Source organism: Rana temporaria, chromosome 3 (assembly GCF_905171775.1).
Source record: "Rana temporaria chromosome 3, aRanTem1.1, whole genome shotgun sequence".
In the NCBI taxonomy this organism is placed as follows: Eukaryota; Metazoa; Chordata; class Amphibia; order Anura; family Ranidae; genus Rana; species Rana temporaria.
In genome coordinates this window covers 359,126,994-359,271,172 of record NC_053491.1, presented here as the reverse complement: position 1 = coordinate 359,271,172, position 144,179 = coordinate 359,126,994, and the positions used below count along the sequence as shown (strand labels likewise).

Sequence of the window (144,179 nt, the reverse complement as noted above, 5' to 3'; positions counted from 1 at the left end):
ATGGAAAAAAAGTTTTTAAAACTGAAGTTTTTTCGGAAGCAGTGATTTTAATGATGCTTAAAAAAAAATTAGAAAAATTCCTTTAAATATCGGACCTGCTGGGTGTCTATAGTATGCCTGTGAGGTGGCACGTGTTTAGAACTGTCCCTGCACAAAATGACATTACTATAAGAAAAAAGTCATTTAAAACTGCTTGCGGCTTTAATGTAATGTCTGGTCCCTGCAATATGGATGAAAATCACTGAGAAAAATAGCATGGGTTTCCCCGCCCCCCTCCCCCCAGGTCATTACCAGCCCCTTTGGCCCTATATACTTTGAACAGCAGTATACAGGCGGTGCAAACAAGACCAGGACTGTAGGTTTGTTGTCAAGTAGAATCTGTTTGTTATTTTGAACTGGTACTTTTTTAAAGTGTAGCTCCAGCCAAATTATCTATTTTTAAGCTTTTTGGAAAACATAGAGCAGGGTTATCACCCCTGTAGCATTTGTTTTGCTGTCTGTGCGCATCTGTTCAGAAGATTGCACCTCACCTCTCTGTCCCAATGACAAATGTTTTTTTGAAAATTTGGGTTTTGTAGTGATAGTGAAACAAGGATTGGTGATAAAGCATCAGTGGACAGGAGACACTTCTTACAGAAGAGAATTTCCCTTCCTAGGGGTGGATTTCCTCTCACTTCCTGTTGTCTCCTTCTGTTTGCAAGTAGGAGTCATTTGTAAGTTGGATGTTTGAAAGTAGGGGCCTGCTGGATATACTCTGCAGAAATTTGGTGTTGCCACAACACTGTAAGCCCTCACAGTTAGTCTTGGTGGGCGCTGGAATGCCCTGCTGTGAACTATTACATCAAGAATTGTAATTACTTGCCATTGTTGAACAGTGGTAGAAAAATTGGGACTTTGGTGCTGGCGCTGGTGCCACAACACTGTAAGTCCTCACATTTACTCTTGGTGGGCGCAGGAATGGACCCTTTTGTCAAATATTAGATCAAGAATTGTAATTTCATGCCCCTGTTGAAAATTGGGCCTTAGGCACTGGTTCCACAACACAGCAACCCCTCACAGATACTCTAGTTGGAGCGCACTAATGAGTCCTGCTGCAAAGTATTGCATCAAAAATTGTAATTACACGCCCCTGTTAAACAGCGGCAGAAAAATTGGGCCTTAGGCACTGGTGTTGGTGCCACAACACTGCAACCCCTCACAGATACTCTAGTTGGAGCTAATACTCTGTGGTATTAATATAATAACACCAGAAAATGTATTCACGTAGCTTTAGGTGCACACTGTGCAGAGGACACAGTACACCAAGTGAGAATACTTGCTGATCAGCCACTGCCTGTGGTATTAATATGAGAACATTAGCAAATGTATTCACGTAGCTTTAGGTGCACACTGTGCAGAGGACACAGTACACCAAGTGAGAATACTTGCTGATCAGCCACTGCCTGTGGTATTAATATGAGAACACCAGCAAATATATTGACGTAGCTTTAGATGCACACTGTGCAGAGGACACAGTACACCAAGTGAAAATACTTGCTGATCAGCCACTGCCTGTAGTATTAATATGACAACAACAGCAATTGTATTCACGTAGCTTTAGGTGCACCCTGTGCAGAGGACACAGTACACCAAGTGAGAACACTTGTAGCCAGATTCAGAAAGAGTTAAGCCGGCGTATCAGTAGCTACGCCGTCGTAACTCTGAATCTAAGCCGTCGTATATTTAAGTGTATTCTCAAATTGGGATACACTTAAATCTAGCTAAGATACGACGGCCTGCGCCGTCGTATCTTAGCTTTCTATTTAGGCCGGCCGCTAGGGGCGTGAACGTTGATTTACGCCTAGAATGCGTAAATCAGCGAGATACGCCTATGTACGTCTACGTACGCTTGCCCGTCGCAGTAAAGATACGCCGTTTATGTAAGGCGTTTTCAGGCCTAAAGTTATTCCACCAAAAAGCTGGCCCAGCCAATGTTAAATATGGACGTCGGACCCGCGTCAAATTTTTAATTTTTTACGTCGTTTGCGTAAGTCGTCCGTGAATGGGGCTGGGTGTAATTTACGTTCACGTCAAAACCAATAAGTCTTTGCGGCGTAATTTGGAACATGCGCACTGGGATATGTCCACGGACGGCGTTCAAAACTTTCAAAACGTCAATCACGTCGGGTCACGATTCATTAGCATAAAACACTTAGGATGCAAGTGCTTTGTGAATACAGCACTTGCCTCTGTAACTTACGGCGGCGTAGCGTATATGCGATACGCTACGCCTGCCTAACGTTAGGCTCTCCTACCTTTATCTAGCTATTGGTGATTAGCCACTGCCTGTGGTATTAATATGAGAACAACAGCAATTGTATTCACGTAGCTTTAGGTGCACACTGTGCAGAGGACACAGTACACCAAGTGAAAATACTGCAGCTAGCACAATCACCTGCCTGCCTGTCAGTATATTAGGAAGAGCGGATCTAGTTAAACTCAATACAGTGTATAAATATACCGTATACAACACATGGGATGCATATATATCCTCTACACACTGTTAGGTGGATTCAGAAAGACTTAGGCTGGCGTATCAGTAGATACGCCAGCCTAAGTCTGAATGTGCGCCGGCGCTAATTTAATCGTATTCTGGAAACCAGATACGCTTAAATTAGGCTCAGATACGAGCGGCGTAAGTGTCTTACACCGTCGTATCCTAAAGTGTAATTTTTAGGCTGACCGATAGGTGGCGCTTCCATTGCGGTCGGCGTAGAATATGTAAATCACTAGATAGGCCCGGCCGACGCAGTACAGATACGCAACGTAACGCATTATCAGGCCTAAAGTTATTCCATCAAATAGCTGGAATAGTAATGTTAAGTATGGCTGTCGTTCCCGCGTCGAAATTCGAAAATTTTACGTCGTTTGCGTAAGTCGTCCGTGAATAGGGATTTACGTCATTTACGTCCACGTCAAAACCAATAGGACCGTGCAGCATACTTTGCCGCAATGCACACTGGGATATGTAGGCGGACGGCACATGCGCCGTTCGTCAATCACGTAAGGTCACCCTCCATTACCATAAAACACGCCCCCTCAGCCGAATTTGAATTATGCGCGCTTACGCCCACCCGATTTACGCTACGCCGCCGTAACTTAGCAGGCAAGTACTTTGTGAATCATGTACTTGCCTCGCTAATTTACGGCAGCGTAGTGTAAATGCCATACACTACGCCACCGCAACTATGCACCCGCCTACCTGAATCCACCTATGTAACTCTAACTGACTAGCCAGCCTGCCTGCCTGCTCTATCTAACTCAAAAAAATGACACTCTCTCTCTCTCTCTCTCTCTTAACCACCGCAACACACCACACAAGGCCGACTTCCAGGCGGCCTTATATAGTGTGGGGCATGTACTAAACCCCCCGAGCCATAATTGGCCAAAGCCCCTATTATCGTTCTTTTGGTGCACAGAATCGCAGGCATCATTAAAATATCCCCACTGAAAGTCCAGGACGTTGTATGACGTCCATGGGCAGGAAGTGGTTAATCTTGGTGATAACATCACTGATTCTATGTGCTCCTCTATGCATTGAATGCAGATAATGGATAGCGGATAGCACGGGGGTCCTCTGCGTCTTTGGCTCTGTTTCATCCATGAAATGGAGAACAGGGACGCACCGGACCCCTGCTGTCAGCCGCATCCATGTTTAGTGTGAACCCAGCCGGAAGGATGTTAATCTAGAGGAGTGGTCATTCCTAGGCAGGCTGTATTTGCATTCAGACCACACTACGTAATGCTCACATGCGTTGCTGAGCCTCCATTATCAGTACTGAAATCTAATTAATGAAAGGGGTCAACCAGGGATAATCGGGAAAAGGATTTGATGACGCTGGATGTCTTCCAGACAGGAAATGAGGGGAGTTCTATCTGACTTGCTGTAGCTGCAAATGCACGCTGTGAGAAGCTCACAGTGTGCAGTGAAAAAAGAGTATGCAATTTCAATCCAGCTGAGGAGCTTGTACAACTGTGCGAGACTGCAGGGAAGGCTGGAGTTTAGCTTCATGTAAGAGGAAGTCCAGCCCCCTCTCGTGCAATAACAATATTTAGCTTTATTAACAGTTGACTGGAGTATTATACATTTTGTTATGACTTGCTGCAACGTGTTTATTTTATTTACAGTCTTCAGCTACTGAGGCTGCATTCACACCTAGGCGTATTTACGCCCGACGCTCGTGCCGCTGGAGGGGCGAATTTACATTGATGTCTATGAGATGGTTCACATCTCACGCCGAACGCCGAAACGCCGTACGCCTGCCGCCTGAAAACAAGTCCCGGACCCTTTTTTTCAGGCGGCTTTCGGCGTTCGGCATAGACATCAATGTAAATGTTTTGTAAAAAAAAAAAAAAGTTTACAAATCGTGGCAAAATACGCCGCGTACACCGCATTATAGTGTGAATGCAGCCTGATAGCGCTGTTGACACCATGAGAAGACAGAGCATCAATTAATATTGGTGTGTTTACTGGGACAGGCCTGTGTCGCTGAGAAACCGTCAATTAATTACTAATTATCATGTAATGAGGAAATTGAACAGTGTGATTTCATTAGGAAAACAATAACCTAAGGCCCCTTTCGCATGTGCGGACCGTATGTCCGCATTTTCATCCATCCTTTGCGGATGAAAACGGGACATACATGGGTCCCTATGTGATTGCGGGTGTCAGCGGATGAACATGCGCTGACACCCGTAATCACCGGCCTCCGCAAAGCTCAGATTTTGCGGACGGAAGAAAATCCTATTTTTTCTTCCGTCTGCGGATCGGATGAACACGGACACACAGTACTTGTTCATCAGATCCCCCCATTGGGGCAAGCGGAGAAAAGACAGGGCGGTCCCTGCACAGTGTGCGGGGACCGCCCTGTCAACCGATGGCTCAGCGGGGATTGTACGGAGGATCCCCGCTGAGCTGACGGACCCACGGAGGTGGATCATTACTGATCCGCCCCGTGTGAAAGGGCCCTAAGGAAGCGCACAGAGCGGAGAGAGCACGGCGCGCAAATACCCAATCCTGACGTCTAAGGCCTCGTACAGACCGGCAAACATGTACGATGAAAACGGTCAGCGTACATGTCTGCCCGGAGATTTCTGTATGATGGCTGTACACACCATCATACAGAAATCCGCGCGTAATCGATACGCGGCGATGAGGCCGCGCCGTCGCCGCGACGATGACGCGCCGACGTGCGCGGCGCTGGCAGTTCAATGCTTCCACGCATGCCTCAAAGTCATTTGACGCATGCGAGGGATGGCGGCCGCTCGGACATGTACGGTAGGTCTGTACAGACGACCGAACATGTCCGACGGACAGGATTCCAGCGGGCATGTTTCTAAACATGTTTAGAAATATTTGCCCGCTCGAAAAAGGCCCAGTGGGCAAATGTACGCTGGAATCCTGTCCGCTCGGCTGTACAGACGACCGAACATGTCTGCTGAAACTGGTCCGCGGACCAGTTTCAGCAGACATGTTCGGTCGTCTGTACGGGGCCTAAGAAACATACAGTGCCTTGAAAAAGTATTCATACCCCTTGAAATTTTCCACATTTTGTCATGTTACAACCAAAAATATAAATGTATTTTATTGGGATTTTATGTGATAGAACAACACAAAGTGGCACATTATTTTGAAGTGGAAGGAAAATGATAAATGGTTTTCAATTTTTTTACAAATAAATACTGTATGTGAAATGTGTGGCGTGTATTTGTATTCAACCCCCCTTTACTCAGATTCTGACACCCCTAACTAAAATCTAGTGGAGACAATTGCCTTCAGAAGTCACCTAATTAGTAAATAGAGTCCACCTGTGTGTAATATAATCTCAGTATAAATACAGCTGTTCTGTGAAGCCCTCAGAGGTTTGTTAGAAAACCTTAGTGGACAAACAGCATCATGAAGGCCATGGAACACACCAGACAGGTTGTGGAGAAGTATTAAGCAGGGTTAGGTTATAAAAAAATATCCCAAGCTTTAAACATCTCACGGAGCACTGTTCAATCCATCATCTGAAAATGGAAAGAGTATGGCACAACTGAGAACTTACTAAGACATGGCCGTCCACCTAACTTGAGAGACCGGGCAAGGAGAACATTAATCAGAGAAGCAGCCAAGGTGGGAGAATCTGTCCACAGGACAACTATTAGTAGTGCACTCCACAAATCTGGCCTTTATGGAAGAGTGGCAAGAAGAAAGCCATTGTTTAATCACTTCCTGCCAGCCTGACGACTTTCTACGGCCGCAGTGTGGATCCCAATTGTCAGGAGGCCGTCTATATACGGCCTCCAGCCACTGGAGGGCGCGCGAGCGCCGCTGGCGGCGGCGCGCATGCCCGCCCCATCACTGAGATGCCGATGCGTGTGCCTGGCGGCTGCGATGTCTGCCATGCACCCGCGATCGGCGTTACACAGACAAGGACGTGGATCTGTGGTCTGAACACACAGATCCACGTCCTGTCAGGGAGAGAGGAGACCGATGCTGTGTTCCTTGTACATAGGGACACAGATCAGTCACCTCCCCCAGTCAGTCCCCTCCCCCTACAGTTAGAACACTCACTAGGCTACCTAGTGTTAACCCCTTCCCTGCCAATAACATTTATACAGTATTTAGTGCATATTTATAGCAATTTTTTTTAAAGAATTGGGATATTTATTATAGCAACAAGTAAAAAATATTGATTTTTTTTTCAAAATTGTTGCTCTTTTTTTGTTTATAGTTCAAAAAATAAAAACCGCAGAGGTGATCAAATACCACCAAAAGAAAGCTCTATTGGTGGGGAAAAAACAACGCCACTTTTGTTTGGGAGCCATGTCGCACGACCGCGCAATTGTCAGCTAAAGCGACACAGTCCTGGAAGCTGAAATTTCGCCTGGGCAGGAGGGGGGTATATGTGCCCAGTAAGCAAGTGGTTAAAGAAAGTCATAAGAAGTCCCATTTGCAGTTGGTGAGAAGCCATGTGGGGGACACAGCAAACATGTGGAAGAAGGTGCTCTGGTCAGATGAGACCAAAATTTGACTTTTTGGCCTAAAAGCAAAACACATTGGGGGTTATTTACGAAAGGCAAATCCACTTTGCACTACAAGTGCAAAGTGCACTTGAAATTGCATTGGAAGTTCAGTCGCTGTAAATCTAAGGGATAGATCTGAAATGAGGAGAAGCTCTGCCGATTTCATTATCCAATCAGGTGCAAGCTAAAATGCTGTTTTTTATTTTCCTTGCATATCTATAGCGACTGCACTTCCAAGTGCACTTTCAGTGCTATTTCAAGTGCACTTTGCACTTGTAGTGCAAAGTTGGTTTAGTAAGGTTACCCCAAAGTTACCCCAATTTTTTTGTATAATGTAAAAGATGATGTTACGCCGCGAGAATCGTGAGAGAATTGTGATCTTTATTCTAAGCAAAAAAATTGTGATTCTCATTTTATCCAGAATCGTGGAGCCTACGGCGACTTACAAATAACTCCTAGACCGTGCAGGTCTGGGAGATATTTACAGCACCTACAGGTAAGCCTTAATCTAGGCTTACCTGTAGGCTAAAGTGGTTGTAAAGGGTTTACAACCACTTTAACCCCCCTGGCGGTATTCCCGAGTCTGACTCGGGGTTACATTTTTGTGCTAGGATCGGTAACCCAGAATCAGACTCGGGCTCGCCTCGCTGAATCTACAGGCAGTGTTTACTTACCTTGTCCCTGGATCCAGCGATGCCACCGCGCTGTGTGAGCGAGCGGGTGCGCCCTCAATTCACACAGTGCCTCTGTGTGCCGCTGATCTCCGTTCCCTGCGACGTTACGACGCACGGGAGCGGAGAACGGCGCCAAATTCAAAAAGCTAAACAAACACCTTACATACAGTATACTGTAATCTTATAGATTACAGTACTGTATGTAAAAAATACACCCCCCCTTGTCCCTAGTGGTCTGCCCAGTGCCCTACATGTTCTTTTATATAATAAAAACTGTTCTTTCTGCCTGCAAACTGTAGATTGTCCATAGCAACCAAAAAGTGTCCCTTTATGTCAAAAATGGTTTTAGAGCAGCTAGAAAACAGCGATACTAAATTATTATCACTTGCAGAATTGTGCGATAGCGATTTGTGGGGAAATTTGTCATAAAAAAATAAAAGTAATGACAGCGACAATTCTGCAACTGAGCAAATTTCAGTGATTTTGAGTTGATTACATTATTGAATAATTTTTATTATAATTATATTATTATTTGTTATAATTATTTATTATATTATAATTTATAATTTTGTTTTTAAAAAAAATTCATACCCGGGATGCCTACTAGAATCATGTTTGGTCAGATTTAAGTGAGTTATTCCTAAAAATTACAGGCCTACAGTATAAAACGCCAAATTTCCTTGCAAATAATGGTACCGCTTTCAGCACCTAAAATGAAATAATCATACCGGCAGGGAAACGGGCGTTTTAAACGCCGGTTTTTGTGTTTGAAAGCGTGTTTAGATGAGTTTGCATCTGCGTCTCGTGTGCATGGGGCCTAAGTCTCTTCTCTTGATTGAGTAAACCTAACAGAGCTAAAACAGTTGAACTGTGTCTGTGTGTCTTTTTATTGTGCTATTCCACTAACCCTGTTGCTAGGTGTGCCAGAAGGGGCAAAGGCGGTTCTTGGGGTTGAAGGGCAGAGTAGTGGACTGAACAAACTCAATCGGCTCCTATGGGGGTAGCGCTACATATACTTTAAAGTGGAGTTCCAGCCATATCAAAGTCAGCAGCTACAAAAAGTGTAGCTACTGACTTTTAATAATTGGACACTTACCTGTCCCACGGTCCAGCGATGCGGGCGAACGAAGCCCCGCACCTCTCTGCTGTGCCATCGTTCTGACTCTGGGCGCCCAGCTGTGGCTTCACAGCTTGCACGAGCCGCGCTGCACGCTGTGATTGGCCCAGAGGATTGTATGGAGGGTGTGAACTTCCTTCCGGCGCCACAGAGAACCCGGGAGGAAGTGGGAGCTGGGTGCCCCTAAAAAGAGGGTATGCGCTCCCCCCCCCCCAAAAAATATTACATGCCAAATGTGGCATGTCAGGGGGTCACCACCTCTTAAAGCGGAAGCTCCATTTTTCGGTGGAACTCCACTTTAAGGACGAGCTTTATCATATATGTAATTTTTTATTTAGCTCATAGTTTCACTGTAAGCCCATATCTGAAAACAAACAAGAATGACAATATTATCCCTGGGACAACAGTGTCATTTACTGACTCGTTGGAACAACATTCCATAGGGCAGCTAAGATATTAAAGACATTCCAATGTTTCCAAGTGTGTATATTATAAGCATTATAAACTCAAACAGTCACAACAATACAAGATAGATGAAAGTGCCATTCACAGCCAGAAGCACTATAAAAACCCTGCTGACTCTAGCTTTGGGGTATTCTATTAAACTCAGCAGGCTTTTTTTTTTTTTTACTTTATAGCAAAGTTGCAGTGTTTTCTGAATAGTGTTAGCGGCTCACTGATTGCTCATTTGCCTGGAGCATCTCTTTAATGATCACAACGCATGTCTGTATGGCAGATGCTGTTCCGGCAGCAAGAGCGGGTTCTAGGACTACCCGTGAGCTGAGGACAGGCAGGAGGGCTGTAAACAAGACTATGTACACAGAATTAAAAGCAGAAGATGTCGAGGAGGAGGTGGCTGTTTCCCATGCCATGTGCTCAGTAGATGTTTTTATTCTGTGTAACAGCCTTGTCTCTGTGCTCTTACATAATGCATACTGGGGTCCATTAAGGAACTCTGAATCTGGTATCGTTCTTTTAAGATAAACATTAATGTGATTAAAGAATTGTGACTAATCCTATCAATGTGTGTCCATGTCTTCTATGTAGAGTTTGCAATTATCTAACTGCGAGGGAGCAGTAGGGTTGCCACCTTTATTTCAAGGCAAACCCCAACACACGCGGCGCACAGCAATTTTTTTATACATATATTTTGCTAATAAATAAATTCAACAAAGCAAACCCGCCCTGCAACACAGACAAAACCGGACCATCAGCACACCGTAAAGCCGCCCCACAACAGCGAGGCAAATGTGAGAACTACGGTCTCCCCCTGTTTGTATAGGTTTAAATTTTGCCTGTGAAATCGTATCTCCCATCGAGAGATACCTCCTACGACGTGCGCTTGCGCCATGGTCATGACACTCCAGCTGATCGGCAACTCGGTTTGAGTTTGGCTTCGTCCTGCGCGTGCGCGGGCAATATTTGATGGGGGGCACTTCTTGACAGAACACCGGTTTAGACATGAGGCAGTCGTGTAGATCCAAATGACTGTGCAATGTCTGGCACAGATCAGTCCCCTGCTGCAGCCTATCACTTTGTGACTTGCTACAAAGTTACAATGTTCTGATCACTGGAGAAAAAGAGAAAGAGGAAATGGATTCTTCTGTCTGCAGCAGACTGATGACATCATCTCAGCCCAGGCAAAGTAACTGGATGGGAGCTCAAGGACGGCTTTAAAATGATAAAAGTGGAGCTTTTCTGAAAAATTACAGATAATGGGCCGGATTCAGATACATTGCAGTATCTGCCGGCATGGCGTAACGTATGTCAGATACGGTACGCCGCCGTAACTTAGGGCGCAAGTTCTGTATGCAGAAAGAACTTGCGCCCTTAGTTATGGCGGCGTAACGTATGTGTGGCGGCGTAAGCCCGCCTAATTCAAATGGGGATGATGTGGTCGTGTTTTTTACGTTAATTCACTGTGACCCCACGTATTTGACGTATTTTACGAACGGCGCATGCTCGAAATTACGCCGCAAGTCGTCATTGCTTTAGACGTGAACGTAACTTACGTACAGCCCTATTCGCGAACGACTTACGCAAACGACATAAAATTTTCAAAACTCGGCGCGGGAACGACGTCCATACTTAACATTAGCTACGCCTCATATAGCAGTGGTAACTTTACGCCGGAAAAAGCCTAACGTAAACGATTTAAAAAAAATTCGCCGGCCGGACGTACGTTTCTGAATCGGCGTAAATACCTAATTAGCATATTCCTTGCGTAACTATATGGAAGCGCCACCTAGCGGCCAGCGTAAATATGCAGCCTAAGATACGACGGTGTAAGACACTTACGCAGTCAGAGATACGATGGCGTATCCGGAGATACGCCGTCGTATCTCGTTTCTGAATCCGGGCCACTGTATATTGTGACATGTCAGGAACTTCTTTATAACGACTTTTAAAGTTATTGAAAGGCACAATTTAAATAGTCACGCCTTGTTTGTATGCTCGCCTGACATGATGACTTTTATCTCCCGCCATCTATGTGTTGTGCCAGTGACAATGACAGCTAGCTGGACACAAAGGCTGATTGTCAAAGCAGATGGAGTCACACAGTTATTAAAGGCTCACCAAGGCCTTTGATGAGGCTTGCTGTGCCTCGAAGGGAGCATTTTTCATGGTGATTGCAGTTTTTTTTTTGGATGAAATCAACCAAATTTCATCATTCATCATCCATTCATGATACTTCACATAATTATAGTCCATCAACTATTTTTTAAAGCAAAAGATGGGGAAAAATAGTACAAAGAAACATGAAATTTGAATGTTATACTAATTAAAGTTACATAAACCTACTGTTGCAAAGCAATAAAAGAAGCAGTAGAAAATACTAACAATGCTGTTCTCTGTTACTAAACCCACAACAATAAAATCAGTCTGTATTTGCAGTAAAGCATGCTTGTTATACTCACTGTGGAAGCTGAGGGGTTAATTGTGTAAAAATGCTGTTTGATCCTGTCTTCTCTGATCTTCCCCTTCTTCTACAGTCCCCAATCCTTCTCCTGACATTACAGAGCCTTGGGGCACTCTGAACATGCTTAATTTGCAGCTTTAACCAGTGCTCCGCCGGACACTGATAGAAGTCACAAAACTGCTAAATACTGTTGATGAGAAAAGATATTTAGCAGTTTATATTTACCAAAATATTTGTATTTCCATGTTCTGTGTACTGTGGAAAACAGTGTTGGCCCGTAATGCAGGCCACACGGGGGCCGCCCCCCTATTAATGCGTCTGGCCCCCTAATCTACATGCGGGGCGCCGGACGCATGGATTCCAATCAGTTTTTTTTTGTTAAGCACCTGATTTTAGCCTGAGGCTCTAATAGGCTTCAATAAGGGTGGGCACGGGGCGCAAAGCAGTGCGCCCTGAGCCCGCCCAGTTGTGTGACAATAGTAAATGAATATTTTATATTGTCACACTGATTCTCCATCCGGTCAATCAGGAAACGGGTCTCGCGACCCGTTTCCCGATTGCCAGAAAGGAGAAGAGTTCCAATTGGCTTAGGAGGAGGAGGGAGGAGACCCTGTGATGCCGAGGAGCAGAAGCAATGGGAAGCCGCCACCCATTGCCCACGCCATAGATGGGGTAAGTGCCAAGCTGGGGCAGTGTATTATGTGCAGATGACCTGCCTGGACGGGGAGAGGGGTGGCTGCAGGTGACCTGACCAGGGGGTGGCTGTGGGTTCACTGAATGCCCCCCTCCCCAGAAAGACCATTAGGCCTCATGCACACTAGGCTCCTCCAAACGTTTTCATTCTGACAGGAGAAAAACAGCTTTAAAAATGTGCCCGTTTGGTCTACACCTTAAAGGCTCATTTGACAATGTTGACAATGCAGGTGTGACCTACGTTATACTACATGATTGATGTACGGGTCCTTGAATACTTTAAATACTGTACAAAATACGCTGAGATACTTTTGTATTGTCTGTTGAAAATCTTTAATAAACATTATTGAAACTAAAAATTTGCCCAAGGGGCAGTCCACACCACATGCAATCCAGTGCGTTTTTTTTTCTGCATCAAAAATGCATGAAAAGTAGGTTATATGGATTTCAATGGCGTAGTTCACACCAGTGCTCGCAGTTCCAGTGCGTTCCAGAAAAAAAAGTAGAACATGTTGCATTTTTTCCTGCACTGGACTGTACTGGAACATTGTAAAACACACCAAAAATATACGGTTTAGTAAAAATGAGGGGGGGGGGGGAATGCACCAGACTGCATCAAAAAAGCACTGGAACGCGTACAAAACATGCATACAGAAAAGCATCTGGAACGCACCTGGACTGCATTTCTATGGTGTGAACTGGCCACATTTGTAAAACGTGTTTAGATGCGTTTAGACGTGTTCAGGTGTTTATTCATTTTATTGGCCAGAATATAAATTTATTTTGGTTATTGAAATGAATAAACATTCAAACACTAAACAGGGATGCTTTATAAGTAGTTGAATCAGTGGCAGCTGGTGCTCAAATATTTTGGGGGGGCGCAAAAAAAATAAAAAAAAAACCCATCAATTGCAGCCACAGTGCCCATCAAACGCAGCTACTGTGGCCATCAATTGCCACCACTGTGCCATCAAACGCAGCAACTGTGCCCATTAAATGCAGCCACTGTGCCCATCAAACACAGCCACTGTGCCCATCCAACACAGCCACTGTGCCCATCAAATGCAGCCCCTGTGCCATCAATGGCTGTCACTGTGCCATCAAATGCAGCTACTGTACTCATCAATTGCTGCCAGTGTGCCCATCAATTTCCGCCACTGTGCCCATCAATTGCTGCCAGTGTGCCCCTCAATTGTTGCCAGTGTGCCCATCAATTTCTGACACTGTGCCCATCAATTACTGACACTGTGCCCATCAATTGCTACCAGTGTGCTCTTCAATTGCCACTACTGTGCCCTTAAATTGCCGCTACTGTACTCATCAATTGCTGCCAGTGTGCCCATCAATTTCCGCCACTGTGCCCATCAATTGCTGCCAGTGTGCTCTTCAATTGCCACTACTGTGCCCATAAATTGCCGCTACTGTGCCCATCAAATGCTGCCAGTGTGTATTCCCCGCCTGCCCGGCACTTACCTGTCTCAGTGGAGCAGCGGGTCACGGTGGCTGTGTCCTGTACGCTCCTCGATGTGTTCTCTCTTCCTGTCCTCTACTATGGTTGGATGCCTGATAGGCGTCCAATCACAGCGCCTGTCGTTTCAGCCAATCAGGTGACAGACCCGAGCACCTGATTGGCTGAGAGGCGGTTCAGTGTTATGAAAGCGAATATTTATTCGATTACCTAACGCAACGCTGAGTGAACTGTGAGGTGCTTAGCATGGCGCCAGCTTGTTCACCTTTTTGGACACCTATTAAAGTCTATGGCTCTAATCAGGTGTTTCCAAAAAATACCCCACCGCTGTAATTCAGGTGCTTGGCGCCCGAAAAGGGGCCGGGCACCTGAATAGGGGGTGGCAGCGGCGACTATAGATAGATTCATGCAATGCATTCATGTATTTAAATAGATAAGGTGCTAAATCTAACACAATTGCTCATGTAATCTCTGATCAAGGAAACTGTGGTGGACTTCCAAGGTTATCTTCCAAGGTTATCAATGCCTTGGCGGTGTTAAGTGTTGGCAGTGTTAAGTAGGTGGAGAAGTAACACACTTTTATATTGACAAAGAGGAGTACTAGATATATGAAGAAGATAACTTTCTGGAGAAAAGCCAAGCCATGCTTAAGTAATCTTGACAAATAATTCACCTACCCGTTTCCAAAAATGGACAGTACCACCATATATGAAAAAGGGTGCCACAATCCTGCTGACATCACCAGGATCAGTCCAGGAAACGCGTCATCCCGACTTCGGAATTCTGGATCCGCCAGATGTCTGGACTGATAGATGTCTCAGCCTCTCAGTGACCCGCTGAGAGGCTGAGACGGCCACTCCCCGCCCTCCACAGCTCAGCGCTCCAATGAGCATGGAGGAGCAGAGCAGGAGAGATGCTGACTGACAGGCAGCAGCTCTCCTCTTGGGGAGGTGAGAGAACTGAGCCATCGGCGTTGTCTGGTGGCTCAGTTCTCAGTGAAGAGGCGGCAGGGGACTGATGCTGCATCCACCTAGCTAAGTATAAATCTGTAATAAAAAAAAAAACATACTTTTTTAATAATATCATCCCTTGTTTCTATTCCTGGCATAAATCCTACTTTTTCTTGGCCAATAATTTTGGTTAGGAAAGGTCTAATGGCAGGAACGCATTGTTAGAATATATAACAAAAATGTTCGATCTGCAAATGATCACACAATTTTCGATCCGTTGATGATCATGCTATAATATGTCAATATTGATTTCATGACCAAAAAATACAGAGGGAGCATGATGGAAAAATGTTGTTGTAGTTTATATGAATGAACGATTTTCTAAACATTGGGCAAGATTCAAGAAGCAATTGCGCCCGTGTAACCATAGGTTACATGGCGCAATTGCTTACTTGCTCCGGCGTAGCGAATGCTCCTGATTCAGGAACATCGCTACGCCGACTGCAGCCTAAAATCTGCGTGGCATAAGGCTCTTATGCCATGCAGATTTTAGGCTGCATTCTAGCGAAGACCGCTAGGGGGCGCTCCCATTGTGATCTGTGTATAGTATGCAAATTGCATACTAACACCGATTCACAAACTTGCGCGGGCCCTGCGTACGCAAATTACGTAATTTGCGTACGTCGGGTTTCGCGTAACGTTACACATCCTAATAGCAGGCGCAGCCAATGCTATAGGATGGCCACGTTCCCGCGTCGCGACGTTCAAATTTGACGTCGTTTGCGTAAGTGGATCGTGAATGGCGCTGGACGCCATTCACGTTCACTTTGAAGCAAATGACGTCCTTATGACGTCATTTGCCGCAATGCACGTCGGGAAAGTTTCCCGACGGAGCATGCGCTCTACGCTCGGCGCGGGAGCGCGCCTAATTTAAATGATTCCTGCCCCCGGCTTCTGCTCCGTGAATCGCGGGCAGCGCAGACAATTTGCGCGGGCGCAGGGCAAAAACGCTGCCCTGTGCCTGCGTAAGAAAGGCGCAGATTCTTACTGAATCTGGGCCATTGTTATGAAGGTTGTCTGTTAAAAATCGATGAAGTATTACTGTGCATGAGCGTAAAATGAAGATGACCAAGAACGACCCACACATGACTGAATGTGAAAGAAAATTCCCTATTTTTGTGTTGTCACCAGAACAGGAATAGAGGTGAATCCCTCCAATGGGGACACTAGTTCTGATGATTCTAAAGACAACTAGGCATTTCCTGTCACTTTCTGTTTTGGCTATGAGACAGGAAGTGAAGAGACATCTCACCAATGAGACACAGATGAAAAAGAAAACTGACAGGTATTATAACACTTCCTTCCTGGAAATGTAAAAAAATAATAAAATTTGATAATAAAAAAAAAATAACACTTTCTTACTACAAAATTAAAAAAATTACGTTTTGCCTGCAGGACAAGCTTTCCCGGTTTGAAAAATCCTGGGACCCCTGGATCACCTACCTGACGGGGACAGCCTCGTCAGATCTGAGACTAGCCTCTTAGTGCCATATGAGAGGCTCGCTGCCTCTTTTCCCTTTCTTCTTCCTTCCTCCCTTTCTTCTTTCATTTCTTGCCTCTTTCTCTTCTTCCTACTTATTAAACCTTTTGAAAGTTTGGGGAGCGGCGTGGGACTGCTGTCCGGCTGTCATTGGTCCTACTCCCCGCCTGAGGGCTGTGTATGCAAACACAAAGACGAGCTACCGTGATCAATTCATGGCTGGCATGATCCCTCGTCTTAGATGGGGGCATCCCCCGGCTATGCAGTCCTTCGTGGGGATGTCGTTTACGTTATTAGGGATTACAGTCATAGCCCAAAATTACGCTATACCGGTTTCTTAGTGACCAATGGTGTATGTCACTAATGTTATCCTGTACCAGTAATTTTCTATACTGTATTGTATGGTTTTATATCTGTATGGATTATAACCTTAATAAAAATTATTGGAAAAGAAAATAAAGTTTTGCCTTTAGTTAACTGCAGCAGAGAAAAATCAGGTCTCCTGCCTCAGACAGGACTGGCAGAACCAAAACAGCTCTCTTATACTGTATGTGATTCACATATAAATTAAGTTGTTTGCCTGATGTTCGGTTCCTAGAAATATAACAATGGCTGTACTACAAATATGGCAAATGTTACCGAAATCCAGACAGTTGAAGAATAGAAAACACACATTATAAATGAATGCCAGTGAGTAAGCAAGTGAATGCAGCCAGCAAATCTGCAAAGAATGTTGCAACCCAAATTAAAGCCAACAGGTTGATAAATTCAAAAGTGTACCGATGTATAGATACCGTATTTATCGCGGTATAACGCGCTCCCGCGTATACCGCGCACCCCTAAAGTGGCCCTCAATCCTGTGGAAAAAAAGTTTTTTTTTGTACTTACAGTTTTGGTGTCTTGCGCGGCGTCCATCGGCGGCCTCGTCGGGTCCGGCGTCCTTCTGCGACTTCGGGTGTCCTCTTCGGCGGGTCCGGCGTCCTTCTGCGGCTTCGGGTGTCCTTCTGCGGCTTCGGGTGTCCTTCTGCGGCGGGTCCGGTGTCCTCTTCGGCGGGTCCGGTGTCCTCTTCGGCGGGTCCGGCGTCCTTCTGCGGCGTCTTCGCGTCCTCCCCGCTCCTTTCCCGCGCCGAGTTTGAATACTTCGCCGACATATACAGAGCGCAGTACACTCGTGTATTGTCGGCAATGCTCGGCTACCCGCGCTGATGTCCTGTACTTCCAGGACGTGAGTGCGGAAGGAGCCGAGACTGCCCGACTATACCCGAGTGTACTGCGCTCGGTATATGTCGGCGCAGTATTCAAAACTCGGCGCGGGAAAGCGGGTATCGGCGTATACCGCGCACCCACGATTTTGCCCTGATTTTGAGGGCAAAAAAGTGCGCGGTATACGCCGATAAATACGGTAAGTATCATAAATACATGGTCACATAATGTGGCAGATGTATCCTATGTTGTTCCTAAAGTGTTACTAAACCCAGGACCCTGCATTCACTATATCTGATCTCCCACAGTACACAGAACATGGAAATGCAATTATTTTAGTAAATATAAACTGCTAAATACCATTCTCATCAGCAGTACATAGCAGTCTTGTGACTTCTATCAGTGTCTGCTTAAAGCTGTAGAAGGAGTTTTCATTCTGCACTTACTGTTCTATCAAGATGAAGGACCCTGACCCCCTGATGAACAGTGCTGATTGGTCCTGTGCTAATCACATGCACCCACTTAAGAAGCAAAAAAACTCTCTAGCACTACACACCAAACTGAGCATGTGCAGCCTGTCCCCTGGTTCTTTATTATCAGGAAATATATTGGGGACAGTGGAAGAAGGGTAGGATCTGAGGAGACAGGATCAATGAGCATTTTTACGCAATGCAGAGTATTAACCCAAAAGGTTCCACGTTGAGTATAACAAGCATACTTTACTGCATATACAGACTATCATTACCATTGTGGATTTACCAGTTGAGCTCCATTCACATTCAGATGCAACCTGAATCTCATGACAATGGAAATCACATTTTTTTCAATGGTGCCCTTTCACATCAATGAAACTCAGCATGGCACGATTTTGGAAAAGTTCCTGCACTCCTGTGGTGCAATTGCAGCACAATTCTGGCCCCATAGAATATGCACTCCACTTCAAAGTTTCACCCAAGTTACACTACATCATCGCACTGAAATCTGTTCTCAGCAGTGTGAACCTAGCCTTAAAGACACTGTGCTACCAGTAGGGGGCGTACAGTCTCCGGGTCTTATACATCAGTCACACATGTAGGATTTCAACACAACCTCTAAAATTCGTTGGACTATGGCCAATGCCAATCAGCTGCCAAAACCGGGCCATCTGTGGACCCTGACCACAAGATTTCCCAATGTCATTCACATGGAGGGTACAAAGGTTCAGAGAACATAGAGCCAGCAGCTGATGACACAATGCTGTAGTTCTACCAATGCAGTGCAGCTAATTATATAAAGTGTACCTGTCAACCTTACGCATAAAAGATAACCGTTTTCCGGGAACAACAATATTAAACCACAGTACGGGGCAGGCAGGAGGGCACAGTATGGGGCGGAGGGTCTATGAGTGCACAGTACAGGGTGCAGTAATGTATATTACAGAACTGTTTCGACAATAGGGGGGAGCTGGAGGGAGGAGAGTACAGCACAGCATGCACCTATTACAGCTCTCTTCTCCTTGTCGCCAACTTTACCCATTCACTGTAGGCGTTCACTGCGCTAGGATGTCCTTTCCTCCCTCCTGAACCTAAGTAAACTACCCCAAAGTAGGTAAGAGGAGCACTTAAGTGTGTTTCTACCTCTATTAGGGTGACCACACTACCATTCAGGGACACCCTCCCTTCCCAAAAATCAGCTTGTGCTGTAACGAATCGAAGCACAGTGATTGGACACAAGAAGCGGGAATTATGATTTCTCCAATCACAAGCAGGGGGCTGGACTGTGCTCCTCCTGGCATTCCCGGTCAGGACAAGTACTATCAGTGAGTAAAGTGGTGATGTGACGCCCTTTTTTGGGGGCATCAGACTGGCCCGGGGGTGGCTGTGTCAGTTTCATTCCGGGACACTGTATTGTCCTGGTATGAAGGTGCCCGGGACATATCTGCAAAATGCGGGACTGTCCCGGGCAATCCGGGACATGTGGCCACCCTAACCTCTATGTAACAATCAAATACGAACATCTATGCACACATGTTTAGGCACTGTCTGTGTCCCTCTGCTAATCATATCCCAGGGGAGCTTTCCATCAGGAAAAGTGTCAGGCTCACCCTGACCATCTGAAGAGCAAAGGCATCCACAACACTTGCATGCAGCTCCAGGTGCTCTGCTCTCATGCTTCTCAGTTGAGGGGGAGAGATAACACGCATCCCTGCAACTTCTGATCTGTATTTTATCCTGCTTAGTCCCACCGGTAGGTTCTATGCAGGCAGTTTGGGAAGTGGTGCACTTTAAGCTGCACGCAGTTGTATTTACAGAGGATTACTGACAGCTCCCTCAGGTTCACTGACTTTTCACAGAATGATGGAAACTGCAGGGGCCCCCAATGCACCTAGGGCGGTGCTCATGTGTTAAGATTCCAAATCCCCCCTCCCCATTGGGGCCCTGTCCGCGACAAGCAACTCATTGTCAGCCTCCTGCAAAGTCTCATGCCTAGTACACACGGCCGGGATTCCCGACGGGAAAAGGTCAGTCGGAAATCCCGAGGGGAAAACCGAGAACCTGCTCTCTACTTTTCCCCCGTACAGACGATCGGTTTTCCTGTCGGGAAAACTCAGATGAGAGCTTTTCCTCGGGAATCCCGACTGTGTTTATGCTCCATCTGAGTTTTTCCTCACAGGAAAACTGCCAAAAATGGCCGGTTTCTGCTACACACGGCCGGGTTTTCTGACGGGAAAAAGTCAGTCGGGAATCCCCGGCAGGAAAAAAGAGAGCTGGTTCTCTTTTTTTTTGTCCGGCGGGTTTGGCAGTTTTTCCCATAGGAAAAACTGCGAGGGAGCATACACACGGCCGGGATTCCCAGCCAAAAGCTCTCCTTGCAGTTTTCCTGTCGGAAAACCTGGTCATGTGTACAGGGCATCAGTATAGTTGTCTGCCCACACAGTACCTCCCATACAGACAGCCAGTTACTGGAGAGCAGTAAGATCAATGGAAGACCATAGTTGTAGTTCATTCATTCGCAGAACTGCTGTGAATGACTGACAAGGCTATGTGGGCAGAGCCCCGCATGGCCACGTTCTTTTTAACAGAACCTTCTTGTGACAGAAGGTGCGGGGAGAAGATCCCCTATATTCATGGCGGTATGGGTGTAACATGTGTACCGCTACCCCCTCAGGAGCCGCTGATTTGTTGTTGGGATCGGCATATTAAGTTACCTTGGTGTTTGTCTAGGGGTGCAGTTGGAGAACAAAGTATTGAGCGAATGTCCAGACAGTGAATAAAGATTTCCAATGCTTTATTTCCAGGCCAACATCAACATCAAATGGGAAAGAAAGGTTGATGAAGCAAGAGAGAGAAACTTTGCAGTATCAGGCCTGGATATGAACCAAGCAATCCTGCTCTCAGTAGTATCAATTTCAGTTCATCGCCACTCCAGTCAGAGTGGGGGAAGTGCCCCCGGACAGACTCCTGCCACAAGCCTGGCAGCCGAAGTATCACTTTAGATTGCTGGGAGGAACAGGCCTCTCTCACAGACCTGGCTCTAGGGCCTCTGCCACAGGCCTATTACTTTAAATTAGCTAAATCAGGGGTGCCCAACCTTTTGAAGGCCGAGGGCTACTTAATCGACTTAGTAACAAGTCGTGGGCCACAATGAGCGGAGTGGGCAGATGACAGGTCTGTGTCCAGTCTGCATATGCAAAGCAGACACAGCCCAATCTACTCTATGGGCCCTCCGATCCAACCAGATAGACTTTTTTTAGCAGATCGGATTGGAGGTAGGCAGGTGTAAACGAACAGAAGTCTGTTTACATCTGCCGCTCCATAGAGGCGATTAGAGGGTCCAATTGGGTCGGACTGATCATGTGAAAGGCTGCTTTTCCACTGATGGTCTGCAGTCAATTGCGGCTTAGTGTACCTGTGGTTTTCCCGCCGGTTAGCTGCACTTTGGTATAGACGTCTATTATATGCTGCAGGTGTGGTGCACTCTCTGAAAAGTCGCTTGCTTCCTCTACCGCCAGCTTCATTTACAACACTGATGCTCTTGGATGGCAGGTCGGCAACCTGCAATCTGGGCTTGCCAACCAGCCATCCCAGAGCAGGAGGTTGCGGGCCACATCAGAGGGCTCCGCGGGCCACATGTGGCGCCCGGGCCACTGGTTGGGCACCCCTGAGCTAAATGAACGAATTGAGCGAATCCCCCCAGGAGGTTTTAGCAGAGGTCACCGGATGACAGCAAAGTGTACCTGTCAGCATTCCGGTAACCAGATCCCTGATTGGTTCGTTCAAGCCCTGTCAGACAACCTGCCTCCGGGTTCTCCTCAAGTCGACCCCCCAATCGAACGGCACCCAGCCTGGGATCCTTTCAATAGAACTGGGGTCCCAGTAAGTCACTGGGGCCCCTCTCAGGAACATGGAACTCCGCGTAGAATGCGACCCTGGCCTGGTAGGCCATCGCCGGGGTCCGTTGGATGCGCACACCCTAAAGGTGGGTGCCGTACCTGGAACCGGGAAACCCGCGAAGGACTTAGAAAAATGGCGTCTGCCACAGATATACTCTCCCCCAGCATGCTCCGCGAGGGAAAACTCCTCTAATTGGCTACTGGGGAAAAGTGGCTCTGCCAGAACCCCTCTAGCGCCACCTGTCGCCCAGGGGTGGGAACAGCACCCCTGGAGCGTAGACTGACCTACAGGACAGTTCAGGAATGACAGCAGCCCAAATTAAGAAAATTGTGAATGGGAGCAAAATAACTCTCCCATTCCCCACTAACTTTAGCGTAGTGCCCATACTAAAAAGTAAGGGGGCGCTACACATGTTATCAAAGGTGAACTTATCCTTTAATACTGAACTCCAGGCAAGTTGGTGGATAAAGCTCAAATAGAAACACAGTATTCTTTGTGAACCCTTTTTACATGACAAAGAATTTGTTATTCTATCCAGCTAGTCTTGTGATCCAGGCACCCAGGCAGATAGTGTAGCCAGGTACTGTAATAATTTTGACTTTTCTGCAGACAGCACTACAGTTGAACAATACAGTGGTTGAGCAATAAAGGAGCAGCATATCACTGATTAGATCTCTCTTAGGAACATCTTATGCCGCGTACACACGGTTGGAATCCCCAACAAGAAAAGTTCGATGTGAGCTCTTGGTCGTAAATTCCGACTGTGTCTAGGCCCCATCTGACTTTTTCTGTCGGAATTTCCGACAGCAAAAATTTTGAGAGCTGGTTCCCAAATTTTCCAACGGGAAAAGTTCTTGTCGGAAATTTCGATTGTATGCAATTCCGACGCGCAAAAAAGCATGCATGCTTGGAATCAATTTGACGCATGCTCGGAATCATTGAACTTAATTTTTCTCTGCTTTTTCGGAATTTTGTGTGACCGTGTGACACAAGTCTGAACCAAAATTCTGTCTGAAAAAAATCCACGGTTTTCTTGACAGAATTTCCGATCGCGTGTATGCACCGTGTGGGATGAACAATGTTGATTGACACCTAGTTCGGCCCCTCCATTTACCAGTTTGAGTGTTGCTGTACAGTGGATAACTGGAGGCTAATATAAGACAGATAAAAAGGAAAAATGACACAATCAGCCAGGACTAAAAAACAAAACTGATGTGTATCTCTTCATGAATTTAACTGAAAAAGTAAAAACGTAATTTTATCTAGACATGTGCGATTTGTTTAGTTACGAATTGAAATTCAGAAAAAAATGTTATTCGGGAATTTGGAAGTATCTGAATCTCCAAATTACATTAGTAATGAATCCGAAATAACAAATCAATATTTCGGGTAAAATTCTAATTCAACTAGTTCTTGAATCAAATTTGAATAGTTTTCTAATCTAATTGGAATCGTTTTCAAATTTCTGAAGAAAATTTGTTTATGGACTGCAATGTGTTGTTTCAACCCACAGATATCACTGTTGATGGTGGTTTCTACAGAAGAAAGTTGGTCATCGACTGAGGTCATGTAATGGATACAGCACCATCTAAAGGATAGAATAGAAAATACAACTTTAAAAGCAAAGATTAGATTACCTTGTAAAAAAAATAATAATAAATGCACTTTTTTTTCTATTATTTATATCTATTATTATTATTGTTTGATACCTGCAGAGCATTGCACTCATGATCGGGCCCCTTACACAGCTAAAGGCTTGCCCCCCCAGGGTCCGCCCACTGGCCGTCCCACCAAAGCCACCCACTGGTCATCCCACCAAGTCCTTCAGTGCACCCACTTTTATTTAACACTCTTACAATGTAGCAGTTTCCCCATAAGAACTAATGGAAACTCAGATGATTTGTTCCACAACCACTGCTGGTTGTATGCAGTACTGTATGTGGCCAGAGGTGAGGGGGCGCTGGTGTATGCAGACACTCAGAGATAATTGGGAACTGTTGACTTTCAGGAGTGCTGCCCCACCCAGTGTCTCAGAGTGTCTCCGAGCATCTCCGAGTTCTCCATGAAGCGCACAAAGTGAAGTGGAGTGTTTACAGATTCTGCTTATACAATCCAACTGAAGAAGTTGTAAGGTAGGCAAGGAGCTCAGAGGTGAAGTTTAGTCCAACAGGGTGTCTTAAAACCCAGGATGGGCTGTGATAGTCCACAGTGAGAGGTGCTAAGATGGATGACAACCTACAGGGTGTCGAGTTAAGAGGAGGATAGGGTGTCCTTTCTTACATAGTGACAACCCAACTTATTCATCGGGTGTCAATGCAGCAGCCAGCAGATAAGAGAAAAGATCTGATCTCCAGACACAGAGCAGTGCATCTCCAGCAAACACTGAGGAAGGCACAGTACAGGTGGGCAGGAGGGCACAGTATGGGTGGTTCAGGAGGCACAGTACAGGGTTGGCAACAGAGCTCAGTACCGGGGGGGGGGGGGGGTTCAGGAGGGCACAGTATGGGATAGGCAGGAGAACACAATATGAGGGAATACAGGATATTACAGTACAGGGCAGGCAGGAAGGCACAGTATGGGGGGTTCAAGAGGGCACAGTACAGGGCAGGCTAGAGAGCACAGTACTGGGGGATTCAGGAGGGCACAGTATGGAGGGGCACAGTACAGGGCAGGCAGGAGGGCACAGTATGGGGAGGAGGGTCTATGAGTGCACAGTACAGGGTGCAGTAATGTATATTACAGAACTGTTCCGACAATAGGGGGGAGCTGGGGGGAGGAGAGTACAGCACAGCATGCACCTATTACAGCTCTCTTCTCCTTGTCGCCAACTTTACCCATTCACTGTAGGCGTTCACTGCACTAGGCTGTCCTTCCCTCCCTCCTGGACCTGAGTAAGCTACCCCAAAGTAGGTAAGAGGAGCACTTTAGTGTGTTTCTACCTCTATGTAACAATCAAATACGAACATCTATGCACACATGTTTAGGCACTGTCTGTGTCCCTCTGCTAATCATATCCCAGGGGAGCTTTCCGTGACCTGGAAAGGGCATCCAGGAGTAACTGTCAGGCTCACCCTGACCATCTGAAGAGCAAAGGCATCCACAACTCTTGCATGCAGCTCCAGGTGCTCTGCTCTCATGCTTCTCAGTTGAGGGGGAGAGATAACACGTGTCCCTGCAACTTCTGATCTGTATTTTATCCTGCTTAGTCCCACCGGTAGGTTCTATGCAGGCAGTTTGGGAAGTGGTGCACTTTAAGCTGCATGCAGTTGTATTTACAGAGGATTACTGACTTTTCACAGAATGATGGAAACTGCAGGGGCCCCCAATGCACCTAGGGCGGTGCTCATGTGTTAAGATCCCCCCCCCCATTGGGGCCCGACAAGCATATCGTGGGTGCAACTCATTGTCAGCCTCCTGCAAAGTCTCATGCCTAGTACATACGGCCGGGATTCCCGACGGGAAAAGGTCAGTCGGAAATCCCCAGGGGAAAACCGAGAACCTGCTCTCTACTTTTCCCCCGTACAGACGATCGGTTTTCCTGTCGGGAAAACTCAGATGAGAGTTTTTCCTCGGGAATCCCGACCGTGTTTATGCTCCATCTGAGTTTTTCCCCACAGGAAAACTGCCAAAAAATTTCCGGTTTCTGCTACACACAGCCGGGTTTTCTGATGGGAAAAAGTCAGTCGGTAATCCCGGCGGGAAAAAAGAGAGCTGGTTCTCTTTTTTTTTTTGTCCGGCGGGTTTGGCATTTTTCCCGTCGGAAAAACTGCGAGGGAGCATACACACGGCCGGGATTCCCGGCCAAAAGCTCTCCCACACATGCAGCGTCCCACTCAGGACATGTGGGAACTGCAAAAGTATTACTTCTTTGTCATTGCTATATTGCATGTCATTTTCCATTGCTACACCTGTGGTATCCCTGTTCATAGGCTGGTCAAGTGTGCTTCATACTTCCCACCACAAGATGGGGATAGCACCACTCTGGGATATCTATCCCAGCTCAGGTTATCTGTGGTCAGTTGTTCAGTTCAGGAAGAGTGTGTGCAGAGAAAGCAGAATGTGAAGGTGAGAGAGAAGGTCAGTCCAGAGAAAGGACAAATTGGAACTGCTCAAATCAAAGGGTGAAAGCCATCAACCGGCAGCAAAGACCTTTGAGAATAAAGGTGAAGGATTTCTTAGCCACCGGCAACCTCACTGGATTCAAAAAGGACCAGACACAAGTAAGCATTATACTGAACCACAGCCTGAGTCCAGGCCTACTAAAGCCTATTAGCAGTGGATCAGCAGAACTCCTCTATTTACCCAGAGACTGTATTCTAACTGGATGTTTGTACTGCAACCAAAACCAGTCACAGTAAAAGTTGTAAGTTGTATCCTACCACTGTCTACCTCCTTCAACATTGCTACCAAAACTGGTTGTACCACCATTAACGGTACTGGCGTCACGACAAATACCATCAAGGGACCCAGCCGCCACACGCACTCTAAACACCCCTGTCATCACGGGCACCTCAACCACCATCTTGGCTGGCCTTCCCCTATCACAGAGCGTGCCCCGGAGGATTTCATGCTGTCTTCCTCTTCACTGTGCGACCGGCCCAGGGATGCTTTTTGCTAACCGTGAGTAAACCGATGAACTGTATTATTGCTGTCTCTCATCGGCCCACCGTGCACCTCACGTTTTCCCCTGCGGTTCTGGTTAGTCGCACACAGTACCTCCCATACAGGCAGCCAGTTACTGGAGAGCAGTAAGATCAATGAACTACTAGAGCATTCACCCGCACCCTCGCAGTTCATTGAGAACATCAAGCTGAACAGGATACTACTTTGATCCGACTTTGTGATAGTCTGACTTGTTCTTTGACCAATCAAAACAATCCCAGAGTCAGATTCCTTTTACTGCTGCTGTAGTCAGATGTCAAAAGTCGGATGGTAAGGACAAGGCTCCTACTTTGGTCCGACTTCAATGATATTCAGTGGGCTGAAGTAGGATCAATGTCGGACCAAAGTAGTACAGGTAGTTTTTTTACAGTCAGACCAACTTGTGTTGGACCAGTTAAGAGGTTCTCATAGGGAAACTTTGATGTGACCATACCTCCCAATCATCCCGGACTTCGCGGAAAATCCCGCGTTCCCGCTATCAGTGCTAGAGTCCCGTGTTTCCGCCCCCCGCAATTACCGTGATTCACGATTCGCATGGTCCAACTCGGATCCACGGAATGATGCCCCCCCGCTCAACAACTTTGATCCGCGGAACCCCCCCCCCCCCCCCCCCCGCGCTCAACAACTGTGATCCACGCAATTTCCCACCCCTCCCGCTCAACAACTTTGATCTGCGGAACCCCCCCCCCCGCTCAACAACTCCGATCCATGGAATTCCCCCCCCCCGCTCAACAACTTTGTTGGGAGGTATGCTCATTTGTCCCTCATTCTGAAGTTGAAAAGTTGGGAGGTATGTGCGACATGAGCTCTCAATGTCGGAGTGTTTGTCGGACAAGTGTGAATCCGACCTCAGGGAAACACATTTAACCTTATGATCGCCCCCAATGTTAACCTCTTCCCTGTCAGTGTTATTTATACAATATTCAGTGCATTTTTTTTTTAGCACTGATCACTGTATTGGTGTCATTGGTCCCCAAAAAGTGTCAGATTTGTCCACTACAACGTCGCAATCCTGCTAAGAATACTAGTAAAAAAAAAGAAAAGTCCATCTATCCCATAGTTTGTAAATGCTAAAACTTATGTATTATAGCAGAAAGTAAAAAATATGTGTATTTTCTTTCAAAATTGTCATTTTTTTTTGGTTTATAGCGCAAAAAAATAAAAACCGCAGAGGTGATCAAATACCACCAAAAGAAAGCTCTATTTGTGGGAAAAAAGGACATCAATTTTATTTGGGGACAGCGCCACACACACACCATCTGACGGAAGGAGTACGAGCATGGCGCTCGTGGATGTTTTTATCGTTTGTTCTTACTAAATGTGAGTTATTTTATTTATTCCTTGCTTTGATTAAATGGTTCTTTAACGGGGTTATTGCAACACCATACTCTGGGTACTACTTGCTGAATATTGGAAGTCGAAAGTGGACCGGGACCAAACACATTGGGGGACATACAAGCTCCGCGCTCATGGATTGATGCCTGCACTCATTTAATACAAAGTGAGTGCTTTACCTGTGTTGTTTGCTCCTGCACCAGTAAAGCCCTGTACACACGATCGGATATCTGATGAAATCTAAACCGATGGATTTTTTCGTCGGATATCCGATGAAGCTGACTTTTATTAGTCTTGCCTACACACCATCGGTCAAAAATCCGACCGTGTCCAAACGCGGTGACGTAAAACACTACGACGTGCTGGGAAAAATGAAGTTCAATGTTTCCGAGCATGCGTCGACTTGATTCTGAGCATGCGTGGATTTTTGACCGATGGAGTTCCACACAGACGATAGTTTTTTTCTATCGTTTTTTTAGCCATAGGAAAATTTTAAAACATGTTCTATTTTTTTTCACCGATGGAAAACAAACTGATGGGGCCCACAAACGATCGGTTTGTCCAATGAAAACGGTCTATCGTGTGTACAGGGCTTAAGGCTTATCGGGTTACGCTATGAATGCTCTCTGTTCTTATGTTTTCATACACGGGAGTTGCATGCTACTAAGAACACTGCAGCAGCAGTAAGGAGACTACTATATCGTCACCATTTTTACCAGCATTTATATCTGTGGCTCATCTATGCTGTTTGTCTAAACAGCAGTGAGGTAAGCTGCTTATAGACACAGAGGTGGGTTCACTGAAGATTTTCACTGAAGATTGTCACAGGAAGTTATCTTGGTTTTGTTTGGTGGCGGGATTCGCAGCACATGAGACGTTTTTTCTTTTATGTGACTTTTATTCTAGAGTTTTGTTGGCTCTAGTGGACTCACTGGGGTATATTCAGTAACATTTGCGCAGTTTTTACGTAGGCGCAGGGCACCGTTTTAGCCCTGCGCCCCCGCAAATTTTCTGCGCTACCCTCGATTCACGGAGCAGTAGCTCTGTAAATTGCGTGGGCGCTCCGGCAAAATGCCCGGTGTAAGCGCGCGCAATTTAAATGATCCCGTAGGGGGCGGGAATCATTTAAATTAGGCGCGTTCCCGCGCCGAGCGTAGGGCGCATGCTCCGTCGGGAAACTTTCCCGACGTGCATTGCGGCAAATGACATCGCAAGGACGTCATTTGCTTCAAAGTGAACGTGAATGGCGTCCAGCGCCATTCACGATTCACTTACGCAAACGACGTAAAATTTAAACCTCGCGACGCGGGAACGACGGGTATCCTTAGCATTGGCTGCCCCCGTTTTTTTTAATATGTGCAGCCTTACGTGAAACCCGACGTACGCAAACTGCGTACGCAGGGCTCGCGTAACGTTGTGAATAGGCGTTAGTATGCAATTTGCATACTATACGCTGACCACAACGGGAACGCCACCTAGCGGCCTGCGTAAGAATGCAGCCTAAGATATGAGGGCATAAGAGCCTTATGCCACGCATATTTTAGGCTGCAGTCGGCGTAACGAGCTCTCTGAATCAGGAGAAGTCGTTACGCCTGCGCAATTGCTCTTTGAATCTGGGCCACTGTCTTATTATTTTCCACATTGGATGCTATTGGATCGCCTGCTATTCACTGTTTCAATTTGTTATATTATGATCACGCTTTATTTTATTTCACTTTTATTGGTTATTTATATTGTTATAGGATTATTGTTATTTGCAGATCCTACCAGACCACACTAGAGCCATCATATTTATTATCTGTTTTCTTCACAGTATAGTCACTTTCCACACCAGCCAATTGGCCAGTTTTGTCCCACTTAGTGTTTGGGGGAGGACCCCATTGGTTCAATATTTTTAGTTTCCTTGTGTCACCTTCACAGCGCAGTCACTATAATTTTTCTAATTTTTGACAACGTCTTCCAGGATCAGACTTTCAAGTGTCTGCAGCAGTGTTTTTTAGATTTAGTCCCTTAGATTAGGCCCACATATATCCTTGCAATTGTTAGTTAAAGTAACGCAGTGCCGTATCGCAAAAAATGGCCTGGTCATTAAGGGAGTAAATCCTTCCGGGGCATGTGTGTGATTGACGTTTTGCCCAAAAACGAGCTCCCCCCGTCGCGTAAGCCGCGTCACGATTGGCGAAAGGAGCCGAACGGCGACGCGCATGCGCAGTATAGCGCCGACTCGTCGTTCGGCTCCTTTCGACAACCGTGACGCGGCTTACGCGACGGGGGGGAGCTCGTTTTTGGGCAAAACGTCAATCACACACATGTGAGGAACGCCCACTCCCGCGGGACTCGCAACCCGGATGCACGGGTGAATATGCTGTACTAAGGTATGTACAGCATGAAAAAAATAATAAGAGCCTTAATCGGATTGTAATGTGGGGGGGCAGTGGAATTAGAAAAAGTAGTTTTTAGGGTGAACCACCCCTTTAAAGTAGAAATCCAGCCTACGATTAACATACAAGTGAATATCCCATTAAAAGACAAACTAACAAAACCATTTTTTTGTGCAATGTTCAGCTTCAATCCAGAGATTTCCCAGCAGTACTTTTTTTGCCACAAGATGTCTGCAGCGTCCCACTCAGGACATGTGGGAACTGCAAAAGTATTACTTCTTTGTCATTGCTATATTGCATGTCATTTTGCATTGTATACCTGTGGTATCCCTGTTCATAGGCTGGTCTGGTGTGCTTCTTACTTCCCACCACAAGATGGGGATAGCACCACTCTGGGAAATCTATCCCAGCTCAGGCTTATCTGTGGTCAGTTGTTCAGTACAGGAAGCAGTGTGGAGAGGAAAAGGAGAATGTGAAGGTCAGTCCAGAGAAGGGACACATTTAAACTGCTAAAATCAAAGGATAAAAGCCATTAATCGGCAGCAAAGACCTTTGAGTATAAAGGTGAAGGATTTATTAGCCTCCGGCAACCTCACCCATGTCACTGGATTCAAAAAGGACCAGACACAAGTAAGCATTAATACTGAACCACAGCCTGAGTCCAGGCCTACTAAAGCCTATTAGCAGTGGATCAGCAGAATTCCTCTATTTACCCAGAGACTGTATTCTAACTGGATGTTTGTACTGCAACCAAAACCAGACACAGTAAAAGTTGTGAGTTGTATTCTGCCACTGTCTACCTCATTCTTTAACATTGTTACTACAACTGGTTGTACCACCATTAACGGTACTGGCGTCACGACAAATATCATCAAGGGACCCAGCCGCCACAAGCACTCTAAACACCCCTGTCATCACGGGCACCTCAACCACCATCTTGGCTGGCGTTTCCCTATCGCAGAGCGTGCCCCGGAGGATCCTGTGCTGTCTTCCCTTTCACTGTGCGACCGGCCCAGGGAGGCTTTCTGCTAACCGTGAGTAAACCGATGAACTGTATTATTGCTGTCTCTCATCGGCCCACCGTGCACCTCACGTGTTCCCCTGCGGTTCTGGCACGTCGCATAAGAAAAATTGGCGTCACGAACAGGATAATTACCCCTGTGCCTTATCTAAAAGACTGTCGCATCAGAATAAGCCCCTTTGCTTTATTGAGAGACTATTTACTTATTGCATGCTGTGTGGGGCCACAGAACTGTTTAAACTGTTTAAAAATTGCATGGAAGCGTTATCCCATTTATCAGCATAAAAATCGCAGCATCCAATTTGTGTGTTAACAAAACTGCATGCAGTATTTGAATTGACTATTTCCATTCACTTAAAATGGCTGCCAGAGACCTTCTTGTTCAAAAATTCCTACGCCATCACTGTGGATATAAGTTAGTGACACCCCCTGAAGAGCGGGAAAGTTTGGTGCCACCTATTTATGCAAAATTGTCCGGCCAGCCCGCCTTACCTTTGCTGTGTCAATCCTGGGAGGAAAGTGTGACAAACGCACGCCCCAGAAGTCGCGAGACTTTGCATGCGAACAAAAGGAGAGAAAATAATCGCATTGCTTGCCGTCCGAGCAGTAATCGCAGCCTGTCAGGTGCCTCTACTAACTATAAGGAGCACTGATAGCTGAAACTCTGCCAGAGACCCAAAATCAACATTGCTGCAGCATTGTATTCAGCCGTCATTAAATTCTTAAAGGGCCATACACCCGCAAGACAGCGGTTGCCCATAGCAACAACGCACAAAAAGTGTCTAAAAACGCATTTGACTTACCTAACTAGAACTCACCTGCTGTTACCATGTCTGTGCAAGGAGATGACGTGCAGCCCGACCTCAGAGGACCCCCTGCATCAGCCGCAGTCGGTCCCAATGCAATACCAACTGCTGCAGCACCAAGTTTAATGCCTTTAACCATGCCTTATTATTTTGGGGCCCCCTGGTTCCCACGATATTCTGGGGAAATTCATACTTTAAGGGACTTTAAAGAAAAAATTCTGGCTATGTTCAGATTGTACCCTGTATCCTCAGAGCAACAGATGGAGATTCTTCTTGCGCAATTGGAAGGAGCTGCGCTCAGAGAAGTGAAATCTTGGCCGAGCTCAGAGAGAAAGACCATGGAGCAGATTTTTCAACGTCTCTACACCACCTTTGAACCCAGTACCGTGTCAGAGGTCAAGATGAGGTTCTTCAGCAAGAGAAAGCAATCTGGTGAGTCACTCAGAGACTTTGCATTATCTTTGCAGGAAGCCCTTAGAGCTGTTGTCCAAGTAGACCCCCGTGAGGCAGAAAATCAGGACAAAACCCTGAAAGAACAATTTATTGAAGGCGTCCATACAGACAATCTAAAAAGCCAACTAAGAATGTTAGCCGCCCAACATCCAAGCGCTACCTTCTTAGATTTTAAAGAACTAGCTATCAGCATACTGGGAAAAAGCCCACCAACAGAACCTGTTAGATCTGTTGACGTGCCTGTATCACAGCTGGTTACCCCTGTAAAGTCTTTACCTATAGTCAGTCAGGCAACCCAAGCTCCAGTTCCTGACGCAGTTGCTGCCTTGACGGAGCAAGTCCGTTTTCTGACTAAAAGTCTGGAGAAAGTCCACCAAAAATTGGAACAATGGGAGAAACCATTAATGCTAGAGGATGAGAAACCTGTGTCCAGAAGACTCTTCCCCTCTAATTCTAGAGAGACTTATTCCAGAAATTCTGGCGGACGCCCCCCTGACCACACTAGTACCCCTAAGCGGCCTATCTGCACGTACTGTCACAAACCAGGCCATACAGAAGCAACCTGCTGGCAGTTAAACGGGAAACCCCCAAGGCCAAGGACCACCCCTCGGGAGGTAAACCAATAGGTCCAGAAGATCCCCACTGGATGCCAAGATACGTTGGATCCCGTCCTGAAGTGGCACTTCAAATAAATGGAGTCCCTTTTGTTGCCCTAGTTGACACCGGATCCCAAGTCACCACCATCCAACAAGCAGCCTTTGAAAAATACTGGGATCAAAATCAGCTTACCCAGCCTCCAGAATCCTGGCTGAGTCTCATAGCCAGTTAATGGTTATTGGGAACCTACCATTCAAGTAGGAGGAACTACACTACCTCGACAAGGCCTTATTGTGGTACAAGTCAGAGACAATAACCCTAACCCTCCAATAGTCCTAGGAATGAATGTCCTTAGGAACTGTTATGTTGAGATGCTAGAAGCCTTGCACCAGTTAGTGCCTACTGCCCCTCCTGATTCTAAGAAGGTGATCCAACAAACCATCCGTGTACTAAATGCGCAACAGAGATTCACCAACGAAAAAGGAGAAATTTGCTGTGCCCGCATCCGGGATAAGCAACCTGTGATCCTCAAACCCAACACCGAAACTCTCTTGTGGTGCCGAGCTGTAGTCGGAATCCAAGGTCAAGACTACCAAGCCCTGGTAGAGCCTGTTGTTTTGGAAGACTATCCTCTAGTGAGAGCTGCAAGGAGCCTAGTAACCGTCTCTGAAGGTAAAGTGCCTATACGACTCCTAAACTTGAGTGATAGCAGTGTAACACTATCAAAACACCTTCCTATTGCACAGCTAATCCAAGTCACTTTTCAAGATGTCATCAGTGTGGCTACAGCTACCACAGAGCAAATTCCCAAGAGACAGAACCCCCAGGACCAAAATGTAAACACATCCTGGTGGAAAGAACTTCATGTGGGAGATGCTTCCACACCAGCAAACCAAATGGAGGGAGTACTAAAAATTGTGAAGGAGCTTCACCTTGCCTTCAGTAAGCATTCCACCGACTATGGAGAAGTGGATATCATCAAGCACTCCATTCCTACAGGTTCACACCCACCGATCAAGGAAAGATATCGGCCTATACCCCCAACTATGTACCAATCTGTAAAGCAAATGATCCAAGAGATGAAGGACTCCAATGTCATTAGAGACAGCCATAGTCCATGGGCTGCACCTCTAGTCCTTGTCCGTAAAAAGGATGGTAACATCAGATTCTGTGTGGATTACAGAAAAATTAACCAAATCACCCACAAGGATGCTTACCCTTTACCACGCATAGAGGAATCTTTGACAGCTTTAGGATCTTCAGCCTACTTCTCTACCCTTGATTTAACCAGTGGATACTGGCAAGTACCCATGGCACCTGAAGATCGTGAGAAGACTGCATTTACCACCCCGATGGGCCTATTTGAGTTCAACCGCATGCCTTTTGGACTTTGCAATGCGCCCGGAACCTTTCAAAGATTAATGGAGCATTTTTTAGGACACAAAAATTTTGAAACCGTCCTGTTGTACTTAGATGATGTCATCATCTACTCCAAATCTTATGAAGATCACTTGAAACATTTGGCCGAAGTTTTTCAAATCCTCATTAAACATGGACTCAAAGTCAAACCATCTAAGTGCTATCTACTGAAGACAGAAGTCAAATACTTAGGGCATATTGTAAGCTCTGAAGGTGTTAAACCGGATCCAGAGAAGATAGCCGCAGTCCGAAATTGGCCTACTCCTACTACAGTGAAAGAAGTGAGGAGCTTTCTCAGTTTCGCAGGATACTACAGACGCTTTATTCCTCACTTTGCCCAAATTGCGGGGCCAATATTAGAACTTCTGAGAGGACATCCTAAGAGGTACCAAAAGTCTCCAATACCAGTCGAATGGAACACAGAAAGAGAAATTGCCTTCCAGCTCCTAAAGAAGAAGTTAACAGAACCACCAATCCTAGGCTATCCAGATTACCAGAAGCCATTTCATCTTTACACAGATGCTAGTAAGAAAGGTCTGGGAGCTGTCCTATCGCAGGTACAGGAAGGAAAAGAAAGAGTTATTTCCTACGCTAGTAGATCTCTTAAAGGTACTGAAAGAAACGACCAAAACTATAGTTCCTTCAAATTGGAATTCCTCGCACTCGTGTGGGCTGTTACAGAAAAATTTAAAGATTACCTTGCCGCAACACCATTTGTGGCCTTCACAGATAACAACCCGCTAGCACATCTGAATACCGCCAAGTTGGGAGCATTGGAACAAAGATGGGCCTCACGCCTAGCTAACTACGATTTCACCATAAAATACAGAACAGGAAAAGCAAATGAAAATGCGGATGCATTATCCCGTCTGCCTACCCAAGAAGACCCTACTACACAGGAAGATGTTTGGGAAGAGGTAGAAATGCCAGCTTTTTACAAAAATTTTGCCCAACAAGACCTTATCACCATCAAAGGAAGAGAAGTCCTTAACCTTCAACAACAAGTGGATCCAAGATCCCAAGTGGACAAAGAAAGGTGGATCAAGCTGCAAAATGAAAGCAGAGTGTTGGGAGAACTGCAAGATTTCTTCACCAGCGGAAGAACACCTGAAAGAATTCGCAGAAGAAATGCTGATCCAGAATTGTCAAAACTTTGGAGACACAGAAAACATCTCTTCCTACAGAAGGGCCTACTATTAAGAAGAACTTTAGACCCAATTACCTCGGATTGTCTATACCAAATCTTAATACCACGCCGAGATGCAAGAATCATTCTTGAGATGTATCATGATCAATCAGGACACTTTGGCGTGCAGAAGACAGAAGCCACCATCCGTAGAAGATTCTACTGGATTGGGATGAGAGGAGACATTGAAAAGTGGTGTCGAGAGTGTTCCACCTGTGCTGTTGGAAGAAATGAAAAACATGACCAGAAAGCACCCTTACATCCCATTGTAAGCCGAACACCGCTAGAAATAGTTGCAATTGACCATGTGAAGCTGGAACCAAGTCGCTCAGGTTACACATACGCCATGACCATCATTGATCATTATACCAAATTTGTTGTAGCCGTACCTCTCAAGGACCTGACCGCTAGAACAACTGCAGATGCCTTCTGGAAACATTTCCTACTGCCATATGGATGCCCAGAAAGAATCCTTACAGATCAGGGATCTGCCTTTGAGTCGCAACTCTTCAAAGAACTGTGTACACTTCACAATTGCCAGAAAATCAGGACCACAGCCTACCACCCTCAAGGGAATGGACTTTGCGAGAAAATGAACCAAACTTTAATTGAGATGTTAAGAGCAGTACCTCCTGCTACAAGAAGTGATTGGCCTACTCTATTGCCTCAGTTGATGTACACCTACAATAACACGATTCACTGTTCTACTGGGTATACACCTTACTATCTCATGTTTGGCCGACAAGGTAAACTACCTGCTGACCATACTTTGGGCGTACAAGTGCCTGATGCAATCAACCCTCTACCAAAGACTGATTGGGTGAGTGAGCACCAAAGACGTCTAATTGATGCACAAGAAATTGTTCAACATCGCATGGAACGTGCTCATGAAAAGCAACAAAGAGATTATAACCAATCTGCCAAAGCAGAACCTCTCAAAATTGGTGACCATATATGGTTAAAAAACAACCATCGCACCAGCAAGTTAGATAGCAAATGGGAGAGAGAACCTTACACCATTACAGCTATTCTCAATCCAGAGACTGATACTTACGAGATCACTAAAGAAAACAAATCACGTGTAGTACATCGCAATCGCCTTAAGTTATGTCTCAAGGAAAGTACTCAAGAAGAAACTCTTCAAGAAGAAGCTATCCAAGAGGAAACACCATCCATAGAACCAGAGCCTACAAAATCATCTGATTCAGAGAATCCACTACAGTCTTTTGGAAAAGCATTATTAGACTCTGATCCTTTACAATGGTTCCTTACACCATGGCTCAATATCTTAGTGCCTGCCAAGACCAATACAACCGCACTTCAACCAGAGGAGCTATCTCAAGAAGTGTCTACTACAGCTCAAGAGACACCAAGTTCCCTTGAAACAAGGCCTGTAGAAACTCAGCCGCTAAGAAGATCTGACAGAACTACAAGAGGACGACCACCTGTCCGTTTGGAGGATTACCTGCACCAGCAGTCGAGAAGTCGACTACCGACTCTGTCATCTCATCGTTGAGAGCATCCTTACATCGTCTGAAGTTCCAGAGTGAGAAGAAGACTTACTTGGGATATTATGTTTATTTCCTTTAAAGGACTTTTCAAAAGGACTACTTGCCTACTGTTTTGCAACGTTCAAGCCTGCACCCGGAGATAGACTTTCACGTACCTGAGCCTCCGTGATATTCATCTGTTGACATTTTCCTGTGCCCAGGGAACGGACTCATACCCTGTGAGCCTCCTGAGATGTTATTTTTGCTTTGTTTTTCTTTTTCCATCTCATCGTGGACTATTCTGGTTTTGCCATACATCACCAGTCTTCAAAGGAAAAACTACACCCCTTTTTGTCACCTTTTGTCACATTTCGTTGTTGCCTGAGATATGTTTGCCTAACCCATTTTACTTGCAGATACAAGAAGTACAAGAATGGGGTTATATTGTTATTTCCTATGCATGCATGCTTTTCCATTTCTCTTATATCTTACAGGAAGACACAACATCGAGTCAAAAGTGTGCCGAGGTCGACACACGTTTTACCATGGGGGTATGCAGCGTCCCACTCAGGACATGTGGGAACTGCAAAAGTATTACTTCTTTGTCATTGCTATATTGCATGTCATTTTGCATTGTATACCTGTGGTATCCCTGTTCATAGGCTGGTCTGGTGTGCTTCTTACTTCCCACCACAAGATGGGGATAGCACCACTCTGGGAAATCTATCCCAGCTCAGGCTTATCTGTGGTCAGTTGTTCAGTACAGGAAGCAGTGTGGAGAGGAAAAGGAGAATGTGAAGGTCAGTCCAGAGAAGGGACACATTTAAACTGCTAAAATCAAAGGATAAAAGCCATTAATCGGCAGCAAAGACCTTTGAGTATAAAGGTGAAGGATTTATTAGCCTCCGGCAACCTCACCCATGTCACTGGATTCAAAAAGGACCAGACACAAGTAAGCATTATTACTGAACCACAGCCTGAGTCCAGGCCTACTAAAGCCTATTAGCAGTGGATCAGCAGCATTCCTCTATTTACCCAGAGACTGTATTCTAACTGGATGTTTGTACTGCAACCAAAACCAGACACAGTAAAAGTTGTGAGTTGTATTCTGCCACTGTCTACCTCATTCTTTAACATTGTTACTACAACTGGTTGTACCACCATTAACGGTACTGGCGTCACGACAAATATCATCAAGGGACCCAGCCGCCACAAGCACTCTAAACACCCCTGTCATCACGGGCACCTCAACCACCATCTTGGCTGGCGTTTCCCTATCGCAGAGCGTGCCCCGGAGGATCCTGTGCTGTCTTCCCTTTCACTGTGCGACCGGCCCAGGGAGGCTTTCTGCTAACCGTGAGTAAACCGATGAACTGTATTATTGCTGTCTCTCATCGGCCCACCGTGCACCTCACGTGTTCCCCTGCGGTTCTGGCTCGTCGCATGTCCTCACTCTGATGGCCAGCATCATTCAACCCACTTTCTCTGAGTCCAGGTCACCCAGGAGCCACCCTAGCCTCTTACTGGACAGTGAAAAGAGAAGCACCACAGTGAATAGCTAATTTCTCTGTCACTCTGCTACTTTCTGCTATTAGTGTGCATCATGAGCTGATTGCCTTCTTGTACTGCTTCTTTCTTTCACACTACAGCCCTGCTGTACAGGCATTGCAAAAGGATGATCATGATCAGGTCATATAGGGGTATTTACACTGCTTCCATTTATAAAATAAATTTAGTAATGCAAATGGTCTGTGATTGCCTAAAAAATTGTGCTTGCACCATTTATCGAAGTGCAGCACATGTTAGTGTATATCTGCGCGTTGAACTTGGAATGAATGATACCGCACCAACATGTAACATGTTGTCATGCGTTGTGGTAACACGTATATTACTGCAGCACAGTAGTGAGAATGGGCCCCTAATGATTAAAGAGCTGCATTCATTTGTGTCTTTGATATCTTTCTTGAGTTCTGCTTTAGGGCTAGTTCACACCTAATGCTGTGACTGAAAAAAAGGAAACTGTGTGGTGCGCTGAATCTTTTATTGCACTGACCCCTCAGGCCTCGTACACACGACAGAGGAACTCGACGTGCCAAACACGTCGAGTTCCTCGTCGAGTTCAGGGATGAAGCCGCCGAGGAGCTCGGCGGGCCGCCTTCTCCCATAGAACAACGAGAAAATAGAGAACATGTTCTCTATTTTCTCGACGAGTTCCTCGACGGCTCGATCGGGCCAAAAGTGTACAGACGACAGAGTTTCTCGGCAGAATCCAGCTCTGACCGAGTTTCTCGCTGAATTCTGCCGAGAAACTCTGTCGTGTGTACGAGGCCTGACAGTAACTCATTGCACTGTAAACTGATGGCTGCCTGCGTGCTAAAATGGAGCACTCAGCATGTGGGCAGTGTAAACAAGCCTTAAACAAGCCTTAAACTTCAGCAAAGTGAGGAAATGTAGCACACGTGATATTGGGGCAAAGATACATTGTTTACATATACATGTTCCTGGAGGTCGTCTCGGTCATGTTCCATTTATCACACGTGAGGATTATGCTATTCCCCTCCATTGTGTCTGTTCCTGCCACACAGAATCACACATTGCAGGGTCACTTCTAATTTCCTCATTTGTCACCCAATTCAAACCGAAATCATGCTATTGTCAGTGGCTTGTGGCCTATTCCTCACCCCTCATCCTCCTTGTTGCCCCCCCTGACCCCTGGCTTTTCTTCTATCCAAAGCCTGACCTGCCTGACCTCTGGATGTTCACAGCTGTCTGCAACATTCTTTTAGGGCTTGTTTTTTTTCTCCATCAAAAACGCATGGAAAGTAGGTTATACGGTTTCCAATGGCATAGTTCACACCAGTGCAATCAGTTCCAGGGATTTCCAGTTCCAGAAAAAAAAGTAGAACATGCTATATTTTTCCTGCACTGGACTGTACTGGAACGCAGTAAAACATATCAACAATGCCCCGGAATGCACTGGAAGGCATCAAAAATGCACCAGACCCTAAGACCCCTTTCACACTGAAGTAGGGGTGCAACGGATCAAAAAACTCACGGATCTGATCGATCCTCGGATCAGGAGTCACCGATTGGATCTTTTTTCGGATCAGCAATAAAGAAAAATTTTCAAATGTACAGATAAAAAAGTAATCTCCTTAAAATGACCACACCGTATAAGCTTTGATCTCCATAAATGGTATCAACATTCCCTGCACTTATTGACAAAAACGGTGGCAAATTAAATAAAAGGATATTAAAAAAAAAGTTTGCCTACAAAGATTGAAGGATAGGTGCACTATTGTCTTCCAAAATCATACCATTTGTTGATTTAGTGCAAGCCTGTGGAAGAAAGCCAGGTATGTGCTTTGAATTATGTGCTTGCCTTTACCTAAATGATCATGAGACTGTGCTAAGTGTTGCCAACTTACTTGCCTTTTTAGAATTATAATGTAGTTGAGTCCCATCTTCTCCATCCAGTGTGCTTGCCAGAGCCCAGAGCACAGCGTGACATGGCTCCCCGCCTCAGCGCGCTGACTACAGAAGTCAACACGCTGAGGCAGGGAGGCGTGTCACGCTGTGCTCTGGGCTCTGGCAAGCACACTGGGTGGAGCAAAATGGCCGCCGCTCCGGAGCTAGGCCGAAGCCGGGGACTTTTTCTAGCCTCCGGAGCACTCCGCGGATCTTGGGGTGTGCCGATCCGAACGGGGTGACCCGTTCGGATCACGCATCGGTGACGATCCGTTGCACCCCTACACAGAAGCATATTGAAGGCGCTGTATCGTTAAAAATAGCGCCTGCAATCCGCCCTTAAACAGCTACTCCATTGTCTCCAGTGTGAAAGCCCTCGGGCTTTCACACTGGAGCGTTGCGCTAGCAGGACGGTAAAAAAAAGTCCTGCTAGCCACATCTTTGGAGCAGTGAAGGAGCGGTGTCTTTACCTCTCCTCCACCGCTGCTGCCCATTGAAATCAATGGGACAGTGTGGCTATACCGCCCGCAATGCGCTGCTACAGCAGCGCATTGCGGGCGGTTTTAACCTATTCTCGGCCGCGAGCGGGGGGTAAAATGCCCCACTAGCTGCCGAAATGCGACGCAAATCCGCCCATAGCATCGGCGGGAAATTTAGCAGAGCTTTACCGCCGACGCTATGGGCAGCTCAGTGTGAAAGGGGTCTACAGTAAAAAAAATACAAGAAAAAAAGCATCTGGAATGCATTCGGAAATGCATAAAAAATGCACCTGAACACGTCAACAACATGTTAAAAATGAGCATGCAGAAACGCATGCGCAACAGGTTTGGAGCACATTTTTGTGGTGTGAACCAGCCCTTACCATTCCTGTGCCATCAGAGCAACTACTGGCCTTATTACCAGGTGTTTTCCTCCTGAAAAGGATACTGTCTATAGGCCATGCATTAGCTGCTTAGTGATAGCCAAGATATTAGTCTTGTCGAGCTTTCACACAGGTGCCTCAGCTAAGTCGAATCCGCTTGCTCAGCTGGTGATCGCTCCACTGATCCCCACTGAGCAGGTGGATGACAGGTCCGACAGTCCCACACTTCTCTATGGGGCAATTGGATGGAAACGGACAACCTTTCCGTTTCCATCTGATCCGATCCACCAGACAGATGGGCAATCGGTCCACCACCCATCTGTTTTTGGCAGACAGGATTTGATGGCGGCAGTTGTTAGCGGACATGTGTCTACTGACATTCGCCACACCGTAGCAGAGACTGGAGGGTCCAATCAGGTCCGCCAAAAAAACTGACAGGCGGATCTGATCTGACAGCTCTGTGAAAGGGACCCAAGGGCTCTGGTTTCAGTTTCTCTCAGGGAGCATGCCTGTCTTCAGGTCACAAGTTCTCCTAGCAGTCAGGCAGGTCCTCACATTACATAGTGGTTAGTAGAGCTAAAGATTTGTATAATTAGCCCTGGTTCACACTGCCGCGACCTATCATGCGACTTGAATGTTCAAAGTTTCATGACAAGTTGCAACCCATTGGAATAGCTTTATCCGGTGCGACTCAAGAAAAAGGTTCCTGCGCTACTTTTGGTGTGGCTTCAATACGATCTGCATTGACTTTTGTTACAGAATTCGAATGCAAGCCACGATGAAGTCAAACAGGGATGTCGGATTGACATTGGCCTTGTGTTTTAGATCATTGTCATGTTGGAATGTCCAAGTACGTCCCATGCGCAGCTTCCTGGCTGATGAATGCAAATGTTCCTCCAGTATTTTTGAAAACATACTGCATTCATCTTGCCATCAATTTTGACCAAATTTCCTGTGCCTTTGTAGCTCACACATCCCCAAAACATCAGCGACCCACCTCCGTGTTTCACAGTAGGAATGGTGTACCTTTCATCATAGGCCTTGTTGACTCCTCTCCAAATGTAGCGTTTATGGTTGTGGCCAAAAAGCAACATTTTGGTCTCATCACTCCAAATGACTTATGACCTATGCCAGAAGGTTTGATGCTTGTCTCTGTGCTGTTTGGAGTATTATAAGCGGGATACATTGTGGCATTTGCATAGTAATGGCTTTCTTCTGGCAACTCGACCGTGCAGCCCATACCCATTTGATCATCACCCTGTGCGAAAGACCCAAGGTTACTTATAGGAGGGATCCCACACTAAAAAATAAAATAGCGCCAAGCAAATTAAAATGTATCAAAAAAGGTAATCCCTTATGCCTAATTCCTCTTAAAGGGATGTATAGATATAACAAGCCCTTATGTAAGACCTGTAATTTTGTAAAACATGGAATAAAGAGGTTTACGCACAAAGAAAAGATCTATCTTCTTGACAACTTCTACAACTGCTCACTGATTACGTTGTATATTGTCTCACATGTCCCCCCAAGATGCTGCATGTTGGTCGGACGACCCGTCCACTGAGACAATGCTTCGGTAAACACCGTCGCTTCGTGGAGGTGAGCTGTGATGAAAACAGCGTACCACGTCACTTTTTTTTTTTTTTTTTTTGTAGCATCATAGCCAGTCCACGATAGGCTTGTGGGTTTGGGTTAGAGAAGCCATACCCAGAGGTCTGTCTGAAGCCGAACGTTTCTCCAGATTATATGAACGTGAAACATTATGGATATATACTCTAGACACCCTTGCGCCTAATGGGCTTAACAAGGAATTGTAATTAAGCACTACTATTATATAACCCCTTTAATTATTAATCATTAATTTTTTGATTGTTAATCATCATTATTATTATTATTTTTAGTTTTAATTTTAATGACAATAATAATTTACATATCTACATTTTTATTCTTCCCCTCAGAATACATCGATTTTGTGCGTGTGTGTGTATATACATTTACCACACTTGGACATCCCCCCAACTCTTCTATTAATACATGTCAGTCAGCACTATAGTGATCTATTCTTGCTTTTATATATGTATCTTTATAATAATAATTTTTTACTATAATACATTGATTTATTTCTCTTGAACATCACTTCATGTACAATATTCATTTATTTAATCATTTGTGATCAACGGTTATAATACGATAATATAATGAAAATGTTATCTTCACCACTATCCAAGTTACCCCTCATTATATAATATATGATATATTTTATTATATTATTATTTATATCCATTTGGATCACTCTGATCTGATATATAATCCACCTTCTGTATATCGATCATTACATTCACCCTATGTACCTGTATATGAGCTATACTTTTATGAATCAATTGACCCTTGCCCCATCTACCTAATAGCGGTTTTGAATTCATATCACTAATTTTATAATTAAATTTGTTTTCATTTTTATTTATTTTAATCACTAATTTTATCCAGCATCCATTATGTGTGTGTGTAAACACATATATAATCTTTCAACCATTACTGATAATATATTAACAGTATTTGACTCTGCATAGTTTAATTATACTATTTGCTGTTCAGTATATTTGTCAAGCAATCAGCCAGCTGAAGTTCTCTGGGCAGAGCATTTGAATCTGGCCCTATCCTTTCCCCTAGTACACTTGAGAAAGGAGCGTGCATGCTCTATACGAGTCTTGCGCATGCTCTGAAATGCGCTGTGGTTCCCCGATCTCACTGACGTCATACACCCAGAAGCCCAGAAGCGCTGTTCCACAAGCAGACTATCATCATCTCTTCCATGGCAATAGCCAGCTTCCTCTCTGGCTCCTTGCAGCTCTCGCAGCCTGGACTCATGGTCTCTCAGGACACACTCTAGACCAGTGGTCTCCAAACAACGGCCCGTAGGACGGATTAACCCCTTCACTGCCAGTGTAATTTTCACAGTTATCAGTGCATTTTTATAGCACCGATCGCTGTAAAAATTATGCGGCCCTTTACATGCCTTTTTGCGTCCCTTGGGTCATTTTTCCTCCCCCTTATACAAGACACTATTCCTCCCACTAACATTAAAAATGGGGGCATGATCCCTGCTACTGACATCAACAACAGGCACTATTCCTCCCATTGACACCAACAACGGGGGACTATTCCTCCCACTGATACCAACGATGGGCCGCTATTCCTCCCATTCATACCAATGAAGGGGCATAATTCCTCCCACTCATACCAATGAAGGGGCACGATTCCTCCCACTCATACCAATGCTCATACCAATGTTGGGGTACGATTCTTCCCACTCATACCCATGCTGGGGTACGATTCCTCCCACTCATACCCATGCTGGGGTACGATTCCTCCCACTCATACCAATGCTGAGGTATGATTCCTCCCACTCATACCAATGCTGGGGCATAATTCCTCACACTCATGCCAATGCTGGGGTACGATTCCTCCCACTCATACCAATGATGGTGTACGATTCCTCCCTCTCATACTAATGATGCGGTACGATTCCTTCCAACGATACCAATGACGGCGTACAATTCCTCCCAACGATACCAATGATGGTGTACAATTCCTCCCAATGATACCAATGATGGGGTACAATTCCTCTCAACGATACCAATGATGGGGTACAATTCCTCCCAATATATACGTCCCCTTCAAGGAAGCGGCATTGTGGACGCGGGTGCCCGCCACAAGCTCCGTGAGTCCGACCGCGGGTCCCACAGACTTGATTGCCGCGATTGTCACACGGTGAGGAAGAATGGGTGTAAACAAGCATCTCCCCGCTCTGCCTAGTGACAATGACACTAATCAGCGCTTCCTGTAATGGAAAGCGGTGATCACTGTCTTGTCACACACATCCCATCCCTCCTACAGTAAGAATCACTCCCTAGGGCACACTTAACCCCTACAGCGCCACCTAGTGGTTAACCCCTTCACTGCCAGTGTCATTTTCACAGTAATCAGTGCATTTTTATAGCACCGGTCGCTGTAAAAATTACAATGGTCCCAAAAATGTGTCAACAGTGTCCGATGTGTCCGCCTTAATGTCACAGTCACGATAAAAATCGCTGATTGCCGCCATTACTAGTAAAAAAATAATAATAATAAAAATGCCATAAAACTATCCCCTATTTTGTAGACGCTATAACTTTTTAGCGCAAACCGATCAATAAACCCTCTTCCGATTTTTTTTTTACCAAAAATATGTAGAAGAATACATATAGGCCTAAACTGAGGAAAATAAATGTTTTTTATATATTTTGGGGGGGTATTTATTATAACAAAAAGTAAAGAATATAGAATTTTTTTCAAAATTGTCGCTCTATTTTTTTTTATAGCTCAAAAAATAAAAACTGCAGATGTGATCAAATACCACCAAAATAAAGCTCTATTTTTGTGGAAAAAAAGGACGTCAATTTTGTTTGGGAAGCCACGTTGCATGACTGCGCAATGTCAGTTAAAGCGACGCAGTCTCGAATTGAAAAATGTGGCCCGGTCTTTGAACAGCAAAATGGTCCGGAGCTTAAGTGGTTAAAAAACGCAGAGGTTATCTAATGCCACCAAAATAATCTCTATTTGGGAGAAAAAAATTGTATCAGTTTTATTTTGATACAGCGTCACACTACAGCGCAATTGTCAGGTAAAGTAATGCAGTGCCGTAGCGCAAAAAATGGCCTGGTCGTGAAGGGTGGTAAATCTTCTGGAGGTGAAGTGGTTGAAGAATGGGAGAGCAGGTAGATGTTTTCAGAGCTGTTAAAGATATAACCAACTGATGCTTCTTCTTCACCACAGAAGAGCAGCTAACGTGCATTGCCTTAGATAATTGAGGTGCCATTCAGTTCTTTGCAATGAGGTGCCATGTTAAATTTCCAGTGACCAGTATGAGAGAGTGAGAGCGATAACACTACATTTAACACACCTGCTCCCCATGCACACCTGAGACCTTGTAAAACGAACAAGCCATGTGACATCGGGGAGGGAAAATGGCTAATTGGGCCCAATTTGGACATTTTCACTCAGGGCCATATTCACTTTGATGGCAGCTGTTTAGACATTATTGGCTGTGTGTTGAGTTATTTTGAGGAGACAGCAAATTTACACTGTTATACAAGCTGTACACTCACTATTTGTAGCAAAGTGTAATTTCGTCAGTGTTGTCACATGAAAAGATATAATAAAATATTTACAAAAATGTGAGGGGTGTACTCACTTTTGTGAGGTACTGTATATATTTGAAATCGAGTCTTTATTATTTTTTGGCAATAACATGATGTGGGCAATTTTCTGCTAGTCACAGGCTCTGCCCCCCCCCCCTTCCAGCCTGTGTCTTAGAATAACAGGGAGGTGAAGCCACCAATAATATACATGTATTATCCCACCCCCATCATGTTCAGCTGGTTAGTGGGCATGGAGGAGAAGGGAGGGAGTGAGCTACCATTTACCACTGCGTATACACCCACATGTGTGACTCTAAAGGCACATGGGCTACTCAGATGTTTTAGAGAGTAAATGCTCAGCATAGAAACTCACTGAAAACTGAGCATGTGCAGAGTTGCCACCACAGCTGCAAAATCCCTAGCTGAATTGAGGAAATGGACAGAAGGTGAAGATAGAGAGCAGCAGGATTAACCATTTTATTTTGCAGAATACCGGAAACAAATTGCATAGTAACTGAGTGAGTAAAAACAGCATGTAATACACCATTAATTTATAGCCTTTATGATGTGGTTTAACTGCTTGCCGACCGCCCACCGTAGATTTACGACGGCAGGTCGGCTGCGCAAAATCACGTAATATTATGTGATTTTGCATTTCAGACAATAGGGGCGGGCCCCCTGGTGCCGATGCGCGTGCCCGGCAGGCGTGATCACCGCCAGTCACCCGCGATCGATCGTCAGGGGGAGAAATTACTGATCACATGTTCATACAATGTATGAACAGCGATCTGTCATTTCCCCTAGTCAGTCCCACCCCCCCTTCAGTTAGAACACACCTAGGGAACATAATTAACCCCTTCCTCGCCCCCTAGTGTTAACCCCTTCCCTGCCAGTGACATTTTTACAGTAATCAATGCATTTTTATAGCACTGATCGCTAAAAAAATGCCTATGGTCCCAAAAATTTGTCAAAAGTGTCTGAAGTGTCTGCCATAAGGTCGCAGTACCGATAAAAATTGCAGATCGCCGCAATTACTAGTAAAAAATGAATATTAATAAAAATGCCATAAAACTATCCCCTATTTTGTAGACGCTATAACTTTTGCGCAAACCAATCAATAAACGCTTATTGCGATTTTATTTATGAAAAATATGTAGAAGAATACGTATCAGCCTAAACTGAGGGAAAAAAAATGTTTTATATATTTTTGGGGGATATTTATTACAACAAAAAGTAAAAAATATTCATTTATTTTTCAAAATTTACGCTCTAGTTTTGTTTATAGCGCAAAAAATAAAACCCGAAGAGGTGATCAAATGCCACAAAAGAAAGCTCTATTTGTGTAAAAAAAAGGACGCCAATTTTGTTTGGGAGCCACGTCGCACGACCGCACAATTTTCAGTTAAAGCGACGCAGTGCCGAATCGCAAAAAGTGGCCCGGTCATTGACCAGCAAAATGGTCCGTGGCTGAAGTGGTTAAGTGACACTTTATGTTGTCACCAGGGCAGGAAGAAAAAGGAAATCTCACTGTGAAGAAAAGTTAAAGTGTTACTAAACCCAGAACCTGCATTTATTATATCGGTACACAGAACATAGAAATGCAATTATTTTAGTAAATATAAACTGCTAAATACCCTTTCTCATCAGCAGTATATGCACAAGGAGAGTATTCCTCTAAGTGGGACTTTGGAAGGTAATCCTCCTCTGAGAGTCAAGGCGTAATGGTATAGATTAAAGTTATTTATTTTGATAACAGTAGATAAAACAATCTAAAGTACAAAAAAAGGGAAGGGTACAGGATGCATTGAAAACGATGAGTACAAACATGCAATACTTTGAGGTACAATCATTGCTCTGTTATATAAATCAAACCCAACAGAGAAGACCCGACGCGTTTTGAGTTTAACCGATAGTTCTCTTCTTCAGGGGAATGTGATTGAACCCAAAAAGGAAAATATGTCTATAATTAAAAAAACAATTGTAAGCATATAGTGTTATGGAAAAATTGAAAACATGTGTATTCACATAATTTTTATATTTACACTTACCATAGAGAATTGGGGGATATAATGCTGCTGTCTTGGATCATTCGGTCCGGGACCCAGAAGCCAGGCACATCCAGAGGAGACCCTTGAGCCCAGGAAGATTTTCCACAGAGGGCGTCGGGACCCAACCCGTATGACATGAAGAACATGAAGTTGCCCAGGAAGAGGGAGGGAAGAAGAGGGGGGGGGCACACAGCAGTGTGTGACCCGATGTCCTGCCCTAAAAAAAGACATAAAACATCTGAAGCTCTAAGGGTGCAACTGCATCAGGTACGGTGCAAAATGAAGGAAGGATTTCTGGACAGCCGCACTCCAAAACTTGTTGCTTTTATTGTAAAACAGAAAACACAGGATACATCAGCCCTCAAAATTTCCACTCGCCTACTAGCATTTGGCGAGTGTATTTAAGCTGGGGGCGAGTGATGACAGGGCTGCATGACCAATCTCCCTCCAATCTGTGCCTACACTTAGAGTCCCGATGAGATTGGCGGCCGAAGAGGAAAGGTGCATGCTCGGGAAAAGTAGTCTGGTGAGCCGCGCACAGGCAGAGTAGTACACAGGTGCTCTCCTTACAATTCTCATTAAGCCATGGGACCCAACAGTATGACCTCTCTGAGCCTGCCCCCCTCCCCCGGGCCCTGACCAATGTAGCTGGAGAGCAGAAAGTAATGAGTGAGGTGGAGGATTGCAAAAATTACCACTCCGGTGCAGCGCTCATTGAAAGTTGCCCTGACATGAGAGCGGCAGCCTTCTAGTTTGTGCAGTTTTCTTCTCCTTGTGCTCTATGTAAGTGTCCAACAGTTTAGCCTGAGCACTGTGAACAGACTGGTCTCAATGTGTGCTGTGCGCTGTCAGTGTGTGCTGTGCTATGGTGTCAATGGCTGTGCAGTTGTGTGGATCTCAGCGCTGGATTGTACTCCCTCCCGCTTTGCTGCAGCTCTTCTCCTCTCTGCCAGCCGGAATAAAAGGGGAAGTGGGGACATGCAAGCGTGGAGCCGCACACACAGGCTCCTGATGATGAGATGAATGGGAGAGAGAGAGAGAGGATGGATGGGAGTTGCAGAGGAGACAGCAAGAGAATGGGGAAGAGACCCAGTTCTAGTGCCCTGTCCCTCTGGTCTGCCCCCAGTGCCCTGTCCCTCTGGTCTGCCCCCAGTGCCCTGTCCCTCTGGTCTGCCCCCAGTGCCCTGTCCCATTTTGTTAAAGTTGTTGTTGGTAATATTTAATTTTGTAACTTGATTCTGCATAAAACATTGTCATTCCATGAGATAATCTATGAGGGCGTGTTTACGGGTGCAATTAGGCACAGGGCAGTGTATGAATTAGGTGGGGCAACTGGTGGCGAGTAACTCTTGAAGCCTGGCTAGTAGCTCAGGACTTGAAATTTTGAGCCCTGGGATACATGCCACAGCAAACAGGGTACAAGTTGACGCGTTTCACACCAAACCTTAGTGCTTAATCATAGCTATGCATCAGGTACGGTGATGCAGTTATATGAGACTAATAGTGACAGGCATTGATTCAAAATGCCCCAAAATATGTCTGTATGAGTAGGGCCTACCTTCATTGCCAGATATTTCCAGGTGAGATAAAGGGAACAGCAGCTCAGCATGGTCTGGACGCGTTAAATATGTTGGGGGTGGGACGGGTGAACCAATTGTGTGGATGGTAGGAGGAGTGGCTTGGAGTCCGTGGGCGCCCCCCCGAGTCCCTGGCACGTAAAATCGCCTCCGACTGCACCCTTGCATTTCTTGTTGCATTCTTTGTAAAGTTTGAATGCTGATGATGATCCCTCAGCCTTGTATTTTTTGAAGGCCTTCTCCTTCTCCTTTGCTTTTATATGCATTCTTACTTTGGAGTTAAGCCACCCAGGACTTTTGTTTGCGCTTTTAAATTTATTTCCCAATGGGATGGACTGGCTAATGCCCTATTTAATATGCTCTTAAAGCAAGCCAGTCTCTCCTCCATGTTCTTTGTTCTCATTTTATCCCAATTAATATCTTCACATTTTTCATAGTTTAGGGAAGCTCTTTTGAAATTCATTGTCTTTATATTCCCCTTATGTTTCCTATTTGTGTGATTTATACTGAAGCTAATTGACCTGTGATCGCAGTTTCCTAAATTGCCCCGTATTTCCACATCCGTAATCAGGTCTGTATTGTTGGTAATCAATAGGTCTAGTAAGGCTTTGTTTATATTTGGCGCATCCACCATCTGACCCATGTAATTGTCCTGTGAGCCTTAGACGAATGCGTGGTTCCTTCCGCCATGTCTATGTCTGGATAATTAAAATCCCCCATTATGATAACACTTCACATCCTTGCTGCTAATCCAAATTGTGATAGGAGGTCGGTCCCCCCTCCTCCCCTAGGTTAGGGGGCCTATAGCATACTCCTAGTATTACTTTCCCCTTACATTGTTGCTATGGCAGTATGTTTAAGATCGTTGTCTTGCTGCCACCAACATGGTGGAAATGGTGTGTTCAGGGTGGTGTGCAGTGTTAGTTTTCTGCCACACATAGCATTTTGCTTTTAGGCCAAAAAGTTTAATTTTGGTCTCATAAAGGGGGCTGAATACAAATGCACGCCACACTTTCACATATTTATTTATAAAATATTTTGAAAACCATATATCAGTTTTCTTCCACTTCACAATTATGTGCCACTTTGTGTTGGTCTATCACATAAAATCGCAATGAAATACATTTACGTTTCTGGTTGTAACCTGACGAAATATGGAAATTTTCAAGGGGTATGAATACTTTTTCAAAGGACTGTACCTTTCATTACGACTTTTCTTTCAATGCAAACATGGATTTACTGATTATTGCAAGAGAAAGCATACTTTAAAAAATATATATATATTTGGGTTTGTCACAGGTTCAGCAATTGAATTCAGATAGAAATGTCAGGGCGTCTAGCATTGTGCATTGAGTCTGACGATGGTGGCTCACACATGCAGGGAGCACTCTCTGCGACAGGAATGATCCGATCCATACAGTGGCATAGCAGTATTCATAGCAGCCTACCTATTTAACATTTTTGCTGTTGTGCTACATGATTCCTAGTTGTGTCTTTGCATCCATAGTGTGTTGTAATCGCCTCTCTATAACCTCTTAATTAGATGCGCCATATCTCCCTCCTCCTCCCTCCCTCCCACCCCCTCTGCTTCGTTTAATAGTCAGTACAGGGATCCCAAAGGCTGTGGAAGTGGAAGCAGTGCTGGATCCTGTGTCAATGTGACATTTCTCTGTGTGCATCCCATCCTGTGACTCCTGGAACCGTGTCACTGTACCTGGACTCGTCCTCTGAGGTAAGTGACGGTTAAAGTTCACCGACGAGTTCTGAAAGTTTTACTTTCACAGACGTGAGCTATATTTGTTCGTGGGAATTTTTTTTTGCAAATGCCCTGAAGGAGGACATGCATACCTGAGAAATTTAAATGTTTAAACGTTTGCAGTTTTATTTGGCATTTTTTGGGTGTGTGCTTTTTTGCATGCTTTTTTGTGAGCGACCGTGTTTTTGATGTATTTAAATGTAATTTAAATGTACTATGATTTTTATTTTTTTTGTGGTCATGCACCTACTTGCTCCATCATTTATTAAAATACAAGGCACACTTATTCCGCGTACACACGATCATTTTTCGGCATGAAAAAAACGTTGTTTTAAAAAAATGTAATTTAAAATGATCGTGTGTGGGCTTCACATCATTTTTCGGGTTCTGAAAAACGACCAAAAAAAAAATTCGAACATTTTTTAACAAAGTTTTAAACTATGTTGTTTTTCGGGTTATAAAAAATCGTGTGTGGGCTAAAACAACGTTAAAAACCCGCGCATGCTCAGAAGCAAGTTATGAGACGGGAGCGCTCGTTCTGGTAAAACTATCGTTCATAATAGAGTAAGCACATTCATCACGCTGTAACAGACAGAAAATCGCAGATCGTCTTTTACTAACACGGAATCAGCTAAAGCAGCCCCAAGGGTGGCGTCATCCGAATGGAACTTCCCCTTTATAGTGCCGCCGTACGTGTTATACGTCACCACGCTTTGCTAGAGCATTTTTTTAAAACGATGGTATGTGGGCAACGTCGTTTTATTGATGAAGTTGGAAAAACTTTGTTTTTTCTACATGCTGAAAAACACTGTTTTTTTTAATGCCGAAAAATGATCGTGTGTACGCGGCATTATACGTTGGGTCTCTATGCTGCAGCACGCAGAACTCTTCAAAAACGCAGTGTCCCAAAGTGCATCAGTGTGCAGATATGACTACGTCTGGTTCTAGTGCATCTTTGAGGCTGGGTTCACACATATGCCAACTGGATGTGGGTTTCACTGCATCCAATTTGCATGACATATGAGTGTGATCAGCTCTTAATGGACCCGGTTCACACATGCCTGCGGCAGCCACAGTCCGGATTGAAAAATGGTCCTGTGCGTGTTTGTGTTCGATTTAGGTGCAAATTCAGGTCAACATTTTGACCTGATTCGCACTTGAACTAGTGAACAGACACGCACCGGACCCCAGGCACAAACCCGCGCCTGCACATGTGTGAACCCAGCCTTAAGCTTTGGAAAATCCAGGTAAAATCAGTGCTAGATACTAGTACAACTGCTAAAAGTGTTTTCACTAAGGATCTTTTAATAAACATGTGCTCTAGTCCCTTGAGAATAAATGTTTATTTATATGGGGTGGAGGGGAGTCGGACAACAAGTTTGGGGACAACAGTGAAGCCAATACATTTTATGCCCAACATTGGGGGATGTCTATGAAAGCATATGCACTGATGATCAAAATTTTACCAATAGCCACTAAAGATTTTGTGGTTGCAAATTTATGGTTCTGGTTGCTGTTGTTGAAGGATTATCTGATTGTGTTTGCAAGGATCAGAAAACACAAAAAAAAAAATGCATTAAAATTTGCAGTCACCTTTGGCATGCCACTGTATGCAAGGGGTAAACTCAGTCTAAAAACTTGATTTTCAAGGTAGGAAATAACAAGGGTGACCAAAGGTCTGCATAACAAATCATTAAAATTATTAATTTGACAGCTGTAACCAGTGTACAAAATAATAAGCGTAGCAATTGTCGTGTTATTAATACAGCGAATGCTTCTACCACCTGAATTTCATCAGGAACAGATGTTGAATTGATGCCTGAGCAATGCTCAATCTGGTAAGTGGGCAAGTTGTTCAGCTTGTGTTTTTAAATGCAGCGAGCAATGCGATTGTGTGCCATTCTGTGCACAAAAAAGGACATAAATATGCCCCAAATAGTCAACTGGAGTAGCTGGCAAAGTTAATTGATTCAATTTATTATTCGGAACTGCATGTGCGGCGACGTCTAAGGAAGAATGTTTGCTTTAGACCCCTTTCACACTGGGGCGGTTTGCTAGACACTGGAGCAGTGCACTAGCAGGACCACTCCAAAAGTCCTGCTAGCTGCATCTTTGGAGCGGTGAAGGAGCGGTGTGTTTACAGTTCCTCCACCGCTTCTTCCAATTGAAAGCACTGGGAAACCGCAGCTATACTGCCGGTGATGCGCTTCCGCAGAGGCGCATCGCCGACGGTATTAACCCTTTTTCGGCCACTAGAGCAGGGGGGGGGGGGGGGGGGGCGGTAAACCGCACTGCTAGCGTCCGAATACCGTCGCAATTCCGACGGTAAAGCGCCGATAAAAATAGCGGCGCTTTACCACCTCTGCACCTCCCGCCCCAGTGTAAAAGGGGCCTTAGCGACAAGGGTGAGACAGGGAAGATGATGTGTGCTACCAGTCAGTGGCGGCCCGTTCGCCCCCCTAATCTACATGCGAGTCACTGGATGCATGGATTGCAATTGGGGGGAGTTTGAAGCACATGATTAGAGGCTTCAAAAAAGGGTGGGCTCGGGGTGCAGAGTACTGCGCTCTAAACCCACCCTGTTGTGTGACAATAGCGAATGAATATTTTCTATCACACTGATTTTCCTCCTCTGCGCCAATCAGGAAATGGGCAAGACCCGTCTCCCGATTGGCCAAAAGTAGAAGCCATTCTATTGGCCATGGAGAAGCGCGGGAAGCCTGAGCGACGGAGCCGGGACACGGAGGAAACCATCTCCACCACAGGGTGCATGTTGAAGCAACGGAAGGGGGGGGGGTCCGTGGTCAGGTCCGTCTGCTGCCCCCCCGACCGATGGAGCACCAGCCGCAACTGTGTCCTACTTCTTGCTGTTTATGAATAAAGCTAAGGTCGCTCTTGCGTTTAAAGGGTAACTCCACTTTCATGAGAAAAAAAATTGCAAATAAAAAAAAAAATGATATAGCAATTGTGAATCAAGTCATATTGTAGTGAATGTTATTAAAAATTACCTTTTCTTTTCAATCTGCAGCGCTGTAATCTTCTGTAAAATGCAATGCAATATGGCTACCTGGAACTGTTCCATACACAAAATGTGTACAGAACGTCCCCCAGAAACATAATTTCCAGCTTGTGTGATTGGTTCACTGATTTTCCCAGAAGTCTATACTAAGATACAAGTCAGATTTTTGGCATCCCCTGCAACAAAAATGTTTTATAAATGGTTTTCAATTCTTTTTACAAATTAATATGTGAAAAGTGTGGCGTGCATTTGTATTCAGCCCCCTGAGTCAATGCTTTGTAGAACCACCTTTCTCTGCAATTACAGCTGCAAGTCTTTTTGGGAATGTCTCTATAAAGTGATATTTTTGCTTATTATTTTTTGCAAAATAGCTCAAGCTCTGTCAGATTGGATGGAGAGCATCTGTGTACAGCAATTTTTAAGTCTTGCCACAGATTATTATTGGATTTAGGTCTGGACTTTGACTGGGCAATTCCAACACATGAATATGCTTTTGATCTAAACCATTCCATTGTAGCTCTGGCTGTATGTTAAGGGTCGTTGTCCTGCTGGAAGGTGAACCTCCACCCCAGTCTCAAGTCTTTTGCAGACTCTAACAGGTTTTCTTCTAAGATTGCCCTGTATTTGGCTTCATCAATCTTCCCATCAATTCTGACCAGCTGACCTGTTGAAGAAAAGCATCCCCATAACATGATGCTGCCACCCCCATGTTTTATGGTGGGGACGTTGTGTTCAAGGTGATGTGAAAATGTAGAAAATTTCAAGGGGTGTGAATACTTTTTCAAAAGCACTGTATTTACTAAAATGGGAGAGTGCAAAATCTGGTGCAGCTGTGCATGGTAGCCAATCAGTTTCCATCTTTAGCTTGATCAATTCAATCGTTTGTTACCCAACACTTCATATTCCTGATACATGCCTGCTGTACTATGTACTCGTATGAAAAAGTATTCTGTTTACTTTGTATGCTTCCTTTGTGTGAAATCCCTGGTGTTCCTACCAGTCCCTCAGGTTTCCTATTAAAAACTGACCACACTAAGCAGAAGAGCACAGCATGTTCAGTTCTCTAGCTAGGAGTATGCTTTCCTCCAATGATCAGGCTTGTCCTGACACGTCCCCGCTGCATAGCCATTCACTGGTAAGCTCAGTGTGCTGCTGCTTCTTCTCCCCCAGCTCGTATGCAACTGAAAACAGAGGCAATGCAATCACTTAAAAAAGGTATTTATACTTTTTTTTATATCTATACAAAAATGTTTTGCATTCCATTCCAATTTTAAACTGAATGGGTTGTTTTACAAGGTGATCATTTACAATCACTTTAACTTTTGACAAAGAAACCTGGAAGCTGATTGATATTCAGAGCTACACCAGATTTTGCACGCTCCAGTTTTAGTAAATCAACCCCATACTGTGTTGTAGGGTGCTACATTGTTATAAAAGAACAATGCAAAAAAAAAAAATGTATTCATTGTACTGCATTGGCAGTTTATTCATAAGAGATGTCAGGTAAAAACAATATGTCCTCAGACATTTCTTAATTTGAAAATGGCTGGTTTTGCACTGCTGGCCAATATGACTATCTCATGGCATCTTACCTTGTGTAGTCACACAAGTGTGTTTAGTGTAATGCAGTGGGACAAGGCAAGGTAGCAACACACACAGTCCTGGTGCCAGGGACTGCTGAAGATTCTCTAACCTTCCAGATACTTTTGTACCCAGAGAATGCTCGTTTGGAGCTGGAGCTGTCCCATCGTTACACAGTACAATAGCATAAAACAATCCAAATTGTAGACTGTCATCTAATATCTTAACAGTTGGGGACATGTGAACATTTTTCAAAAAATTATGGACCTCTCTGAGTTCTCTCCTCCTTTTTTGGCATACCAGAGTAGAGCAAGGTACTTCTTCTTGTAAAAAAAAAAAAAATAGTAGAGCAAGGTAAGAACAACTACCGTGATGTGGTAGAAGGGGCAGGGCACATACAAGGTCATACAGTACATTTACAGTACAGTTAACTGTTCTCTGAGGCCTCGTACACACAACAGTTTTCCTCGACAGAATCCATCAAGAAACTTGGTGGCAGAGCTTTTTTGTCAAGGAAAACGGTCGTGTGTTTGTTTTTCATCGAGGAAACTGTCGAGGATCTCGACGAGAAAAAAAGAGAACAAGTTCTCTTTTTCCTCAACTGGAGTCTCAATTTCCTCGTCAGGTTCCTCGTCGGGCTGGTTTTACGAGAAACACGTTCGTGTGTATGCTATAAGAAACCCGCGCATGCTCAGAATAAAGTATGAGACGGGAGCGCACCTTCGGTAAAAGTAGCGTTTGTAATGGAGATAGCACATTTGTCACGCTGTAACAGACTGAAAAGTGCAAATTGTCTCTTACCAAACTTTTACTTAACACGCAGTAACATGAGATTATCAAAAGCAGCCCCAAGGGTTGTGCCAGTGGAATCGAACTTCCCCTGCCATTGTATGTGTTGTACGTCACCACGTTTGAGAATAGGGAGATTTGGTCTTGACAGTGTGTACGCAAAGAAAGCTTGTCAAGTTTCTCCACAAGCCTGACAAGGAACTCGTCGAGGAAAACGATGTTTCATTTACGACGAGTTCCTTGGTCGTGTGTACGAGGCCTAATGCAAGGAAACTGGTAACTGGTATGGCTCAGGCAAATAATATAGCACTCCTGTAGGTTTTTGGGGGTACTGCAGTAATAGGAGAATATACATCTTTTTTTTGTTCACAAGAAAAGGAGAATATACATCTTAGGCCTCGTACACACGACCGAGTTTCTCGGCAAACACCAGCAAGAAACTTGCTGGGAGATATTTTTTTGCCGAGGAAATCGGTTGTGTGTACATTTTCGTTGAGGTAACTGTCGAGAAACTCGACGAGCCAAAAAGAAAGCATGTTCTCTATTTCCTTGACGGGAATGGAGAAAATTGGCTTGTCGAGTTTCTCGACGGCTTCACAAGGAACTCGACGAGCAAAACGATGTGTTTCGCCCGTCGAGTTTCTCGGTCGTGTGTACGAGGCCTTACTGTTCTACTTCATGGGAAGTTTTATGGAGTTTGTTAAAGACCTCCCAGTGCTTTAGAGGAGGTGAAGACTGAAAGAGGAGGTGAGGACTGAAAGAGGAGGTGAAGACTGAGCTCCTTGCACAGATGGAAATGGCTGCAAGGGCTGGGACAGTAATAATAATGGGGGATTTTATCTACCGGAAATTGACTGGGGTAATGGCACTGCTGGGACAGTTAAAGGGCAAAAATTTATAAACCTATTACAAAACAATTTTATGGTCCAGTTTATTAAGGCCCTGATTAGGAATGATGCTCTACTGGACCTGGTAATCTCAAACCATGCAGAGCTTATTACCAATATTCATATAAAAGAACTACTGGCTAGCAGTGACCATAACATGAATTCATGTAATGTTAGCTGTAAGCAACAAACACATATGGAAAAGTTAAAAACACTTATAGTGGTTGTAAACTCTGTACAACCACTTTTACCTACAGGTAAGCCTAGATTAAGGCTCACCTGTAGGTGCTGGAAATATCTCCTAAACCTCCACGGTTTAGGAGATATTTACAATAGAATTCATCTCCTCATACACCTTGAAAAGCAAAAACCTGCTGCTACTCTGGGACTTCAACCTCTGGGCTAACTCAACCCATGACCCCATCTCCAACGCCTGCATCGACCAACTAGAAAAACTAGGTCTGCAGCAACTGATAAATACTCCCACACATGTGTCAGGTCACATTCTTGACCTCATCTTCAAACAAAATATGGACATCAACACTCTGGACAACAGGCCTTTACCATGGACGAACCACCACGCCATCAAATTTATATTACCACCAACACCATCCTCCAAAAACCAAAACTCTCAACAACAATACACTGGGCAAGATCACAGAAGAAACGACACTCCGAACTCCTCAAAACCACACAATCGACCAAAATAGAAGTACCAAATCAAAACCACTCAACAGAACAAAAACTCAACGCCTTAAACAAAGCATTACTACAAACAGCAGACATAGTCGCTCCAAAACGCAGAGCTCTTATCCGGAAAAACAACTTGGGCTGGTTTAACGACACTCTTAAGCCCCATACACACCATCAGATTATCTGCAGATTTTTGTCTTCAGATTTACCAAAACCATATAATAGGAGGTCAAACCTTAAAAGTTTCAATTTGTATGCAATCAGGCAGGCCCTTGTACTACATGGTTTTGGTAAATCTGAAGACAAAAATCTGCAGATAATCTGATGGTGTGTATGGGGCTTTACTCTACTGAAACAAGAACGCAGAAGAGCGGAAGGAGCCTGGAGGAGAAACCCATCAAAAGAAAATCACACAAACTACAAAGCCCTCCAAGAGATCACCACAAAGCGATCTTTAAAGCAAAAAAAGAACACTTCTCAAACACCATCTCAAAAGCCCTAAACCGTCCGCGGTAACTATTCAAACTAGTCGCTCAGACTATGAACCTCACCTGCTTAGAGCCCCCAGGAAGCGAAACTCCAGAATTCTGTAATGAACTATCTGATTTTTTTATTGACAAAATTTAAAAAAAATGTGTTATAATTCAACAGAAAAAAACAACCAACCCCATTCAGACAGAAGAAATCAACACAAATAGTCTGCCATCAACGTATTTTTCCGCTGGTCCCAATTACCATCGACACCACCAAAAACATCATCAGAAGTCTCCAAGACAACACTTCACCTAATGACATCATTTCTACAAAACTCTTGAAAGAATGTACCCGCATCTTGGCACCAACCATAACTCACATCATAAACCAATTGTTCAAAGAAGGCTTTGTTCCGAGCTCCCTCAAGCAAAGCATTATTAAACCCCTCCTAAAGAAACCCAACCTTGACCCAAAAGACTCAAACCATCGCAGATCGGTAACAAGCCTTAACACCATCTCCAAGATCATGGAGAAAGCAGTAGTACAACAGCTACAACCCCATCTGGACGCCCACAAACTCCTAGACCCGCTTCAATCAGGTTTCCGCCCAGGCCACGGGACAGAAACGACACTCCTCAAGATATGGGATGATGCCCTTGAAGCAGCAGATGATGGAGAATCCTGTCTCCTAGTGCTGCTGGACCTCAGTGCAACTTTTAACACGGTAGACCACAACACCCTGCTCACTCGACTCAAAGAAGTATCCGGAGTCTCGAAACTCTGCCCTACCGTGGTTCGCATCCCTCCTAGAAAATTGATCGCATACAGTGAAACTAGAAGGCTTCACGTCAGAATCATGGACCATTACATGTGGAGTCCCTCAAGGATCACCCCTTTTGCCTGTACTCTTCAACATCTACATCCGCCCACTCCTCAAAATCATCAGCAAACAGGACCTGCGCTACCACTCTTATGCTGATGACATGCAACTTTACTTTCGAATCACCAACAAAAAAGACCAATATCATGAACTCGGAAAATGCCTCATTCTGATCGATAATTGGATGACGGAAAGCTCCCTTAAAACTCAATGGATCCAAAACAGAACTTCTTATCCCTCACGCAAATCGGAAATCTAACTCTAGGACCACATGGACACCACCCACCATCCTTGGACAAACCATCAACCCAAGCAACAAAGTCAAAAGCCTTGGAGTCATCTTTGACTCAGACATGACATGACGATGGATGCACAAATAGGAGCAGTAGTCAGCGGTTCTCACCATCTTCTCTGCCTGCTGCGTAGATCCTTCATCCCGGAAGAGGATACATCAGTAGTGGTTGGAACAATCATCAATTCCCAACTCGACTATGTGAACGCCCTCTACTTAGGACTACCCAAATACCAGATTTTGCATCTACAAGTCGTTCAGAACACTGCAGCCAGACTGGTAACAGGTAAAAAATTGTGGGAACCAATCTCCCCGGTCTTGAGGTCCCTCCACTGGCTAGCCATAAAGAATCGGGTCACATTCAAGACCCTCTGCCTCACTCACAAATGCGCACCAGGAAATGCTCCTCAATATCATGTCTATAATGGGGATGGTATTGACATGTCTCAAATGTGATATGGTCCAAAAATATTTAGACAGAATAAAGCTGGATAAAGCACCTGGACCAGATGGCATCCTCCCACGGATCCTAAAAGAATTGAGCTCTGTGATTTCAAAGCCGTTGTTTGTAATTTTAGGGACTTCCAGTCAAAAAATATGACTGGAATGGTACCACTGGATTGGTTTAAGGTCAATGTGGTGCCCATATTTAAAAGGGGATCAAAGTCTTTATCAAGTAACTATAGACCTGTTAGTTTAACTTCTAAAGTCTGGAAGATATTGGAGAGTTTAATAAAAGACCACATAGACGAGTTCTTGCTGGAAAAAAATATTTTAAGCAACAGACAGCATGGGTTCATGAAAAACAGAAGTTGTCAAACAAACCTGATTTCTTTGTATGAGGAGGTAAGTTAAACCTTGGACAAAGGGTTGGCTGTGGACGTGGTATACTTGGATTTTGCAAAAGCATTTGACACAGTTCCCCACACACGGCTAATGTGTAAGGGAAAGTCTACAAGCTTGGAAAGATCAGTTTGTAAATGGATAAAAGACAGAATTCAGAGAGTAGTGGTTAATGATTCTTACTCTGAATGGTCAAAGGTTATCAGTGGTGTACCCCAAGGTTCAGTGTTGGGAGTCGGGACCCTTACATTTAAATATCTTTATAAATGATATAGGGTCTGGGATTAAAAGTACCATTTCAGTCTTTGCAGATGGCACCAAGCTATGCAGTGGAATAACGTCCTTACAAGATGTCTCCAACTTACAAGCTGACCTGTTTAATTGGGCAACAAATTAGGTTTAATGTTGATAAATGTAAAGTTATGCACTTTGGTGCAAAAAATATGCATGTATCATACATACTAGGAAGAGTACAACTGTGGAATAGACTCCCTCCGGAGGTGGTTCTAGCCAGCTCAGTAGATTGCTTTAAAGAAGCCCTGGATTTTTTCTGTAATGTACATAATATAACTGGGTACTGACATTTATAGGTTAAAGTTGATCCTGGGATAACCCGATTGTCTCTCGGGGATCAGGAACAAAACAAATTTCCCCTGCTGTAGCAAATTGGATCATGCTTTGCTGGGGTTTTTCGCCTCTGGATCAACTGTGGTTAAAGGATTGTGTATATGGGATTGTATGATTTTTTTATTTTATTTTTATTGGTTGAACCAGATGATCTTTTTTCAACCTAACTATGTAACTATGAATAAACATGCATGCTCAGCCAATCTGATTGTACATATTTATCAAAAAGTCATTTATAAGAAAGCTCTTTCAGTGATCAGAGTATACCAGCGGGGCTGACTGCCACCTGATGTCTATGGACACTGTCAGGTACTGTTAGAAACTGAAGAGGGGTAACTCTTAGACAGCAGGAGAATGTAGCACCTACCCGCAGACAGTTAAAGGTGCTGCAGAAAAATGTGCCCTCAGAAAGAAATAACCAAATCTATGAACAGAGTGTAGTGCATTTATATCAGTAGTGTGTATCAGCCCAGCCCTGGAATCTGTTCATTGTAGAAGGTTAATAACCCCACTCGTGGAGGTCGCCTTGCTGCGCACCTTGCTCTCTCTGCTCTTACAACATGAGGAAACAGTCATACAGTGCAGTCTACAATATTGGTAATTCTGCAATAAAATACTGAAATAACCTGACCATGTGACAGCCAGTCAAAGAAAAGTTTGCACGCTAGAAATGCTGCAAGCTAAGGGACTCACAACTGGTAGTGTCATTTAAAGTGATTTTGCCCTTTAACAGGTAGCTGTCAGTATAGAATGGTGCTGCCATCCCTGACTGTTCTTAAATGTATATGCTCTAGCAGGGGTCTCCAAACTATGGCCCTCCAGTTGTTCAGGAACAACAATTACCATCATACCTAGTCATGTCTGTGAATGGCAGAGATTTACAATGCCTAATGGGACATGTAGTTCCGCAACAGCTGGAGGGCCATAGTTCGGAGATCCTTGCGGAGAGCACTAAAAAAACCTCTTTAGGTATTATATGTTAAGCATGCTGGGACTTTTTGTACTATTTCAATTAGCTATGGTAGAGAAACTGGAGATGTAGTCCTTTGATTATTACATCTTCAACCATGCAAGCCTGGCTGGGACTTTTCAGTCTGGAGTACACCTTACCTGAATCAGGTACTAAGTGTTGGAGGTTATTCTGAATGCCCCTACTAATAGTTAGCCCTCTGTGGAGGAACACTGAGAGTTGCTGTATATAACTGGGTGTTTTCCTGTTTTTATAATGTTAATCTTGTTTAATTGGGATCTGTCTTCTTAACTTATTGATTGTGGAGCAGACCTCTTTGTAAATATAAAAGCTGTGATTTTTCATTTTTATGAATCCTCTGCCGTTATGGACGAAACATGTTAGCTATTTTGTGCCACGTTTAATGTAGCCTTTTAAAGAATTTAAAACTTGAACCATACCGGGTTGCCAGCTAATTTCTTGGATGGATGCCTTGGGAGCACACACTCCAGCCCTTAGCAATCTATGTAGTAACAGACCAGTTGAGCGTGGGTAACGTTTTTTCAGTATGACAGGACGGGAACCTCTTCCTGAATTGCACACATCTGGAGAAGATTTGGTTGTTTGTAAGCCTTTGGCACACTGTCAGTACAGGAGTGAATCATGTGGGGATTCCATAGATCACAAACAGATGGACAGAATGAAGTAAATTACTGAATATGTGAACTTCCGCCTATTTCTGTTTACACCAAATGTGTGTTTTTTTATGAAAGGTTTCCCCAGGGCAGACAGTAGTTACAATTATAAAAAGAAATTCTTAAATCTCCTAAATGTTTCAAATGTGGCCACAAGTCTACGAATGCCTACCGCTTATTAGGCTTGCCCAAAGTTAAAACAGTTCTGCAAAACCATTGCCCAATATGCTACAGATCATATGGTGAATTGGTGAACCTGCTTTTACAAACAGACACTACAGGGAACTTAATTTTTATCATGGAGTGACTAACATTTTTGGAAAAAAAACCTCTGAATTGGAATTTTAAAGGCAATTTAGTGGCGGTTCACACTATCGTGACTTGTGTCGCCCCAAGTCAACCCAAGTCGCGCGACATGAGAAATTCAATTGAAGTGAATGAGAGCCGTCTCAATGCACATTACTGAAGTCGCTCCGACTTCAGAAAAGGTTTCTGTACTACTTCAAGGCGACTTGTAGGCAACTTGTACCCATTGATTTCAATAGGTTGCCTCCAAAGTCGGACCACTGTCTTAACTGAAGCAACTTTACAGGAAAAGAAAATAGTTTACTCAGGCAAACCCCTCCCTCCCACAAAGCTGATTATTCTGTGATTGGCCACAGCAAAAGTTGCCTGTTCTGGAGGCAACTTTAAGTCGTGTTGTAAGTTGCTCCAAGTCGCCTTGCAAAATCGCGCTGTAAGTGGGGTTGCTCCTGTGTGAACCGGCACTTAGGAAAAAATAAATTTGTATTATTTAAAAGAAAAATATTTATTTCCATATAGATTTAAATTGTAGAAATGGTGGTAAAAATCTGTCGACAATATAAACATGGTATACCAACATTGTATCATCACACTGCATGAATGCAAATACAAATTTGAAATAATCCCCAGCTACTTGCTGTTCCTCCATTGATGAGAATTCCGATGGTATGTAGTAGATGGGGGTATCCAACGCGTTTTGAAATGTACAAATATAAACAAAATCTTCTTCGGGGATCAATACCACTTTTGAAATATAGGATAATGTCACTTTAAATCAATGTTTATAACTTCTAAGTATTGCATATGTATATGAATACATTACACATAAACTTACAATGTAAACACTCTTAGGCCCCGTACACACGACCAGTTTCCTCGGCAGAATTCAGCTTCCGACCGAGTTTCTGGCTGAATTCTGCCGAGGAAACTGGCCGTGTGTACACTTTCGGCCGAGGAAGCCGACGAGGACCTCGGCGAGGAAATAGAGAACATGTTCTCTATTTCCTCGTTGTTCTATGGGAGCTCTCCTCCCGCCGAGGTCCTCGGCGGCTTCAGGGCTGAACTGGCCGAGGAACTCGACGTGTTTGGCACGTCGAGTTCCTCGGCCGTGTGTACGAGGCCTTAGTCAGGGCTTTTTTTCAGGGGGAACTTGGGGGAACTCAGTTCCACCACCTCTGGCTCAGACCCTTTGGTGCCTGCTCACCACAATCACTTGTAAACACAGAAATCTGGTTTCTGTGTATACAAGTGGCAGCCTTGTAACCCCCTGAACTCTGCACTCTGTATGTAATACAATTCTGGTATTTAATGCCCCTTTAAGACCCTTCTACTGTTTGTGAAATCTGAACGGGTCATGGTTGAGTTCCTGCACCTATTTTCTGAGAAAAAAAGCTCTGCTCTTAGTGAAAGCACTCCTTTGACTACAGAGAGAACCATAGATCATCTGTGTTATATGTACTTCGTTACATACAAGGACCGTTGGATAATATCCAACCTTGTGGAACCAAAAAAAAGGGGCAAAGTTCTTACACTATATAAGACAAAAGAAAAAAAGAGGAAAAACAAATGAATCCCTGGGAAGATAATCAATGTCCATTCCATGGGAAACTGGATCAACCTAAATAATATTCCTCTCAAAGAGTCGATCAATAGTTGATCCAGTGAAATCAAACAACCAGAAAGAATACTTACTTGTAAAATCACTGTATGCCTTTTTTGTTTAGACTGTCCAGTTGCAAACAAACTCCCAAGGGGTCTAGTCCGCCGCCTGCTGTGTGATGTTACTTGGCTGCACACAGGGGCGGACTGACAACTCATGGGGCCCCTGGGCAATAGGAGATTATGGGGCCCCCGGGCAAAAGGAGATTATGGGGCCCCCAGGCAATAGGAGATTTTTGGGTCCACACATTATACGCTTATGCACAGCATACATACACACACATATATTCACATTATAGTAAGGCACTGGAGAGGCGGGGCAGCTATAATCTTGGGATTTTTTAAAAAACACAGATTACATACTGTCCCTGGTTTTACTAAGGCTAGCAACCCTGATGGGGCCCCCTAGTGGCATGGGGCCCTACGGCAGTGCCAGAGAGCCCAAATGGTCAGTCCGCCCCTGGCTGCACAGACACGTACACATAGTGGACGGGAGATAAAATGGCGCCAGCCATTATCCTCAGCGTCCCTATGTACTGCATATGCGCAAATGATCAACGTCATGCCTTGCTGCGTCAGAACAGCATCATGTGCTGCCGAGTCATATACGGTCTCCGCAATGACAACTTCCGGAGACAAGGATAGCTGCCATCTTGGCGACAAAATAGGCTGTCGATGCAATGTCTTCAAAGAATGGGATAGAAGAAATTCCCATAGATACCAATACATTCTGGAGAGTGTAAAAGGCCCCTCGCTGAACACCAGGGCCCTTTGTGTGCTGGTGTATATACATGAGAGCACACAAACAGGGGTCTCCATGTAGAACGGTGCTTTCACTTTTACAAAATCATATGTATGACACAAAAAACAATGTATGTTCATATTAAGGGCTTGTTCACACTTGACTAAATTTCTATTGCGCCACAAACTTTCCTAAAGGCGTTTGTATGGCATTAGTATGGGCGTCAGACAGGCGTCAATGAGCTTTAGTATGGGCATTAGACAGGCATTTTACAAGCATTAATGAGGAGTTAAAGATGCTTCCAAACGCCCCATGGGCAGATTTTAAGCGTTTGATGAGCGTTAAAACTGCTCCACAAATGCCTATTCCATTATAGTAAATAAACTACCGGTAATCTTAAACGCTCCGCAACTGCCTGCCAGAGCATTTGCAAAGCTTTACCATAGACTTGAATGGGAAGCGTCAAAAGGCTTCAAATGCCCCCTGACTCGACATGAGGCTTCAATTTTGAAGCGATGTGACACTAACGCTTAGTGTGAACATCACTGTCTATTGTATCTTGTGTATAGGCGTTTGAGGGGCCTTTTTAACGCCTCTCAAACAGAAAGGAAAGTTTCTGTCCAATAATGTAAATCATCAATACAAATTAATAAAATAAGTTAAAGTGGTTGTAAAGTGTTGTGTTTTTTCACCTTAATGCATCCTATGCATTAAGGTGAAAAAACACCTTGCAGTCAACGCCCCCCCTCCCCCTGAGCCCCCGTTTTATTTGCCTGAGCCCCGAATCTCCATTCGTGCTATACCGGGTTGCTTTCCCCCAGCTCTTGTCAGCTCTTCATTGGATGATTGATAACAGCGCAGCCATTGGCTCCTGCTGCTGTCAATCACATCCAATGACGTGGCCGCCGGGGGGGGGGGGGGCGAGCCATACAATTAGCGGCTATGGACGCCGATTGTATGGGAGCAAGGGAGCACGCCCGCAAACGAACACCCTCTGGCGAGAGCTTCCCAGAGGGGGTTAGCTCTTGTGGGGAGGAGCCGCGAGAGCCACCGTGGGACCCCAGAAGAGGACGATCGGGGCCACTCTTTGGGAAAACAAACTGCAGAGTGGAGGTAAGTATGACATGTTTGTTTTAAAAAAATATATATATTGAAACCTTTACAACCCCTTTAAGTGAACTCAACTTGGTGAGTGACTAACATTTACCCTTTGGTGACTGCTCTGTGCCAGAGAGCATGTAGGATGGGGGGAACCTAACAACATGTATGGTGGGACTGCCTAGTTCTTCACCATTTTTGGTAAGATGTTAAAAAGCTAATTAAAGATATCTTCTTAATTTTGCTTAATATTTCTCCAATGCACACAAAACAATATAAAAAAAGTTCCCTTTCACACCACTTCAATGCAGCCAAAGGTTTCCAATGAAGTGGAATAGTCCCACTGTTCCAACCATGATTGAGTGGATTCAAAGGGTGACCAATATCTAAGATAAGAAGCAATGATCCTTTCCTCACACAGACACAGTGTGAGGAAAGGAATGCCGATAATCGGCAAGTCTTTTTACAAGTGACCAGATGTGATTGGACACAGCTGATCACATGGTAAAGAGAGAGCCACTGTGATTGCCCCCTTACCACAAATTGTGATCAGTTGTGTCCAAAGGACACAGTGGTCACAGAGCACACCCGATGTGTACCCCAGGGAGTGCGCACATAAGATTACATCCATGGACATCTTCTCTAAACTGGAAAGAGGCGCTGTAGCCATCTTTCAGCTACAACGTGGGCAGGAACTGGTCAAAAAAGCCATAGGGCCGACATGCACTTTTCTTTTACCGACATGCATTTTTAAGGAATAACCTTATGCAAGGATTGATTACCACTTTCTACATTACATTTGGTGATTTAACTCCATTCAAAACATTTCTGGAAAACCATCGCCTAATATGCTACAGATCATTGGATGACATCTTCTAAGTAGGTAATCTTTGGTACCTTGGCTTTACAAATTGCTAAAATTGTTGTGGGTAGTAAAAAGCTTTTATCAATCATATCCTTGGCAGCAACCAAAAAGCAATTCTTCACAAATTGATTCACACTGAACAACCTATGCTGTCTGAAAGGACTAAACTGTGCAAATGGGCAACCTTATGTAAGGAAACATAGACACAACCATTTTTTGAGGTGTGAGAATTGTTTATAGACATTTTACTAACTTTGACCAAGCAGAAAAGTATTACAAATCTTTGACCCAACTTCATTACAAGTACATTTTCCAATGATCTTCCAGTTCAACTCCCTCTTTACTATTCTTTTAGTGATTTCTTCATCGTCTCTCAGGTTTCGCATCATTCGTGGTTTGCTTTTGGTCTTTATTTATTTTATTTTATCAAAATTCCAATCGTATTGGCCATTTCACTTCCATTAAGGAACAGCCAAATACATTTCCGTATATAAAAAACGTTTTAGAAAATTCCCGCTAAGACCCTCCCCCCCCCCCCCCCCCCCGATCTGTCTCCCTCACCTTAAGCTTCACATTTTTCATCTGTCTGTTTCAGTCATTCCCTGCGCAAATATTTCTGATGTTTTAAAAGCTCTCCATTTATCCCATATTACACTATTGCCCCGTACACACGACCAGTTTCCTCGGCAGAATTCAGCTTCCGACCGAGTTTCTGGCTGAATTCTGCCGAGGAAACTGGCCGTGTGTACACTTTCGGCCGAGGAAGCTGACGAGGAGCTCGACGAGGAAATAGAGAACATGTTCTCTATTTCCTCGTTGTTCTATGGGAGCTCTCGTCCCGCCGAGCTCCTCGGCGGCTTCAGTGCTGAACTGGCCGAGGAACTCGATGTGTTTGGCACGTCGAGTTCCTCGGCCGTGTGTACGAGGCCTATATCTTTCGTCCCTCCCTAGCTCCGCGTGGCCAAGGTATTCCATTTCTGATATATGATCTACTCAATATATCCATTCTTTTATAGATGGTCTCGTCGGGGGTAACCACTTTTTTGGAATTAATCCATTTGCCGCATTGAGCAAGACCGGGACCAAAGTTTTTTCATATTGTTTTTTTGTTTTATTAGTATCATGAAATAGACATGTCAGAGGATTTTGTGGGATCTTTTCCCCAGTTATTTCTTCTATGTACCCCAGTATCTCCTCCCAGTACTCTCGTATTCTCGGGCAATCGGACCAAATATGCATGGTCATTCCTTTTTGTTTGCAATTCCTCCAGCATAACGGAGAGTTATTTGTGTGGATTTTACTCATTCTCTCTGGCGTCAAGTGCCAACGTACCATGCACTTATAATTTGCTTCAATTGTCAGAAGCATAGTTGAATACTGCCCCTATCATGTCTGCTTCTTCCAGTTTTCTACCCATATCTTGTCCCCATTTTTCTATACACTTCAATGTTCCCTGCGTTTCTAGATCTGTTAGTATTTTGTATATTTGCGAAATACCGTGTTTCAGTGGTTTTTCTATACTACAAAGTCTCTCCATCGAGTTTAGTGTTTTGCCATCCCTAATTGGCTGTGGTAAAGTGTTAATAAAGTGCTTTAACTGAAAATATTCCCATTCACTCAACTGTTGATCCCCCTCCGCTATTCTTAAATCTTGTTTTGGTCTTATTTTACCTTGTGTAGTGATATCCCTGAGCTGTATGGCTCCTAATTGTTTTCCCATCTGTGTCCTATTTTCTGGTATAAAAAAATGTGTGCCAGCTAGTGGGATTAGGGGGGAATTGTATTCCCATTTTTCACGCCTGTCCATTGTGTCCCAAATTTTAAATACGTTCTTTGTTATGGTGTGGGTGCCTATATCAAGTGTCCTATATTTAGGAGGTAGCCAAATATTTTTGTGTAGTTGTGTCTTACTTAATGTGTCTTCCATTTGTACCCATTTTTTTTTAGTATATAAATGTACCCATTTGCTAGTATTGCAGCGTGGTAATATCTTTTTATTTCTGGGAGGGCCAGTCCCCCATTTTTATAGTGAGTTATAGTGAGGAGACATCACCATTAGAGCTCAGAGCCTTAATTTACAATTAAAATATGCATATGTAAATTATGCAATAAATACATTATATATATATATATATATATATATATATATATATATATATATAATATATATATATATATATATATATAAAATCAGTGGCAGCTGGTGCTCCATTTTATGGGGGGAGGGGCGGTAACCAAACTCCTCCACCAGGACCGCACTTAACCCCTCCAGGTCTCGGCCTTCCCCCGGCTTCTTCTCCCGGCTAATCCGGGTCTTAAGATCCGCTTCCTGTCCTGATTGGCCGGAAGGAGAAGTCGGAAGACAATAGCGAATATTGATTGGTTAATGTCACAAATGGGTGGATTCGGAGGGCAGAGCCCAGCCTTTTTTGAAGCCAATGGGAGCCCCAGGCTTTAATCATGTGCTTAAAAAAACCCTTATAGAAACCTATAAGTCCGGCGCCCTGCATGGAGATTAGGGGGCGACTCTAGTCAAAGAATAATGGTTGCGAGCGCGGCCGGTGGAGTGGCGCAGGGTGACCTACCTGACACATACCCAGACCTATGTGAGTGTGTGTATGTGTCAGTACACACTGACATAACCTGCATACACTAACACTGACCTGTCCTGACTACACTGACCTGACCTGCATACACTACACTGACCTGACTAAACTGGCCTGACTACACTGACCTGCATTGCATACACTGACCTAACCTGCATACACGACACTGACCTGACCTGCATTGCATACACTGACCTGACCTGCATTGCATACACTGACCTGACCTACATATACAATCACTGACCTAACCTACATACACAATCACTGACCTGACCACACTGACCTGACCACACTGACCTGACCACACTGACCTGACCTATTAATTTTTCTGGGAGAGAAGGTTCATTTAAACTGCAGTGAATACAAGAGATCGATCCCCTATCTCTCTGCGAAGGGATGCAGATTTAAATTGGGAATAAGGGGGTTGTAGTGATAGAGAAAATTATTTTTGGTAGAATTTTTCAATTTGAGTATAATGGGGTAATTCTGAAATTGGGATATTATATAGTTCACAGACGTCTGAAAAAGGGCGAAAATTATTATTCAGGGATAGGGATTTCAAGGTAGTGAGATTGTGTTGTTTCCATATATAGAAAGAGCTGCTATTCCAAAAAGCTGAGGTAAAGCGGGGGTCTCCTATAAAAGATGCATGGGGGGGGGGGTGGTAGAGATCAAGTCAAATTTATCTTTATAACGGTGCCACAGTTGATATGACTGGGCCACCACCAAAAAGGATAGATCTCTCTGGGTTGAATTGACTCGGACCATAAAATGCCTTGAAGATGGATTGTAAGATTGATTGTTCTTCTAAATCAGGGGTGTCCAAACTTTTTTCAAAGAGGGCCAGATTTGATAAAGTGAACATGCGCAAGGGCCGACCATTTTGCCCGAAATTCTTTGAACCATTAAAATTTGGTCTAAGTGTGTTTGCCGGAGCAACTAATACACGGCTCAACAAGAATTCTCCTGCCTTTGTGGCTGTGTGTGGTGAAGAGATGAGCTTAGATGAGAAGTTTTAGTTTGCATACGCAAAATTAGGGCTGCTTTTACAAGGTGTAAAGTTAGTACACCATGTAAAAGCAGACCTTTCTGTCCAGCGACGCGATTTTTTTTTAATTTTGAATTTTTTTTTTCCCGCCGTATCTTTTTTTTTTCCCGACGCAACTTTATTGACCCGTCGCAATCCACAAAGCTCGACCTAACGTAATTTCGCGCTATGCACGTTGGCAAAATGACGTCTCGAGCATGCGCAGTATGGCCGGCGCGGGAACGCGCCTAATTTAAATGGGAATCGCCCCCATTACAATAGGAACGCCTTGCGCCGGCGGAATTTAAGTTACACAGCCCAAAATTTCTAGGTAAGTGCTTTGTGGATCGGGCACTTAGGTAGAAATTTTAAGGCAGTGTAACTTAAATGGAAAAAATTAAGTTAGGCACGATCTTTGTGGATTTGGCCCTTAGACATTAATGGCTTGTGTTTTGAGTTATGAGTTCAGTTGAGTCAATGTGTGTTGAGTTATTTTAAGGGGCCGCAAATTGATCCTGTTATACAAGCTACACTGTACATTGTAGCAAATTGTAATTTCCTCGGTGTTGTCACATGAAAAGATATAATACAATATTTAAAACAATATGAGGGGTGTACTCACTTTTGTGAGATACTGTATATATAAAACTATTTATATATATATATATATATATATATATATATATATATATATATATATATATATATATATATATTTTATATTTCTTACATTCTATAACTCTATAATTCTATGCCAACTATAACATTTTGGAGTGTATCTAAAGTTCCAATACGGTTTGGCTTGTGATACACTTTAACAAATATGCTCTAAAAGTTTTTTTCCCATATTATCTCAGTATGTGTAAGTTGTTCTTTATATGTCCCAGTCACAATGTATAGTGTCCTCTCCCATTATCTAGTATGCAGCAGTAAACGTTCTCTGCCACTGATGAATGATTCAATTCAATCCATATTACTTCTGTCCCCACTGACGTCATGGTGGAGCAGGGAGGCTGATCAAGAATAACGGCCCTCTTGTTTAACCCGCAGGGTGATGGGTAGGAAGGACTGTGTGGAAGCCTGGAATGGAGCCGAGAAGTCAGACGCCCTGTGCACCCATTCGGAGAGCATTGGTTCGAAGGAAAAGATGCAGGAACGAGGGCAATGGAGCAATAAAGTCGAGTTTGTCTTGTCCGTTGCCGGTGAAATTATTGGTCTCGGGAATGTTTGGAGATTTCCTTATCTCTGCTATAAGAACGGAGGTGGTGAGTTAATATGTACACATCATAGGCCATAACATCTCTATCCATCAAGAGATTGAAGAGTTATTATATGGGATTAAAGAAGAACACTGCAGAGCATCAACTGCATTCAAATTAACCACATAACATAACCCAATGTAACTACATAAATCTTTACTTGAAATCAAAAATTATGGTGTTCAAGCTTCTACCAGAGAGAGGCTTGTGTAAAAATGTAAAACTGAGGACATTCATAAAACTATTCTTTATTTATTTTTAGAAAGTCATAGCATGTGAAACAGTAAAACAAATTCCCATGATGAACTAGAAGTTCCCTCAACATCCACATTCTGCTATGTATAGTTTGGGCATATGAGCAGTGAACAGTAGTGATAGGCACTACATTGTTTACAGTATCAGGACCTAGAATGCCAATTTGCTGGTTATTAGGTTATAATGGTTACTATAAAGATATTTACAAGACCTTGTCATTCCAAATGTTTTAAACTGTGCGAGGGCCGCTCAGCCTGGCCGCTGATTGGCTAGAGCGGATGGCGCTGCTGTCAATCACATCCAATGACATGGCGCGCCGAGGGGCGGGGCCGAGTGATACAGTGAGTGGCTATGGCCGCTCGCTGTATCACGGGAGCGCGCCCACAATTACTGACCACCATGCAAGCTCTCTCGCATGACTGTGGTGAGTAATTGCGGGGAGGACCAGAGACAGGCGTCAAGGGGCCCCAGAAGACGTGGATTCGAACTGCACAGTGGAGGTAAGTATAACATGTTTGTTATTTTAAAGAAAAAAAATTCCTTTAGTAACCCTTTAAGCTTAGGCCTCCAGCCGCAACACACTGGCTCAGAGACCATCCTCATTATCCACAGTGACCTACATTTTTATATTAACCCCCTCGGAATGTACCCAATAACCCCATACCACCATTTTAAAATTCAGAATTTTTCTCTGCCTCCAAGAACCCACCACTGCCAGGCTGCCATGACAGTCGCATTGGAAAACCACAAACCATAGGGAGGGCGGGTGGGAAGCTTTTTCTGCCTTGCAACTCCCAACTGTCCCCTCGCTGATCACCCCTCCCCCTTAACTTCCCGGGACCCCTCCCAGCCTCAAGCCACAACCCTCTGCCTTAAAGAGCCCTAACTTCCCTAACATTATAACCTTGCTCACTGTCCTACTGTCCACCCTGTCATGCTGTCCCTATGCTCATATTACTTATTTTCTTTTGCTCAGGGACTCCCTGTACAATGTTACACACACCTTGGGGGGCACTTATTGTAAGCTGGGTAACCTAGCATTGTATATTTGGGTTAATCCAGGAAAATATTAGTCCCCAAACCCAATGCATACTGTACAAATGTACTAAGAACCCCTTCACCCCAATGCCATGTTCATCTTCCCGCTGGGAGACTGAGCCAGTCTCTTCTGCCCCCTGGACAGTTCAGCACTCCAGTGACCACTGTAGAGGCAAAGCAGAGAGCCGGTGACTGACAGTCATGGCTCTCAGGGCAGAGGGGAGAACTGAGAGATCAGCAGTGTTTGATCGCTCAGTTCTCAGTGTCAAGGCGGCATGGGAGAGATGCAGCATCAGATCAATGCTAAATGCATCTAGGTGGGTATAATTTTTTTTAGGGGGGGGGGGAAGCCCATACTTCTCTTTGAAAACTGAGCTTGCAAAGGCAATTGGCAAACACAAAGTTGATTTAAATACTTTGTGGCGGTTGAGGAAAATATTTAAATGATTTTTTTTTGTGTCTGGAGTTCATCTTTAAGTGTATGTAAAGAGAAAAAAGAGGCAAAGCTCAGAGTCACTTTAAAGGCTTAAATACTGTTTATGGGTGCATGCTTGAAAGATGCTTATCACTATGTAAGAAACAACCAAACAGCAGTAATTTAAGGGCACACCTCTAAATTGCAAGCAGCCTTGTTCTTATACATGATAGGAATTTAGATATGCTTGCCTGAGTAGTAATTAATGCGGGAAAGTACTTAAAATTGTAATAGCCTTAAATCTTGGCTTATGTTTCAGACGTTTGTGAATTTTTTTAGTTCACTCATAAACATTGCATGACTCTCACCATTCTTGCATCTTGTTTTTTTGTCTCAGGGAAGGGTTAGTGGGATTGATACCTCCAAAATACAATGGTAGCCAAGTCACATTTGTACTGGTGACAGTGGGAGATTTCCCAGCATTTGTCATCCATTCAGATCATGGCGAGGGTCGAGGGTCATCCGCCCTAGGCACAAAAGTTAGTTATATGATCTATTAATCACCCATCAGTGGGCAGCATGATACATAATTAATTAACCCATTGCTCTATTGGGCCTGGCAGCAATGGAAGCAAATATATAGGGAGTAGATGAAGGGCTTCTTCTGGAAAAGTTGGTTTGACCCTTTCAGTGTCCACGGGGAGTCCGCACTCGCGTCACACTTCGTTAGGTGGAAGAATGGGACTCCGGATCGGCTCTCAGGCTGTTTTGTTACAAAGTTTCCGCTGCTTTCAAGGTTGTTCTTTTGGATACTGGAAGCAAAGCCACATTAACTGCCTCCTGGCTGGAGGAACTTGATGGCACCACTCCAGAAGGCTTTGCTGGCTGTGCCTCTCTGAGAGCGAGTAGGTTAATATGGCACAATAGGGAACAGAGAGAGGTGGGGTGTTGCTCTGCTGTTTGTTCCAGATTATTAAGAAGCGTTGTGAGTGCTAACACTGAAGATGCACAATGTCTATAGGACGACACGCCGGGAGGGGTTCAATTTATAAAGTTCCAGCACCGTGGGTGGGAAATTATGAGGCTATAAAATACAGCAGGGGAATTAAAAAAAAAACACATTTAGGGAACGTGCAAACATGCAAAAACATCCACAATGAAAGATCAGGGTGAATACATTTTAGGACACACAATGCTCTTTTCATCCTACTGCTTGAATTAGAGGAGGATCAGTTTTAAAGGGAAAGCATAATGTACCTTTACTAAAATAGTATTATATGTTTACTTTTTAATAATGCTGTGTGACTTTCATATTTTGCGCTAGCTTTCTCTCTTAACTATACATAAAGTATTTTTTTTTTTGAGTTTCGAATACAGTTGAGAATTATGAGAATCCTATCACCATTTTGTAACCGCAAGGGACATTCAACCTCTCTGGTGACTTTTGTCTACATGACAGGAAGTAAACAAAAGAACCATTCCCCACTCTATGCAAAATGAAAAAAGTTTTGTCCTTAGATACCCATTTAATGACAACTAAAGACTCTTGTATAGCAGTCTAATCAAGTTCAAAATCAAGTTGCTACTGTATGTGAATATTTACTTTTCTTTGAATGGGTCAAATACCTCTTGATGCGTGTCTATGCTCCCCTCCCAGACACTGCAGCTCACAGTGAGAGGGTTTTAGCAAGAGAATCAGTGCTGTCAATCCAGAATTACGCAAACGACGTAAAAAATTCAAATTTCGTCGCGGGAACGACGGTCATACTTAACATTGGCTGCGCCTCATAGAAGCAGGGGTAACTATACGCCGGAAAAAGCCGAACGCAAACGACGTAAAAAAAAAAAAGCGCCGGGCAGTGGTTCGTTTCGGAATCGGCGTATCTCCTCATTTGCATAATCGTTGCGTAAATAAAGGGAAACGCCACCTAGCGGCCAGCCTGGAATTGCAGCCTAAGATCCGACGGTGTAACACAGTTACACCTGTCGGATCTTAGGCATATCTATGAGTAACTGATTCTATGAATCAGTCGCATAGATACGACCGGCACAACTCAGAGTAATGACGGTGTATCAGGAGATACACTGTCGTATCTCTATGTGAATCTGGCCCACTCAGTACAGAGCCACAGAGAAACAGAGGGATTTCTTCAGAATAACAAAAGGTAGGAATCTGCAACAAAGGTTGTTATAATCCTTGCAATGTACATAGATCACCCAGAGGAATGTTTTTTTCTCAACAAAAGTGGAGTTACGCTTTAAAGCTAGCTATACACTGTGCAAATTGTATCTGGTTTCCCAGTCGCTACCTTCCCAAACACAACCAAACCCAACCCTGTGACTTTCACACTGCTTAGGGGATCTCCCCAAGAGGAGGAGTGCTACAAGGCTATAGATGTATTATAGATAATGTAACCTATTACTTTAAAAACCTAAATCACCTCCAGGAGCACAAATTCCAAACAGATACGCTTTGTCTCCTCAAGCCCAGGGGCTTTCTAAATTTACAAAAAAGTTGGCAGCTGCAGACATGTAGTATTGAAACACACAGAGACGTCCTGATGCCATACACGTTTTTATATCTCTTGTTCAGCCTGATAGGTTGGGATTTCCATTTGTCTAATTCACCATGGTTCCTTCTGGTTGCTTGACTAGTGTAGATCAGATGTTACCAGCCTTCTATGTCTGCTCGACCACTGTCCTCAGCTTATCCCTTAATATTAAACTCCCTGGCGGTATGATTCTGTCTGGAATTACGTACCGAAAGCGGTACAATTTTTTTCATGGAAATTTGGTGATATGTATTATAGGCCTGCAATTCTTAGTAATTACTTACTTAAACCTGACCAAAACAAGACTCTAGTAGACATTCCAGATGTGATAAATTTGAAACACAAACACATGAATTATAATTAATCAATAATATAATTTTATTCAATAAAGCAATGAAAAATAAAGAAATTAGTCAAAGAAAGAAATTCAATACACAGGGAACTAGACAAAGTCCGACATTGCAATCTGGGCAATAGTACCTTGATTCTTTTCGGACTTTTTTCCCATTTTCATCCCTCTTGGAGCAGCAAACGACGCACATCCTGGTAGGCGCTAACTTTCGTGCGGTTGGCGGTACAAATTCTACAAAATGACGACCTGTCAGGCGTTCTGGATTCCCAACGTCAACAGAGCGTCGTCCGGGTCTGTTAGCAGATACTGATGGCGTTGGGTGATTGATAAAGATCTGCTCAGCCACCTTCCATATAAAGTCAGAATGAACAAGAGGTATGTTCATGTTTTCTTTATAAAGAATATAAGCGTTCCAAAGACATTGTTCAAGGAGATGCCTGAAAATCTTTTTATAGTACTTCTTTTGTTGTTTTCGCATCGCCGGGTAAAATGTCATTGCCTGATCGGCTCGGTCGACACCTCCCATTGTGTGGTTATAGTCGATCACGACTTGTGGTTTCAGCATATCTTTTCCGTATTTTGTGCTGACCATGGTAGTGGAGGTGCTGTGCACGGTGCTCATGAGACACACGTCCTTTTTGTCTCGCCAGCGTATTGTCATCATTTTACCCTTTTGAAAGGCAACCATCTCTCCTTTTTTTAATTTCTTCTTGCCAAACGTAGATGGCATGTCACGCCGGTTTGGCCTAACGGTACCATACCCATCCGTTTTATTGAGTAGCAAAACCTCATAAAGTTCCGGTGACGTATAAAAATTGTCCGTTGTCACGCAGTATCCCTGGTTCAGTAATGGGTCCAGCAGTAAAAGGACAGACGATGTGGCTATCCCATAGCGGTTGTACCTGGGATCGAATTTGGTACCTTTCCCGGTGTAAATTACCGCATTCCATATATATCCGGTGGAAGATTCACAGAGCATATAAAATGTTATGCCAAAGCGCGCTCTTTTGGACGCAATAAATTGGATCCCTTGTAGGCCATCAGACTTTCGTCCACACAGACATCCCTTTCTGGCACATAGGTCCGCTGAAAGTTGGCGACAATCATCTGGCACACCTCCCAGATTTTTTTAAGCTTTGGCGCAGGATGCGTGGCCTCGTCAAATTCTTCGTTGTTGGCGAAGTGTAAGTTTTTCATAATTAGTGAAAAACGATACTCGGACATCACAGTGCCAAAAAATGGAGTGGCCAGCATCTTATTGGTGGTCCAGTACCATTTCTGGAGCGGTTTGCCCACCACCCCCTGAAGGATGATGAGTCCCATAAAATTCCAGATGTCCTCCTCAGTGACCGGTTCCCATTTTCTGGATCTGGAAAATCTGCCACGCAGCGTAGCAGATTGCTGATCGTGGTAGCGATTGATCTCCGTCACAATTTTTAAAATTACCTCCTCAGATAGAAAAAGTTTCAGGTACGCCAGAGGGTTGTCGGCCTCCACATCAACCTTCATCCCAGAAGATCCAGTAAATCGGAACCTCGGGGGCGCTGCCTGGTCCGCATCGCTGTCTATAGGGCACCAAGTGCGCACATCACTCAGGTCAGGTGCGGGATCATCGGCGGCGTCACTTTCTGGATCAGTCTCAGTGTCAGATCCAGATGATAAATCTCCCCACGATTCACTGTCGCTCTGATCTGCGATCAACTCTGTGTCGCTGCCGCTATCGCTGTCGCTCAGCAGATTTGAATTTCCCTCCCAGTTCCGCTCCCATGCACCATTGCGGTGCAGGGAACGGAACCAGGAAGTCAGATGAGCGATGGACGGAGCGGCGGGTGTCTCGGCGGCGATCACAGCAATGATAGATCATCGCTGGATCGCCTGGAGAAGGTAAGGAACACCGCTGCGCTCTCTGCACATCCACCCCGAGCGTGACTCGGGGATACCGATCGTAACATAAAAAACCAACCCAGAGTAACGCTCGGGTTTACTGCCAAGGGGGTTAATTCCAATTAATGAGACCACACTTGGAATGGAGTACAAATGGCCATAGCAGCCTTCTTTATTAACCAAAACCCTTATTACTTCACATAAACATCTGAAACAACATTACAATTCTCTGCCTGATTGGTCTTTTGACGGTACCCATAATCCATATACTATTCCACTCCGGCACTGCGAGCCCTTTCACCATAATTGGCCTCCAGCCATGAAACATCAGCTCGGAGACAACCGCCACTACCCACAATGCAACCATTACCATATTCCAGTTAACCTTTTTGGAATACACCAGAGGGGTTCATACCACCGATGAGTCCCTCACACTTGCATCTCCAAAGAGAAACCGATCAGCTGCCATGACTTCCCCCGCAACTCTTGCACCTGCAATGCAAGAAAAACAGACAAACAACACAGGGAGGGTGGGAGGGAAACTGCCTGCCTTGTCACCTGTCCCTCCACTAAATGCCTGGGAGACCCCTCCTCCCTCTTAAATAAACTACCTCTACCCTCCTCATTCTGTTACTCCAGACCAATCCCAACTTCTCCCCTTTCCACATACACTTCCTTAACCCTATAGTTGCCAACCCTTATCACGGTGTCATGCGAACCCTTTGCTATCCTTTTCATTTCAATTCACTCACTCTGGGCCTTACTTTTTCACTTGTGCCTTACTTACCTCCTGATTAGCACCTAGGGGCTGTGTATCTAAACTCATCTTCCAACAATGGAGCAAAGCCTTCTCAGAATCACAATGCTGTAAGCATTTCCCAGAAGCCACCTTTCAGAAAGGTTGTGCTCATGCAGAAAATAAAGAAAATGTCTATATTAATATTAAAAAACATAACCATGTTGAAGTTTGTCCATTGCATTCACTCTGAATTATCAGTTTCTGCTCTTTAAATAATTCCTATTTAAAAACTGAGGGCCAGATTCACGTAGAAATGGGCTACGCTGCGGCGGCGTAACGTATGCTATTTGCGTTACACCGCCGCAAGTTTTCAGTGTAAGTGCTTGATTCACAAAGCACTTGCCTGTAAACTTGCGGCGGTGTAACGTAAATCCACCCGGCGCAAGCCTGCCTAATTCAAATGGGGCGGGGACCATTTAAATTAGGCGCGTTCCCGCGCCGAACGTACTGCGCATGCTCCGTCCCTAAAATTTCCCGACCATTGTGCTAAATGACGTCGCAAGGACGTCATTGGTTTCGACGTTAACGTAAATGGTGTCCAGCGCCATTCACGGACAACTTACGCAAACGACGTGAAATTTAAAAATTCGACGCGGGAACGACGGCCATACTTAACATTGGTTAGACCACCTAGAGGGCATGCTTAGTTTTACGCGACATATCTCTACGGAAACTACGTAAATTTAGAGCGACTGGGAAAGCGGACGTTCGTGAATCGGCGTAACTAGTGATTTGCATATTCTACGACGACCGCAATGGAATCGCCACCTAGCGGCCGGCCTAAAATTGCAGCCTAAGATCCGACGGTGTAAGTCACTTACACCTGTCGGATCTTAGGGCTATCTATGCGTAACCTGATTCTATGAATCAGCCGCATAGATACGACAATCGTATCTCAGAGATACGACGGCGTATCAGGAGATACGCCGTCGCATCTCTTTTGTGAATCTGGCCTTGACTTTTTATACTAACATAAAAAAATCAAACTACTCTAAAGAGGAAATAAACAATAAAAGCTGTGCCCAAAAATAAGTACACACTAGAGCAAAGAACAGGTTACGGGGGATGAGGTTTAGGTACATGAGTGTGTAGAAAATCCCCAGGATTTGCAAACTTTTTGCTGAAAATGTTGGAGGTGCCCCCAGAAATAAAGATAACTAATAATTCTTTGCCACTGGTCAGATGAGTAACAAAATAAATGTGTTTGAAAGAATGGATAACCCAGCTTCCTTTCATCAAAAGGATGGGCTCACAACAGCCAAAAAGTGTGTTGAATGATTAGGATTAGGGTTAGGCCGGCCATAGATGGTTTGAATCTTGGCTGGTTCAGCAGGACCGAACCGTGTGTGGGCAGGCTGAATGTACTAAATTGATTGATCAACTTGGGTTCAACAAGCCTGTCAGATTCACTTGGGATTATGGCTAGCAGCTGCTATAATGTATAGTGCTATACACTGTCTTACAGTCTTCTGCCGGCTGGGACAGCTTCCCATGCCCTACCGGGAGCTGACAATTGCTTGGCAGGACTGTCCCCACCAGAACACTCCAGTCAGAGCTTTCAGCCATTGAGCGCTGATCGGGAGCCGATCGGCAGACCTTTGTAAGTCATGCTCCTGGACCGACTGCAGTACACACAGGCCTAAATGTCGGCCGGTTTCTATTCAAAAAGCCGATACAGCCCAACATTCGGCCCATGTGTACTAGGCTTTAGTCAGTGTGTGTTGGATCTGCTAAAGAGAGTTGACAGTTCTGTGTAGGAACTACTATTTTTTTTCAGAAATTAGGCCAGCCATCCCTAAATGGACCAGATGACTAATCTTGTATATAACCCTAGCAGCAAGAATCGCTATAGCGAGGTGCTGGAAACAGACTGTGGTGCACATGGATTGTGTAAAAAATAAATAAAATTAACTTGCATTATGATCAGTGACAAACTCACATGTACCCTCCAGAACAATAACACAAAATTTGAACTGGATCAAATATATCTCTCCCGACTGAGGGGACGTGGGAGAAGGTCCTCCTCACTAACCTTGGCGATTGTACGTTGTCTCTCTCTCTCTCACCTCTCTCTACACTAGTAAATTTCAGTTGTACAATATTAAAGAATATTGGTGACTCAGCATAACAGTGCTTCCTAAGGACTAATCTAAGATCCCTCTTGTTTGCTGGTAATGTTTGAGAACCAGTTTTTGCACTCCCTACCATACTGAAAGCTCTGCTCCCTGAGAGGAATTCATCAAGCGGGATCGCAGACCCTACTTTCTTTTCAGGAACTGACTGACTGGGGAATACTAATATTTGTTATGTGCCTTATTATTGTATTGACAGTGGATGTTTGTCATAATTCTCTGTACCTCTTCATATGAGAACTCTAGTTTTGGAAACTGTTAATTTCCTTCCTCTGTAGCTATGCAAAATTGCCCTTAATTTTTCTAATTTTAGCATTGGTTAATGTGCTCCACGGTAGTGTCCAGCTTCCCATGCCTTTTGTATGACAATAGCTTACCTATTAGCCCTACAAATGGCCAGAATTTTATAATAAAATTTGCCCCTCAATTGGGTTAGGTCAACAACGTGTGCATATCAAACCCATTTGCTCACAACTAGTAGTCACCAGCATTGCCTGTGGTTTTGCTGCAATTGATCCTTTCCTGTTATTGACTTACCATACCTTGTTCTGCAGTGTGTCTCTGTGTGGAGGCGGCCATCTTGTACTCGCCAACATCTTTGCCTCAGGCCCAGGGAGTGTTACCCCACCCAAGGCCCACATAGGTCATGCCCTCCTCCCAGTTGGCCACACCCAGATCACTTTCTCCTTCAAAGTGGCCACACCTAGATCACACCCACCTTCTGGATGGTCCTGCCAAAATTACACCTATTTTCTAGTGGCTCCTCCCCTAATCATGCAGGAACTGCATGTGGCCATTATCCCTTCAGTAAGACTCTTTTTTTAGTTATTGTGCATGCTCATAAACTCAGATAAGAGTTATGATGTGGTCAAGATGCAACATCATTGGGGTAGAGGCAGGACTGCCCTGGCAAATCTGGGGCAGTTGGCATCTATGCCTTCTTGCCTCTTCATTTCAGAACCTCCAGGAGAACTGTGGGGAGCAAATTTCACTCTAAACCTCCTGAGAATGGCAGTCAGAGGCAGCAGTGCCTGAATTCTCACACTGCAGATATTTTGGCACAGGAGTGTCTAAGCAGCATCTACCAGCTAGTGCTCTGGGGTTTTTTTCAGGAGCAATTCCAAATAAGTTGTACATTTTCCAGGGTACTGCTTAGGCACAATTAAAGTTTTTACAGACTCCATATAACATGGCATATCTTTACTTTATGAGTTCAGTTCAGTTAAAGGGGTTGTAAACCCTCATGTTTTTTCACCTTAATGCATCCTATGCATTAAGGTGAAAATACACCTTGCACTGTCCGGGCCCCCCCCGTACCCCTGTTTTACTTACCTGAGCCCCGAATTTCAGAGGGTGCGATCCCGTGTCATTCTCCCCATGGCTGATCGGCTCTTCATTGGATAGATTTATAGCAGAACAGCCATTGGCTCCCGCTGCTGTCAATCAAATCCAATGACGCGGCCGTCGGGGGCGGGGCTGAGTCATACACTCAGGGGCTATGGACGAAAATTGTATGACACAGGAGCGCGCGCTCAAGGCAACCCCATCGGGAGAAAGCTTTCCAGAGGGGGTTAGCTATTGTGGGGAGGAGCCACGAGAGCTGCCGTGGGACCCCAGAAGAGAACGATCGGGGGCCACTCTGTGCAAAACGAACTGTACAGTGGAGGTAAGTATGACATGTTTGTTATTTAAAAAATAAAAAGTGAACCTTTAGTGTCACTTTAAATCATTTTTAATATTCATTGCAAATCGTAGTATTTCTAGCTGCTGCCATTTAAATATGGCAGCCCATAAATGACTCCATTTCCATATCCACACACTTGAGGTGGAAAAATGAATACTCCCCACTGAGACTTCCTGCCATCAGAATACACTGAACAGCATTGCAGGCTATAGCCTGCAGCACTGATCGAGTGGGGAATATCCAGCTGAATTCAGTCGGTTCTTGTGGTACCAGCTGGATGTCGATCCATGTATGGCTGTCTTGAAGAGGAGCTTTAGTCATTTTATGTTTATTAAAAATCAGCAGCTACAAAAACTGTAGCTGCTGACTTTTAATAAACAGACTGATCTGTCCTGGGATCCAGCGATATGTACACGCGAGCCATCTCTTCCCTCACCTCCCCAGCACCGGCATCTCAACTGTGGGCACCCAGCTGTGACAGCTTGTGGCTTCACAGCTGGGTGCTCACTGCACATGTGCGAGCCGTGCTGCACATTGCGAATAGTCCTGCAGTCTTCTGGGAACTGTGACATTGCCAGAAGACTGAACGTAGGAAGGGGAGAGGAGAACTTCCACAAGGATCGCCTAGGCAATCAGAGCGAAAGTGGTCCCCTCCCCTCCAAAAAAAGTAATTTAGTGAAGGGGGAGCAGGCCTTAAAGTGCAGCTTCCCCTTTTGGATGGAGCTCTGATTTAAGGGCAGATGATTCATGTAGCATTTACTTCCTGGAATCCATCTGCCCATAGATTAGGCATGCAGGCATAAGGGAGTGCTTAGCTCAGAACCCCTTCCTCCCTTCCACTACAGGAAATAAAATGTTCATGAAGACTCCTTGGTTTTATGACATCCTTTTAGGCTAAGGTGACCAGATTTTTTAAATGAAATCCGGGGACATTTTTTTTTTACTAGTAATGGCGGCGATCAGCGACTCATATCCGGACTGCGATATTGCGGTGGACAAATCAGCCACCAATGACACTTTGTGGGAACCAGTGACACTAATACAGTGATCAGTGCTAAAAATATGCACGGTCACTGTACTAATGACACTGGCTGGGAAGGGGATAACATATAGGGCAATCAAAGGGTTAAATGTGTGCCTAAGATGTGTTTTTTTACTTTGGGGAGGTGCCTTTACTAAGGGAAGGCCTAGATCCCTGTACCTGCTTTGCAGGAACACAGGACCAATGTCTTCCATACTGACAGAATGGCAATCTGCCTTGTTTACATAGGCAGATCACAGTTCTGTCTTTGAACATAACGATCAGCAGGTAGCGGTGGGCATTGAGTCCGCCCAAGCCGCTGATTAGCTCCCATACCCAGAAATTGATATACGTGATCCTGAGCAGCTGTCCTGTAGTAGTAAATCTGCTATCAGGTGATCAGCAACATTATGATAACTCACAGACAGCAGGCACTCTATCATGGCTCTGGCTGGCTCTGTCACAGTGTGTCACTTAACATAGCTGCTGGGTGCTGATACATATGACCAATAAGTTACCAAAATCAGCACCCAGCAGACATGTTATGTGACACACTGTGCCAGAGCCAGCCCGAGCCATGATAGAGTGCCTATTGCCTGTGAGTTATGATACTATCCATGATGCAAGAGAGACAGACACAGTACAATGTAGTCTATTTAGACACCCCCAAAGCACTCCTGTGTTGAAGCCTTGAAGGTGCTGGCAGCCCCACGATCGGATCCGCTTCCCCTCTGTTCCTGCTGTGCACACCGTCAGCTGCTTCTCCCTGCCCGTCACTGCCGCTGCCCCCTGCCCGCCTCACAGCATCTAAAGTCTCACTTTCCGGGCCCCCGGCTACTACTGGGTGGGGAGCGAAGGAATATCACTCCACCAAGGAAGGCAAAGGGATAAAACAGGCAGGTGGCTGGTCGGGACTTGAGCCAAGGCAGAAGAACACGCAAGCAGAGCTGAATGGGCATGCGCCCGAAACTGAAGAAATGGTCCCTCCGCACTGACCAGCACATGATCATCAGAAAGGGGCACAGATAATGGAAAAATACACCCCCCTAAGCTAGTAGGTGCGGTGGAGCAGGGGTGTTTAATTCAAAATACGGTATATATTTTTTAATTCTGCCCTGACTGTCTTTGAATTTGCCCCAGCCCCTGTTCAAATCCAATCCGGGGACAAAACCGGGGACAGACTTGATCCGGGGACAGTGTCCTCAATCCAGGGACTGTTCCCTGAAACCGGGGATGTCTGGTCACTATATTTTAGGCCTAGGCCAGAAACCAAAGAAATGTATATAACTTTGAATTTTTTTTTTAAAGACAAATTAATGTTGATTGAGAGAGTCATGTTCTGCTTTAAGCCTCAGGCAATTCTGGGCATTCAGCCAAGCTGGCATGTTGCACCTCATCAATGAATACAAGATATGATACTCGGTGTGTCTAATGTTCCACACCCCTATCATCAAAGAAATTAAGCTTTTATTATTAAACCTTTATATTACCTTTTGTCTATGGTCAAGTCAAACCCTTAAAAAACTTTAGCCAATACACCATGACAAAAGAAAATGGCAAATATGGGCATATTAGTGCCTTTGATTACGTTTTCTATAAATGAGCTGGTGAGAGAGGCGGAAGGTATGGCAGGATGCATCACTGGTCTAATATTACCACTATGAGACATCCTTCTTAACCGGTTAAGGACTGGCTCCTGTACATATACGTCGGCAGAATGGCACTGACAGGCAAATCAACGTATATTTATGTCAGTTTGAATTTGCCAGTGTACGTGCAAGCTCCGTGACCGTGATTCGATGTCCGCCGGTGTCATGCGATCGGGTCACAGAGCTGAAGAACAGGGAGATGCCAGTGTAAACACAGCATCTCCCCGCTCTGCCTAGTGACATGTCACTGATGTCTGCTCCCTCTCATTGGGAGCAGTGATCAGTGACCTGTCACTCGTAGCCATGCCCCCTAACAGTTAGAATCACTCCTTAGGACACACTCAACCCCTTCCTAGCCCCCTAGTGGTTAACCCATTCACTGCCAGTCACGTTTACACAGTAACCAGTGCATTTTTATAGCACTGATCGCTGTATAAATGTGTATGTTCCCAAAATAGCACCAAAAGTCTCCGATGTGTCCGCCATAATGTCGCAGTCATGACAAAAATCTCTGATCGCCGCCATCGCTAGTAAAAAAAAAATATAAACAATGCCATAAAACTATCCCCTATTTTGTAGACGCTATAACTTTTGCGAAAACCAATCAATAAACGCTTATTGTATTTTGTTTTACCAAAAATATGTAGAAAAATACTGAGGAAAAAATAGAAAGCTCTATTTGTGGGAAGGACGTCAATTTTGGTTGGAAACCATGTCGGATGACCGCGCAATTGTCAGTTAAAGCGACGCAGTGACGAATCGCAAAAAGTGCTCTGGTCTTTGGCCAGCCAAATAGTCTGGGGCTGAAGTGGTTAAAGTGGTTGTAAAGTTTAAATTTTTTTTTTTTAAATAACAAACATATCATACTTACCACCACTGTGCAGTTCGTTTTGCACAGAGTGGCCCCGATCCTCCGGTTCTGGGGTCCCACAGCGGTTGTCTCGGCTCCTCCCCAGAATAGCTAACCCCCTCTGGGAATCTCTTAGGGCTCATGCACAAAGAACATTTTTACAGCTGCTGTTAGGGGTGACTGTTTGACAGTTTTTTTTTAACCTCCCTCTAAAAGCCCCTCCATGTTAGCCTATATGACCATGCACATAAACTGTCAGAAGCATTTAGGGGCAGTAGAACAAAAATGACAGCCTGTGCTTCCAGACTCCTAGCACACCATTTTCTAGCCAAAGACAGAGCTGGAAGTGTAAGACTGGGTTATGAGTAGTTGTTATCATTTAAAGTGCCGTGGTTCTGTATTCAGCACACCCCAGGGATTCCATGTACAGTTTCTGTTTGAACAGGTTTCAGGAGAATCTGACATTTTGCCCAATCAGTACAAATAAGAGCTGCAGTTGGCATATCTAAACTGACCTGGAGTAGGGACTGTCTCCCCAATCTAACCATCTCTGGGCAAACATTGTATTATATTTGTAGGCATATATTATAAAAAAAATTATTGAGTTTACATATGGCCTATTGCAAAATGACTTGGGGCATTGTTGCTTGTAGTTACTTGCAAACTATAGTTATTTTCATTATGGTCACAGATGCTCACACGATTTTGTAAAACAAAAAAGAAGCCCTGGAGCCTTGGTGTGGTATCCGGTTAGGGACTGCTTAAGCCTTGTACACAGTACTGTAGTAGTTTTTTTACCTTTAACCCAGAAGGGCTGATCAAAAAAAAAAAAACTGACAACCCACGAGGAGCTGCTGTATTAATATTCAAAGGTTATTCCCCTGCTGTTCTTTTGTGTTCTGGCAGGGGTGTGGTCAAGGAGCCGATTGACAGACCTTTTTTGGTCATGCCCATTTGACAGAAGCTGGCTGAATGTCTGAATGTCGGCCAGTTTCTATTGAACCAGCCAATGCCACCTAACATTTGGCATGTGTGTACTAGGCTTAAAGTAAATGTAAACCCAATCATTAAAATCTCATATAAGATTTATCACATTAATGTAATTTCAAACGTTGCTTTTCGTTATGCAGCTTAGGGCCGGGTTCACATATGTGCGGCCAAGATTTCGTGCTTGGGGTCCGTTTTTGTTCACCGGTTCAGGTGCCATTCAGGTCTGGATTTTTGCCTGAATTCGCACCTGAACCAGACCCAAAAACACACAGGACCCTTTTGCAATCCGCTCTGCAGCCATGAGGAAAACTGCCATGAGAGCTTTGGCCGGGAATCCCGGCCGTGTGTATGCTCCACCGCAGGCTTTCCCCATAGCAAAATTGCAGAGAAAAATACCGCCGGAATCTCGTCAGGAAAATAGAAGACATGCTCTCATTTTCCCTCCAGGGATTCCTGGCGGTTTTCCTGTTGGGAAAACTGCCATGGAGCATTCACACGGCCAAAAGCTGTCATGGCAGTTTTCCTGCCAGGAAAACTGGTCGTGTGTACGAGGCATTACGAGGCATTAGTGATTTGTGGGGAAATTGATTTTATTATTATTGTATTATTATTTTTTATAATTATTCATAGCTATTTATTATATTATAATTTATGATTTCATGTTTCAAACTTTATCATACCCGGGATGTCTACTAGACTCTTGTTTGGACAGATTTAAGTGTGTTATTCCTAATAATTACAGGCCTACAATATAAAACGCCATATTTTTATGAAAAACAATGTGACGATTTGAGATTCAAAAACCTGACATAATCATACCGCCAGGGAGACTACAGTGGAAGTTTGGGGTACCTAAAAAATAAACATATATGCTCACCTCCATGCTGCAGCATAGCTGCTGATTGCTCAGCTCTCTGTCTTCCCGGAGAAGAGAGCGGTGACTGACAGTCACCGCTCTCTGCTCTGCCTTTCCAATGCTCACTGCAGCGCCAAGCAGGAGAGGTAGCAGACGCAGCTGGCTCTGGCTCTGAGCTGTGCGTTGATAGCTGGAGCCAGCTGTCAGTGAGGCAGTTCGGTGGATCCCAAGGATATGGTTGGGATCTTTCCAAAGCCTGGAGCGGCTCTTTGACATCAGTTAACAGTGTGCTTTACCTCACTATAGACTGACTGGCCATACTTCTCTTTTAACCACTTAAGGACTAGAAGGATTTGCCCCCTTAATGACCAGACCATTTTTTGAGATACAGCACTGTGTCGAATTTACTGACTATTGCGTGACGCTGTACCCAAACAATATTGACGTCCTTTTTTTCCCCACAAATAGAGCTTTCTTTTGGTGGTATTGGATCATCTCTGCGGTTTTAATTTTTTGCGCTATAAACAAACAAAGAACAACAATTTTGAAAAAAAACAACAACATTTTTTTACTTGTTGTTATAATACATATCCCAATATATATAAATATATATATTAATATATATTAATATTATATATATATATATATATATATATATATATATATATATATACAGTATATATATATATATATATATATATATATATATATATATATATATATATATATATATATAAAACACATTTATTTATCAGTTTAGGTCGATATATATTTTTATACATATTTTTGTTAAAACAATCGCAATAGGCGTATATTAATTGGTTTGTGCAAAAGTTATCGCGTCTACAAACTGGGATAGATTTAGGGACTTTTATTTAATTTGTTATTGTTTTTACTAGTAATGGCGGCGATCTGCAATTTTTAGCAGGACTGCGACATTGCGGTGGACAAATCTGACCCCAAATGACACTTTTTGGGGACCAGTGACATTATTTAAAAAAGACACTGTCTAGAAAATATAATCCATAAATCTTTTTCTCTTTCACATAGAACAAATTCCTCTGAAGAAGGCCGTTAACCAAATAGGTCGAAACGCGTAGGGGTATAATGTGAATTTTTACAGTGCATTGATTTTATAATTTGAGTTTATGTGTAATTTTCAAATTGCTGGTGAGTTATGTTTTTTATGGCCAGAAGTGCTTTTTACGACTCCTATTTATCCATGCCCATAATGTTTTTTGGTACTGTGATACAATAAATAAATACTACATTTTATGGAAATAATTTTTTACTCGTTTCTAATACAATCTCACTGCTAAAAAAACCCATTGAGGGATCTTCTATTCCATTTAACGGATCGGGGTGTGCAGCACCAACAACTCACATATGTGTGTTATCTATTCTATATAATATACCTTTGTATCTATTTATTATTGCTAGCAGCATAAGGATTAAAAATAGTCAATGTTGTTGATTAAGGGAGTTTAGTTCCACTTTGAATGTTATTCAGACACCTCAAGATGGCTATTACATTTATTAGCCAGAAACCTCTCCCCTGTGTGTCTCTTAGCTTTACTTTGTTTGAGGATCTAACTTTGGAGCCAAGCCGTGCGCACAGCCATTTGAGGCGCACAGTCTTTTCTGGTCAGTAAAGGCAATAGCAGGCAACTTGCTGTTAGCAGTGCGATTTTCCCATCGCAAACACATTTTTGGCAAATGGTGTCCCTGTGGCATTACCTAAAGCTATTAACCCTTAGAGCGATCTCTGTAAGTGAAGCCCATTTTAGTTTGGTGTTACTGATTTTTTTCTGCATGTTTTTGTCTCAGGAGCCTTCTTCATCCCTTATCTAATCTTCCTTTTCACCTGTGGAATTCCGGTCTTCTTCCTTGAGACAGCACTGGGCCAGTACACCAGCCAAGGGGGTGTCACCGCCTGGAGGAAAATCTGCCCCCTCTTTGAAGGTCAGTTTGGTTTGTTCCATTGTTGTCCCCCGTTCGCTATTCAGCTCAGTCACCCAGTTTCACACGACCTGATGGGGGAATTTCTGGCCCCAAAGCAGCCAAAAAAAGGACCCTGCCAGTGACTGAGAAATGTTTGTCCCAGCTTCACAATGGCAAGTGACAAGAAAACACAACTGCCAACTTTGTATTGTGACATGACTCACAGGGTGTGCTGGAAATTGCAATTCCTTAACACATATTAGAAGTTCTTTAAGTTGCTCAGATCAGTGTTACGTTACATATCCTGCATAGCTGCCAACATTTTAAAATAATTCCCCAAATTACTTTCTTCTGAAGTGTGGCAACTAAATTAGTACAAAGCGAAAGATGCCTGTTGTGCTTGCTTAATTGATTTATAAATAGATGTTTGTGCAATTAAAGTAAACCTGTCAAAGCACAAGCTGAACATATGATAAAAAATATATAAGCACAGGTTACATTTAGTGAAAACACTCTGTGGGCAGGAAGGTGATCCATTACTTTTAAGGATTAATAGGGAGGTGGAAAAGAGGGAAGGGCAAAGCTGACCTTATATAGACAAGATTTGTAAAGAACTTCAGCTGCTTGTATTTTGAAATCTTATGATCATTTTGAAATGTGGTTCTCACTGAACGTAACCCATGCTTATGATTGTTTTTATATGCTAAGAATGAATTATTGTTTATAACAATTATACTTTAAATACACCTTTGGCACTACCCCCGCATGAGCTGCTGGTGAATGTTGGTTATCTCCCATCCTGCACAATCAGGCACATAAATTCTCATTCGCTGGCTCAGTCAGATCCACAGCAAATGCCCTTTGAAGGCAGGAACCGCGGGCCCCTTTTGGTGTAGCAAAAATAGAGGTCTTTGGTTCTAGCTGTACTCTCCTGTGGCTACTGCTCCCAGAACCACCTCTTCAGGCACTGCCAGCCTGCCTGGCGGCTGCAGCTGCCCCATCCCAGATTGCGAGTCCTTTTAGGCATGCCTCTAAGTCCTCTGACTGCAACACTCACCAGCCCACCTGGCTATCTTTCTCTCTGAAGATTTCCCCATCCATGTTCTCCCACTGTCCTCTCCTTGCTCTCATGCCTCCTGGTCAGGATCCCTCTGTGTGTCATGAGAAGGGGTCCCTTTCCGCACCCGATCCCAGTCCTGCATTCACCCCCCCCAGACTGGGTAGCTGCTCTCAAAGGCCCCGACAGCCTAACACTTCATCTCCATCTTCCACCCAAACTCCACATTGCCTCTGCTGGGCTGACCCTGAGCATTTGAGGGGGCCTGCCTCCTACCAACCCTTCTGTTGAGGATTGGTCAGGGCCCTCAGAATACTACAGTTAGGGTCTCCTAGACTTCTCCTAACTGCTTCTGGAACCTTCTCCAAGTTTCCACCAAGCAGGGAGGAGTTACCATTGAAGCTGATGCTGAGTCATCCAGCCTACCTGAGTCACTCATCCTACCCAGAAAAAACACACAGGCTTGGCTGCCAGCCAAGCCTGAGAATTTACCTACACTAATACAAACATCATACTCTAGCACTCTAGCAACGCTATGGGGTGCTACACAAATACACGGCTTTATTAGTATAAAAAAATAACTGGCAAAATAACGTTTATTTTTTAAGGAAATCACCTTGTAGGCAGGTGCAATCTGTATTCCCCACTGTAGGCGGCACTCGACTCAAGCCCCAATGCAGCAGGGGTAGGAAAGTGTGAGGAACTTGGTTCCTCTATGATTTCCTGCTGTCACAGGGAGACAGCTGTCCGATTGGACACTGGCACCCCACATGACTTTGGTGGCATCTTTAGTCAGGCAGAGTCTATTTCATATTCCAGCTCCCAGGTTTGGCATGCTTTCTGCGAGTGGCTAGTGTAGGGATAGTTTCCCTGTCTGATAGGGACAGTGCTTAGAGATAGGAAAGGGTTCCTGAGGAGGAGGGACAGTGCAGGGACTACATCAACCTCACTTCAGGAAGCCTCCACTTTGGGTGTGGATCAACCAGGCCGCATTCTGCTCCTCATTGCAGATGCTGTTAGCATCTTTCAAGTCTACAGACCGCTGTTACAGTTTGTAAGTGGCCGGGGCGGTCGTGGTCGTGCCTAGCCTGGGCCTAGTTGTAATTTGCTTAACCCTTCTAAAATATATTGCTCATGCCTATTTTGGACACTGACTGTCACACCACGCTGCACCTTGCTCACATTTGGCGGCAGTCGGTAGGACATGTCCCTTTTTTACAGCTGGTGCGAAAGGAGGAGTGGGGACCACTATGGCCCCATTAAGAGTGCCTTGACCTTATAATCCTTAAACTTAGGCTCTAACACCTCTCTATCAGAGTAGTAGGGGAGACTGGAGAGTGCTGATTGCCTGTATCAGATTCTTACCTGGCTAATCGAAGAGCTGGCCAGCTTGGCCCCATTAAGAGTGGTCTTAACCTTATAATCCTTAAACTTAGGCTCTAACACCTCTCTATCAGAGTAGTAGGGGAGACTGGAGAGTGCTGATTGCCTGTATCAGATTCTTACCTGGCCAATCGCAGAGCTGGCCATTAACTCCTTGGAGGATGATGCCTGCTGAGTGGTGAAGGTTCTACTGGAGGATTCCTAGGCCAGCCTAGAACAGATTGTGGTGCACCTGGAGGGCCTGTTTTTAGGAAAATATAACAGTCCTGGAACTGAGATGTAGGTTTTTTGTCTGCAGATAACAGGAAAAAAGCCTCACTCCCTTTGCAGGTAGCCCTCCATAATCTGTGAAAATTCCTGAAGAAGCACATGCACAGCTGTGCCGACATAAGCACCTCAGATAAGTTACTGAGGGATCAGTTTGTGGTGGGGAGGAAGGCCGGCCCCATTAGGCAAGAATGAATAAAGGTGCAACCTCCCCTCGATTTCAATGATATTGCAGTTGATGCGGTTGTGTGAGAGCAGGTGGATGCTGAAGCAACCGTGGCCGTGACAAAGAGAGATGATCCACTACATGCAAGGGAAGAGGCCTTGATCCTACCTCTCCTGTCAGCCATGCAGACTGCCATCAGGGAATTAACCCATGACATGGAGACCATGAGGCAAGAAATGCTTACGCCGGCCGATTTACGCTACTCCGCCGCAACTTACGGAGCAAGTGCTTTGAGAATACAGCACTTGCCCATCTAAGTTGCGGAGGCGTAACGTAAATCATATATGTTACGCCCGCACAAAGATACGCGATCGGATGTGAATCTGGCCCTATGTGTTTACAGCCCACCACACCACACTGCACCTTGCTCACAACCTTCCTATTTGTGTTAAACATGTTTCTAAATTGTCCCTTTTCATATGCAGCTTCCTATGAACCATCCCATTTTCTCTAATCACTAATATGTGATACAAAATAATAGTATACACTTCCTTTTTCATTATGTTAAAGACACACTGAAGCTGGGTTCACACTGATATGACATCAGTCCTACATCGGTCCTACATTGGTCCTACATCCATCCAACTTTCATGAACAGGATACTACTTTTATCCGACTTTGTGATAGTCTGACTTGTTCTTTGACCAATCAAAACAATCCCAGAGTGAGATAAATTATTTTTTACTGCTGCTGTGATCACATGTCGGATGTCACAAGTCAGATGGTTAGGACAAGGATCCTACTTTGATCCGACTTCAATGATATTCAATGGGCTGAAGTAAGATCAAAGTCGGACTAAAGTAGTACAGAGAGCATTTTCAAAGTCAGACCGATTTGTGTCGGACCAGTTAAGACGGCCCTCATAGGGAAACATTCATTTTCACACGTCATGTGACATGAGCTCCCAATGTCGGAGCGTTTGTCGGACAAGTGTGTACCCAGGCTCAAGGTTTGTTTTAATTACCATATTTATCGCGGTATAACGCGCTCCCGCGTATACCGCGCACCCCTAAAGTTGCCCCGAATCCTGTGGAAATTTTTTTTTTTTTGTACTTACAGTTTTGGTGTCTTGCGCGGCATCCATCGGCGGCCTCGTCGGGTCCGGCGTCTGTCTGCGGCTTCGGTTGTCCTCTTCGTCGGGTCCGGTGTCCTTCTGCGGCTTCGGGTGTCCTCTTCGTCGGGTCCGGTGTCCGTCTGCGGCTTCAGGTGTCCTCTTCGTCGGGTCCGGCAACCTTCTGCGGCGTCCTCGCGTCCTCCCCGCTTGTTTACTGCGCAAAGTTTGAATACTGCGCCGACATATACAGAGCGCAGTACACTCGTGTATTGTCGGGCAGGCTCGGCAACTCTCGCGCTGACGTCCTGTACGTCCAGGAGGTGAGCGCGGAAGGAGCCAAGACTGCCCGACTATACCCGAGTGTACTGCGCTCTGTATATGTCGGCGCAGTATTCAAACTCTGCGCGGGAAAGCGGGTATCGGCGTATACCGCGCACCCACGATTTTGCCCTGATTTTCAGGGCAAAAAAGTGCGCGGTATACGCCGATAAATACGGTACGTTTGATTTCAAGTATATAATTGCTAGACTAGCCATTTTCAATCTTAATTTTCATTCGAATTTAATTCTGACCTAAATGAGCGACACTCCTTTCCTATTTGCAATCAGACAGCACCTTCTAGTGGATTATTTTAAGAATGCCGACAGCTGTATTCATTATTGTGCCCAGTGGATACATTTTAAATAAATGTATCCTTAGTTAAAAAATTGCCAGAAGGAATCTGTCTCTTTGCAAGCAGCTAGACTGAAATCTCCAATGAAAATGTACACTTGAAGGCTGAACGTTGATTTCTGATCTCTGGGAATAAGGGCAAGCTGTTAGAGGCTTTCATGTTTACATGTTCGTGGTTACCACATATGCATACAGCATACCTAAATGGCTCACAGTCCTGCCCCTCCATCCCCCACTCTAAGTTCTAAAGAACAGGGACTGCAAGAGGCTAATGCCAGGTCAAATTTAGGTGCTTGTAATAATAATAATAAAAAAACATATTTCATGATTTACCGTATTAACAAATACAGATCTGCAATAATTGATGTATTTTATATCCGCTTAGAGATCAGCTTGCAACGGTATTGAGGGGTGGTGTCTTTCAATAAATTTAGCACTGAAATTATACATTTTTTACCATTTCAAAATGCTGGGAGTTATTACATAGTTAGTCTTCAAAAACATATTTTTTTGGTTTTCATGAAAACTACCAGTGCACATGAGAGCGAAAATGATCACAGCTGTTTTTATTTGATTTATTTACAGGCATCGGCTATGCCTCGCAGGTGATTGAGTCCTACCTGAACATCTATTATATTGTTATCCTTGCCTGGGCTCTCTTTTATTTGTTCAGCTCATTTACAGCCGACCTGCCTTGGGCTTCTTGCAACCACACCTGGAATACAGGTAAGAAAGGGGGAGGGGGGACGTATAGTTGCCTTGTACAGTGCAGTGTTGGTGCTAAACTGAATATCGGTGCACTTTCACCTAAGTTCTTATAAGAAAGGAAAGGAAGTGAGCACTAAACCACAGTGATTGGTTCAGATATTAGTTTTATTTTGCTACAATAGAAAGGGTCCATCAAGAGCTCACAGACAACTCTTTTCAGTGGTCATATGCAAATCCCCCTTCATCAGGGCATGGATTTATTGTAAAAGAGCAATCTGGATAGGTGGTCAATTCTGGTTTTAATTTCCCAATGTCGTTTTTAAGCATGATATGTACAGTTATTTTGCACCTTCTCAGCTCTGGCACTTTTGTGTCACTTGACTGGCCTTGCGAACAGTGCCGGCCCAAGACATTGTGCTGCCTGGTACCAAGAATGAAATGCTGCCCCCCCAAAAAAAAATTACGCCCACCAAAATGCCCCCACATCCATTATTTTATATCATGATAACTAAAGTGGACCTATCATGGCTCTATACATGTATATAGGAGTATAAAAAGGACCTGTTATGGCTCTATTCATGCAATTAACCCCACAGTGGAGCGGAGAGCGTAATGGGAGGAGCGGTCGGGCGGCAATTAGCCCCACAGTGGAGTGGAGAGTGGAGCTGGCGGAATGGGATGGCGTGCAGGCAGAAAATTTGCTGCCTGGTACAATGGTACCATCGGGTCCCATGGTAGGGCCGGCCCTGCTTGAGAAGTAGCTTTTCCTCCATCCATGCAAAAATATGTGTTTGTGTCTTTTTCTGTCATCTATGTCTATCCATGTGTCTCTTTACTTCACAGAAAACTGTGTTGATGACATCAAATATTCTCAGAATTATACAGCATCTCCAAATGATACTTCGCCAGTGGTGGAATATTGGGAGTAAGTAAACTACTCATGAAACATACAGAAAAAGTTGTCTTTTTTTATTTACAGTATTATGTAAAACTGGGTCTCTGTGCCCGATTTCTCTTTTTTGTTTGTTGTATGCCAAGTTTTATATACACTCACCGACCATTTTATTAGGTACTGTACACCTGTTCAATTGTTGGTAATACAAATTGCTAATCAGTCAGTCACATGATGGCAGCAAGTCAATGCATTTAGCCATCTAGATGTGGTGAACACTACTTGCTGAAGTTAAAACCAAGCATCAGAATGGGGAAGAAAGGGGATTTAAGTGAGTTTGAACATGGCATGGTTGTAGGTGCCAGATGGGCTGGTCTGAGTATTTCAAAAACTGCTGATCTATTGGGATTTTCACACACAACCATGTCTAGTGTTTACAGAGAATGGTCCGAAAAAGAGAAAATATCCAGTGAGCGCTGGTTGTGGGGAGAATGGGCAGGCTGGTTCGAGATGATAGAAAGCCAACAGTATTTCAAATAACCCCTCGTTAAAACCAAGGTATGCAGAATACCGTCTCTGAATGCATATGGAGGAATGGGAGATTTGCATCATGGATGGGCAGCTGACAAATCTGCAGCAACTATGCTATCATGTCAATATGGACCAAAATCTTTGAAGAATGTTTCCAACACTTTGTTGAATCTATGCCACTAAGAATTGAAACAGTTCTGAAGGCAAAAGGGGTTCCAACTAGGTACTACCATAGTAAGGTGTCCTAATAAAGTGGCCAGTGAATATATATATATATATATATATATATTCAGCAACCTTCAAACTGGGGCTATGTGGTCATCATCTATAGGCCAAAAAAGCTTACACTTTCTTATTGTTATAAACGCTGCTATAATAATAACCTAAATGAAACAATAACGTGGTAAAGATTAAACTAAAAAATGTTTTATACAAAAATACATAATTACATTTACTGAGACTATAAAAAATAAAAAGACCAAAAGAAAAATGCATGAAAACAACTTTACAAAATCTACCCCTTGAAGTGGAGCAGAGGCTATTTTATATGTTATTTAAAAATAGTTCATATGTAAGTAAACTATTTTGTTGCTCAGTTTTGTTGTATGTGTAATATCCATGGATTCTCCATGTAAAATGAATACATTGTTTTATGAAATCGCAGGTATTAAAATCAAGGTAGTCATTAGGAAAGCAAGTACAGGTATTATACTTCAAATGTTATCCTTATTATTAAGATAACGATACTGAAAATGAAAAAGCATGTTGTAATCCAATTAATGTCTTTAGATAATATTAGGGCTGCAACTAACAATTATTTTCATAATCGATTAGTTGGCCGATTATTGTTTCGATTAATCGATTAATCGGATAATAGCCTTAAAAAAAAAAATTGCATTTAAAAAAAAATTTGGGCCAATTGGCCAATTTGTTGTTGGGCAGATTACAAAACACAAATTGCAGCAAAAACACATTACATGCTTTTCTGCAGCTTCTCTATTGAAGTATATTGAACCAAAAAAGCAAAAAAAATAGCACCGCTTTGCGTTAAAAACTCCTTGCCCTTTCCAAATACGCAGCAGCTGAAAAAAAATGGATGTGAACATGTCCCATAGGAAAACATGTAAATGAACTGTAGCGTGTTTCTGCAAAAAGCACCAAAAAACAGAGTTGTGAACCCGGCCTGAGATGTTTAGTAACATAATGGGGTTAAAAAAACAAAAAACAAGTAAAAAAAGAGCAAATAATCGCTACTGTAAGGGGTTCATTTTTTTACCGTGGGACAGTGAAAGTAATATTTACAATAGCGATTTGCTTTTTTGTACTATAAAGGGCTAATTTAAGTTTTTTTAACCCCATTATGTTACTGGCCGATTAATCGATTATGAAAATTGTAATAGATTAATTTCATAATCGATTAGTTGTCGATTAATCACTTTGTGTATTTGTGAAGTAAATTGAGCTAACTTATATTTAAATAAACATTACCACGACTGATCCTGTGAACTTGTTACTCAAAAAACAAAAAGTATGTACATGTGTCTATGGTTATTAATTAATGTGCAAACAATCAACAAATAGTGTGCAATAAATACCAATACAGTGCCCTGTACCAAACTATAACATATGAATCTCTCAATCCATCAAAAAATGGGAAATAAATCCAAAAAGATTTCAAATATGCTACTGTTACAATCCACAGATTGAATGTGCCCCAAGAAAGCAAGAAAAATGCATTGTATACGAAAAAAATATAAAATAATAAAAAATATGTATGTATATGTGCTAAGAAAGTCCTTAATAGATAATTTCTTGCAGTGATGCCCAGCTATGTTTCCACCTTCACCGCAAATAGTGCCTACACTGATTAATTGATTACCGTATTTATTGGGGTATAGCGCGCTCCCGCGTATAGCGCGCACCCCTAAAGTTACCCCGAAATTCCTGTAAAAAAAATGTTATAAGATTTTATTACCTACATTTTTGGTGTCTTGCCCAGCGTCCATCGTCCGGTCCGGCGTCCGTCTGCGGCCTCGGTGGTGTCCTCCCGGCTTCTCCAGCGCGCGCCTCAAGTCGAGTCCCAGCTTCCCGCGCTCAATTTGAACGCCTCCGCCGACATATACCGAGTGCAGTACACTCGGGTACATTCGGCAAGGCTCTGCTTCGCTCGTGCTCACGCTCTGTGACGTTTATGTGTGAGCACGAGCGAAGCCGAGCCTAGCCGAATGTACCCGAGTGTACTGCACTCGGTATATGTCGGCGGCTCCATTCAAACTGATCGCGGGAAGCGGCTATCGGCGTATATAAAGTGCGCGATATACGCAGATAAATACGGTAGTTGTTTCGGCCCTAGATAATATAGATGTTTCTAAATGAACTGTAAATTATTGGGATCCCAGTAATATTGTAAAAAAACACCAGGTGTTCATAATACTATTATGCAGTTATCTATGACAACAGTAATTCTCCAAAAATCTGAATCTAATAAGCAATATGCACTATAGGGATCAAAGCCAGTCAAAGCAGGAGGCAATGCAATAGCATGCACTGAATGTGTAAATCCACAAGTACTACTTTAATTCACAATAAACAAGTTTGAAACCACATGCATATGTTAGTGAGCTGTGGTGAATGTTAATGGCATAGGAGTACAGTTTGTCCACAAAGGAATATAGTTCCCAATTATAGAATTGAAGTAGTTTTATTTAGTGCAGACAAACTGATAAACTCATCAAAAGTGAGTACACCCCTCACATGTTGGTAAATATTTTATTATATCTTTTCATGTGACAACACTGAAGAAATGACACTTTGCTACAATGTAAAGTAGTGCGTGCACAGCTTGTATAACAGTGTAAATTTACTGTCCCCTAAAAATAGCTCAACACACAGCCATTAATGTCTAAACCGCTGGCAACAAAAGTGAGTACACCCCTAAGTGAAAATGTCCAAATTGGGCACAAAGTGTCAATATTTTGTGTGGCCACCAATATTTTCCAGCACTGCCTTAACCCTCTTGGGCATGAAATTTACAAGAGCTTCACAGGTTGCCACTGAAGTCCTCTTCCACTCCTCCATGATGACATTACAAAGCTGGTGGATGTTAGAGACCTTGCGCTCCTCCACCTTCCGTTTGAGGACGCCCCTCAGATGCTCAAAAGGGTTTAGGTCTGGAGACATGCTTGGCCAGTCCATCACCTTTACCCTCAGCTTCTTTAGCAAGGCAGTGGTCATCTTGGAGATGTGTTTGGGGGTCGTTATCATGTTGGAATACTGCCCTGCGGCTCAGTTTCAGAAGGGAGGGGATCATGTTCTGCTTCAGTATGTCGCAGTACATGTTGGCATTCACGGTTCCCTCAATGAACTGTAGCTCCCCAGTGCCAGCAGCACTCCTACAGCCTCAGACTATACCACTCCCACCACCATGCTTGACTGTAGGCAAGACATACTTGTCTTTGTACAACTTACCTGGTTGCTGGCACACACGCTTGACACCATCTAAACCAAATACGTTTATATTGGTCTCATCGGACCACAGGATTTGGTTCCAGTAATCCATGTCCTTAGTCTGCTTGTCTTCAGCAAACTGTTTGTGTTTTTTTTGTGTATCATCCTTAGAAGAGGCTTCCTTCTGGGACGACAGCCATGCAGACCAGTTTGATGCAGTGTGCGTAATATGGTCTGAGCCCTGACAGGCTGACCCCCCTGCCCCTTCAACTTCTACAGCAAGGCTGGCAGCACTCATACGTCTATTTCCCAAAGACAACTTCTGGATATGACACTGAGCATGTGCATTCATCTTCTTTGGTCAACCATGGCGAGGCCTGTTCTGAGTGGAACCTGTCCTGTTAAACTGATATATGGTCTTGGCCAGGGCCGCTATTAGGAATAATGGGGCCCCGTACAGCCTACCTGACAGGGCCCCCCCCCCCCACACACACACCTGATGGTATTTTATACAATATTGTCACACAAAAAAAAAGTGAAAATCATTTTTAAAGGGACACAAATGCCACCCAGTTCCCCCTCCTAGTACAAATCTCCCTCACCCCAAAAATTCACCAGCCTAACTTTCTATTCTAGCACAAATCTTCTTCCGCCAAATCTCCCCTGCCTGCAATGCGATATACAGTATGAACGATCCAGTTTTATGTGCTGTATGTGGAACGCTCTTCTGACAGGAAGGAAAGCACAACACAGTGCATCTCCTCCTGGATGTCTCCTCTCTGCTCTAGCCTCCGGGCATCCTCGTCCCAGCTGTGAGTGCGAGCCGGCCAGGGGAAGGACTTCAGTGGCAGCAGGCCAGGTTCATTATCCCTCCATGTCTCTCACCCAGCAGCTAAAAGCCGGTTGGAGGGAGAGAAACCTGGGTGAGAGACTTGGAAGGCATTGTTCTCCACAGATCCTCCTGCTCTCAGGGCCCCTCTGTGTGCTGGGGCCCCCTACAGGAGGGCTGGTGGTCCCCCCCTATCAGCGGCCCTGGTCTTGGCCACCATGCTGCATCTCAGTTTCAGGGTCTTGCCAATATTCCTATAGCCTATTCCATCTTTATGTAGAGCAACAATACTTTTTTCCAGATCCTCAGACAGTTCTTTGCCATGAGGTGCCATGTTGAACTTACAGTGACCAGTATGAGAGAGTGAGAGAGATAACACCAAATTTAACACAGCTGCTCCCCATTCACACCTGAGACCTTGTAACACTAACGAGTCACATGACATCGGGGAGATTGTGAACAAGCAAGCCATTGCTTGTAAAATGCATCAACTGCTGTAACTGCTGTTCCTGTGTTCGTCTGACATTTGTGACAATATAGACTCATCAGGCGATTTTGGAGTTCCAGTGTGCAGCCACTTCTTTGTTCTGTTAGATAAAATGGCTAAATGGGCCCAATTTGGAAATTTTCAGTTAGAGGTGTACTCACTTTTGTTGCCAGCGGTTTAGACATTAATGGCTGTGTGTTGAATTATTTTGAGGGGACAGAAAATGTACACTGTTATACAAGCTGTACACTCACTACTTTACATTGTAGAAAAGTGTAATATAAAATCTTTACAAAAATGTGAGGGGTGTACTCACTTTTGTGAGGTACTGTATATACAGTATACACTGATAAATGATATTGATCTTGTGTACACAGATATAGCTTCAGTTGCATGTCATGGTAAAATTTGTTTGCAGACTTTATAGACACCACAGTAGACCAATTTGTTACAAAAATACATTTTATTACAATCACTCTAAAACTTAGTAGTGTGTATCAAAATCTCACAGTATCCTGCTACCCAAATTGTACAAATGAAACCAACAAGAACAGCAAAAGACCCCATCCTAGTCCATGCCATGGTATATGCGGCAATAGAGTACGGCTGCCGGTATCCAGGCTGGCTTGGTGTAAGTTGATGTGGCTTTTTCAGGCACTACATGTTTCGTGCCGTTGTGCTTCTTTGGGAGCTTTAGGTAAGTATTAATTTATGATATCAAACTGTGGAACTGTAGTGGTAGATAACAAATTGTCTGGAGGAGCAGTAGTTGCGGAGACAGCAATCTAAAGTATCAAATATCCAAGAGTAATAGAAGGCAAAGGTAGTGGGGTGATTTTGCAAACTTGGTGTAGATAACAGGTTCGTATGAACAACATATGGTTCAAATAGACAATGCAAATTAAATACATGTAAGTCCTGAGGTGCAAGGCAAACAATCCCTTCATGGGCTTCCCCAAGTCACCTAGACCAGATTCTCCAGTAGAAAGATGTCACAGAGGCAAGCCAGCTAGATCTCGGCATCTCCAATTAAATCATCTGCAGCCTCGCAGAATATCTGCCCTGATGGTATGTTGCCCCAATGTGTTTTATAGTAGCTGTTGTTTTCAATGGGGTAGATTCAGGTACAGCTGCGCGCTCCTTACGGAGGTGCAGTGTACCCTTTTTACCCTGCGCCTACGCAAAATATTTGCGCTACGCTTCATTCATGAAGCAGTAGCCACGTAATTTGCGTGGGCGCTCCTCAAAAATGCCCTGCGTAAGGGCGCCTAATGTAAATGATCCCGTAGGGGGCGGGAATCATTTAAATTAGGCGCGTTCCCACGCCGAGCGTAGAGCGCATGCTCCGTCAGGAAACTTTCCCAACGTGCATTGCGGTAAATGACGTCGCAAGGATGTCATTTGCTTCAAAGTGAACGTGAATGGCGTCCAGCGCCATTCACTATTCACTTACGCAAACTACGTAAATTTAAATTTCGCGACGCGGGAACGACGGGTATCCTTAGCATTGGCTGCCCCTGCTTTTAGCATGTGCAGCCTTACGCGAAACCCGACGTACGCAAACGACGTAAACTGCGTACGCAGGGCTCGCGTAACGTTGTGAATCGGGGTTAGTATGCAATTTGCATACTATACGCTGACCACAACGGGAACGCCACCTAGCGGCCTGCGTAAGAATGCAGCCTAAGATATGAGGGCATAAGAGCCTTATGCCACGCATATCTTAGGCTGCAGTCGGCGTAACAAGCTCTCTGAATCAGGAGAAGTCGTTACGCCGGGGCAAGTAAGCAATTGCGCTGCGTAACTATGGTTACGCAGGCGCAATTGCTCTTTGAATCTGGGCCACTATGTTGTCCATCAAGAAAACTGTTTGCTCTATCAGGTGATAGCATAGTCCAGTATTTGGAATATTTACCTTTGATGTATTTTCGATTGACTTTTTATAGACTTTATCATTAGCTTCTTAGACATATCTGAGGATCATCAAATATCACAGTATTGGTAAGATTGCCATTTAGCAGGCCATGAGTTTCCTTGTGTCATTGAAAGCTCCGAGTCTATTTAATATTGGTTTCACATTTTGATAGTTATGTTTAGGCCTAAGGCTGTCCATGATGCCTCCAGCAGGATCCAACTCAACAAAACTAAATTAAAAACAACAACTGAGCCATGTGGGAAATCATCAGCCGATCAATGCCTTTAGGACCAGGGTCACACTATATTTTATAAATACAAACACAAAATCTCTTTTGGTGGGCTGAACATGCCAACAAATACTGATAGTATATGTGAATTATAAATCAGAAAAATGGTGTCGTTTTTGTTAAATCTTTCACTGAAACCTTTAATAATAAGATCATATGTCTATGTATTATCAGGAAACGGGCACTTGGCTTGTCCTCCGGGATTGAGCACCTGGGATCGATCCGCTGGGAACTGGCACTGTGTCTCCTCCTTGCTTGGATCATCTGTTACTTCTGTATCTGGAAGGGCGTCAAATCCACTGGAAAGGTGAAACTGTCATTATCATTTATTGACCATGCAGAGCCTAAAGCCTCGTACACACGATCAGTCCATCCGATGAGAACGGTCTGATGGACCGTTGTCATCGGTTAACCGATGAAGCTGACTGATTGTCCGTCGTGCCTACACACCATCGGTTAAAAAAACGATCGTGTCAGAACGCGGTGACGTAAAACAGAACGACGTGCTGAAAAAAATTAAGTTCAATGCTTCCAAGCATGCGTCGACTTGATTCTGAGCATGCCCGGATTTTTAACCGATGGTTGTGCCTACTAACGATCGTTTTTTTCCCATCGGTTAGGAATCCATCGGTTAAATTTAAAGCAAGTTGTCTTTTTTTTTAATCGATGGTTAAATAACCTATGGGGCGCACACGCGATCGGTTTTGACCGATGAAAACGGTCCATCAGACCGTTGTCCTCTGGTTAACCCAGGGCCCGACAAATCCCGGTCGCCAGGTCGCCATGGCGACTAGAAATAGGGTCCTGGCGACTTGGCTTGGAAGGGGGGGGGGCAAAAAAAAAAGTTATTACCACCAGATGTGTAAGCTGGCGCCATCTGGTGGTGGCCGTTGGTATTACAGGTTAAACAGCAATTCTAATGTAATTTTTCACTATTTTCACTGCCATCTTCTTCCCTCTAATTAGAACCCCCAAACATTATATATATTTTTTATCCTAACACCCTAGAGAATAAAATGGCGATCGTTGCAATACTTTCTGTCACGCCGTATTTGCGCAGCGGTCTTACAAGCACACTTTTTTGGGAAAAAATTACACTTTTTTAAATAAAAAAATAAGACAACAGTAAAGTTATCCCCATTTCTTTAATATTATGAAAGATAATGTTACGCCGAGTAAATTGATACCCAACATGTCATGCTTCAAAATTACGTCCGCTCGTGGAATGGCGACAAACTTTTACCCTTTAAAATCTCCATAGGCGTTGTTTAAAAAATTCTACAGGTTGCATGTTTGGAGTTACAGAGGAGGTCTAGGGCTAGAATTATTGCTCTTGCTCTACCAATCGCGGCAATACCTCACATGTGTGGTTTGAACACCGTTTACATATGCGGGCGCTGCTCAGGTATGTGTTCGCTTCTGCGCGCAAGCTCGTCGGGACGGGGCTTGTTTTCTGGCTCCTAACTTTTTTAGCTGGCTCCTAGATTCCAAGCAAATTTGTCAACCCCTGGGTTAACCTATCGTGTGTACGAGGCCTCAGGGTAACCTAATAAGGTCTTATGCCAATGGGAACATGCATTATGCTTTTGGGTTCATCAAGGTTGTATTTGGGATGACTTTGAGTTTAATCTGAAAACATTCATACAGTGCCTTGAAAAAGTATTCATACCCCTTGACATTTTTCACATTTTGTCATGTTACAACCAAAAACGTGAATTAATTTTATTGGGATTTTATGTGATAGACCAACACAAAGTGTCCACAAACTTTTGGCCAGTGTAGTGTATGTTGTGTTTTTGTTTTATTATACAGTTATTCAATTGTTTGTCTGTTGTCTAACATTTCCCCCTTGTGATAGGTTGTATACTTCACTGCTACCTTTCCATACGTGATGCTGCTCGTCCTATTGATTCGAGGAGTGACGCTCCCTGGAGCCTACGATGGGATTGTGTATTATCTGAATCCAGACATCAGCCGGCTGAAGGACCCTCAGGTGAGGTGGGTCATGGGCAGCATATAAAAAAAGATTTCTGACCAGAACTACAAGTGCAGAGAATGATTGTACAGTGGAACCTTGGATTACAAGCATAATTCATTCCAGGAGAATGCTTGTAATCCAAAGCACTTGTATATCAAAGCGAGTTTCCCCATAGAAGTTAATGGAATCTCAGATAATTCATTCCACAGTGACTTCTATGGTATGCAGTACCGCATGTGGCCAGAGGTGGGAAAGGCACCAGAGACACTCAGAAACCATTCAGATGCAGTTGGAAACATTCGGAGAGGCTCTTAAACACTCAAGAACGGAGTGTTTCCGAGTGCATCTGAACGGCTCTGAATGTCAACGGCCGCCCCCAAACCTCTGGCCAAATGTGGTACTTCACAACACAGAGGCTTGAATCCTGCTCGTTTTGCGAGACAACGCTCGCAAACTGAGTCAGGTTTTAAAAAAAAATAATAGCTTGTATTGCGAAATGCTCGTTTACCACGTTACTCAGACTCCAAGGTATAACTGTATATCATGAATGCTTCAAAGGAGGACAGATACTAAATATTTTGCAGTGCTGCCCTTGGAAAGTATACAGTAGATGATAAGGGGAAAGATTGTGTAGTTTTAGTGCACATTTATTTGAAAGGACATTACACTTGACCTGACCACAGATTTGACAGGAACTTCTATCAGGCCCCGTACACACGACAGAGTTTCTCGGCAGAATTCACCGAGAAACTCGGTCAAAACCCGGATTCTGCCGAGAAACTCTGTCGTCTGTACAGTTTTGGCTCGATGGAGCCGCCGAGGAGCTCGACGAGAAAATAGAGAACATGTTCTCTATTTTCTCGTTGTTCTATGGGAGAAGGCGTCCCGCCGAGCTCCTCGGCGGCTTCATCCCAGAACTCGACGAGGAACTCGACGTGCTTGGCACGTCGAGTTTCTCTGTCGTGTGTACGGGGCCTTAAGGTTTTACTAAACCCACAACAGTAAAATCAATCTGTATATGCAGTAAAGCATGCTTGTTATACTCATTGTGGAACCTAAGGGGTTAATCCTCTGCAATGTGTAAAAAGGCTGTTTGATCCTGTCTTCTCTGATCCTCCTCTTCTTCCACAGTCCCCAATCAACCTCCTGAACAGAGCCTTGGGGGAAAGTTGCAGATGCTCAGTTTGGTGTGTAGAGTTTTTTTTTTCTTGGGAGAGTGCATGTGACCCAATCAGCACTGTCCAGATAGAGGGTCGGGAGTCCTGCAGCCTCATAGGACAATCAGGGAAGAATAAAATCTCCTCCTACAAGCTATAACCACGTACATTCAGTGTAGCCTATATATACAGTGCATTTGTGGTGTATAGTTTCTAATACACTTCAGGCGATTTACACAGTATGTAATACAGGGTGTACAGTTTCTAATTCACTTCAGGCGATGTATTAATGTATATATACAGTCTAGTATATGCTCTGCATTCAGTGTAGCCTATAAATACTGTGCATTCGGTGGTATACAGTTTCTAAAACACTTCAGGGGGTGTACACAGTCTATAATACAGTGTAGTGTGGTGTTACCAAAAAAAAAAAAACATCAAGTCCGGAAGGCCACCAAGGAGATGCAGACGCTCACAGGCCACTAAAAGAGGGCAAGCAGCCTCTGTGACAGTCAACAGTGGTGGTCGTGGACATGGTGCATCCTCTGCAGGTGGCCGTGGGGCATGCTTGTCCTTTTTTTCTGCTGCTGGACGTGTTATTGAGCCACAACATGCAGAAGACTTAGTAGAGTGGATAACAAATTCGTCCTCATCCTCCGTCACTCAGGCTCAGAGTAGTTTGCCTTCCAACGCAGCTGCCAAAGCGGCCTATTCCACCGGCTTCTTGTCCACCGTTACTGCTTCCATAGCCCCACCATCATGCACGAATTGTCCCCATTATTCGACCACAGTGTCGGTTACATGCTGCTGGAGGATGCACAGTAATTTGAAGGCTCCAATGTTGGTTCCCAGGTTGAGGAAGTGAGTAGCATGAGCCTAGAGAGAGGGGGTGCCACAGAAGGACAAGAAACTGGCAGTCATGTTCCCCCCGGTGCAGCATACTGCCAAGTTTTCTCCAGTGACGAGGAGGGAGAGAATGATGAGGTCACTGACTGTACTTGGGTGCCTGAGAGAAGAGAGGAGGAAAGTAAAGAGGAATCACAACTTCAACAAGGCAGGATTTCCTCCAGGGGGAAGCTTAAGGGCAGCCACCCTATTGCATCTCACCGCAGAGCTCCGCTGTGACTCCACGCTGACTTTTAAAAGTTCCTTGATGTGGGCCTTTTTCGACACGAATGCAACAGATCGGACCGTTGCTGTTTGCAAACTATGTCTGAAGCAGATCAAGCGTGGCCAGAACAGCAGCCGCTTGGGCACCACATGCTTGACCATACATATTACCACCTGCCATGCAGTCTGTTGGCAACAGCACCTGAAAGACCCATATCAAAGAAAAAGGTGGACTTCTCTTTGCTCCTCTTCTGGGATCTCAAACACTTCTATACCTCCAGTCCTCTAAAAAACATGCCCTGAGAGTAATGAAGGTATAGCAATAGGTGTCACAAGTACTTGCAGCCAATCTGCTAGCAGTACACCACCAGTTGATTTCAGCAGGCAAATTTCCCAACCCCAGTTGCTGAACTGTAAAAAGGAAATTCGGTCCCAGCCATCCACATGCTCAGCGTCTAAATGCTAGTTTGGCCCATGACACTTGTCCTATGTTCCATGTTTGGCACATATCCTGAATTTGGTGGTGCATTGTTTCTTGACCAGGAACCCAGGCTTACAAGATCTCCTGAGACAGGCTGACATCTCCTGAGGCAGGCTGACACTCAAAGGGAATGCAACCTGCCCACCAACCGCCTCATTTGTGACATGTCCACCAGGTGGAACTCAGTGTTGGCAATGCTGCAGAGGCTGCACATACAGCAGATGGCCATCAATGAGTACTTGTTCGAGTATGGCACTAGGACAGGGTCAGTAGAGCTTGCCTTCTTTTTGCCACGACAGTGGCTACTGATCAAAGATGCATGCATTGTCTTGTCACCATTTGAGGAGGCCGCAAGGATGGTGAGCAGCGACAATGCATGCATCAGTGACGCTGTTCCTCTAGTCTTCCTGCTGGACCACACACTTTGTGGAATCATGGACAGGGCACCTGAAGTAGAACAGTGGGAGGAAGAGGAGGACTTCCTTTCCTCCCAATGCCCCCTTTATCTAGATAGCAATACTGCAGGGGCTGCAAAACACACAGGAAGAAGAGGAGGAGGAGGATTGTGTCAGCATGGATGTAGAGGATAACACGCAGCAATCTTCAGGGGATGGTTTTCAGTCCCCAGAAACCTAGGGGGAACCCCACGTCATTTTTTTTAATTGACGGTGGGGTTCCCCTTAATATCCATACCAGACCTGAAGGGCCTGGTAATTGAATTTGGGGGGACCCCCACGCTTTTTTTTTTTTTTTATGAATGAATTCTCTATGAATTGCCGGAGCCGACAATTCATTATAGCCGCAAGTCCGGTTTTAAATGACTTTTTTTCCTTTCAGAAATGACACTTTGTGCAGGGACAGTTCTATGTACGGGAAACATGCGATATTTCACATGCTAACTTTACACACCCCCTAGGTACGAAATTTAAAGTAATATTTCACTTTTATTGTTTCACTTTTAGCATTATTAAATTCACTGCTCCCGAAAAAACTGCCATTTTTAAAACTTTTTTTTGCATTGATACATGTCCCCTGGGACAGGACCCAGGTCTCCAAACACTTTTTAGGACAATAACTTGCATATTAGCCTTTAAAATTAGCTTAGCTTATTAGATTTCAAATGTTCGAGTCCCATAGACTTTAACGGGGTTCTAAAGTTCACACGAACATTTGGTGTGTTCGCAAGTTCTGGTGCGAACCGAACAGGGGGGTGTTCAGCTCATCCCTACTAGCCTGACATTATCACGAGCCAAAAATAAAAAAGGAAAACCTATCATGGATTCTGAGCAGGCTCAGTTGTTTACACAGGAACTTTGCCGTTTTTCCCATCAAGTTCAGGAATGGCCACAGAGCTCACCAACGTGCAATCTCCTACTACAACCGTTACAAAAACTTTATCTGAACCAAAAATTCCTTTGCCTGATTGGTTTTCTGGTGACCATAAAGGGTTTTGCAACTTTAAAAACAGCTGCAAATTATATTTCAAGTTAAGGCCATCCTCGTCTGGCTCTGAAACTCAGAGGGTTCAAATCATTATCTCTCTGCTACAGGGTGACCCCCAGGCTTGGGCCTTTAACCTTGAACCAAACCATCCAGCCCTGCTAACAGTAGATGCCTTCTTTGAAGCCCTCGGGTTTCTGTATGATGATCCAGATGCAGAATCAACCCTGCATAATTTAAAGCAAGGAACTACCACAGCTGAAATGTATTGCTCAGAGTTTCGCAGGTGGGCCCCGGAATCTGGCTGGAATGATGCAGCTCTCCGCAGCCAGTTTAGAATAGGTCTTTCAGATGCAATTAAGGATGCTCTGGTCAACTTCTCCTACCCAGCCTCACTGGAGGAGGCTATGTGTCTAGCCATTAGAATTGACCGCCGCCAGCGAGAGAGGAGGCGAGAACAAACTACGGCTGTGGCGAACTATATAACCCTCTTGCCACCTGACCATTCCACCACCAGTGCCAGTTCAGTGGAAGAACCTATGCAGTTAGGCTCCACCCGTTTATTTGCCCAGGAACACACACGCCGGCGTAACATGGGACTCTGCTTATATTGTGGCCTCAGGCGTCATATGCTCCGTTCGTGCCCTACACGTCCGGGAAACTCCAGGACCTAGGTGATTATGGGGAGGTCATCTTAGGTCTGCTTTCATCTCCCCAGGGGGACAATCATATTGGAACAGGGACTCATGAACTGCTGGCCTTGGTAGATTCTGGATCTGCTGAGAATTTTATTGATAAGACTCTGATTACCTCTTTGTCCCTGGAAACTCATGCGCTAGATTGCCCAGTCCGCCTGATTTCTGTGGAAAATCGGCCTCTCTCACAAAATCTAGTGCTTCAGTCGACCAACCCCTTTCAGTTACAATTGGGGGCCTTGCACTGGGAGAAGACTTCATGTCTTGTCATTGACTCTCCATCCACTCCTTTGATCCTAGGCCTTCCTTGGCTTCAGAAGCACAATCCCGATATTGACTGGCGAACAGGAAATATTCTGGCTTGGTCCAATCAGTGTAAAAAAATTGCATCCAGCACCCTGTTCGAATTGCTACCTGTCAAGTGGGAATGGAACAGATTCCGCTTTGTTATAAGGACTTTCAGGATGTGTTTTCTAAAGGGATTGCTGACACTTTACTTCCTCATTGCAGTTATGATTGTCCCATTGACCTCTTGCCTGACACTACACCTCCTCGAGGGAGAGTATTTCCACTGTCTGAGCCAGAGAATCTTGCTTTGCAAGAATACATCCAGGAAAACCTAGCTAAGGGTTTCATCCGTCCCTCTACTTCTCCCGCAGGCGCAGGTTGCTTCTTTGTCCTGAAGAAGGATGGGGGACTAAGACTTTGTGTTGACTACAGAGGTCTAAATAAAATAAATGTTCCCAATCGGTACCCTCTTCCTCTCATCACAGAGTTGTTCTCCCAAATCCAGGGAGAAAAAATCTTCTCCAAATTAGACTTAAGGGGAGCCTATAATCTAGTGCGCATCCGTGCAGGAGATGAATGGAAGATGGCCTTTAACACCAAGGATGGCCATTACTAATGCCTTGTCATGCCTTTCGGTCTCAGGAATGCACCAGCTGTCTTTCAAAACTTTATGAATGACATTTTCCGTGACCTATTGGGTCGCTTCATGCTTGTATACTTTATCTGATATTTTGATGTACTCTCCCAATCTTGAAACACATCAGAGGCACGTCCGCTCAGTATTGGCCCAATTAAAGGCTCATTCCCTTTTTGTTAAGCCTGAAAAATGTTTATTTCATGTCAAACAAGTACCTTTCCTGGGCTACCTAATCTCTGACACAGGCCTAACCATGGATCCAGACAAGATTCAAGCCATTTTAAACTGGGCATCACCTTCAGACCTGAAAGCAGTTCAGCGCTTCCTGGGCTTTGCAAATTTCTATCGGAAATTCATTAAGACCTTTGCCACCATTGCACATCCCATCACCTCTCTCACCAGGAAGTCTCAGACTAAGTTTAAATGGACTACTGAAGCCCAGGCGGCCTTCACTCAGTTGAAGAAAGCTTTTACCTCTGCACCAATTCTACGCCATCCTGTTCCTGAGCTGCCTTTTATTGTAGAGATAGATGCATCCGAAGTAGGGGTGGGGGCGCTTCTGTCACAAAAAGATCCTGTAAATGCTGCCATCCACCCCTGTGCCTTCCTGTCCCGTAAATATTCCCCAGCAGAGCGCAATTATGATATAGGCAACAGAGAACTGTTAGCCATAAAGCTAGCTTTGGAGGAATGGAGACATTGGCTGGAGGGAGCTCGCTATCCATTCATAGTTCTGACTGACCACAAAAACCTTGAATACATCCGTTCTGCTAAAAGACTGAACTCAAGTCAAGCCAGAGGGTCATTGTTCTTCTCCAGATTTGACTTTATAATTTTGTTATTTACCAGGGCCAAAAAACATTAAGGCTGACGCCTTGTCTCGCAGCTTTTTATCAGAGTCTCCACCTCCGCTTCCTCCACAACCCATTATCTCTGAGGATAGGATTTTGGCTTTCACCCAGACTGACATCTCTGAGGCCTTGTTACCTGCACAGGCTGAAGCCCCTCCCTCCAGTCCCTCTGGTATGCTTTTTGTGCCCCTGGCTCTTCGTTTGCAGGTACATGCATCAAAACCTGCAGCACATCCGGGGTTTAGACAAACTTTTGAGATTATCTCTCGCAACCTCTGGTGGTCATCGATTAGGCAGGATGTGTTAGCCTTTGTCCAGGCTTGTGAAGTTTGTGCCAGAAGCAAGGGCAGTACCTCTAAGCCCCCCGGTCTTCTACGTCCTCTACCAATACCTACCTGTCCCTGGATAAATGGGAGGAAAGAAATTTTGGACAGCCGCACTCCAATAAAAGGTAAAAAGGTGTTGCCTTTTATTCTGGTAAAAAATACTACAAAAGCAAGAAAAAAACAGCAAACAGTGGGGTAATAGAGCTAACTAGTTTCACATTGATAACCAATGCTTAGTCATAGCTAAGCATTGGAGAGAGGAGAGAGGACGACATTATCCTGGATGATGAGCAGGAGCCAGGCCACTGTACCGCTTCCAATTTAGTGCAAATGGGGGCCTTCATGCTCCAGTGTTTTAAGAGGGACCCCCATATAAAAGCATAAAGGGAACGGACCAGTACTGGGTGGCAATGTACTTAGACCCCCGGTACAAACAAAAAATGGAGGAAATGTTACCACCATCACAGAGGGCTATCAGAATGCAGCATTTCCAGGCCTTGCTTTGAGAAATAATGCATTCTGCTTTTGCGTGTGCTGGCAGAGGAATTTCTACTCACAGAGAAACAGTTGCGGGTACCAATCCAACAGCGCCTGCAAGAAGAGGGCGGTTTGTGTTGGTCACTAATGATATGAGATCATTCTTTCAGCCGACCCATCGACAGCTGTCTTCCGGATCCAGCATCAGGGAACGCCTAGACCGACAGGTGTCCGACTACATCGGGTTAACGGCCGATGTGGACGCACTGAGAAGTGATGAACCCCTGGACTACTGGGTGGGCAGGCTTGACCTCTGGCCAGAGCTTGCACAATTTGCAATGGAACTGTTGGCTTGCCCCTCATCCAGTGTCCTGTCCGAAAGGACGTTCAGCGCAGCAGGGGGGTCGTGACCAATAAGCGCACTCGCCTAGCTCACGACAGTGTAGACTACCTCACATTTCTAAAAATGAATGAGGCATGGATCTCGCAGGAATTCAACACATGTGACCAGTAGACCATGTTTGATTAAAATTCCTCATGGCAGGCCACAAATATCCGCCACCACCCATAACAATTCATGGTCCCTGTCTTAGGTAAATACAGCGGCATAAAAGGCCTAATTTTTGGGGCCTGCACTTATTTATCCTGTGAATGCCTAATGTACCTCCAGCCACAGAATACAAAGTTGTTTGCTGTCAAGAATTGTAATTACATGCCATTGTTGAACAGTGGTAGACAAATTGGGCCTTTGGTGCTGGTGCCACAACTCTGTAAGCCCTCACAGTTACTCTTGGTTACTCTTGGTGGGCACAGGAATGGGAAATATGTGATCAAGAATTGTAATTACATGTTGAACAGGGGCAGAAAAATTGGGCCTTTGTTGGTGGTGGTGGTGCTGGTGCCACAACTCTGTAAGCCCTCACAGTTACTCTTGGTGAGCACAGGAATGGGCCCTGCTGTGAAATATTAGATCAAGAATTGTAATTACATGCCCCTGTTGAACAGGGGCTGAAAAATTGGGCCTTTGTTGGTGGTGGTGGTGCTGGTGCCACAACACTGCAACCCCTCACAGATACTCTGGTTGGAGCGCAGGAATGAGCCCGCTGCAAAGTATTGCATCAAAAATTGTAATTACACGCCCCTGTTAAACAGGGGCAGAAAAATTGGGCCTTAGTCACTGATGGCGGTGTCCAGAACCAAAAATGTTCTTACAAGCTATCAGCATGATCATTGAGGAGGAAAAGGATAGTCACTCAGCATAACAGTATAGTCACTCAGCATCAGCATAGGCAGTCTTGAAGGGATCTGACATTTAAAAAAAAAAATACTCAGTTACATCAGCATCAGGTGCTTGGTAACTGGTGGTGATCCAAGCCTGATTCATTTTTAGGAAGGTCAGTTGATCGGTGGGAAAGGTGTCCAAGTCTGATCTTGCCCCTAGGTATTCCCACACCATGTAAAACAGACGCTGGCGATGGTTGCTGGAACCGGTCATACCTTGGGGCTGCGGACTAAAAATCGGTCAGACGGCCACCTTCTCCACCGCTCCTTCTGTGACTGACCGAAGCCTCAGCAACACGTTGTCCAGGACCAGGATTTTGTAATCCCCCAGTCTCTGGGAACGCGTTGCACAGACCTTTCTGCAAGGCCTCCCGAAGGTGTTTCATCTTCTGCTCCCTCTGCGCCGGCAAGATAAGGTCCACAACCTTATTCTTGTAACGTGGATCAAGGAGAGTTGCCAGCCAGTAATGATCTCCTTGATAGCACGAATACAAGGATCCTTTCGCAGGCTTTGCAGGATCAGGGAGGCCATACAACGTAGGTTTGCTGAGGCATTCGGTGCGGAGTCCTTTGGGTCACTGAGGACGACATGATTCGCAGCCACCTCATCCCAGCCACGTACAAGTCCATGGGTTCCTTGGGACTGTAATTGATCCCTTGAAGACTGCTGCTGATGCTGAGTGCTAGGCTCCACCTCCATGCTGACACAATCCTCCTCCTCCTCGTCCTCTTCATGTGTGATAGGCGGGCAAGCAGGAACACTGTCTGGATAAAGGGGACCTTGAGAGGTAAGGAAGTCCTCCTCTTCCTCCCTCTGTTCTGCCTCAAGGGCCCTGTCCATTATTCCATGCAGCGTGTGCTCCAACATGTGAATAAGAGGGACAGTCTCACTGATTCATGCACTGTCACTGCTCACCATCCTCGTGGCCTCCTCAAATGGTGACAGGACAGTGCATGCATCCCTGATCATGGCCCACTGGCGTGGGGGGAAAAAAAAACAACCTCCCCTGACCCAGTTCTGCTGCCATATTGGCACAGATACTCATTGATGGCCCTCTGCTGCGTGTTCAGCCGCTGCAGCATGGACAACGTAGAGTTCCACCTGGTGGGCATGTCACAGATTAGGCGGTTCTTGGGCAGGTTGTATTCCCTTTGGAGGTCTGCCAGCCAAGCACTGGCATTATATGACCGTTGGAAATGCACACAGACTTTTCTGGCCTGCTTCAGGACATCCTGTAAGCCTGGGTACCTGCCCAAGAACTGCTGCACCACCGCCTACGGAGCACCGCTGGTTCCGAGGACACATCAGCACAGGAAGAGGCCACAGAGGAAGAAGAGGAGGGGGTAGAGTAGAGAGGTGTGTCACAACTAGTAGTAGCATTTTGGAGGCGTGGTGGTAGAACAACCTCCAACACTACTGTACCTTGTCCTGCATCCTTTCCAGCTGCCAGCAGAGTCACCCAATGCACCGTGAAAGATAGGTAACGTCCCTGTCCATGCCTGCTGGACCATGAGTCAGCAGTAATATGCACCTTATCACTGACCGCCCTGTCCAGCGAGGCATGGACATTGCCTTTCACATGCCGGTAGAGAGCCGGAATCGCCTTCCGTGAGAAAAAGTGGCGTTTGTGGAGCTTGCCACTGAGGTACCGCACATTCCACAAACTCACGGAAGGGGGCAGAATCTACCAACTGAAAAGGCAGCAGTTTGTGGATTTCATGTGGATTTCTGGGAGAGAACTTCTTTCGGCGCTGCAGCAGCTGGGGCAGGGAAATTTGCCTGGTACAATCTGCCATCGGTGTACCGTTAGTAGATTGCCCGCATTTACTAGGCTGTGACACACCTAATTCTACACCTTCAGTCCTATTAGTGCAGGCTTCAGAGAGGACTGAGGGTATAGTGGGGTTGGAGATCCCAGCTGATTAGGGGCAAGGGGAGGTCCGCTTTGTTCTTTGGTGTGGGTCTTTGAGGTACGCTTGCCAACGAACTGCATTGCAGGTCGACAAATGTCTGTCCAAGCATGTGGTGCCCAAGCAGGTGATGTTTTGGCCACGCGAGATACGCTTGAGACATATGTTGCAAATAGCAGTGGTGCGATCTGATGCACTCGTCTCAAAAAAGGCCCACACCAAAGAACTTTTGGAATAATGCTGAGACACAGCAGCGCCCTGCACATGTGTAGCTCTGCGTTGTGATGCAGTCGGTGTGCTGCCCTTAAGCTGGCCCCTGGAGGGCATCCTGCCTCGTTGGAGATGTGCCTGTGCCTCCTCCTCCTCCTCTCTCCTATCAGGCACCCATGTAGAGTCAGTGACCTCATCATTCACTCCCTCCTCATCACTGTAGAAAACCTGGCAGTATGCTGCAGCTGGGGGAACATGACTGCCAGATTGCTGTCCTTCTTGGGCACCCCCTCCCTCTGGGCTCTTGTTACTGCCTTCCTCTAGCTGTGTACCATCATCGGAGCCTTCAAAACGCTGCGCATCCTCATGCAGCATGTACCCAACACTGTGTTCAAACAGTTCGGGGGACTCCTCAGGAGGACATGGTGGGACTAGGGAAGGAGTGACTGATACCATTGAGTAGAGGGAAGAGGACGCCTTGGCAGCTGCTTTGCCAGACAAAGTACCCTGAGCCTGGGTGAGAGAGGATGAGGACGGCTTGGTCATCCACTCTACCAAGTCTTCGGCATGTTGCGGCTCAACACGGCCAGCTGCCGAAAACAAGAACGAGTGTGTCCAATGGCCATGTGCTGATGAGGATGCACCGTGTCCACGAACTGCACTGTTGCCTCTAGACGCAGAGCCTGCTTGCCCTTGTGACTCTCTGCCTCTCCTTGTTGTCCTTCCAGACATACTAATGGCCTGCAGAGGACAAAGGCAGTACACACCTCGTAGCTTTAGGTGCAAACTGCAGAGGACACGGGCAGTACACACCAAGTAGCTTTAGGTGCAAACTGCAGAGGACAAAGGCAGTACACACTACGTAGCTTTAAGTGCAATCTGCAGAGGACACGGGCAGTACACACCAAGTAGCTTTAGGTGCAACCTGCAGAGGACAAAGGCAGTACACACTACGTAGCTTTAGGTGCAATCTGCAGAGGACACGGGCAGTACACACCAAGTAGCTTTAGGTGCAAACTGCAGAGGACAAAGACAGTACACACTACGTAGCTTTAGGTGCAATCTGCAGAGGACACGGGCAGTACACACCAAGTAGCTTTAGGTGCAAAATGTAGAGGACACGGGCAGTACACACCAAGTAGCTTTAGGTGCAAAATGTAGAGGACACGGGCAGTACACACCAAGTAGCTTTAGGTGCAAACTGCAGAGGACAAAGGCAGCACACACTACGTAGCTTTAGGTGCAATCTGCAGAGGACACGGGCAGTACACACCAAGTAGCTTTAGGTGCAAACTGCAAAGGACAAAGGAAGTACACACCAAGTAGCTTTAGGTGCAAACTGCAGAGGACACAGGCAGTACACACCAAGTAGCTTTAGGTGCAAACGGCAGAGGACAAAGGCAGTACACACTACGTAGCTTTAGGCGCAATCTGCAGAGGACACGGGCAGTACACACCAATTAGCTTTAGGTGCAAACTGTAGAGGACACGGGCAGTACACACCACGTAGCTTTAGGTGCAAACTGCAGAGGACAAAGGCAGTACACACTACGTAGCTTTAGGTGCAATCTGCAGAGGACACGGGCAGTACACACCAATTAGCTTTAGGTGCAAACTGTAGAGGACACGGGCAGTACACACCACATAGCTTTAGGTGCAAACTGCAGAGGACAAAGGCAGTACACACTACGTAGCTTTAGGTGCAAACTGCAGAGGACACGGGCAGTACACACCAAGTAGCTTTAGGTGCAAACTACAGAGGACAAAGGCAGTACACACACCACGTAGCTTTATGTTGCACACTGCAGAGGACACAGGCAATACACCACGTGAGAATACTGCAGCTAGCACAATCACCTACCTGCCAGTAAATTAGGAAGAGCTGATCTGGCTAAACTATACAGTGTATAAATATATGTACAACACCTGGGATGCATATTTATCCTCTACACACTATAACTTTAACTGACTAGCCTGCCTGCTCTATCTACCTAGAAAAAATGACGACACTCTCTCTCTGTGTCTCTAACCACCGCCGCAACACACTACACAAGGCCAACCTGCAGGTGGCCTTTTATAGTTTGGGGCATGTACTAAACCCCCTGAGCCATAATTGACCGCAGTGAATTATGGGCCGTGACGCGCCACACGAATTTGGTGCAAACAGCCCGTAACTTTCGTAATTCGATGAACGGTCGAACATACGATGTTCGAGTCGAACATGGGTTTGATTTGAACACGAAGCTCATCCCTAGACCCTAGGATTCGTTGTATCAAGGAGAGGGATCATTACTGGCTGCCAACCCTTCTTGATCCACGTTACAAGGGTAAAGTTGCAGAACTCATTCTGCTTATGCAGAGGGAGCAGAGGATGAAACATATTCAGGAGGCCTTGAAGAATAGTTTGTGTAACGCATTTGCAGACCCTGGGAGGAGGTTACCATTTCCTGGTGCTGGACAACGTGTTTCTGAGGCTTCGTTCGGTCAGAGGAAGAGCGGTGGAGAAGGTAGTCGGCTGACCAATGCTTTAAACTATTTTTCAGTCCTCGGTGCCAAGGTCTGATAGGTTCAAGCAACCATGCCAGTGTCTCCATTATATGATGCAGGAATATCTTGGGGCAAGAGCAGACTTGGAGACCTTTCCAATGAGCATCCACTGGGTTACTGGGTCTTGAGGATGGACCACTGGCCAGAACTTTCTCCATATGCAACTGAGCTACTGGCCTGTCCTGCACCCAGTGTACTTTCTGAAAGCACATTCAGTGCTGCTGGAGGGTGTGTAATGGATCAAAGAGTGTGCCTGTCCATAGACTCCATTGATAGTCTCACATTTTAAAAAATGAATCAGTCCTGGATCAGCAGGTATCAAGCACCTGATGCTGATGTAACTGATTAAATTTGCTATCGATCTTCGATCCCTTGAAGACTGCCTATGCTGCCTATCTTATTCCTCCTGAATCTTGATGATGCTAGTTTCCAACAATATTTTTGGTTTAGGGCACCACCAACACCCAAGGCGCAATTTTTCTGTAATTACAATGTTTGAAATAATATTTAACAGCAGGGCCCGTTGTGAGTGTTACAATGTTGTGGCACCCCCACCACCCAAGGCCCAATTTTTCTGTCCTTGTTTAACAGGGGCATGTATTTAAAATTTTTGAAATAATGTTTAACAGCAGGGTTCGTTCCTGTGCCCAAAAAGAGTAACTGTGAGGGGTTACAGTGTTGTGGCACCACCAAAATCTTTGTACAATCTTTGTTTTATTGATTGCATGTAACATTAAAATTTTCTGAGATTGTGGATTTGGGGTTTTCATGAGCTGTAAGACATAATCATCACAATTATGACAAATCACGGCTTGAACCATCTTGCTTTGCATGTAATGAGTATATCTTACTGTATATATTAGTTTCACCTTTTAGGTTGCATTAGTGAAATAAATGAACTTTTGCACAATATTCAAATTTTTCAAGTTTCATCTGTAGTGCAGTTCGTTTAGCATATATTCTGCAGTTCAGAGTATATAATGCAGTCAGTGACATATACATAATACAATGCAGGGTATATAGTGCAGTGTACAATATATAATTTAGTGTTTTTTAAAAGCAGTTAAGGGCAACCCTATGACAGAACTAAGAAAAAAACATCATGGGTCCACCCCCCCCCCCCCCAGTCCATCTGGCATTACCCTTATCCAATCATGCAACCTGGCAGGCCGCAGAAAACGGGAAGGCGAGGGTACATTGTACCCCTACTCATTCACCAAAAAAAGTGTCAAAAAGTAAAAACCACAATACACAATGTTTCATAAGTCCTTTATTAAAAAAATAAAAAAAAATTACCCGTGATGTCCATTCATCTTCATGACGCTGATGGACCCCAAAAAAATAAAACCTTTGCCTCGATGGGAGTCGTGCTGCCGACTGCTGTCTCTTGGCTAAGACCGCTGTTATAAAGGCAAAGGCTAGGTCCTCCCAGTGACGTAACTGAGTGACTCCGCCTCTTCTGACGCCATGTCCTGTCAGAAGGGGGCGGAATCATCCAGTTATGTCAGCAGGTGGCCTTGCCTATATAAGAGCTGTCAGAGCGAAAAGACAGCAGTTAGCAGGACGCCTCTCATAGAGGCAAAGTATTTTCGTGTTTTTTTTTTCAAATTTTTGGGTCCGTCGGCACCGTGATTGAGGAAGGATAAAGGAATTGTCAAAAACTGTCTCCTGTCTTTTTTTACTTTTTGATATTTTTTCAGGGGAATTGGTAGGGGTACAATGTACCCAATACCCATTCACATAAGGGGGAGCCAGGATCTGTTGGCCCCCTTGTTAAAAAGGGCTTCCAGGTTTTGACAAGCCCCAGCCCGCAGGCCCCCACAACCACCGGGCAAGGGTTGTGAGGATGTTGTAAAGGATGTCCCCTGGGGCAGTACCTGTGTCCCCCAAACACTTTATGGCAATAACTTGCATATAAGCCTTTAAATTGAGCACTTTAGATTTTTCACGTTTGTGTCCCATAGACTTTAACGGTGTTTCTTAGATTCGCACAAATTTTTGGTCTGTTTGCATGTTCTGGTGCGAACCGAATCGAGGGGTGTTCGTCTCATCCCTGATGCTGATTGTGGCGGCATAGATAAGCTTTGTAAACATTGTTTATTTTGCAGGTATGGATGGATGCAGGGACTCAAATCTTTTTCTCGTATGCCATCTGTCAGGGGTGTCTGACTGCACTTGGGAGCTACAACAAGTACAACAACAACTGTTACAGGTGTGTGTGAAGTGATGATTCAGCTACAATAAGTTTATTTGACATATGCTTAAAGTGGCAGTCAAATGCAGTCAATGGGGTAGATCCACAAAGAAATTACGCCAGCGTATCTATTGATACACTGGCGTAATTTCAAAATTCCTGCGTCGTATCTTTGTTTTGAATCTTGAAAACAAGATACGACGGCATCTCGGCTAGATCCGACAGGCGTACGTCTTCGTCCGCCGTCCGATCTAAGATGCAATTTTTCGGTGGCCGCTAGGTGGCGTTTCCGTCGAAATCCGCGTAATAGCTATTTACGGCGATCCACGAACGTACGTCGGCCCGGCGCATTTTTTGCCGTCATTTGCGTTCGGCTTTTTCCGGCGTATAGTTAAAGCTGCTATATGGTGGCGTACTCAATGTTAAGTATGGCCGTCCTTCCCGCGTACAATTTTGATTTTTTTGCGTCGTTTGCCCAAGTCGTTCGCGAATAGGAATTTGCGTAGAATGACGTCACCGTCGTAAGCATTGGCGGGTTCCGGTTTAATTTCGAGCATGCGCACTGGGATACCCCCAGGGACGGCGCATGCGCAGTTAAAAAAAAACGTTGTTTACGTCGGGTCACGACGTATAACATTAAACACGCCCCCATCACAGCCATTTGAATTAGGCGCCCTTACGCCGCGAGAGATATACTACGCCGCCGTAACTTATGGCGCGGATTTGTTGTGGATTCAAACCAAAGCAAAGTAAGTTACAGCGGCGTAGTGTATCTTAGATACGCTGCGCCCAGTGCAGATCTTTGTGGATCTGCCCCAATGTGTCTAATGCCGCGTACATACGATCATTTTTCGGCATGAAAACGACGTTGCCCACACACCATCGTTTTTAAAAAATGCTCTAGCAAAGCGCGGTGACGTACAACACGTACGACGGCACTATAAAGGGGAAGTTCCATTCGCCTTTGGGCTGCTTTAGCTGATTCCGTGTTAGTAAAAGACGATTCGCGCTTTTCTGTCTGTTACAGCGTGATGAATATGCTTACTCCATTATGAATGGTAGTTTTACCAAAACGAGCGCTCCCGTCTCATAACTTGCTTCTGAGCATGCGCGGGTTTTTAACGTCGTTTTAGCACACACACGATCATTTTTTACAACCTGAAAAACGACATAGTTTAAAACGACGTTAAAAAATGCAACCTGAAAAATTATGTGAAGCCCACACACGATCATTTTAAATGAAATTTTTTAAAAACAACTTATTTTTCATGCTGAAAAATGATCGTGTGTACGCGGCATTAGGCCTTGTTCACACTGATCCGGCACGACTTCAGGTCTGACTTCCATGTGACTTTAATGAACGAAATCCGACTTTGAGATGATTTTGACTTGTCCTTTTGATTGGTCAAAACAATTTCTTTGGTTTTGGAATGGATAAAACCTCACGCCAAATTTTTTTTTTTTACATTTTGGCATCGGGTTCCTCTTCAAAATCCCTTAAGTATGGTATGGATTTTGAGAGGAAACCCCAGTCCAAGCTAGACCCCTATCCGAGCATGCAGCTCGGCAGGTCAGGAAAGGGGAGGGCGAGTGAGCGCCCCCCCCCGAACCATACCAAGCAACCCATGAGGGGTTGGGTGCTTTGGGGAGGCTTGCCCGTCCCTCACCTCAAAGCACCTTGTCCCCATGTTGATCCGTCCATCCGTGTAAAAGAGGCTTAACACTTAGCAGACACCATCAATAACAAACTTGCAAACATAGAGTATATTAATGCATTTTATGCAATGCTTGGTACAAAAGTATAAGGCCCCGTACACACGAGAGGATCCATCCGCTGAAAAATCTCAGCGGATCGGTTTCAGCGGATAGATCCCCTGGTGTGTACGTTCCAGTGGATATTTATCCGCGGATATTTCCGATTTCCAGCAGATACACATTTGTAAGCATGCTAACAAATCTATCCGCTGGAATCGGCTCCAGCGGATCGATCCGGTGGTCTGTACAGACTCACCGGATCGATCCGTCCGAACCCTTCCCTCACATGTGTCGTAATGATTCGACGCATGTGTGGATTTCCTTATATGACAGCGTCGCGCTCGTCGCCGCGTCATCATCGCGGCGACGGCGCGACACGTCACCGCGGTTGAATTCCGCGCAGATTTGGATCCGATGGTGAGTACATGCCAACGGATCCAAATCCGCCAGAGGATTTATCCGCGGATACGGTCCGGAGGACCGTATCCGCGGATCAATCCTATCGTGTACCAGGCCTAAGATGTTTGCAATTCCTTTCAGCCACACCCCATGCCAAATTTTGACCCTGCATAAGGCTGCATTACTAAAAACATGTCAGCATGTAACACTCTGCATGTAACACTCTGCAACTTTTTTTTGCCACTTGTTCTTATATATGGATTTGTTTTGTTTTTTGTTTTTAGGATGATAATGTAAAAATAGGTTGTTAGGTAGTATTAAACACCTTAGTATTGAGCATCTTTCTGTCTCACCATGCTTTTAATGTTCTCATCCTGTATAGGGACTGCATGGCACTGTGCTTCCTGAACAGCATCACCAGCTTCGTGGCGGGCTTTGCCATCTTCTCTGTTTTGGGGTTCATGGCCCGGGAACAGGGGGTTCCTATTTCTCAAGTGGCAGAGTCTGGTAAGTTGAAGGATTCCAATTGCCATGCAGGTGTATAACATATTTAAAAAAAAAAGCAAATTAATATGAAACATTAAATGATTTTATTGAAAGGGTTAAAGCTGAATGCCAATCAAACCGATAAATACAAAGCTGAAATACATTTATTTGAGCTGTATACCAGCTAAAAGTTTCACACTGTTTAGCAGGTCTTGTGTTCAAACAGCTGTATTGTTAGGTGAGGAGAAGTTTGAAATGTTGCCTAGATAGGGTCTTTTTCAAAGTGCACCTGTGACATGTCCAACCACAGAAACAAATTCTCTAATGAATTTGCCCACATCAATTTGGGCTACAGCTACTCTCTGTTTTTAAAGGAGAAGTATAGCCAAAGCTTTTTTTTAGCTCTGAACTCCTGTGACCCTGAAGCCCGCTGTCGGCTGACATCACAGAGCTGGTCCAGGCTACATTGTTAAAGGTAAATCTAAAGGAATCTAAAGGAATAAGATAATTGTATAGTGTATGGCCAGCTATAATGCCAGGTCAAGGCGATCTCCAAGGAAGGAACGTTGTACTTCACCTCAGCTGCTAGAATCATCACCCAAATGATCATCACCCAGATGGAGGACTCGGAGAAAACAAACACAACCCATAGTGCTCGCCATAGAATCAAGCATTTATTACTATAATAAAATCGCACTCACAAGTATAAAAATCCATTCAGCCTTACAGTATGTTACCAGGAAGCCACTCGCATCAGATCGATATTTCACAAAGAAAGAGTCCCTTTGCAGACAACAGTGCTCAGCAGTCTCCTCAATCAGCATAGAGAAACAACCTCACACCTGTGTGGATAACTTGTTTTTCATTGTTTATTGCTGACCTTCTGAGAATACCAGGCTGTCAGACTGACCTTCTTGCTACAAGTCACTGACTTGGAACAAGAATGTAGTGTACTAGTGTAGCACTACCCCCGGAGGAGCTGCTGGTTTGTTTTGGGTTTACGCTCTGTGATTAACCCCTTAAAGTGGCTCAAAACCCTCCCTTGACACAACTGATAATATGGGAGTTGTGGACCCCAGTAACTTGTGGGGAAACACAATACCTAGTTACACTACAACAGATTATGCAAATGAAAGGGGTACCTTAAATGGAAAGGATCCTGCAGTATGAAAGACAGGCTGAGCACAAACTTTAAAATAACCAAAGTAGTACTTTACTTGAAATGGAAATAAAAGAACATGAGTAAAACAGTGATACATTATTTGCATTAGTCCTGCAGGATCAGTAATAATAATACTGCATAGGTGTGAGCTAGACTACAATGTCATACAGTCCTGTGTAAGCACACAGCAAGAAGGACTTCTTTAACAAAACATTCACATTGAAATGCCCCCTTGCCAAGCCTCACCCAGCTCTCTGTCTCTCTACAATACTATACAATGTAATAGAACCAATTGCTCAATCAACGAGCAATAAAATGAATATCAACAGTATGTAACACTAAATAGATAGTCCTTGAGTACTATAGCTATAGCTAATCAGTATGGCCTGGCGTCCCAGGCCAAACTTCAATACAATTTTATACTAACAGTTCATGCACTTGTGCGTTGGCATGCGTTGGCGCGCAAAGAGCAATTTATAATCCAAAAGGGAAATAGTAAACTGGTGAAAGTTTCCTGAATAGTCAAACCGCAAAGATGGATATCAGCAATCCGCCCTCCTGCAAGACAGTCAGTATGCTTGGGCAAGTGCCCGTCTCACCCAACCAATCCAGGCCTTGTCCTTCTGTGGTACTCCGTCCACGATCTCTGGTCACAGTCCTGGTAGCCGTCAGCCTCCGGTTCTCGGACAGGTCGCAGGGATACTGGAAGCGCGTCCGATCACTCCGTCGGGGATTCTCCCTCTGACGCTGGATGGTGATCCACTTGGGTATGGGCAGGCCTCGGCCTACACTTCAGGAGACAAGCCTCACACAGGCCTCCCTCCTGCTTGGAGAGGCGGTCTCTCTCTCTCTCTCTTTCTCTCTTTCGAGAGAGAGAGAGAGAGAGAGAGAGAGAGCGCCAAGGACATCCTCTTCCTTAAATTACCTCCCCCAGAAGGCTGTGCGAGGGGCAAAGCATTCTGGAATTGTACAGTTGCTCTCTGGGAAATATAGTCTGTTTCTCCCTGTACTCAATGCAAAAGAAAAAAACAGGTGGCTATAACACAACTTGACCACCGGAGGGAGCCAAGATCCTTCTTGATCAGCAGATGATAGTCTTTTATATCACATTAAAAGGGTGATATCTCGCTACAGTAGATAAAATACTTGTTCATGGTCAGTGATTCAGAATATGCTGAAGCCAGTGGGTAAACATAACCGCTGTACAACTAGTATTCTCCGAACACTGAGAACAAGATTGAAAATAGCAGCCTCCATATTTCTCTCACGGCAGGATTACTTGTAAGATCTTGACTAATCTTTTGGTGTAGTAGGATGATGGCAATTGGCAAACCTAGAGAGCAATTACAAAATCAAAAGATGTCATTTGCTGCCCCATGGGTAATCCCATTGCACCTTCTCTCTGGCAACCTCCTGGACCACATCCTTCCAGACTGCAACAATCTCTGGATTTAAAATGATGATGGCCCAATAAAGGGTCTCTGGAATCCAGCAAGTGTTTAGTAGTATCAAATGTGTAATGACTATATAGATGGATCAGGAGCACCTCAATTAACCAGGAATCTTCAAACTACTGCCCTCCAGCTGTTGCAGAACTACACATCCCATGAGGCATTGTAAAACTCTGACATTCACAGACATGACTAGGCATGATGGGAATTGTAGTTCCTGAACAACTGGAGGGCCATAGTTTGGAGACCCCTGCCTTAAACCATAGCAGGATCTTGAAGACCTCACACCGAAGAAAGATCTTGAAGACCTCACAATGAAACATCTTAAACATTGCACACTGAAGCAAGATCTTATAGACTTTACACAGCAGGGTCATTAAGGCCTCAGCGGAGTTCCACCTAAAAGTGGAATTTTCGCTTTAAGCACTCCTCGCCCCCTGACGTGCCACATTTGGCATGTCATTTTTTGGGTGGGGGGAGTGTGTACCCTTTTTTTCAGGGGACTTTCTGTCTTGCTTCCTATCTTCGGCTGCCTAGGCGACTCCTTTTCTCTCTCTAGGCGGTCCCTCCCTGCCAGCAATCTTCTATAGCCGCTCGCTGTATCACACGAGCGCGCCTGCAAGGACTCCACACCATGCAAGCTCTCTCGCATGAATGTGTGGAGTTCTTGCGAGAAGGACCAGAGACAGCCGCCAAGGGACCCCAGAAGACATGGATCGGGCCACTCTGTGCAAAACGAGCTGCACAGTGGAGGTAAGTATAACATGTTTGTTGTTTTTTTTTTATTATTATTTCTTTACAAACCCTTTAAAGACATTTTTACTGAAGTAGGATTGCAATGCCCCAACACTGACACTAAACACAAGGATTCAGCAGGATCTTGAAAAACTAACTCTAAGGGCCCGTTCACACTGGTGCGCTGTGCGATCTCGTATGTGATTCGCACCACACTGCTGTGCAAATCACATTTGATGTCCGTGCAGTGCAATTTCAGTCATACAGATAGTATGGCTGATATTGCACCGCATTCGGACCAAACTTGCACTGGACCATTTTTTTGGTCTGTACCAGAATGGGATCGCATGGGTTGTTCCCAGTGCAATATGCAAGCTGAACTGGGGGTGTCGTTAACATTGTATGACACTTCCCAGCAGTTCGCATATGGCAGTATGAACTGCCATGCGAGTTGGGTGCGATGTGGGAACCCCACAGTGGATTCGCAGGGTTCCTGCATCGCACTAGTGTAAACCCGGCCTAAAGAAGGGTCTTGAAGACCTCATAATAACGTAGGATCTTGAAGGCCTCATACCGAACAATGTCCTTACACTGAAGTTGCCATTTGATGATCAATTTCTTAATTTTTTGGATGGATTTGGTCCTCACTCTAGTAATAGACATCAAGGATGGTCCTAAAATATTTACCTGTATAAATATTCTGAGTAATGAAATAAAATATATGCCAGCCTTCATACTCACCATGCCTTTTTTTTATGCACTAAAATCGCTAAACTTTATTTATGCTTCCTTGATATTATAGGTCCTGGACTTGCTTTTATTGCCTATCCGAAAGCTGTAACAATGATGCCTGTGTCACCTCTTTGGTCATGCCTCTTTTTCCTTATGCTCATCTTCTTGGGACTGGACAGTCAGGTATGGAAAGATTTGAGGAGGCTGAGAGCTGATTACTATATATATATATATATATATATATATATATATATATATATATATCTGTATATGTATTATTTGCAGGAAAGGGCAGGACATTTTTTTTTACAGAAAAAGCAGTAATATGCACAAGGCTAGGTTCACATCTATGCGGGTGAGGTATTGTGTTTACATCACACACGTTCCCACACCCCCATGCAGCCACACAAAAAATGTGCTGCTTTTAAGAAAATATTTGGGGCTGCCATTAACTCTTAATGGCACCCCTTCGTAGTGAAAACACAGTAAGTAATTAGTAGTAATAATAATTATTTTGTAATAAGTAACAAGAAGGTTTTTAGTAGCAAGGGCTAAAAAATTACTTGAATGATTTGTGGTACGATTAGTCTTTTAGCAGTGAAGACTGAGGAATACTTTGACACAAGAGCAGGAAAAGTTCAGAGTTTTTTGCAGCACGAGCAAAAAGTAGTATAAACTAAGACAAGTTTTGAGTAAGAGCAGAAAACATTACCAAATTAAAGCTTTCTCCACAGTAATGCCTCGTACACACGACCGGTTTTCCCGACGGGAAAACTGTCAGGCCTCGTACACACGGCCGAGGAACTCGACGTGCCAAACACGTCGAGTTCCTCGTCGAGTTCAGGGATGAAGCCGCCGAGGAGCTTGGCGGGCCGCCTTCTCCCATAGAACAACGAGAAAATAGAGAACATGTTCTCTATTTTCTCGACGAGTTCCTCGGCGGCTCCATCGGGCCAAAAGTGTACAGACGACAGAGTTTCTCGGCAGGATCCGGCTCTGACCGAGTTTCTCGCCGAATTCTGCCGAGAAACTCTGTCGTGTGTACGAGGCCTCATGTTTTCTTTTGGTCGGGAAAACTGGCAGTGTGTATGCTCCCTAGCAGTTTTCCCGCACGAAAAACTGCGGGAAAACCAAAACCAAAATGGCCGCGTGTACACAGGGAAAAGTGACCGAGCCGGTTCTCGGTTTTCCCCTCGGGTTCCCCGGTAGTCTTTTGACTGCCGAGAAACCCGATCGTGTGTACAAGGCATAAAAGGTAGAAATGTTGTCAGTGGTAATGGTGAAAGTATTCCTTGCAGTGAGGGCTAGAAATGTTTTTTAGCAGTAAGGTGCAGCAAAAACTTTTGCAGTAAGGGCAGGAAGAAATACTTCCAGTAAGGACAGGAAATTTCTTTGCAGTGCTGGTAGGAACAGGCATCTGCAGTAGGGGACAGAATTGTTCTTTCAAATATTAGCAAGTTTAAAGCGGTTGTATACCAGCTGAACTTTTTTTTTTTTTTAACCCTGTAAAGCAAAAGGCATAATGAGCTAATATGCACCGCATACTAGCTCTTTATGAAATACTTACCTTAGAACAAGGCCTCTGTAACTTACCTGGTCCACGCCGAGGTAGCTGACATGTTGCATCGGCGTATCTTCCGGGTATCGCGGCTCCAGCGATGTGAGTGGCTGGAGCCGCGATGTCGTCACTCCCGCGCATGTGCGCAGGAGACTTCTTTCCGGGAAGGTCCGGCGTCTGCCGTGCCTTCAGCCAAAAATCCCCTGTGCGCATGCGCCGCTGCAGTCAGCGGCTCATTGCAAGGGGAATATCTCCTAAACTGTAAAGGTTTAGGAGATATTTTTTTACCTACAGGTAAGCCTTAGGTAATTCTTTAATTCTTCATGGTTAGGACAGAAATACCTTACTGTTTTGAGAGCATTAAGAGTTTTCTGCTGTTAGAGCAGTTCGAATTCCCAGATATGATACGCTTACATATATCAATTCTCTCTCTGCAGTTTGTCTGTGTAGAGAGCCTGGTGACAGCCATTGTTGATATGTTTCCTGAGGTGTTCCGGAAGAAATATCGACGTGAATTCCTCATTCTGGCAATAGCCATCATCTGCTATTTCCTGGGACTTATCCTTCTGACTGAGGTACAGTAGTATTCCTCCTCATCACTAGACAAGCTTAGAAAATTTGTTTGTATTGTCTTAGGCCCTCTGTGCTGTCCTGAGTCTCCTGTGCTGTCATGGACCCTCTGTGCTATTATGGGTCTTCTGTGCTTTCATGGGTCCTCAGTACTGTCCTGGGCCCTCAGTAATGTCATGGGCCCACTTTCTGTTCCAGTAGTGTCCCATGCTGTTCTGTTCCTTTGTGCCACCCGGAGCATTTTCATGCTATTCTGGGTCAACTGTGTTGTCCTGGGCACTCTTTGCTGTTATGAGCCACCCATGCTGTCTTAGTTCCTCTGGGCTGCCCAATGTCCTCTGTGTTTCCCTGGGTCTTCTGTGCTGTCTTGGGTCACTTGTCTTTCCTGGGTCATCCTGGGTCCTTTGTGCTGTCCTGTGACCTTTGTTCTGTCCTGGATACACTGTGCTATATTGGGCCCTCTGTCTCTCTTTGGTCCTCTGTGCAGTCCTTGGTTCTATCTGCTGCCCTGAGCCCTCTGTCTCACCCAACACTCCATCTGCATCTATCACAGTTGTGTCTTAAAACAGTGAGACATGATATATAATAGCATGCTTATTTTCCTCTCCTAAGATGACATCTCTTTTTACAGGGTGGGATGTACGTCTTCCAGCTTTTTGATTATTATGCTGCCAGTGGGACCTGCTTGTTGCTGGTTGCCATCTTTGAAGTGGTTTGTGTCGGCTGGGTGTATGGTAAGTCAGGATTTTTTTTGTACAAGAGCACTAGTTCAAACTGTATAAAGTATAATTCTTCACTTTGTTTCCAGGAGCTGATCGATTCTATGATAATATTGAGGATATGATTGGTTATCGGCCATGGCCGCTGATAAAGTTCTGCTGGTTGGTTGCCACCCCTGCTGTCTGTATGGTGAGTCTGAGAAGATGCATGTTTGTTGTATGAATTGTAGTTATTAATCAAAGCCATTTTCCCACAGCAATACAGACAGTACAACTTGTACTAAGGGCTTTTTTTCAGACCTTTGTTTTCCAGGCTTTTCCATTTTATCCCGTAATAATACTTAAAGCGGTAGTTCCCCCTCAAAAAAATTGTTAAGATTAGATTCATTGGGGCGTCACGCTCTGAACTTGATTTTCACATGGACTATTATTAATAATTGTCTTCACTCTTGTATATCACACCACCTTGATAGACATTGTGTTTTATACAGCCTTCTGTCCTTTGAAGGCCTTCACTTCATATTTCTTTAGCGCTACTCCATTTTTTTGTATCAGATTTTATGTTAGTATAACATTTTTGAGTTAGCAGCTTGTTCACGATTTATTTGCATTAGTAAGCGCACTTTTTTCCTTTTTATAAGATTAGATTCATGCTCATTTTGTCTAGGGGAAACGGCTAGTTTTTTTAAAAATGAAGCAGTACTTACCGTTTTAGAGAGCGATCTTCTCCGCCGCTTTCGGGTATGGTCTTTGGCACTGGGCGTTCCTTCTTGATTGACAGTCTTCCGACAGGCTTCCGACGGTCGCATCCATCACGTCACGAGTAGCCGAAAGAAGCCGAACGTCGGTGCGGCTCTATACGGCGCCTGCGCACCGACGTTCGGCTACTTTCGGAAAATCGTGACGCAATAGATGCGACCGTCGGAAGGCTGTCGGAAGCCTGTCAATCAAAAAGGAACGCCCAGTGCCGAAGACCATACCTGGAAGCGGTGTAGAAGATCGCTCTCCAAAACGGTAAGTACTGCTTCATTTTTAAAAAAACTAGCCGATTCCCTAGACAAAATGAGCATGAATCTTAACAATTGTTTTGAGGGGGAACTACCGCTTTAAAGGGTTTTTAAAGCCAGGACATTTTTTAGCTTAAGGCCCCATTTATATCTGCGGACCATTCAGATCTGTCTGTCAGTTTTTTCAGGCGGATCTGAACGGGCGCTCCATGTATCTCTATGGAGCGTCGGATGTCAGCGGTGACATGTCCGCTGACACCCGATCAGCCCCAATCCGATCCTCTCTGCTAAAATGTGACGGATGCAAACCCTATTTTGCATCCATCTGGCGGACCGGATCGGATGAAAATGAACAGACGGTTTGTTTTCATCCGATCCCCCATAGAGGAGAGCGGTGATCTGACAGGGCGGTCCCTGCACAGTGTGCAGAGGCAGACCTATCATCTGCCGGCTCAGCGGGGATCAATTGAGCGATCCCCACTGAGCAAGCGGATGTTTAAAAATGGATCCTCACGGGATCCGCAGGTGTAAAAGGGGCCTAATGCATTCTCAAAATTAACATAAAATGTTTTCCCAGTATCAGTATTGCTCCCTAACGCCCCCCTTATAATTAAAAGTTGAGTCCTCGCTCAATTCAGCGATGTGTCCATCTCTAGTGGTTCTCCCCTAACTCCCAGCATTCATAGAACTGAGAGGCAGCAGGGGTAGCCATTCGCTCCTGCTGCTGTCAATCAAATCCTGTAAGAAGGGAGTGGGGGGCAGGGCCAAACTGGCTTATATGTGTCTATAGATGCACAAAGTCCAACTCAGTAGCGAGCCCACAGTTGTGCCACCACAGGAAGCAGCTTCCTATGGTGGCACACCAAAAAGAGAAGGAGCCTTGAGCATTGGCTCGTGTCTGCTTTGTGCAATACTATTGCACAGAGCAGAAGAGTATGACATATTTGTAATTTTTTTTTTTTTTAAATGTAAGCTTGAAAGACTAATAATTCGTAAAAGTTAGCTGACATAAAATTGCTATTTCTTGTGAGCTTTCTAATGAAAAATGAGTGTGTAATGAGAACATTGTTTCATTGTATCTTAAAATGCTTCCTCCCCTGCAGGGCACCTTCCTCTTCTCCCTAATCAAATATACACCCCTGAAGTACAATAATCGCTATGTGTACCCACCATGGGGTTATGCTATTGGCTGGCTCATGGCTATCTCCTCGATGATCTGTATCCCGGTCTACGCCGCATATATCATGCTAAGGACCAAAGGTCCATTCACACAGGTAAGAATGCTTTTGTCAAAAGAAATCATGTGCATTTGACCTAGTTTTAAGTTTTGATTTAAAAATAGGATTCATTTTTGTAGCACCCTGGTATTAGGCAGGGTTGCTAAAAAAAAAAAATTGTCTACTAGGTGGTAGCTACAGTGCCTTAAAAAAGTATTCATACCCTTTGAAATTTTCACATTTTGTCATGTTACAACCAAAAATGTAAATTAATTTTATTGGGATTTTATGTGATAGACCAACATAAAGTGTGAAGTGAAAGGAAAATGATAAATGGTTTTCAATTTTTTTTTGCAAATAAATATGTTAAAGTGTGGCGTGCATTTGTATTTTGCCCCCGAGTCAATACTTTCTAGAATCATCTTTTTGGGTGCTTTGCACCTCTAGAGAGTGACATTTTTGCCCATTCTTTGCAAAATAGCTCAAGTTCTGTCAGATTGGATGGAGTGCATTTGTTAACAGGATGTTTTTAGTCTTACCACAAATAATCTATTGGATTTAGCTTTTGACTTCAACTGGCCCATTCTAACACATGAATGTACAGTCAGGTCCATAAATAATGGGCCATCGACACAATTCTAATATTTTTGGCTCTATACACCACCACAATGGATTTGAAATGAAACAAACAAGATGTGCTTTAACTGCAGACTTTAATTTGAGGGTATTTACATCCAAATCAGGTGAACGGTGTAGGAATTACAGTTTGTATATGTGCCTTACAAGGAGCAGGTAAAAAGTCCAGAGTTCATTTGAAGTGTGCTATTTGCATTTGGAATCTGTTGCTGTCAACTCTCAATATGAGACCCAAAGAGCTGTCACTATCAGTGAAGCAAGCCATCATTAGGCTGAAAAAACAAACCAAACCCATCAGAGAGATAGCAAAAACATTAGGTGTGGTCAAATCAACTGTTTGGAACATCCATAAAAAGAAACACACTGATGAGCTCAGAAACACCAAAATACCTGGAAGACCACGGAAAACAACTGTGGTGGATGACCAAAGAATTCTTTTGCTGGTGAACAAAACACCCTTCACAACAGTTGGCCAGATCAAGAACACTCTCCAGGAGGTAGGTGTATGTTTGTCAAAGTCAACAATCAAGAGAAGACTTCACCAGAGTGAATACAGAGGGTTCACCACAAGATGTAAACCATTGGTGAGCCTCAAAAACAGGAAGGTCAGATTAGAGTTTCCTAAAAAAATATCTAAAAAAGCCTTCACAGTTCTGGAACAACGTCCTATGGACAGATAAGACCAAGATCAACTTGTACCAGAGTGATGGGAAGAGAAGAGTATGGAGAAGGAAAGGAACTGCTCATGATCCAAAGTATACCACCTCATCAGTGAAGCATGGTGGTGGTAGTGTCATGGCGTGGGCATGTAAGGCAGCCAATGGAACTGGTTCTCTTGTATTTATTGATGATGCGACTGCTGACAAAAGCAGGATGAATTCTGAAGTGTTTGGGGCAATTTTATCTGCTCATATTCAGCCAAATGCTTCAGAACTCATTGGACGGCGTTTCACAGTGCAGATGGACAATGACCTGAAGCATACTGCGAAAGCAACAAAAGCGTTTTTTAAGGGAAAGAAGTGCAATGTAATGCAATGGCCAAGTCAATCACCTGACCTGAATTCGATTGAGCATGCATTTCACTTTCTGAAGACAAGACTAAAGGGAAAATGCCCCAAGAACAAGCAGGAACTAAAGACAGTTGCAGTAGAGGCCTGGCAGAGCATCACCAGGGATGAAACCCAGCATCTAGGTGATGTCAGACTTCAGGCTGTAATTGACTGCAAAGGATTTGCAACCAAGTATTAAAAAGTGAAAGTTTTATTTATGATTGTTAATCTTTCCCATTACTTTTGGTCCCTTAAAAAGTGGGAGGCACATATACAAACTGTTGTAATTCCTACACCGTTCACCTAATTCGGATGTAAATACCCTCAAATTAAAGCTGAATGTCTGCAGTTAAAGCAAACGATTATAAACATTAAACTTATTCTCCCTGGAGAAGAGATGCTTAAGAGGTGATATGATAGCGATATACAAAAAACCTCAATGGAGATTCTAGGAGAAAATTATTCAATCCAATGCCGCGTACACACGATCATTTTTCGGCATGAAAGAAAACGTTGTTTTTAAAAACGTAATTTAAAATGATCGTGTGTGGGCTGACAAAAAAAAAATTTGAACATGCTGCATTTTTTCACGTCGTTTTAAATTTTTTTTTTTTCGGGTTGTAAAAAATGATCGTGTGTGGGCTAAAATGACGTTTTAAACCTGCGCATGCTCAGAAGCAAGTTATGAGATGGGAGCGCTCGTTCTGGTAAAACTACCGTTCCTAATGGAGTAAGCACATTCATCACGCTGTAACAGACAAAAAAGCGTGAATCGTCTTTTACTAACACGGAATCAGCTAAAGCAGCCCAAAGGCAAATAGAACTTCCCCTTTCGAGTGCCGTTGTACGTGTTTTACGTCACCGCGCTTTGTTCATAATTTTTTCAAAACGATGGTGTGTGGGCAACGTTGTTTTTAATGATGAAGTTGGAAAAACTTTGTTTTTTGGACATGCTGAAGAACAACGTTTTCTTTCATGCCGAAAAATGTTCGTGTGTATGCGGCATTAGATCGCTTAAGAGGACACGTGGCCACTCAATGAAGTTGGACAAGAAGCAGTTTACCTAAATTGCATAAGGGGATCTTTACTGTCAGAGTTTAAATTCAGGATAAGGAACACCCTTCCACATTTGGTGTTGTCAGCAAGGAGTGTTGATGATTAAAAAAAAAAAATCTTAGATGGGCATCTTAGCAAACACAATATACAGGTGTATGGGAAATGGTAGTGACATAAACACACACACATACAGGTTGAACTGGGTGGACATCTTTATTCAGCCGTAACAACAATGTAACTGTAATTAACCATGAATTTATTTCATAAACCTTATAAAGATCACACAAAATATCAGACTCCCTGGATATGATGATGTTTTTAATGTGCTCTTAATGTACAGTATACAATATAATATTTGTTTTATATTGTCTCAGCTTGTGAACGTTAATGTTACAGTATTAGTATTTTTGATTGTGGTTGATTTTTGCTTCATGTGTGCTTATATAAACATACAGTATAACCAATATAGCCATGTTGACTGGGTTGAGCTACAAAAAGCAGTTTTGTGTGAGTTATTTTTTCTTTTACGAAGGATAGATATGTAAAATATATGTTCTGTCTCCTGCCAGAGGCTGAAGCAGCTGGTGACCCCTCATGCTGACCTTCCTCAGCCGAAGAAGTATTTGTCAGACTGCGACAGCACTACCGGTAGGAAATGTGTAGCATTGAGCATGGAAGTCAAGGATGGACTTATTGCTCCTGACAAAGAGACACGGTTCTGATGCAGGAAGAAAAATCCAGTACAGTAATCCAGGGACCGGTTAAGAAGAAGGACTTTACTGCCCAGCCTATATATGGACTTCTAACAGAACCTACAACTCAAACATTTTACTTGTCTCATCCTTTCCCATGCTTTTGTATCTTCACCAGTGGGTTGTGTCCCTAAATCTAAAGCCTGGGTTCACCAAATTATGACATATAACTAACCTTCTGTGGGGGTTTAGCAGCCCTGGTTGTTAATGGAAAAGTGGTGGTCCCAGATACATTTGATACTTTTTTTAGATCTTTTTTTTAAAAGATGAGTAGACCACCAATTGGTCTCCAGTTCTAGACCGTGTTGTCCACTGTCCGATTTAGTGGGGCCTATACATGTGTCAGTTGGTCATGCAGTTTTATTAGTTTGAGTTGAAAGTGAGATGTAGATACAATCATAAAAAAGTGGCTACGTCATCATATGGCTCTTTGGAAAAGTTGAAAGATGTAATAATCAAAGAGCAATGTCTTTCTCTATTTTAATATTATATACAGCTGTTGGGTTCTAATCATGCCCATTTTGATCAAAGGATCTTTTGTATACAACAAGCATTCAAATCCAGTCTTATCGTAGGACTATCTGTGGGCCAGTTGTGTGAAATAATCAAAAGCAAGAAACAGTTGTATTCCATATAAACCTTATTGGACTGTAGAATAGTTCTTATCCATTACCCTGTTTTTTCACCACGCCAATATTTTTTCACTTCCAGTATATCTTGAACTTAACAGCACATACAGTATATGAATTCTGATGGATTTCTGTTACAAGCATTCGGCTACCACCAGAAGGCAGTGTGGTAGCATTCCTCCAGCGTGCTCAGTGCCAGTGCTTTGTGTATAACCAGGTGACCAACCCAGAGATATTAGATGTTATAGTAAATAGAAAGTCACATGGTTTTCTGGCAGTCCCTGGAAAAGCTATATTACTAGGTTTTATATTGACTTCATAAATAGGAGTGACTAGTTTCCTAATTGTTTTTTTTTTATTTGTATTATTTTTTTGTATGCTGCTAGTGATTACACCTTTGCATCACAATTCTATCACTTCAGTGCATTGTAAGGAGTAGGTAGGTGAAAATTCAATGTGCAAGTGCCTATATCCCCACTGGGGAGAGTCACCCTCTCTATTTGTCCTGGTTATCAATATCACTAGTACAGAAAGTGATGGTAAATCCAAATTTGTAGGGCTTATTTACATATTGGCAGAGGTTAATGTGCATGTGTTAACGTATTACGTTGTCTGATCCTTTTTTTTCTAGCACATCCTACTACAGTGTGTTATTTTACCTTGTGGCATTAGACAACGCAGGTGTATTGCCTTAATGCGTTAGGGTGCCATTCAAAAGTGAATGGCACCACATGTCTGTAAGGCATATTGTATGTGTTACCATGTGCTTCAAAAACGTGCACATTACTCAGACATGAAGTGTGAATGAGCCCTGATGCCGCGTTCCGACAACAAAACCGTGGATTTTTTTCCGACGGATTGTTCACTCAAACTTGTCTTGCATACACACGGTCACACAAATATTGTCGGAAATTCCGAAAGAACGCGGTCATGTTCAACACTACGATGAGCCGAGAAAAATTAAGTTCAATGATTTCAGGCATGCGTCAAATTGATTCCGAGCATGCGTAGGATTTTTGTGCTTCGGAATTGCATACAGAGGATCGGAATTTCCGACAAGAACTTTTGTTGTCTGAAAAATTGAGAACCAGCTCTCAAACATTTGTTGTCGGAAATTCCAACAGCAAATGTCCGATGGAGAATACACACGGTCGGAATATCTGACCAAAAGCTCACATCAAACATTTGTTGTCAGAAATTCCGACCGTGTGTATGCGGCATTAGAGTTTTCACAACAACAAGAGGTAGAGGAAATCTTTAAGGTCTTGTTCACAGGTGACATATCAATGCGTAAGCCCATCTAGGGCGATGTTTACCTGCATGAGGACACGGTGGTGTTCCTTGCAGGCAGTTTAATTGTTGTCAGTTGGGATACAGTGGCTGTTTGGACACAGAAACTGCTCCCAATCTGACATACGTGTGGATGCACTGCCCTGGATGCACACTGTCTGCTTTGGGGGGCAAAGCACCCACATGGATGTCAAACAAAATGGGAGCAGTGTCCATGTCCGTCGAGTTGCTGCACCCCAATTAGCATCAGTAGTATTGCCTGCATGGGGGGGGGGGGTGCATGGAACACCAATGCATCCCTGTGTGGGTAAACACAGCCCTCCATTGTAATACGCTTTTTGTGAATAAGGCCTAAATGGGGACACCTGTTTCAGTGAAAACTGTGTAAGAAAGGAAGAATACCCTGATGCCGCATACACACGACCGTTTTTCATGTCGACGTGATTCTTGTCAAGCCTGCCTTGCATACACACGATCGTGAAAAAAAAATGCTTGAACAAAGCGCGGTGACGTAGAACACACACGAAAGCACTATAAAGGGGAAGTTCCATTCAAATGGCGCCACCCTTTTGGCTGATTATACAAATTTCCCTTCTCATAACTTGCTTCTGAGCATGCACGTTTTTTTCCCCGTTGTTAATGCCTACAGACTGCCGTTTTTCACGATGAGAAAAGCGACGACGTGAAAAACTACGAGAAAAAAATAGAACAGGTTCTAAATTTTTAATGGCCATGTTCCCGTCGAGAAAAATGCTCTAGAGCCTACACACGATCGTTTTTAATGACCAATTTAAAAAATGGCATTTTTCTCGTCATGAAAAACGTTTGTGTGTACGCGGCATAAGAGGGACAGGAAGTAAAAGCAGGGCTGGGTCAAAGGATAGGCAGGAGAGGGGAGATTTTCCAGACATGACAACTAGATTTGGTCTAAACTAAAATAAAAAGTTTTGGCTTTCTATTCACTTTCATGGTATCAGTTTTATGAAATGGGCATAGGGAGACGTTGAACCTTACTAAGGCCTCGTACACACGACAGAGATTCTCGGCAGAATTCGCCGAGAAACTCGGTCAAAACCCGGATTCTGCCGAGAATCTCTGTCGTCTGTACAGTTTTGGCTCGATGGAGCCGCCGAGGAGCTCGACGAGAAAATAGAGAACATGTTCTCTATTTTCTCGTTGGCCGCGTTGTTCTATAGGAGAAGGCGGCCCGCCGAGCTCTTCGGCGGCTTCATCCCAAAACGAGACGAGGAACTCGACGTGCCAAGCACGTCGAGTTTCTCTGTCGTGTGTACGGGGCCTGAGGCTTTCCTTTACAATGAATCAAAGGCATTGCAACGACATTACCAGATTTAGCTCTATTTTAACAGACTTGTTCACACCAGCAGCCGTTGCACAGTGCACTCCCAACACAAGAACAAGGCAATTAACTGTATGTCCTATGGCTTTAGTTCACACCAATGCACTGAAATGTGTTTTAACAACGCATTGCAGCGTACAATCACAGCGCACACCAGTGCACAATAACACAGGCGGTGTGATGTGAATAAGCCCTCATTGCAAAGGTTTGACCTCAGCCTGTTTATTCTAATGTTGCAATAAAATTTTTGAATTCCAGTCAAAACCTTTGTCTTCAGTCTTGGATTAACATGAGAAGTGAAAATATTTCTCAAAATTGTCTTTGTTGTCTGTGACCCAGTTGAGAGATGTGGCTAGCACTCTGATTCACTCCCAGCTGAAGGAAATGTTTACATTGAGAACGATACGGTCCTGTAACTCTACTAATCTACTAAGATGACCTCACTTCTTGTCCTCAAAAAATAAATACAGTTTCACATGGGCTTTAGCTTGTATAAAGCAGTACGAACAGTAAGCTTTTATAAAACTTTCTGCATGCTTCAAGTAGCTTTCTCTAAACTTTTAAAGCAGTTGTAAAGGCTGAAGGGTTTTTATCTGCATGCATTCTGTATATGTAGGTAAAAAAACTTTAGTGTGCAGCTCCCCCCTCAGTCCCCATTAATACTTACCGATCCAGTGATGTGCACAAGGGCACCAGCTCTTCTGTGTTTCTCTTGGCTAAGACACAGCAACGGGAGCCATTGACTCCCACTGCTGTCAATCACAGCCAGTGAGGAGGGATCGATGGCAGGGGTCGAGCGACACTCTGTGTGTCTTATGGGCACACAGAGGCAGCCAGGAGCGCTGGCGAGGAAACCATTTTTTTTTGCGCGGGGGGGGGGGGGGATTATTCATACTTCTCTTTTAAAATCTTGGTATGCTTTGTGTATTCCTGTAATAAATACCAGTCTAAGCTTCTCTCTATGCTTGTGCAGGGTCGCTGTTCTTGCACAGGCTATGTACAGCACAGTGATGAGACCACTGCCAGTTCTACTTTTATACTGTAATATCTGGGTTTCCAGAGACATTTGATGCACACACCGTGGATTATGTCCTTTATTAAAATTGAAGAACATATTTGAATTAAAGTTTTTTTGTGCCTGGAGTTCAGCTTTAGAGCATACAGTGCCTTGCAAAAGTATTCACCCCCCTTGGCTTTTTACCTATTTTGTTACATTACAGCCTTTAGTTCAATGCTTTTTAAATCTGAATTATATGTGATGGATCAGAACACAATAGTCTAAGTTGGTGAAGTAAAATTAGAAAAATATATACATAAAACTATTTTTTAGAAATAAAAAACTGATAATTGGCATGTGCGTATGTATTTACCCCCTTTGTTATGAAGCCCATAAAAAGCCCTGGTTCAACCAATTACCTTCAGAAGTCACATAATTAGTGAAATGATGTCCACCTGTGTGCAATCTAAGTGTCACATGATCTGTCATTACATATACATGCCTTTTTGAAAGGCCCCAGAGGCTGCAACACCTAAGCAAGAGGCACCGTTAACCAAACACTGCCATGAAGACCAAGGAACTCTCCAAATAAGTAAGGGACAATGTTGTTGAGGGGTTAATCAGGGTTAGGTTATAAAAAAATATCCAAATCTTTGATGATCCCTAGGAGCACCATCAAATCTATCATAACCAAATGGAAAGAGCATGGCACAACAGCAAACCTGCCAAGAGACGGCCGCACACCAAAACTCACTGACCGGGCAAGAAGGGCAATAATCAGAGAGGCAGCACAGAGACCTAAGGTAACCCTGGAGGAGCTGCAGAGCTCCACAGCAGAGACTGGAGTATCTGTACATAGAACGACAATACAATAGCTGTACACTCCATAGAGTTGGGCTTTATGGCAGAGTGGCCAGAAAAAAAACATTACTTTCAGCAAAAAACAAAATGGCACATTTTTGGGAGACCCCCAAAATGTATGGAGGAAGGTGCTCTGGTCTGATGAGACTAAAATTTTACTTTTTGGCCATCAAAGAAAACACTATGTCTGGCGCAAACCCAACACATCACATCACCCAAAAAACACCATCTCCGCAGTGAAACATGATGGTGGCAGCAACATTCTGTGGGGATGTTTTTCAGTAGTTGGGACTGGGAAACTTGTCAGAGTTGAGGGAAAGATGGATGGTGGTAAATAGAGGGATATTCTTGAGCAAAACCTGTACCACTCTGCGTGTGATTTGAGGCTAGGACGGAGGTTCACCTTCCAGCAGCACAATGACACCAAACATACTGCTAAAGCAACACTTGAGTAGTTTAAAGGGGTTATAAAGGTTCGTCTTTTATTCT

General features: G+C 44.3%; 1 protein-coding gene across 2 annotated transcripts; it reads left to right on the top strand.

Annotated features, from left to right (window-relative positions):
- Positions 1 to 27,863: 27,863 nt before the first annotated feature.
- LOC120932691 (sodium- and chloride-dependent betaine transporter-like) lies at positions 27,864 to 139,524 on the top strand. Of its 2 annotated transcripts, none has more exons than XM_040345253.1 (15): positions 27,864 to 27,967; positions 73,306 to 73,520; positions 91,819 to 91,953; positions 97,177 to 97,317; positions 98,143 to 98,224; positions 105,864 to 105,996; positions 107,548 to 107,682; positions 123,187 to 123,290; positions 125,809 to 125,933; positions 130,063 to 130,175; positions 131,988 to 132,125; positions 132,752 to 132,854; positions 132,929 to 133,029; positions 134,950 to 135,120; positions 138,374 to 139,524. In XM_040345253.1, coding segments are annotated over exons 1-15 (1,851 nt in total). In that variant the 5' UTR covers positions 27,864 to 27,965; the 3' UTR covers positions 138,527 to 139,524. The 2 variants fall into 2 exon arrangements, with proteins under 2 accessions (XP_040201187.1, XP_040201188.1); XM_040345254.1 differs by lacking the exon at positions 27,864 to 27,967 and adding an exon at positions 52,069 to 52,202.
- The last annotated feature ends 4,655 nt before the right edge of the window (positions 139,525 to 144,179 follow it).

What these genes read in the sequence shown, in the direction of transcription:
- LOC120932691 (XM_040345253.1), top strand. An exon ending in GCGTCAAATCCACTGGAAAG is followed by an intron (nt 105,997 to 107,547) that starts GTGAAACTGTCA and finishes CCCTTGTGATAG; the next exon opens with GTTGTATACTTCACTGCTAC. An exon ending in TCTTGGGACTGGACAGTCAG is followed by an intron (nt 130,176 to 131,987) that starts GTATGGAAAGAT and finishes CTCTCTCTGCAG; the next exon opens with TTTGTCTGTGTAGAGAGCCT.